The sequence below is a fragment of the Antechinus flavipes genome, chromosome 3, assembly GCF_016432865.1.
Source record: "Antechinus flavipes isolate AdamAnt ecotype Samford, QLD, Australia chromosome 3, AdamAnt_v2, whole genome shotgun sequence".
NCBI classification, from domain to species: domain Eukaryota; kingdom Metazoa; phylum Chordata; class Mammalia; order Dasyuromorphia; family Dasyuridae; genus Antechinus; species Antechinus flavipes.
The window spans coordinates 193,092,529-193,236,707 of NC_067400.1; the positions used below are offsets into that span (position 1 = coordinate 193,092,529).

Here is a 144,179-nt window from a genome sequence, read left to right on the forward strand (position 1 = left end):
ATTTATTGGCGTAAAGTTGGGCAAAGTAACTCCTAATTATTGCTCTAATTTCCTCTTCGTTAGTGGTGAGTTCTCCCTTTTCATTTTTAAGACTAACAATTTGATTTTCCTCTTTCCTTTTTTTAATCAGATTTACTAAGGGTTTGTCTATTTTGTTGGTTTTTTCATAGAACCAACTCTTAGTTTTATTAATCAATTCAATAGTTTTTTTACTTTCAATTTTATTGATCTCTCCTTTTATTTTTTGAATTTCAAGTTTAGTGTTTGATTGGGGGTTTTTAATTTGTTCCTTTTCTAGCATTTTTAGTTGCAAGCCCAATTCATTGACCTTCTCTTTCTCTATTTTATACAAATAGGCCTCTAGAGATATGAGATTTCCCCTTATTACCGCTTTGGCTGCATCCCATACATTTTGGTATGATGTCTCATTATTATCATTTTCTTGGATGAAGTTATTAATTATGTCTATAATTTGCTGTTTCACCCAATCATTCTTTAGTATGAGATTATTTAGTTTCCAATTATTTTTTGGTCTACTTTCCTGTGGCTTTTTATTGAATGTAATTTTCAATGCATCATGGTCTGAAAAGGATGCATTCACTATTTCTGCCTTACTGCATTTGAGTTTGAGGTTTTTATGTCCTAATATATGATCAATTTTTGTATAAGTTCCATGAACTGCTGAAAAGAAGGTGTACTCCTTTCTGTCCCCATTACATTTTCTCCAGAGATCTATCATATCTAATTTTTCTAGTATTCTATTTATCTCTTTGACTTCTTTCTTATTTATTTTGTGGTTTGATTTATCTAATTCTGAGAGTGCAAGGTTGAGATCTCCCACTATTATAGTTTTACTGTCTATTTCTTCTTGCAGCTCTCTTAATTTCTCTTTTAGGAATTTAGATGCTACACTACTTGGTGCATATATATTTAATATAGATACTTCTTCATTATTCATTCTACCCTTTAGCAAGATATAGTGCCCTTCCTTATCTCTTTTGATTAGATCAATTTTTGCTTTAGCTTGATCTGAGATCAGGATGGCTACCCCTGCTTTTTTGGCTTCACCTGAAGCATAGTAGATTTTGCTCCAACCTTTTACCTTTAACCTGCATGTATCACCCCGCTTCAGGTGTGTTTCCTGTATACAACATATTGTAGGATTCTGGCTTTTAATCCATTCTGCTAACCGCTTCCTCTTTATAGAGGAGTTTACCCCGTTCACATTTATGGTTAAAATGACCAATTCTGTATTACTTGCCATCTTGTTAACCCCGGTTTATGCTTTTCTCCCTTCTTACTCCCTTACCCCCTCCCTTACCCCCCTTCCCAGTATTAAGCTTGTGAGCTCCCCTTGCTTCTCACAGCCCTCCCTTTTTCAGTATCCCTCCCCCCCCTTAGAGTTCCCCCCCCCCAACTTACCCCTTTCCCTCCCAGTTACCGTATTCCCTTCCACTTAGCTTATTCCTTCCTTTTTCACTTTTCCCTTCTCACTTTTCAATGAGGTGGGAGAAGTTTCACCATAGATTGAATATGTCTAAAATTCTTCTCTTACTGCCAATTCTGAAAGCAGTAAAATACTCACTATTTTCATTCCTCTCCATTCTTTCTCTCAGATTTACTAGGTTTTCTTTGCCTCTTCATGAAATGTAGTACCCCCACTTTCCCTTTTTTCTAGTACAATGTCCTTTCCACAACTAGTTTCTAGAACAAGGTATACATGTATTCTTTATACATCTTTACAGCCGAAATATAGTTCCCAAGATTAATCTTTACCTTTTTAGATTTCTCTTGAGTTCTGTGCTTGTAGATCAAATTTTTTGTTAAGTTCTGGCTTTTTCATCAGAAATAGATGAAATTCGCTTATTTCGTTGAATGTCCATCTTCTTCCCTGGAAAAAGATGCTCAATCTCGCTGGGTAAGTTATTTTTGGTTGCATACCAAGTTCCTTAGCCTTTCGGAATATCATATTCCAGGCCCTTCGATCCTTTAATGTGGATGCTGCCAGATCCTGGGTGATCCTTATTGTGGCTCCTTGATACTTGAATTGGGTTTTTCTAGCCGCTTGCAGTATTTTTTCCTTTGCCTGAGGGTTCTGGCATTTGGCCACTATATTCCTTGGTGTTTTGATTTTAGGATCCCTTTCAGTAGGGGATCGATGAATTCTTTCAATGTCTATTTTACCTTCTGTTTCTATGACTTCTGGGCAGTTCTCTTTGATAATTTCCTGGAAGATAGTGTTCAGGCTTTTTTTTTCATCATACTTTTCTGGAAGTCCGATGATTCTCAGGTTGTCTCTCCTGGATCTGTTTTCCAGGTCTGTTGTCTTCCCCAGAAGGTATTTCACATCCTTTTCCATTGTTTGATTTTTTTGGATTTGCTTGACTGATTCTTCTTGTCTCCTCGAGTCATTCAATTCCAATTGTTCGACCCTGATTTTCAGTGAGGTATTTTCTTCACTCACTTTTTTAAGATCTTTTTCTAATTGTCCAATTGAGTTCTTTTGTTCTGTGGAATTTTTTTCCATTTCGCCAATTTTGTTTTTTAGAGAGCTGTTTTCTGTTTCCAGTTCACTAATCCTATTTTTCAAGGATTTGGTTTCTTTATCCACTCTCTCTTTAACTGACTTCTCCAGGCTCTTTTGCCAAGCCTCCCTCTCCTTTTGCAGAGCCTCCCTCTCCTTTTCCCATTTTTCTTCTAGCTCCCTTGTGAGAGCCTTTTTAATTTCCTCCATGAGATTCATCTGTGCTGAGGGACATAAGGTCTCTTCCTTCGGGGATTCACCTGGGGACTGTTTGTTTTTAGTCTCCTCAGGGTTTGGAGTCTGCTCTTTATCTGTATAAAAGCTGTCCAGGGTTAAATTCTTTTTCAGTTTCTTGCTCATTCTGTCTATTTATCAAAGACAAACTATCAAAGAAACAGAAGGAAAAAAAACCCCTTGAATGGAGGTTGCTTTCTTTGGGGGAGGGGCAGGGTATTCGTGAGGCACAGGTCCTACTGTGCTATGGCGCCTGCGCACTGAGATCCGAGCGCTCTGAGATCCGAGCGGGCTAAGACACTGTGGGGGAGGGGTGGCCAGGTCCCGAGAAACTCCAGCTGTTTGGGATTGTATTCTTCACTCCCGGTGTTTTTAGCTTCTCTGCTGGGCTGCTGACTTGCTCCTATAGCAAAGCTCTCACCGCAGAGACGGCTGCGATCGCGTCCTACCCCCTTTCCGCTCCACCCGGTTCTGAGCTGCTATCTGTGCTCTGGTTGCCGCTGCTGCCCGCAGACTGCTTCCAAATACCGTCCCCGCCCTCGCGCAAAAACAGACCTTTCTTGACGAGTCTCAAGGATGGTTTCTCTTGGTAAGTAATTGTATGGTTTTTTTTTTCAGTCGAGCATTAATTCAGAGGCATGAAATGAAATGAATAGTGAGAGAAAAACACGGAGATTACACAGAAGTGTATTTCCTCTCCGCCATCTTGGCCGGAAGTCCACAGTCTCTGTCTTGAAGTCTATCTCAGTCTGAGAGCTTGTGCTCCAGCCTCCAGTCTTCTGTCTTCTCCAAGTCTGTCTCTGAGCCCTTTCCAAGTCTGTGTCTGGCCCTTCTGAGTCTCTCTCTGAGTCCTTCTGAGTTTGTCTCTGGCTCAGACGGGCCTTGGTTTCAGTGGAGAAATGGAGGACAGGTCTGCCACCATGGTGGTATGAGATGGAATGAATTGGTCTGGCTGAATTTGTCCCAGCTTATATGATCTATTATAATTACATTATCATAGGTGTGAATCTTGTAGAATAGGTGTCAGTCTTGTAGAATTATATTAAGTACATGTACTGAACTAGAGAACTATTAATCACCATGCTAAACTAGATAACCATTGTCTTGATCAATTCCACTGAGTTAGCACTTTGTAAGAATCCTTGTTTCAAGTACAGAATTCTGGCCCATAACACCTTATTTACTTCTTAGAATGGCCCATACCAGTTCAGTTAACATCCCTCCCTGCCCCTTCTCAATCCAGATTCTTTTCAAATACAATGTCTATCTTGGTCCATACCATATTTTGATTAAGGTAAGTGAAATCCAGTGATATTGGCTATCACACAATGGATATGAAGAAGTAAATTCAGGTTTTGTTGTCAAAGAAAAGCTGCTAGAATTATAGTCTCTTGATTTACAAAAAGAATGAGACACTAGAGACAGCTAGATGGTCCAGTAGCTCTAGAGTCAGGAAAACCTAGTTCAAAACTGGCCTCAGATACTTAACACTTTCTAGCTATGTGACCCTAGGCAATTCACTTAACCCTAATTGCTTAAAAAAAAAAAAAAAAAAAAGAATCAGAGACTAACTTTGATTATTGCTTAAAAAAAAAAAAAACAAAAAAACAAAAAACTCTTGCTTTTTTCTCTCCTCATCATGAAAGTCATACCCAAAACCTTGGCATTACTGAAACCTCTCCTGAAATTGAAAATTGCTATCTTGTTGGTGTAGGGACTTGGTTACTTAACTATTTTTGCTTCATAGCATCTCTCAAAAAATGGAAATAAAATATCTACTTCTTAAGTTTCTAGCATTCCAAAGAAGCACCTATGATGAAAACATAAACTTTTTATATTAAGGAATTTAAGAAACTAGGAAATATTTCCTAGTAACCTCAATGGCATATTGTGGCAACTTTTTAATTATAATGCAGTCCTCACCCCAGGCAATAAATTCAATCTATTATAATATGAACAACAATCTATTCATTCCAATACATTAGGAAATCCAGATATCTGGAACAGGTCATATCTCATTTGCTATTGCTGATTAAAACAAATAATGGAGTTAGATGACATTAAAAAAAAAACACTGTGTTTATGTTCAAAATCATTTCTGAATAAGTGCTAATATTTATATAGAAGTATTTCCCCCATTTTTGTTAACTATATGTTAAGTTGATGTTTTATTTTTCTCCTTTTGCTTTTAAAAATATTCTCAATGACATCATGTTTTTTAATATCATAATCATTTCTGTATAAGACTCCTTCACCATTTTTCTATTTACTCCTACTTTGTAACCACAACAAATGCAAAAAAAAAAAAAATTAAGCAAAAGCAATAAAGGCAGTGACTGTGTCAGAAAGTCAGAAAGATTATGTCAATCAATCCAGGAAGGTATCTTATAGATGGTTCATCCTGCTGACTAAGCCATGGTTGCAATAATAGTCTAGGTAGCTGCTTTTAGAATCCTGAGATCTAAAATAGTCTCCTTTTTTTAGTAGCCAAAATGGGACCAGTAGATTATTGATTTTCCATTTGGAAATATTAGGTACCAGATTCTGAAATACAATCTCTTATTCCTCCCCTTCCTCTCTATTCAAGTAGGACAGAAATTGCTTACAATGATCATTCTGGTCTGCAAAATTTCTAATTTTTGTTTTAATAATTTGAATTTATTTTTCTGTCTAGATAAATCCAGTTGATTTAACTTCTGGTTTATTTGTGAAAAGTTGGGCTACAGCAGCAAGTTATAGTATCTAGGTATTGGCACAAAGAGATATAGGATTTGAGTCTTGATGGAAAATTACCAAGTTTTCTCCTGTCTGGGGACTGAGTCAAATTGATAGAGAAGTCTATAAATTTTATTTTTAGTAATTTTTAACAAATTAAACAATATTATGTTATAATAATTAGCTCAATTTAAGCCCAAAGGAAATATGTCATTTAAAGTATACATGGTTCTTTCCTCTGAGGCACTAAGAAGTTTATTGTAGATGAAAAGTTATAAATTTAATTGCAATTGTGCTATGCTCCCAGTTAGGAAAATTTGTACAGAAGTTGGGATCTCTGCTAATTTACATTTATATTTATCTCTAGTTGACTCCAGGCATTATGGTTGAAACAAAATTCAGGTTACTGGAATGGTTAAATAGATGGGTAAATCAGCCCATGTTTTCTGCTCTAAGATGCATATAGAGCTAAAGACTCTCCTTAATATCTCCCTTCTCTTCCATAGATCAATAGTCCTCTTTTCCCCTTCTCTCATTGATTGTCCTGGACTACTGATTCTTGACTCAGCTCTGAGCTAAATAGACTACTCTTTCCTCTTCATTTCTAAATGCTCAGAAATTTTGTCTTTGAAACAGTTTCTTCTTTTTATACAAATTTTTGTACAAATTTCTTAGATTATGACTAAATCAAGATATATAGACACACCCACTTCAGATTCAGTCAAGATGGACTCTTGCCTAACAATGGTAATTACTTTTTGCCAGTTAGATGGCACAATAGATAGAGTGCAGGGTCTGGAGTAAGGAAGATCTGAGTTCAAATATTGCCTCAGATACTTACTAGTTGTGTATCATCTGGCCTCAGAAACTTACTATCTGTGAATCCCAGGCAATTCAACCCTATTTGTCTCAGCTTCTCATACCAAAATGGATTAGAGAAGAAAATGGCAAGCCTATCCAATATCTTTGCCAAGAAAATTCCAAAAAAGATTGGACAAAACTAAAAAAAAAACTAAAAAAAATTTGACAACAGTTTTTAAGTGGAAAGAAATAATTAACTGATTTCCCCTTTATATAAACTTCCCAAGAGCAGAGCAAAACTAAATCCAGTATTTTCCTTTCCTTTCCTCTATGCTAAAACAAACAAACAAACAAACAACTATATGACTGAATAAATGAATAAATAAATGCATAAATAAATAAAATCTCCTTTTTCAGTCTTTCTTCCTTTCCCTTTCTCTGTCTCCTTCCCCCTCTTTTGAATACTTATAAAAACTCTCTGAGGCTTTGGAATATAAATCTGTGACTAAAGTAAAGGAACTGGATGGTGAAAGATGAAAATTTGTGACTGGACCTGGCCAACAACACCTGAATGTTTGGCTTCATGTCTTGTTTAAAGCCTATACACAAATAGCAATATCAAACTACTAAGGACTGGTTACTAGTGATTCATATCTTAAATCAGAATCAGAGAATAGTATGATTCTACCATTTTTCCACAAAAATATGGAGAAACTTCCTGGATAGGAATTTATATTTACCATTCCATATTAGCATGACCCTCTTTGCCACCAAGCAACTGTCTATTGAAAGAGAAGTACATTATCTCATTTTTTTCTATCCATAAAAATCTTAAAAATTTGACCCCATTTCCATGTTATTCTTTTTTAGATTGTCAACAATGAGCAAATTATTTTCCTGCATCTGTTTACTTCATCCTGTATCAAAAGATTATATACTTAGAATTAAGAGAAACCTCAGAGATAATGTGATTCAATGTTCTCGTTTTAAAAATAAAAGAAACTTAGATTCAGAGATGCCAACTACCCAAAGTCACAATTTAACAAGTTGAACAACCAAGTTCACAACCATGTTCCTTTGATTCCAAATTCAAATGGGATTTCCATACTGTTATCTTTTCATTTCTCTAAATTCCTCAAATTTATTTCTTATGGCATAATAATATCTCATCATATATTCACATTATAATACAAACACACATGTTCACCATTATACATTTATATCCTATACACACATATATACATATATGAGTCTGAGCATATGTATGTCAAGCTTCATTAGTTTGCTACAATGTTTTTTCAGCCATTTTCCAATTGAGAGGCATGTGTTGTCCCCCTTAAATTTTTCTCTTCTTTTTTTACTACCTTGAAAAATCACTATTATGATTATTTTGATTTACATAGCATCTTTCATTCTGTCTTTGATATGTTTTGAGCATATATCTAGCAATGGGATTGAGGTGTTAAAATATATGAACAGTTTAATGACTTTTTATGCACAATTCCAAAATAATTTCTAGAGTGATTGGATCAATTAAAAACTCCAATAATAAGCAGGCAACAAGCATTTAAATTCTTAAAATGTGGCAAGAATATGAAAGCATTGAGGGAAAAACTGCAAGCAATAAAAAAGGTAGTCCTTACTCTCAAAAAACTTACATTGAAATGGAAGAAGATAACAAATAAAAATAGTTCAGAATCTACTGAAGTTGCATTGGCAATATGAAAGCTATTTGACTGCTTTAGGACCTTTCTCAAAAATGGAGGCCTGAGAAAGATATCACCAATCAGATAAGGGGTGAAAATGACAGAGGGATTCGTCCAGTTAAGAAGGTTCAAAGTACTAAGAAAAGTGTGAGGGTATATAGTCAGTCAGGATATGATAATGAATTCTCAGAGTCAGTCACAATGAAGCATAAATGAAGCATAGCCAAGAGTATATTAAAGTGCCTAATTCCCCTTAGACCTCCCCAAACTGACTATTTCCAATCTCTTATCATTTTTGTCAATTTGCTGGTGTGAAGTAAAAGTTGACTTCTTTTAATCTAAATTTCTCTTAATAATTTGAAGAAATTCATTGTTTCCAGTGTGCATTTTTGGGAAAAGTCTAGTCATATCCTTTTTGACTGTGTTATTATATTATTTGGAGTAATCCTATACAGATCTTAGATATTAGATTTTTTTTTTTTAGCTATAAATTTGGTGCAAAGATTTTTCTTGGTTCATAGTTTTCTTCTTTTCAAAGCTGGATTGATTTTGTTTTAAAATTTTTTTGAGAACTGTTTTCTTCAAATAACTGCTTTTGTAAAATTTTCCCTATTTTTTGTGGGAAAATAGATAATATGCCAATTAGAAATTCTTTACAAATTTGAATGTGAAGGCAAAACTTTCAACTAATGCCCAGATAAGTGACTGCTAATGCAGATACCTGATCCTATTCTTGCCAAGTGTTATATTCCCGGACCAAGTAATTTATCCTTGCCTAGATCTTATCAAACTCATACTAACTGTATATAAAATAAGTGTAAGAGGGTTTGTGCAAAGTAACGTTTACTCATTCCAATTACCCATGTATGCTTAGAACTTGACAATATGTTGTGTTAATGATGAACTTGCCATGTATGACTCAGCTTTAGGACTCAGGAGTTTAGGGAATGATACAATAATCTCTTTATTGGGTAAAGAGAAAGAGCTAGTTCCTTGACTAAATGGATTTTTCTCTACTTTAGCTATATGTTGATTGTTTCCATAACAGCTACAGTAGGAGGCTCCAGCTAGAAGAATTTGAATCTAGCTCTTTGTTGGTCTCTTCTGCTTTGTTTTTCTTTACTTGATCATAGATAACCAAAAGTGATTTTGACATGGACAGCTTCAGTCTTAGAGAAAACCTCATGAGTTCAAGAAATTAAAGTTCCTATGTTTGCCAATAGGAATTAGCGTCAGAGAAGATGAACATTCAGAAATGCTGAGCCCATGTTTTGATCTGATTTGCCAAAAGAAAATTGTTTGGATAATACAGAGCTAAGGTGAAATGCAATAATGCCTACCTGCAATCCCACAAGCTGTTTTGTGATGCCCAAGTTTCAAATTAATAGTATCATAGTATATGATAGCCATTGTTCTTTGTTTAAGTTTCTGAAAATGCCATGTTTCTAAATATATTGCAAATTTTTCTGTCTTGTGATAGCCATTTTGAATGTAAGAAATAAAAATCTGTGTCATAATTTATTTATATTACAAATTAAGTACCTTTTTCCTCTACTATTTGGGAAGATCTTACACATGAATTCAAACCCGAGTTTAGATAACTGAAGCTGGGGATTGGGAGTGGATAACTAAACCAAAAAGTGGCAGAAAAGGAATCTGACCTTCTCATTAGAGGTCAGAGTTCCCCAGAACTTAACTTGGTTAGGATCATATATGTAGGTCCAGAGACGATTGGTCCTTTAGTGAATTAGAGAGTGCAGTACTCTAGCATCAGCAGTCATAGTTATTGGAATTATAATAAAATACTGACACTCTCTTCCTTACCCTCTCTCAAACCAAAGTGGTTATTCTCTGAATTTACACATATATTCAATGATATATCACTTGTGTGTCTTTTTATATGAAACTAGAAATTGGGCATTGAAAAGACAGATTATCTACTACATGTAGAAAATGATTTCTCCTCCGAAGAATTTTATATTGTTCCTTATCCAACCTTTTTAGTCTCTTTTGATTAGGCTCTTTGTTCAACCTTGTTCAGGTATGCGCAATTGTCTTTCCATTTATCTATTTCTGTGAACAAAAACCTGCTTTTTTTTCTCTCCTACCCATCTATCATCCAACTGGAGCAGAAAAGGTTTTAAACCATAGGAACAAAGAGCAATCAAGAAACAGTTTTCCAGGAGATTTATACATTAAGCATTACACATAGAAACATATACAATTAATATGTTTCAATTCATTATACGTATGTATGTATGTGTGTGTGTAACAATCTATGTAACATTATTTTCTCTCTCTTTTTTTCTTTCTCTTTCTCTCCCTCTCTCTTTCTCTGAATTGTTCCTTCCAGAAACCTAACTGGTTATTCTGAAAAAAAGTAATCAGACCTAAAGAATATAGAAGGCATCCATGAGATATATTTATCTATTCAAATATATAAACTTGTTGAATTTATGAACCTATGAATTTACCTATGAACAGAAACCAAAAGTAGATACCCTAGTGAAGGACTCTCTCTCCTAAATGTCCTTATTCTTCCTTCTTTGTACTATCTAAGTTCCCAGTATAACAATATTAATTTGACATGGCTGAATTATGCTACCTACTGTTTCATGTATAGCACTTACTGCCTGAGGCTGGGTTTTCCTGCTTTGAGTATAAGGGCCAGAGAGACATTTCTAACTCCACTGTAGTATGAGAAGCAATTAAACTACAAGTTACTTAGCTGAAAGCACTTACCCTCAAAAAACTAATAAATTATTTGATTATATGAAATTATTTGAGGCTTGGCCTATTTAGTAAGTGAAATTGTAAAATGTATGTTGTTTTTATCATTTTATCAAATAATCATTTTTAAATAACCTCCCCATTATTTCAATCTTTATAAAAATAAGCAAACAGAAAAGTGTCCAAGAGTGATCACATCATCCAATTGATACATTATTTGATAAATCATAAATCATACTATCCTTCTCTAGATTGTTACAGCATGGTTATGATGTTACCAAGAAAAGAAAATCAGACATCTCAACATTGTCTCCATTCCTCAATTAAAATAAAAGCAAAATAAACTTTCATGGACATTAATGAATACAAACTAGTCTCTAATTGATTTTTAATTTACTACCAGTTTGAGAAATTAGCTAACACTGCAATTTCCAATAACCACAAAAAGCCCTTAATAATTAGATCTATTGTGCAAAATGTGCAAGTCAGCAGAAATACAAATGGCAACTGTTTAGCTTTGAACACTAATACCAGCATGGAAATTGGACAAAACAAGAACAAATTTGAATAAAATGCTTTAAGTGGAAATGTATCACACCAGATGACAATCATTAAGTCATCACAAAATATTCTCTTCTCTATAAATTGTTTTGCTCTACATAACACAGCAGTTAAAATGAGAAATATCTGAGATCCACCTTATTTCTTTTTCCAAATTTTCAGCACTGTGTTACATGATCTTGAATTGATATGTTCATAAAGTGGGAATTACTAACTGTTCCTTGTGATAGTTGTTTCAATTAGATTATGTACAGATGAAAGTGAAAGTCTTTTGAACCATTTTAAAAATTGACACTTGTGAAGAAATTATTTTTTTGCAAGATAATGCCAATAATGTCTGTAATTAGTGAATTTTAAAAATTAACCAGGATTTCTTTCTAATACTGATATTCTGATAACTAAACATTCATTCTCCCCTAATAACATAGTAGAAAGTTATTTGTGTATGTCTAGCATGTTTATGTTTCCATGTATATATTTCTTTATGCCCATATTTGTGTATGTTTGTATATACATATACATAACAGATAGGCAGACATACATGCTTACACATATTTGTTTCATACCTTTGAATCAAGTTAACTTTTGGAAAAGAAAAACCTCTACTGATGCATTTTAGCAACTCTGAAATTTTTTAATCTTAAAACTAAACTAACTAAAGAAACTTAAAAAAACTAAAGAAAAACTAAAAATTTTAAAACTCAAGTCTGAGTAGCTACATATAACTCAAGGTCACAAAACTAGTGTGTGTCAGGGCAAGATGTGACTCAGGTTTTTCTGATTTTTGATTGGCTGATGTTATCTTGCTAAACACAAAGCAAATTAATAATGGAACAGATATAATAGGTATACATGTAGTACATCTAGATATATTATGCACATACCCATGGATAAATGTGACTATGTGCCTAGATGCAGACTGTGTGTCTATGAACACATATACAAGTCATGTAGCTATAAATCAATATACATTGATGTATATACATAGGTAGTTGCCTAAATAAAGATCACATATTGAGATAAGAAGGAGAGGATGAGATGATAGTAAAAAAGAAGGTTTTTTAAATGTAAGATATAAAGAAAGCAGAAATATAATTTGCTTTCTTCATCTTATCTACCTGCCATGAAGATACACATATATGTTTTATGTAGGTTGCGTTCACATACTATGAATATATATGAATAATGTGCCATGGTACACATCTATAAGTAATAGATTGTGTATAATAAGTATTAGACCATATATATAAATATACCCATTATATAAACATATATATGGGGGAGAAAAAAGAGAAAACCCTTAACAGTTTAATAGCTATTCAATGACTTCTAAATTAAAATAGTAACTTTATTATATCTTCCACAGACAGCTATTTGACATCTAGCTTTTACTTTTGTTTCACAACCTTACTTTCATCACTACCATCAATCAAGAAGACACTATAAAATAACTACTATATGTCAAGCACTGTGGGAGGCATAAAAAATTCAAGACAAAGTCAGTGTCCCTGTCCTCAGTGGGGCTCACCTCCTGCAGGAGTTATGAAAAGAAAACAAGCACAAATATAAGCATATACAAATGCAGTTATTTGGGAGACTTAGCAATTGGAGAAATGAGGAAAGCATTACTGAGTCGTTTCAGTGGATTAATTGTTTATTGGGTCAATTGGGGTGCAGAATCTGCATGAACAGAGGGATGGGGCACTGTTCAAGGACAAAATCCAGAAGTGTTTATTGGTGAGTGCAACACATATGCAGAAAACAACAGAACCTAGTTTACTGTTCTAATAATTAGGAGTTTAGCAAGTTATTTATACGGTTTTACACCAAAGGAAGGCAGGGAAAGAGGAGGAATATAAGGTACCCACAACCAAGATCTTTGTGTAACCTCTGTCCATTTGGGGGCCAGTATGGATCAGTTTGAGCCAGCTGTTTGGTTGCTGGCACAGCAGAAGTGTTCCAGGTTCACCCAGTGGCCACCACAAAGGAGTACTGGTATGTCAAACTCGAGCAATACTCATTCTGCCTCCTAACTGGCTGGTTTTGATTCCTAGGTTATTTCAGCTTCTCCTGTATAATAAGGGAGCTCAAGCAAATCAAGGCCAGTAGCAAACTCATTGGTGATTCCATTTCTACACAGTCATGTCCTATCCTTTGTAATCCTATTTGAGGTTTTCTTGGCAAAGATACTGAAGTGGTTTGCCATTTCCTTCTCCAGTTCATTTTACAGATGAGAAAACTGAGGCAAACAGGGTAAGTGACTTGCTCAGGATCACACAGTTAATATCAAAAGACAGATTTGAAGTTACAAACATGAATCTTTTTGGCTCATTGCACTACTTATCTATCTTACCAGAGATTTTAAAAGAAAGACATCAGGAGGAAGTATGTTTCAGGAATGGGAGAGACAACCAGAAGAAAGATATAGAGATTAAAAATGGAATACTTTGTATGAGTGCTAGTTTGGCTGAATTATAGAATGAGTTAAAGAAATAATGTGCAATGACTAGAAAGGTATGGTTGAGGCAGGTTTTGAAGGATTTTAAATGCTAAACAGAATTTATAGTTGATAACGGAAGTAACAAGAGGTCACTGAAATTTATTGAGTAAAAAAATGAAAAGGCTATTTTGGCAGCCATATGGAAGAGAGATTGGAATGGGAAGAGACTCAAGACAAGGAGACCAATTACAAACTTATGTAATCATTCAGATGAGCTGTGATAGGGACTAAGCTAGTAGGTATGGGAGTGATGAGAAGGGAATATATGGAAATGAAGTTGTTGAGATAGGAGTAAATATAATTATCACTGAGTAGATATGTGGGGTGAGTGAAAGCAGACAAATGACTAAATAGATTCTTGTGCCCTTAATAATATATGTATATGTATATATATACTAATTTCCCTGAACTCCATCAGATATCTGTTGCTTTTACAATGCAGGAAATGGAGGAAAAGAAGAATAGAAACAGTTGATTCTGAAATATTATCATCAGCACCATTTCTACTCTTTCTCCTACTGAAATCCCTCTCCTATTTCCTACTATTATTACTACTACTATTGCTGCTGCTGCTACTACTGTTCTTATTATTGTTTCTACTGTTACTGCTACTACTACCATCACACTGTCACCACCACCAGAGATATATTTGTTTCTTAAATGTGAGTAATCTGGAATTGATATTGCATATTATTTTGATCTGAACTGATTTAACAAAAAGTCTGATCCAGGGTCATGGGCTGCACTATTACCCAAGAACTTATGGCTACATTATGATATAATAAAGATAGCCAATCTAACATATTATTACTATTGCAAAAACAATTCCAAATGCATGTTATACTGATGATAAGATGACAATATAGTTTTTGTGAATAAAGGACACAAAAAATATATATAAAAGATGTTCATTTTTGAATCAATGATTTTAGCATATAAAATCCCTTGGTTTCTCTATATTCCAAAAAAGTCAAGAAGTGTCAAAAAAAAAAAAGTCTAAAACAAAGAATTGCTGTTGTTTTGAAATCCTAAAAGCATAATAATGAATTTCTAAGAAATAGCAAATTTGAAATTAAAAGCAATTGGCATACTTTCATTCAACAGCAGCTAGGAAATGCAGTGGATGGAGTACAGGGACTAGAATCAGGAAAACTCCAATTGTTAGCTATGTGACACTGGACAAGTTGCTTAATCCTATTTGCCTCAATTTCCTCATCTGTAAAATGAGCTGGAGAAGGAAACGGCAAGCCACCTCAGTAACTTTGCCAAGAAAATCCCAACAAGAATCACAAAGAGTTGAAAACAACTGGAAAGTGAGTGAACAACAATGTTCATTCAAAAAACAATTATTAAGCATTCTCTGCATACATAGGACTAGATTAGGCACTTTGGGAGATAAAGTTTAGATTAAACAATGTTTTTCTTCAAGGATCATTTGAGGAATATGCAAAAAATAGATCATTTTAAGCAATAATATTATAAGCTACGCTTTAGAAGATGCAAATTAACGTTCAGTAAGAGATCCAAGAAAAAGTTCATGACAACAAAAGAAAACAGGTGTCATTTCCAAATGAATAATGAAAAATGATGGCTTGAGAGAAAGGAGAAGCTAGGAAAAAACAAAACAATCAAAAGTACAGTTGTTTCAGGTCATTTACCATAGGGTCAAGTAGCTCTACCCACCTCAATAAGCATTATAAGCACTGCTTTATTTCAAGTATAAACAAAACAGCATAACAAACAAAGGGATACTATAGTTCTGAAATGCTTGGCAATTTATTCTGAAGAGCAAATTTTGTATACACTTAACCAGAATAACATGCATGGATTTCTGTGGCAGAATAGCCCCAGTTGTTTTGTTACTGGCACTACCCAGGTATTAGTTCTTTCTGACACCTAATATGCCCTAAACTATATTTCCTTCTTTCTCAATATTTGCTATTCTGATAATAAGAATAAGGGCATCATTATAGTTGTCATGCTTTCTAAATGTCCATAATACTCCATGTGTATTGTTAACATCAGAAACTATCCCAAGACTAATCCAGAACCCTAAAAATACCTGCTGATTCCCCTGAATTCCTATTTACTAGTGCTTTTTCCACCAATAATTCTAAATGGAAGAAAAGGGGGACAGATACAATTGATTTTATAATATTATCATCAGCACTACTGTTACACTTTCTCCTTTTAAAAACCCTCTTTTCCTTCCTCCTTCTCTGATAGTGATATATTTACAAAGTGCCTTATAATTTGCTAGGTGTTTTTATTAATATATTATTTGGCCTTTACAATGATCCTAAGAGATAATAAAATGCCATTCTCTCTTCCTTTTTTTTTTTTTTTTTTTTTTAAATCTGAACTTGTGATTTCACTGGAGTATGAAACTCCTGGAGAGAAAACTCTTTCTGCCAATAGACATCAGTAACTGTTCTGGTCCTAACTTAGCAGTCTTAAAAAGTTAGCTGACTTGTCTAAGGTCATTAAAGTCAGCATATATCATGATCTGGTGATTCCAGGTCTTCTTGACTTCTAGTCTAGATCTTCATTCACTATACTATACTGCCTCTACATTTATTTTATTGTTAAGAAAACTGGATGTGTCAAAAAATACTCACAACGTGCTAATGTTAACCAGCTAGTTTGGTGAGAAGGTTAGGGCTAGAGCCTATGTTTGATGACTTAACAACTTCACTATTCATTATTTATCATCCCAAGATCCTGTGTCAAGCAGAAGGTCTCTTAAAGACAGCATCACTTCTAGACTTGAATAAGTGATTTTTTCAACAAATAGCTTTTTGCTGTCCTGATAGATACAAAGTGATAAAGTAAAAAACAAGAAATCATTTCTCATGATTCTTCAGAGTCCAATTCAACCTCTAACCTGCTCATTTTGCAGTCCACACATGGAGTGAAAGCTGAATTTTAGTGCTTCTGTGGTATCAGAGTAGAAAAGCTTCACATATTTTTCCCCTAGATTAGCCTCTGGAGGATTTTTCTTTCTTTCTTTCTTCCTTTTTTACACCAATAGGTAATATAATTTAAAGCATTCTCAGTGTATGAAAAAATATAAATCATACACACATGCATGCACACAAAAATATTACGAAATTAACCTTTGTTTTTAATAGTTAAAATTGTTGAAATGAGAGGAAAATATATAGATGAAATTTCTATATCTTTCCCTCACTTCCATTCTTCCCTCACCACCATTTCAGGTAAATCTAGACAATTTAGAATATTTAGATTAGTGAGATCAGTAAAGGAAATATCAGTTGATTAATATATTCAGAGAATTCTGAGTTGACATAACATGAACATGAACCATCATCCAAGGAGATTCAATTACCATCAACAATAGAATAATTCCTCCTTTTCAATGAATGATGATCAATAATAAATTTAATGATTAAAATTTACATAATTGGCACATTTTAATCATCCACTTTTTTTAGACCACTAAATATTGACTTATGTTATTGTAAAATATTTCATTGTTAATGATTTCAAGATCTATTGTTCCAACCATTTTTCTAAAGCATGGGAAGTTTGAGGATGGATGCATTTAGGGATGCTTGAATGCCTTTATAAGCCTATTATAAGCCAATATTCAATCAAAATGATTATTGTTAGCCATTAAAAAAATCTAAGTATCAAGGGTAATAACTCTTGCATGTTATTACTGGGAATTCCTATAACACACACGTTTTTTGTTATGGTTGCTGCTATTTGCAGGACTGCTTAATTTATTTGACATGGATGGGAAGAAAAATCTGCCATTTAACTATTAACAAAAAGTAGTTCTGTTCCCATTAACTCCGAACATGAAGTCATGTCATAGAGCTTCAGGCTAGAATTACCACGAGATAGGCTATTACATTTGTAAGAACATTTAGCAACATTCCCTATTGACTTAGCAGTTGATAATATATACATTTTATGCAATCTCTCTCCTTCATTTCTCTTTCACTTTATTCTTCTTTCTTCATATCCATGTCTTAATGTAAATGATGATAAAATATTAATAACTTTTTTTTTGCTTAGGTAACTTTTTCCTTGGGCAAAGTCATGTAAAGAACCAACATTTACATGCAACTACATATATATATATGTATGTATGTATGTATATATGTATAAATACACTAAGGAATATGAATGCCTCACAGCTATCTTGCAATTCCTTGAAACTAAATCAAAACTGATGCCCTTTCTTCTTGGAAAAAAATGTTGTATTGATTCTAACTTGACAAAGAAAACAAAAAAGAAACTATAAAGTAGCAAAGTTGAAGTTTAGGGATATTGTTTAAGATCTATGGTACCTCACATATATTGTATTTAAGATATACTTTAACATATTTAACATGTATGACACTGCCTGCCATCTAGGGAAGGGGGTGGAGGGAAAGAAGGGAAAAGTTGGATCAGAAGTGCTTGTAAGTGTCAATGTTGAAAAATTACCCATGCATATGTTCTGTCAATAAAAGCTATAATAATAATTTTTAAAAGATCTATGGTACCTTTTAGTTCATTAAGTTAAAAAATAGCACTAAGAACAGAAGAGACTATCATTGAATGATGAATGAATAATAAGTTACAGCTATCAAAAAGCAATGTCTCAGAAAAATAACTTTGAGAGATTTAAGAATTCTTGCCTTGTGATGAACTACGCTATCTTCCTAACTAAATAGTGTTGGATTGAAGACGCAGAATGAAAAATGCATTTTTTGGACATGAGCAATGTGGGATTTTATTTTATTTGACAATGTATTTTTGATTAATTTTTTCTTTTTTTTTTAAATGGAGAAAAGTAAGAGGAAAAGAAATAAATTCTTATTAAATGATAATTGAATTTTTTTTAAAGCTTTGCTTCAGAAAAGGCATCAATAATAAACCAATGAGTCAGGCTGGGGAAATGTCTTTCTTTCAATAGAATTACATCTTTTTAGTTTAAAATTTACCTGTCTCTTAAAAAATGTTCAGCAATCCCAATGACCCTCAAATCTGATATGGAGTTCAGAACGCAGAAAGTGTCATTTTTGTCATCAATACGCATAGGAATCCAGAACAACTCACAGAGGCTCTCAATCTGGATCAATTAACTTTTTAAAAAATTTATTATTGTATTTCAATATGATGTTGCCTTGATAGTTTTTTGTATTTTGTTTTATGCATTTTAAATTTGCTTCTGGGATATACATAAACTGCACCAGACTGCCAAAGATGTCCCTGGCATGCAAAAAGATTGAGACCCCTGGATAAACTGGATAAAGATGTTAGCAAGAGGACTATAAAGAACAAAAGTATCTACAGGGTTTTTGCTTTTCCATTCAATGCTTCTCTATTCATTGTTTCTTTTCACTTTCATTAAGTCAGACTGCTTCATTCCTAGGGAGTGATTTAGGAGAAATAAAAATCAAACTGGTTAATTCTGCTACTGGTTAGCAGCTGTAGTATAAGTTTGCAGGTGGGGGAGGTGAATTTGTAGCAATAAGGTGAATGATTTTTTGTGAATTTCAATTATCATGTGCTCCCTGTTTCCATTACCATAGATAATCAAGAATAGGCTATAGTTCAGATTCATTGCTAAGGAGTTTTTTTTTTGTTGTTGTTTTGTTTTGTTTTTTTCTATTAACTGACACTTTCCCAAAAATAGCAGCAGTAAGCATGAATATTCTAATGATAATTGTGTCTACCTTTGGGGGGAACTCTCTTCAGTAAATGGCTAATATACCAAAGAAACATCAAAGAAAAGGGCAAGGAGACAAGTAAAGAGAGAGATGAAATAGTAAAATGTCACCAAGATGCTGATGCAGAATATTATGCAAAGGGATACTATGCAAATACCTAAGGATAATTTTAATGATCTAGAAAGTATAAATAAGTTTCCTGGAAAAAAAATGAAGTACTGAGTTGTGTTACCAACATCAATGAGTGATTATGAAAGTAAAAAACTAATCTCTTTCAGGAAAAAAAATGAAAAATTCTTATCCTGCAAAGAACCGAGAAAGGGCAGAATAAACTATTAAATATCTCTGAGATTCTATGAGTTTGTGATTTTAACTTTTTGAACCCAAGATGGTTCAATGAAAAAAAAATAATAGCATTGATATCACCCAGACTCTAGTATCTGAACACAACTGATATGTTAGACGTGATGTAGCAAATAATGGGAAGAAACTAATTTACTTAGCAATGTGCATGTTTGGTGAATTGCAAATATTGTTGTGTTATTACAACTGTAATATTGGATAATAAGTAAGATTTATCTTTCTGTCTAATCTCTAAAATAGTCTAGTCCCTTGATAGCTTTTAGCTCCTTTGATTTAAGTTCATCCCTGTATGGTTAGATGATAAATTGCTAAGAAAAAACCGGTAGGTTTTTGGTATGAGAGATGATGGAAAGATAATCTAAATGATTTAATAAAGGTATTCACCATCTGAGACATTTAAAAACAAAACTGAAAGTAACAAGAAAAATATCTCCCAGACTAAAGGGGGTATGAGGAGACAATCAAACTAAAATAGATTATATATTTTATTAATACTACACCCAGGTTTGTATGAACATTTGCAAAAATATTACTAACAAAATCTAAGAACTCATTGAAAGTTGTCTGTTGTGGTTTAATAGAGAATAGGTTGGAGAATATCAATAAGTTTCTCAAACAGGGTAGAGACAATACTATGCATACAATCTTAGCCTACTTTGGAAATGAAAACTTAAGGAAAGGAACTCTGTCTCTGTCTCTGTCTTTCTGTGTCTCTATGTCTCTGTATCTATGTCTGTGTCTATGTCTGTCTCTCTCTCTCTCAAACACATACATACACAACATGTACACATATGTGTGTGTGTGTGTGTGTATATGCATACATACCTCTGTATATATAAATGTGTGTGTGTGTATAAAACCAAGCTAGAATTTGTGTGAGTAGAATACCAGGAAACCTATAGACATTCTTTTTTATAGAAGAATATTTTCCTTAAATCACATTATCCCCATTGGAAGCCAGAGTTAAGAAATAATGGGTGCCATCAGTAACTGTCTTACACAAATATGTAAAAAAGAATAGTCATCGAATATGGAAACTACAAAGTAAAATGGATGTCATTTAGTCCAACCCATACCTCTCTATATCTTCAACAAGAGTCATTTATCTTTTACTTAAAGACCTTCCAACATTGCCCATTTCAGAATAGCTGCTGTCTCTTCCCAACTTTTAGCCTCTGACGCAAAGCAGAGTTGTGTCTATTTCCTAGCTAGGTAGTACAATGGCTGGATCAGTGGGCCTGGCATTGAATTCAAATCTGGTCTCAGACATCCACTAGCAATTTGACAGTGGGCAAGACACTTAATTGTCTGTCTCAGTTTCCTCAATTGTAAAATGGGGAATCTGTAGCATGAACTTGAACAACAGACATTCCAGTAACAGTTGCCTCAGACAGAGTTGTAGTATATGACTGTTGTGCAAAGACAGGAGGGTTATCATTGACATCCTCGACTATTATATCAACAAACACCTCAGCATGAACCCCAGTCAAGGAATCCGTTGCTCGGATGCTTAATTTATATGCAGGATGAGATTCAAAATCCAAAGGAGCTACGACATTTATAACTCCAGTATTGAAGTTAATAGTAAATTCATCAATCTCACAGTAGTGTTGTGAGGATCAAATGGAATATTTGTAAAATGCTTAAGACAGTGTCTGGCATATACTGGGCACTTAAAGTCTTTTTCCTTTCCTATTCTATCATCTCTTAAACACTTGAAGCTAGATATCCTGCTTTTCCAAGTTTTTTTTTTTTTTTCCCTCCTGGTTAAACAGTTTCTAACTGTATTTATATTTCAATAATGTCTCTATAATCATTATTTTTGTCTATATAAACATTCTCTGCATCAATGTAGAGCATACCCTAACCATGCTAGTTTAGTCTGTTTTAGTCTTATTCATTTCCTTATATAAATCCTCCTTAAAGCATCAACACAGCATGCTGGAGAAATTTTTAGGGTACTTTAACAATTTATAGAAACCAGTGCATAATTTGACTTGTCTATTTGTCATCCCTTACCTACTCTATAGGGCAACTCTCCTTCTTTGTTTATTCTCCATGTCTTTGATGATACCTTTTGCGCCATAAATCATTGCTGGCAATATCCTGCAGCCCTTTATACCCACATGCAGCTTTCTATTATCCTTTCAATGACCTGTAATTTTGATTCTTTTGAGAGTAATATTATATAATTTAAATGGAAAAATGATCTACCAAAAGTCCAAATTGAAGATATATCTATTCTATCTGGAGCAGTTTTGTTTTCAGATGGTATTGTAGATGATTGCTTGTATAGAGTCCTGAGGTACCATGGTGCCTCTTCAAGGACGCCTATAATCATTCTAAAAAGACTGTTCTTGTCATCCATATTGGAAAAGCAGAGTGGATGACAAAGGCACATTGCTCAGATGATGACATGTAGTTAGTTGGGCTGCTCATTGATTTTATGCCATGGGACATAAGTCTTTGGCAAGTTTTTCAAATGGATGATAAGGTTTGATTGTTCTATTTAGGCATAATCTAAAAATTGAAGAAAGAAAAGGAGCTGAATTACATTTCCCTCAAAACTAGCAATTTTCTGGTGATGCTATGTGCCTGCAAATCCAGAACACTAAGTATCTATATTCAATTAACATTTAACATTCATGGTTTTAATCGAGGTGATTAGTATTGGGTAGAGTAGAGTTGGGAGTTCTACTTTTTAGCTACAAAGTTTTGATGAAGAATATTAGTAAAGCATATCAAACAGGCATATTATCAATTCAGCATAACTAAAGCTTTCTTACAACTATTTTGAAATCTTTTCATAATTTTTTATTTCTTATTGGCTCCCTAGCAGATTTCAAAATATGACAATTCCAAACCTCTATTTTTATTGCTTTCAATTTAAACTTTTTCCCTCATTATTATCAGATAAAGTATTCTGCTAACAATTCAAACTCAAAATTTCCAAAATCAAACTTATCTCGGATCCTACTTCTGACTTCTTTTCTATTGTAAATTTTTATACTTGCTTGTGTCCATCAAAATGTCTAGAACAAAATATATAATGGACACTCAATAAAAATTCACCCTTTTATGCAATTGTAAAAGTAATTATTAATAAATAATGACAAATTCACTTATTAATATCCTCAATTAACAAGACATTTTTTCCTATTAATGAAACTACCGTTTTTCTACTGGCTAAGACTCAAAACTCTAGAGTTATCATTGATTCTTCTTCGATTTAAAACCCTCCACAATATAACTCCAAATTTCTTTCAAGCATTTTTCCTAAATTGTGACTGTCTCTACAAGGATTGATATTCCAGGAAAAATCCCAGACATGCTTCACTTCAGGCCTAATTCTTTCCTCTCCTTTTCCTCACCAACAAAGCTATTACCCTGAAGAAATTTCAGCTCTGGGATATTACTTTTGTGATTAGTGACAGATTCTCCTATATTATAGAATTATATTGCTTTAGGCATTCTCCCAGATCCAGGTCTTCTACATCTGACTCCCAGAGTTCAATGAGACCCTAAGAGGTTGGGAGTTATCTTCTTTATTTTGGTATAAGTTTGTGCCTGTTCATGTTGTATTCCCTTATTATCAGGGCAAGAAATTAGAGGTCAATTACATTTTGCCATTTAATATCAACTAGCTTTTACAAAGGGACATTTACAAAAAAGAGAAAAGTTAAAACAAGAAAAAAGTTCAAATATCTTCCCCATCATCACAGAGGCATACTCTCCCCAAAACTATTGCCATGGAGATGGGGAGATGATAAATGAGAAGGCTTAAAATTTAGCCTTGTTCATTCATAGCACCGGTTCCACCATTCATGAGTCCTCATCTCAATTAACACAGGTTCAGAAGGTCATTCCTCCCTCTGCAAAGCATTTCTACTTAGCTGGCTGCAAAATCTAACCTGGAATATGAAACAAGATACTTCCTTATTCTAAAATGTTGGGCTTCTGAAGATCCATCCAGTCATCTAATCTCTGGTTGTCTCAGTTTCCTCAAATATAAAATGGGGGCAGTATGTGAGGATGAAATGAGATAATAATTTTGAAAACTTTTTGCATAATGCCTGACACATGGTAGGCAGTATATAAATGTTAGAATAAAATCATCATCATCATCATCAAAAATCCTATTTGATAGCTTTCAAAGGCCCATACTATAACATCCCCTGGTGAACATTTCATATGGAGATGAAAGAGTCTGGGTCCAGTATAGTTAAGAAACAGTGTATCTATTTAAAGACCATGGTATAGGCACTCTGTGGATGTACTTTAAGCCCTATTCTAGTACTATTTCAGGAAAAGCCCCAACCATGCTCCACTTTACTTCTGACTCTCTGTTTTGTTATCAGCTATCTTGACCCTGTACAAGTACCCTTTCTTTCTCTACTCCTCACCACACCCCAGTTCTAGAACCATGAACCATGATCTTTCAAGGAAATCACATTCTGAGAGGGCAATACAGCGTGTGTGTGTGTGTGTGTGTGTGTAAGAGTGAGTAGTAGTGTTCAGGGAACAGTATTTTGGGCAGAGAAACATAGTTGCTTTCATAGAGCAGTTGATTGACTTGTTCTTCCCAGCAATGGTAGTATTTATTTGATCTCTGTTCCAAAAGTAAGAAGGGAGAAGGAGCTATTGACATGGATAGTAACATAGCATTACAGAGGGTGGGGAGTGAATATGGATAAAGCTTGTTATAGTAAATGCTCACCAGTAAGAAAGCAGAGCAGGACTTCTGGTAGAAGCCATAGTACAGGAGCATGGCATGAATGTGGCTAGGAAGAACAGGATGATAAGTCTGGTTCAGGCTGACTAAACATAGCACTTGAATCTTGTCCTATTTATGCTTATAAAAAGCAACACTGGCTTTTAACTGCCACTGTTATTAAGTCCAAACTCCTTTACCTTCAAATTCTTTCACTATATTAGCTATATTTCTCTTTTCATTCTTATGTCTTTCTATTGGTCAAATATGTTATATACATTATCTCATTTAAACTTCACAGCAACCTAAATATATAAGCACTAAATGTATTATTAGCCCCATTTTATAAAAGAAATGAAAGTACAAAGATTTTACTTTCCCATGGTTGCATAGCTTGTAAGTATCAGAGGTGGGATTTAAAAGCAGATTTTCCTGATTGAGTTCCAATAATCATCCTTTATTCTAGTCATAGTAATTTACTCCTTCTCTCCTAGAAAATATCCACTGTTTGCACACACAATTCCTCTTTCCTAGGATTCTCTGTCCCTTGTTCTTCACATATCTGCTTCACATACTTTAAGTCTCAAATTCATGTTCTACCCTATCCCATGTCTTCCTAGAATACTTCAATCCATAATGACTTTCCTATCTCCAAACTTTTATAGTACTCTTTGCCTCTACAATAGTAGTTAGCACTCATATCTTACTTTAATATCTTTTTAAGTGCATGTTCTTTGCTCCCCAACTAGATCACTATATTTTCAAGTCAGGAAGCTTTATTATGATTGTTTCTAATACACTGATAAATAATGATTAATTTAACAGAATTCTGTTCTCTATCTCAATTCAGTGGATTTGTTTTTTCAGCACAATTTGGGTGAGAATGATAATGTTTAAAGAAAAAAGCTGAAATGTTATTTTTAAATACACATAAAATTCTTGGGATAAAGAGTAGTATAGATTCATTCTATCTATTATCTTTCTATAATTATCTTTAAATGAGGAATCATATTCAAGTTATATTCAGATACAATATTTAACAGTCCTTCCAATAAAGTAAAATAATGGGTCTAAAGCTGGATGATACCTTAGAAATTATCTAGCTCAACCTCCTCATTTTCAGATGAGAAAACTGAGGACCAGAGGGATTAAGTGATTTGTCCAAATTAACAGAAAGTGAAAGAGTCACAATTTGTATTTAGGTCCCATGCTTTTAAATTATTTTTTCCATTCAAACATGCCACTATATAGGAATTCAAATGTTTGCCTATAATATTGCATGATTACAAAAAAAAATTTTTAAATGATGATTCTGAACCATTATAAGACTCTCAGTCAACAACAACAAAATTCAGCCATGCTGATCATTCTCTATTTACAAAGATAGGAAAGTCTATAGATTTCAACAATAAGCCTTGAATTCTTTGTTAGGAATGGAGACTTAGTTAAGCAGAAATTTAATTTACTGTTCATCAGAATTTTAGAGTGAAAGGATTATTTATGTATTTTCATTCTAATTCAGAAAATCCTACTTCAAAATAAAAACAGTGTGTACTTAAAGCTTAAAGAATCAAATACTTAACCCATAGGGAATTAAATAAATGCTTTTCCTTATTTGGTTATTGACCCTTTGGTGAGAACATTTGGAAACTATTTATGAAGTACTAGGAACAATCAGCAGAGTTCCCAACATTGTCCAGAACAAGGGAACAGCCTTTTACATTTGCCATGTGAATCTAGAGTAGTCTGTCACCAGTGACACATTCATGTAAGTTGCTAAGGATGCTTTCAGTGTTATAATGTCATTGTCCCTTGGATACATTGGACACAGGCCACAGATAGTGGGGGAACTCTGGGTAAAGTATAAGACCCTTCAGCTTAGAGGAAACCTGCTGACAATGTCTGATTGGCTCCCCACCTCACTTTGGTGCCTCTCACCCTTCCTGAGAAATCAAGGAGGGCATGACCATCTGTGTTCTACTTGAAGCAAGGGATACTTACTTACAGTAAGAGGAATTTGCATATCAACAGCAGGGTGCATATAGTTAACACATGCACAGTGTGCTGTGGTGATGTAATGTTACCATAGTTAGCACTTGTACAGTATGCTGTGATGATGTGGTAATGTAATGGTTCTATAGTTGGCACATGCTCAGTGTGCTGTAGCAATGTAATCATACTAAGGTCATTTAAGGACTGAGAGGATTTGAAATAAATGGATACCATCTTTGACCAACCTTGTGGGTCTCCTGCCTTCTTTGCTTCTCCACTAAGACCAAGGACTTGGGCTGGTCCTGAGATCCTCCAGAGAGCTAGTCCAGATGGTATATTTTGGCACCCCAGCATGGGGGCTCTAGAAAGCACATTCGCTATTTATATATGACTGAAGAAGACCTGTGGTATCCAACTTAGCTCTTCATGATTGGGAAAGAGAATAATAAATTTCATGCAAATTTTGCTGAATGCAACTTTTCAGAAAATGGCTTTCCTACCAGGTTAAGCATGATTCTGATAACCTAATCAGAGAAGTTTTCTATTCACTTTCTTTTTCAAAATTTATTCATAATTGAGGCATTGAGATTGGCCAGTATAGTCACTTTTTATTACACATTCTTTACAATACACCTGTGAGTTTGATAAGTATGATGATTCTTGCTATACAGATGGTAGAGCTGAGGTATAATGTCATCCAGAAGCTAAATAGCAGAGCAGGAGCCAGAATTTATGATTCCCCAAATCACACATACACTATAGCATTTGCTATGATATCTGTTCCTGCCCTCTCTTTGATGCTCATGCATGAAAAGCTGAAATATAATTTGAGTCACTATCCAAAATGTCAATTACATCCTCAGAGTGGTTTCAGGCAGGCCACTTTAACAGGAATATAAACTATATTCATAAATTCAGATTCAAACTCATTTTTGAAGTAGCCCTCAATTTTTTTCCCAGTCTAACTCAACAATTAAATTCCTAATTGATAACTTGCTATCTCTAGACAGATGAAAGCACTTGAAATATATTTTTACACTTTAAAATACATGTTACATGCCTAACGTGCCATCTCCTGTAAACATAAAAGCTAATTTATCTCTTCACCAACTTGATTCTTTTTCTTTTTCTTTCTTTTTTTTTTTTTTTTTTTTTTTTTTTTTGGTCAGGTTTATTAAACTAAGCTGTAAACTATTACTGGAAAATATGCTGTCTATATTGTCACAGGATGTGAAGTATTATGGCTCTAAGAGCTAGAGATTTAACACAGGATAAAAGATTTGGAAATATTCTAGCCTAGTCATCCAGAATAATTCACATTTTATGTTGGTAGGGGAGGGAATGAAACCCTCAAAAAATGTTGATTTAATTTGCTTCATTCTCAGTATACCTCCATAGGGAAGGGCACATGATGGGAGGGATAATATTGTGGATTGATACATTCTGGATACTTATTTAACAAGCTGCTATAACCCATTTCAGTACAAAGTTTTTCATGAAAACTTAACAGAGATAAAATGATAGTGAACTAAGCTATTTTTTTATTCTTCTCTTTTGTTCTTCAAAATTTAAATATTATAGTATCTAGATTAAACAAATTATTTATTATCAAAATTCCCCTAATTTTTCCAAGATTAGAGATCAAATATAGTTTTACTCTATATATCATAGACACATGCATAGTCAGAAGTTATTTCTAAAATATTTTTAAAGTTCTGTTTATTATCCATGTCATTTGGACTTGTTTTCTGCCAGTTAATGAAGCACTGGGGTTAACCTAATTCATATGATTCCCATCTGTCATCTCTACAGCAGTGATGGAGCCCAAAATGAAATTCCATTCTTCATTTAATTCCTACAGCTTGACATTATTCAGGTAATCAAGCACAGCTCTTGGGCTTCCCTGTTTTCAGATGAATAAAACTAAGGTCAAGTAACTTGCCCTGGGTCACATAGCAAGATAGCATAAGAGTAGGAAATAGAACTACAGACATTACCTAGGCTAGTGAACCATCCTTCCTTCCCAGGTAATTGCCTACACTCATATCTACTGGGTCACATTTATTATCTTTTTATTTTGAATAGGATTTAGATCTAGTTTGTTTGTCTGGTAATTATCTTCAGGGAGAATGGAATACAAATTTAAACCTCTCATTAACATGCTGATTAGAAAATTCTCTGAAAGAATGATAAGGCTAGAAGAGACCTCCAGAGATCATCTGATCCATCCCCCTGGCTTCAGGCATAATTCACCTAAACAATTTCAGACAGATGGGAAACTAAACTTACAATTTCCAGGAAAGCATCTCCAATGTCCCTTGGTAATACTTAGGCATACTTTATTCCACAATGCACAAAATTTCTCCCTTTACAATGACACATATTAACACAATGTTTAACATTAACTATAACATATACAGTATATGTATGGCATCGATCTAATCTCTCTCCTGAGATAGCAGATCATGAATTGCCAAAGAAGCATTCTGAGCTGTATAAGAATCGCAAATTCAACATGTCCAAATCAGAACTCATTTTCTTTTCCCCCATAACCTAACCTTCCTCCAAACATTCCTAGATTCACATTCTCAAGGTCATACTTCAATCCTCTCATTCATCCTGCATATATAGTCAGCTGTCAAATCTTAGCACTTTTTTGTAATCTTGTCAACTTTTCTATATGTCCTTTTCCTCTACTCTCTCATAGCCGCTTAGGCACTAAGATGATCCACTTGAAAGCCGGATATACAGTAAGGAAGAATATTTGACTCCAATCTCAGATATTTACTAGCTATATAACCCTGGCAATTAATTTAATCTCAATTTGCCTCAGTTTCTTCAATTGGGAAATGGAGATAATCATAGTACTTACTTCACAGGATTTTTGTGAGGATCAAATGAAATATCTGTGGAGCATTGACCATAGTTACTGACACATAATACATTTTTAATAAATGTTATGTCTCCTTTCTTCTGAACTTTGACATAATTTGCCTTTATTATTTATTGCACTATTTAGTCTCTCTTGCTCAAGCTTTTCCACATTTCATACAATACTCTATGCAAATAGCAAAATTATTTTCCTAAAGTGTATGTGCAACCATGTCATCCTTCCCTCTATTCATGAAATCTTACTGGCACCCTATTACCTCCAAGATCAAATAGAAATTTCCCTGTTTAACATTTAAAGCTCTTAACAACCTGGCCCTTTCTACCTTTCCATTCTTCTTGTACATTACTCCCCTCAAATTGGTCTTACCCCAGCCTCTCACACACAGCATTCCAATCACTTACCCCCATGCCTTTGTATTAGATATCCTCATACTCAGAATATACTCCAACTCTTTAGCCTCTTGGAATTACTGTTTTTCCTTCAAGACTTAGCTCAGAAGCCACCTTCTCTGTGGGCTTATTTGATTTTCCCCAGCTGCTAATTCTCTCCCAGAATTATCTTATATTAATTCTATATATCCTTATGCAGGTACATGTTGGAATGAAAGCTCTTTAAAAGTAGCCTGAGTTTCATTTTTTATTTGTAATCCCAACACTACTGATATATATTAAGGGTTTAAAAAAAACTTGTTGATTGATTCATTCATATGACTTCTAAAAGATTAGTTTTTGTAATATTTAGGAAAATAACCAGTTATTTGGCATTTTGTTAGCCTAAGCTTTTAGTCCTTGTGACAGATCTCCAAACTATTTCACTTCTGCAATATTTTCTACCACCTTTAGTCTATGTAATTCTATACCCCTTCTTATATGTGTATGTTATCATACATTATGTTACATTATGTTATGTTATATTTTATTTTATATATTATATTAGGATGAAGTTTTCCCTCTTACAGTTTGCAAAAGGGATCGATAGCACACATAAAGAGAGTAGAACAAATTTCCTAACCTGAGAGTTTCTTTTACCAATGAAACCATGGATCCAACGCCTCTCCTTTTTCACTTCTTTACCTCTATTCTAGAATATGGAAGGAGCTAAGTAGTGCAGTAGATAGCACATCAAGCCTGAAAATCAGGAAGACTTTTTTTCCTGAGTTCAGATCTGGTCTCAGAAACTTACTTGGCTATATGATCCTGGGCAGGTCACTTAACCATTTGCCTCAGTGTCCACATTTGAGAAGAAAGTAGGAAACCACTCCAGTGTCCTTGCCCAAAAAAAACCCCAACACCAATGAAAGGTCTTTATCCCATTATTAAGATGATTACATAGATGAAAACTAAAGCATGTGCTTACTATATGGCAAGTACTGTGCTAAAAATATTAGGTACAGAAATATAAACCAGCAAGACAATTCTGCCCACATAATTTTTCCTTTAATGGGGAGATATGACATAAAAAGGAGAGCTAAAAGAAAGATAGGGATATAGGCATGACCATATGGATTTGAAATGGTTAGAAAGTAGTCTTAAATATGAACAAGATAAGGCAAAAGCTAGTCTATTTTTGTATATGGGAAATTTATTCACCTTTCATTATGGAAATCTGAGTTAGCATTTCACAAGGTTGCAGCATTCCCAAAAGGTGGAAAATTCACAAGTATTTCTATTAGATTTTTGAATATCACTTGAAAAGGCTATTCTTCTGATGTTTGCCAAATTAACTGGAATATATCTTATAATTATTAATTGTCTCTCACTTTTTATTTCCATCCCTAAAACAATAAGGATTTTCCCTTCTTTGCCCAATACTAACTTCAAAGTTAAAGTGTCTTTCTTGGCTTAGATTATCTCATAGCACTTTACATCATTGATAAGACTGCCCTTATTAGCCAACCTTGAAGTAAATCAGAGAATATTATATTACCATATTCTCGTTTCCTTCAACTAGTTAGTGAGCTTAAAATGTTGATATAAAATCAGACAAACTCCCACCATAACTATCTGGAAGCCTCCAAAAATGATTAGTCTCCCTATCAGATATCAGAGGCAGGTAGAGCGCTAAATTTGGAATAAGGAAGACACCAGTTCAAAACCTGCTTCAGACATTTAGTGTGTAACAGTGGCCAAGTAATAACCTCTGCTGTTTAAATTTGACCATTAATAAGTGAGAATAATAAAATTTTCCTCCCATAATTGTGCTTAGATAACCTAAAAGTACTGTATAAATACTAGCCATTATCAGACTTAGGACTTTTTTCCAATACAAAAAGTGAAATTTAAGAAATCATCTTTGGAGCTGCTACATGACTTCAGTCTGGACTACTACAGCACTACTTTATCCTGCATGATGATTTGGGAGTACACTCTTACCTTTAGCAAACTATAAAGAATACCCATTAATAAAGTTCCCTTGAACATATAAATTTTGTTATTATAATGACCACTTATTTTTTTAAAGGTAATTGTCATTTAATTCTCTTTAGACCGATTTTTTTTTTTTTTACTTCCATACTTCAGAGTTCAAAATTTGCCATGATCTCTTTCAGAGGTTTTACATGTTTGGAGATGTATATTGTCATTTTTAACCTAATTTATCTTCATTAATTATGCAGCGATTATTGATACTTATTCTAATACATTCTGTCAAATGATTTTTTTTCTTTTTTGAACTATGCCAGTTTCTTTTTTTTTTTTTTTTAATTATGTCTGGTGAGTTCACGGAATTCTTTTTGTTCACTATTCTTTGTTGTTAATTTTCAATCCTAGTGCAATGTGTCTCTTCCCTTGAAATTTTACTTATTTTCTTTGTGTCTTTATGAATTTCTTTGTTGATTTATGTGTTTGGGAATTAGATTCATAACCAAACTTTCTCTCCTGGACTTTTTACTTTTTTAGGGTTTTTTTCCCCTACATTCACAGGAGCTTATCTCTAACTTCCTTACTCATTCTTGGTCTGCCCTTCTTCTGTTGCTGTACAGACAACTAATGCACAGAGTATATTCTTAAAGGAGAGGACTGACCTCAAATAGATTTCTAGGCCCCTTTCCCTCGAGTATGGAAACCAATAACTCTTCTCCATTAGATTCTGTGCTACCCTGTTCTGTCCTCTCTTATTCTTTCCCATAATTGAGAAAAATCAGTATCTTCTGCCTTATGTAGTGTATGGTAAAGATTAAGATTGAGTCATTGCCACAGGAGAGAAGTCAGACACTTCTTCCCTCTTCTCCATAGCAGATGCTAAAGTACTGACTAATGAAGGTGTTTGTCCTGACTATACCTAGTACTTGACATGGCCTAGGGAGGAGGATGTTGACTATAATCTCTAATAATGCTATCTTGCATGTTTTTTTTTTTTCCTTCTTCTTTTGTGGGTTCAGCTTTAGCTCTATAATAATAAGTTAATTAATGAAAAGGCATTTATTGAGTATTAATACTAGGTATTAGGAATTGTGCTAAGTTCTAAATATAAAATAATAAATAAATTAGCAAGAATACCTGTCCTCAGTAAGTAAGCTTTCAGTCTTATCATTAATTACTCTATACTTGGTACACATTTCCTGGGGAAGGAATGTTAGGGTGAGATTAAAGAGATTTTTGGAAAATTTTTAATTTATTATTTTAATTCATTCAATCTTGCTAGTCATGTAAATTTCAATTAGAATAATGCAATTAGAATATTCAACTAGAATAATAGAATAATTCTAATTATAAAACATAGTTTTTGTAGACTACTTGAGGGCAAGAACTCTGCCTTATCTCCCTCTTAATCTATCTCTGTAACTCACTCAGTGCCTAACATACACTCTATGTAAGATGTAAAAATGCTTCAAAATTCAAATTATTTACTTCCTTGTGAGTGTTCATTCCACAGATATAAATTTTAGTTGGTCTTTGAAAGCTATTATGGCTGAAAATTTTACCATCTCTCTTCTGAATTGTGAGATGACTCAGACCAGTTCCAATGATCTTATGATAATGAGAGCTATCTACACTCAGAGAGAGGTCTATGGGAACTGAGCATGGATCATACAGCATAGCATTTTCACTTCTTTTGTTGTTATTTGCTTGAATTTTATTTTCTTTCTCACTTTTTTCCTTTTTGATCTGATTTTTCTTGTACAGCAAGATAATTATATAAACATGTATGCCTATATTGGATTTACATATATTTTTACCATGTTTAACATATATTGGATTATTTGCCATCTAGGGGAAGAGGGGGTAGAAGGGGGAAAATTGGAACATAGAGTTTTGCAAGGGTCAATGGTGAAAAATTATCCTTGCATATGTTTTGAAAATAAAAAGCTTCAATTTAAAAAAAAGAAAATTTTACCACCTTAGAAATCAACCTAGTGACTAACTTCTTTGAACTTAGTAAATCTGGTCTGCTGGGTATCTTTCTTGAAGCCCTTCAAGATGGATAGAGTCTGACAAGAACTTGTATTCCATTGCTTAGCTTCTAAGAATCCAACATCATCTCTCCATATTTTGGAGTACTAGAGTGATGTTTTTTAATGAATGTGACAATATGATAGTTTTCAAGAGACTAACAATGTCCAAATAGCAATGCTTGCCATTATGACAATTCAGAGATCCTTCACTTATTTGAGAATTGCCAAATAATATCTTGCCAAACTTTCCTTAATTTGGTTTTAGCCTCCATTATTCCTCTCTACTTTAGAAGATACTACTTATGACTATCCATCATACTTTTTCATAATATTTTACAAATTAGTTAACCTTCTAACCTGGCACATATATCCCTCTCCATTTGTCAAGTGAATGAAGTCATCCGTTTTAGAATAAGATGTTCTTTTCTTGGTTGTGACAATTAGATTATATTGGTTACCCTTCTAGATAAAATTAAAATAGCCAATGTCTGGGTCATTTCTTTTATTAATTTTATTTTTATCATTATGCTTTCTTCTTTTTTTTTCTTATATCTAACAAATTGATGGACTGACAACACAAAGAGATGATTCAGAAATAATTTCTGCATCAATAATAAATTTTTATTTGTCTTTTAAAATGACATCTACTCCATTCTTAATGGTATTATCTTGTGCTTGTCATGTCCAAAATCTATTAATGAAAACATACATAGTATATTTGTATTTCTCATTTCTTATTCTTAGACGATCCTTTTCCATTTGTTTCCCCTGATCCTTATCTTTTCATACCTTTTCTATTAAAGGTATCAAAAATCAGAGCTTATGTTGATTTGATTTACTGAGTCTTATCAAATTGGATGAAAGAAATGATAACATGAACTATAAATAATTTCATCAGAAACTTAAAACCAAAAGTTAACTGCCACAACAAAGAGATCGAGAGTCCAGAAAATTCTTTAGTGAGCAAACATCTAACTCATGGTTGTATAGGAGGAAGGCATTGGGCTAAATTTTTTTCAGGACATCGCAAAACTCTTTTCCTGATCTGAAGCTACTTGTGAAGTTAAAGGTGCATCTTTTCAACACCAACAGATCACAAGACATGGAAGAACACAGAAGACAATGGAAAGGTTGCGATCAGGAAGCTACATAAAACCAACAAGTAACTCCAAAGAAGGTGATAAATTATAATTATATACAATTATATACTAGGATAAGAATATGAGCTAGTTTTGTGGCAATAGTAAGGGATGATAGGTAGACTATTATACTGCTCAGGTGAAAAAATAGGAAACCTTCAATATTCTGGTGATAAATTTAGAGAAAAGGAGACAAAAGAGGCAGACAAGATGAGCAGGTAAGTATGACTTTCAAACTATTTGGTATTAGTAATCCCTAAGTCAATGATATCATCAATATATTTGAATATCCTTCCAGTAAGCATAACATTTCAAATTTTAAACATTTTTCCCCATATCTTTTGCGTGAAATATGGTCTTGAGATTTTTTTTCATTTAATGATCAGAGAGCTTTGGTATATAATGGAAAATCATTTAGATATGGTATCAAGTGAAGTCAATATTAAATTAGCTACTTTACATAGAGACTGAAAATATGGTGTGTTCAACCAAATTATCAAGAGTTATTTATTATTTTAGTATCACTTTCTCTATAATCTTTCCTCCTTCCATGTTTTCCCATTTATTTCTAATAGGATATGAGATTGCTCTTCAAATATGTTTTTGTTAAAGAAAATAAAATTCATTACTTCATATTTAGATCCATTTATATTTTGAATGGAAGTAGTTAAATGCTATATTAAACAGCAAACATAAATAAATCTTATACTATGCCAGAGGGCATAAACTCTGGCTTAAGTTACTCATCAACAACTCAGTCAAGATACGATTTAGTTTTTTTAATGATTATATTGCTATACATTTCAAATGGTACTTGAACTGTTTCAGACAACTAAGTTAATGACTTCTAAACATCCAATATATTTTGTCTGTTTTCTTAATTCAATAAGTATCTATATAGCTGCCCATTCATATTTATGAAAAACATCAACTTTCTTTTGAAAAAAATTTTAAGTAGCAAAAACTGAAAACTAAAGGGCAGGGTTTTTTTTTTTTTTTTCTTTCCCCTGAGGCAACTGGGGTTAAATGACTTATCCAGGATCACACAATGTCTGAAATCAGATTTGAACTCTTGACTTCAGGGCTGGTGTTCTATCTACTACCCCAACTAGTTGTTCCTAAGGGCAGGTTTGAATACATGTAGATATCCATGATTTTCAAAATTATATTTGAACACCAACATTTTTGCCTGATACCCTAAGACATCTAAATGTCACTGAACGTATTTTGTAATAGAAAAAAAAAAAAAAAAAAAAAGAATATATGCTTATCTAGACATTTAGTGGCAAGAAAGAGTAAGAATGAATTAGCAGGGATTTTAACTTAACCAAACGAAGAATTAAAAAAAAAAATGGAACAGACCTATATAATGTGCTAAATTATGAATTTAACCAAATGCAAATACAAACATATGCGTATTGTATTTATCTCTTTTCTAAACTGCAAATTAAATCAGGTTTTCCCTCCCAAATACAAAAAAAAAAAAAAAAGAAATAAAGAAAAGAAAAATGACATTTAATGAATCAATTTGAATCAGTACTGAACCTATTTTCTAAACTATTGAATCAGAACAACACTGAAATCTTCACAAAAGAAACTTTAAATAGGGTAGATTGTTGCCACCTTTCTATTACTTCTTCAAGCCTGACAATGGCATACATTAGAAAAGCTTAAACTGACTAATGCAATCTATTCTGCTAAAGCATTACCTAATTAATTACTGGAAATGGACATCAGAGATGCACTCAATATTAAACACTCTCTTTCAAAGAACAAATAACAAAAATAGCTAAGAAAAACAGAACTATTTGTTGAGTGACCCAGATGCAAAGAAGAAAGAGTCCTGCTTCCCAAATACATGACAAAGACCCTGACATATTAGTCCATCTCCATCTCTCCAAAAGGTTTAGTAATAGGCTTACTTTCAGTCCTACCTCTGTCCATTCATTGGTTCATTGTGTTCATTTTCTCTTGATCTTCAGACACATCTACTTGAGTTTGGCCTTCTAAGTGATGAAGTTACAAAATGTATACAGCTCCTTGCATTTCTCAACTAATTTGCCTACTTTCACCACAGAGTGTAGAATAAGGTTCTGTTCAACCTATTCACTGATAAATTTTTTCACCTTTTCCATATTAACAATATTTAAATAATCACATTTTTCATGACTCTTTTTAAATGTCCCTATAACTTTCATAACTAAATGGATCTTTTTTCTCAAGTCATTTAAAACTTCTGGTCTCTTCACAATACATGCCTAATTTGAATAGGCTGGCCAAATTTCTTTAATTCTTGAAATTTATCAACATAGATCTGTTTTTGGCTTATCCTTTCCATCTTCATAAAGCCAACTTTTTGTATCTTCCAACATTAAAGTAAGTTTACTGTTTTCTTCAATGACAAATTTTTCATAGACGTTGTGCAGCTTCTCTAAAATCAAAAATATATTCTTCAGCAGAATTGTTGGCATCATTTCTTTCTTTCTTTAATTTGTCCTGCATGATCATCTTTCTTTATATAACTGTTGATGAGATCCTGACCCAATTGACTGTACTGACTACTCTGAATAGTCAAATCAATAGTCTTGATTTTTCCCTATTTTTGTCTTGGCACCTGTGTGATCAATTTCCTCTTCTAGCATATGCTCTGCATGGCTTTTGTGATGGCCCTCTTGGTCAATTTGCATCTTAGCCATATCTTTTTTGCTTTCATTCTTGTTTTTAATAAAGCTTTTTTATTTTCAAAACATATGCACTGATATTTTGACAACATTGACCCCTACATAGCCTTGTGTTTCAGATTTTCTCCTCCTTCCCCATACCCTCTCTCCTAGATGGCAAGCAATTCAATATATGTTAAACATGTTAAAATATGTTAAATCCAATATGTATAAACATATTTATACAATTCTCTTGCTGCACAAGAGAAATCAGTTCACATTTATCAGAATTGATTGTCATATAATATTGATGTTGTTGTGTACAATGATCTCCTGCTGCTGCTCATTTCACTTAGCATCAGATCATCTAAGTCTCGCCAAGCCTTTCCAAAATCATCCTGCTGATCATTTCTTATAGAACAATAATATGCCATAACATTCATGTACCTAACTTATTCAGCCATTCTTCAACTGATGGGCATCCATCAGGACTGCCATAAACATGTTTGCACATGTGGGGGTAATGTTTAGACTAGCTTTGTGGAGGATTTCAGGTAGGGCCTTGGTCTTAGGTGCAGAAGTGATGAAGGCAAGAGAGCCACCATGAGAATGGTCTGGATGAAGGATGGAGTCTGGAGTCTGGAGTCTGAGATCAAGTTCTAGCACACACACATTCTCCTCTTCAGTCCTCTCAGCCCTTAAATACTTTAATACAATTACATCACTACAGCACACTGAGCATGTAGAACTTCACTATATTACACTAAGTATATGCAAACTAGAGAACGATTATTTCATCAATCACACTGAGTAAACCCCCTGCTGTAAATATCCTTGCTTCAAGTAGAACACAGGTGGTCATGCCCTCCTTGACTTCTCAGGAAAAGATGTGAACTCCAAGGGAAATGGGGAGATATTGTCAACAGGTCTCCTCTGGACTAAAGGGTCTTATGCATTACCCAGAGTTCCCCCACTATCTGCAGCCCTCTACATGAGGGTCCCTTGCCTTCCTTTAAGATCCCTTTGGCATATAGGCCCAATAGAAACACTGCTGGATCAAAGGGCATGCATAGTTTGATAACTTTTTGAACATAGTTCCAAATTGCTCTCCAGAATGGCTGGATCTGTTCACAACTCCACCAATAATGTATTAGTGTCCCAGTTTCCCCACATCCTCTCCAACATTCATCCTTGTCTTTTCCTGTCATCTTAGCCAAACTGAGAGGTGTGTAGTATTGCCTTCATGCTTAAATGATGACTGTTTCCATGGATGATCCCCTTTTAAAGTTGCTTTTCACATTGAAGATACCACATTTATTAACACATATTTTAACCTTCATTTTGGAACTGTCATCATCAGACCAGAGGAAAACTTTCTAAAAAGAGAATTCTCAATTCAGGGATCAGAAAAAGGTATTCATGTGGATGGTTATAATATGCTTCTAAGTCAAATGGTTCCTTCGTATAATGACTTGTGAGAATGGAACAAGATGATTCTTACTAAACACTTCACATTACCCAGTTTTGTCTTCAAAAAAAAAATTTACTTAAATTGTATCACCTTTTACTATTTCACAAAACCAATGGTGACTCAATTTTTTTCCTGCTATATAGAAATATAGAATAATATACTCCCCATCCTGGCTCCCTATATTCAAATACACATGCGGTCCCATATATAGATGTACATGCAACCCTGGCTCTATCATTATTAAATTTACTTTCATTCTAGATCTAGTTCTCACTTTTCAATCTTCCAGAACTCAGAGAACCTTAGCTTTGTTTTACACACACGCACATATACATATCTATATAAATACACATCTATATGAATGTGTACATGGATATGTATGTATGCATATCATCTCTTGTAAATAGCTGGTGGCTCAGTTCTTTTCACCCTACCTACTTGTCACATAATCTAGGAAAGAGTGTCCAGATTTTCTCTTTCTTAACCACTGCCACTTCCAAAGCTTCACTAAGATGTCATCACTTAGCAGCTACTCCTTTGAGATTCAGATATCGGGATAAATTGGACATTCAAGGACTATCATCTCTGATATGAGGATTTTACAAGCCCTTTTCAGGATTGTTCATCCATTTTTGGTGCCCACCTGTCACTCATCTCTTACCTGTAGCTCCAAGAAATTGGAGCATGTGAGGCAGCCACAATCTAGTAAAACTGTCTTGACATTCAGGTTAAATAATGTTGAGGGTCACCAGCAGGCCTCAACCCCATCAATGAGTTAGGTGGATGTCTAACCTAAGTTTATAAATCCCTCAGCAGAATTTGTTCCAACAACAAATATTGAAGACATTAAGGTCACTCACTGCATCTCCAGCCCATTGCCAGTCATCTTGACTTTTGTCTTGCCACTGAACTTTGATGACTATGCAAGAGAAAATGAGCCTTATGATTCTAAGCAACTCTGACTTACTTAAATCCAATTTATGCATATGTAGAACATCATCCTGTCAGTGGTCATTGATAGAAATGATTAATTTAGATTCCTATTTTATTTCAAACTATGATTCTATAAAGATAGTGATTATAAGTTCTGTATATTTGGCTTTAGAACTATGAACTACAGATTGTAAATTCATTTGCCTAATCACAAAAATTCTGACAAAGATATTTCCAATCTATTTGACTCAAATATCATGTTTAAACCCAGTGGAAAATTTTGGTGTGATAAGAAAAGTCCCCCAGTTTGTTTTTGTATATCTGTACCTCCTTGTATCTCCTCTTACTCAGCATGAGGAGCAGCCCATTCATGTTATGATCACATAGTCAGTGGACATGCCCATGTTTTGGCCAACCTGTGACCTGCCCATTCAATGCTACCCTAATACATCATTTTTGGCTTTCTAAAGCAAGGTCTATCAACAAATGAGATTTCATATTTTATTTTACCTTTTCTGAGTATCTGTGTATCAAACTCTTTAAAAATAAGTCTCTAGGGACTAGAGGGTATCCTAAATCACAAAGAAGATCAAAGGGACTTGAGGAATCTTTAATAACATGCTAGGGACTATTTCAGTAGTTTTTCTTGAAGATCAGACAATTTTGAATTCCACAATGAAAAAAAGGAATATGAATAATAATCTGTCTATACATATTTGTACAACGTTTAACAAAAATCTGGCACATAGTAAATAATAAATACTTGCTTACTGATTGAATTTATTACCTTACCTACATCTTCAAATTATGTTTCCTCCTTTCTTAAAGGAATTCAACATCTTTATCATAGAATTCCTCTATATTCTAGTTTCTGCCATCAAGCTTAGAGACTAATTCGTTCAAAACCAATGTTCTTTATTTCTCTACTCTACAGAGTCGTGATTAAACCTTAGACCTCACCACCCAAAACTGTTTTATCTATATAACTACAAATTCTGAAAATATCATTTCTGATTACAATCCCCAGAACTATTTTCCTCTATCTTACTACTCCTAAATGTATTTTGGGTTTTTATCTCAGAATCTAGTCTATCTCTTTTATCCTTTTATTACTTTCTTTCTTTCACATTCTTGATCTTGGAGGTATCCAATTCAAATATCTACTGTTCTCAAACCTTTTGTTACTGCTCCCTTGTTCTTCCACTACTCACATCTTGATAGTCTTCAATATGAGGTTATCTTTATTCTTTGTTTCCTCCATTCTGATTTTTGAATTGCTGGAATCTCCTGAAAGAAGTCACACAACAACCCTGTTGATTGGGTCCATTATTCAAAAATAAATGGACATATTTTTTCGTTCTTTTTTGATCGACTCCTTATACTTTTCAGCTGTTTCAAACTTTCTCTTCTCCTTTAAATAACAACACAAACCTTGACTATCTCTCCCCTAACAAGAACTTAATACTAATTTTTTTTTCTGAGAAACAGGTCATCTGTTATGAGTAATTTATTTCTTTTTGCAATCCAAAGTTCTATATATTTTTTAAGTTTTTCACCTCCTTTGTTTACATAGAATGAAATAGGTCTTCTCATTAGATGAAGCTATCTTCTTGGGCCCTCAACTCCATGTTCTCTCTATCTTCTTCTGCATGCTCCTCTTCTTCATCTTCAATCTTTCTCTCTTTAGGGACTGCTTCCCTGATGCCTACTGAGGTCTTTCTGAATTTTAAAAAGGGTTCTCTCAAAAGTTAACTTTCTAAATGAAAGTTAATGACTTTCTAAATGCTAAGGCATAGACTCACAGATTCAGGAATGGAAGGGTTCTTAAATATCTAATCCTGAAATTCTTAATCCCAGGTTCTATATATATTTCAGGGGATTTATGAACTTAGATGGGAAAAATGCATATTTTTATTTCAATATAATTAGTTTTTATTTGTAATTGTATATATTTTTATGCTATGTGCTTTAAAATATTTTTCTAACTAGGGATCCATAGGTTTCACCAGACTGCCAAAAGGCTCTATGACACAAAGAATAGTTAAGAATCATGCTCTAGGCTAACTCCATAATTTGACAAATTGGGAAACTGAACCTTAGAGGGCTAAAGGGATTTGTCCAAAGTCACATTGAAATTAAGTTGCAGAACTAGAATTCAATTCAGTTCCTCTGGCTCCATATTCAGTCCTTTTCCTATTAATCTATATTGTCTCTAATGAATGAAACATGAGTTACTCTTTCAAATTCAATGAAAAAAGTCAATTTTTTAAAAAAGTGAAACAAAAACGCTCCACTTATTCAAATGCTAGGTATCCTTTAAGATATGTATTCAGTCACTTTCCCTCCCAATCTTACCCTTTAATCTTTCTGTTACTTTCAATACAAAAACTATCTTTCCTGCTAGATTTCATGACAGTACTTTCCCTCTCTTTTTTAGTCTCTCCCTCTATCTCTGTCTCCATCTGTCTCTGTCTCTGTCTCTCCTCTTACTAATTGTGTAATCTTCCTTTTTCTTCTTCTTTCCTGGATCCTCATCAATCTTCCATCCATGAATAATTTCCAGTGCTCTTAGACTCTTTTCTATCTTTCTTTGGTGATCTGAACTAGGCACTATGTGCCTAGGGAATGTGCTAAGCACTTTAAAAATATTATCTCATTTGATTCTCACAATAACTCTGTGGAGTGGCCCTATTAATATCCTCATTTTATAGTTGAGGAAATTGAGGCCAAGAGAGATTATATGACTTTCCCAGGGTCATACAACTAGTAATCACCTGAGTTCAGAATTGAAATCATGTCTTCCAGAGTCCAGGTACAGTGCTCTATACATAGCGCTACTTTTCTACCTTCTGAGTCATGTAATATCATAGTATCAATTAACATTTATTTACATATGCCTCCCAAATTTATGTACAGACCTATTATCTCTTCTTTCCTATGTCTCCAATTGCACAATGGGCATCTTCACCTTTACATCCTATTTCTACTTCAAAACATGTCCAAAAACATTAGCTAGATCTTCCATCTTTTTGTGACCTCTGAATTGTTTTTAAGCATGTCACCCATACTTTTTATCCAAGTCAATGAGAAAAATGCAGTCCAGGGACATGAATGCCTATTAGAGACAACTGTCTAACTTGATATGAAACTAATGATAATTCTTTGAGTTTAGTCATTCAACCAGTTCCAAAGCCAACTACATTTACTCTTGGCTAGCTCATATTTCTCCCCAATCATATTTTCCATAAGGTTATTTTGAGAGATTTTTTCAAGTATTTACTAAGATTAGGCAAATGGGAGAGTTGGAGCCAAAATGGTGGAATAAAGTCAGAATTCTCCCAACCTCTCTTCCAAACAGCTCCAAATTCCTTTAAATAATGAGTGTCAGAACACCCACAAAAGATAGATTAGAGCATTTTTCCAGCCAAAGACAACTTAGAAGGTCTGCAGAAAAGGTCTGTGGCAACAGGGTGGGAGTCCGGTGTGCAGTTCTAGTGTAGACCCCACCAATTTAAATCTGGCCTCTGCCCCAGTCTTTGCCCTAGCAGCCAGCAAAGCAGGACTTCCTAAACAGCAGTAGCACTGTAGTTTTTAGACCTCTTGGCCCAGAGACAACAAAGATATCTTGGAAGGGCAGTAGAAAAGGTTTGTCAGTAGGGTGAGAGGTCATTGGAAAACCAGCAAACCAAAAGTATGAGCAGTGGTAGCAGTGGCAGCTTCCTGAAGCCTCAGTTCCTAAAAGTTATAAGGCAGAAAAGAGTACTTTTGGTTATGTCCCTAGAGAGATTTCTGAAAACAGCTACTCAAAACTATTGAAGTTTGGGACAATGCACTCTAAATTCTGAAAACACAGCCCTACTTTAACAGAGGTAATAGCTATCGTGTTTCCCCGATAATAAGACCTATCCCAAAAATAAGTCCTCCCCTTACTGTGTAAGATTCCTCTAAAATAAGCCCTCCCCCGAAAATAAGCCCTATTGAGATTGCTACTGTAGTGAAGGTGATCCTCTGCGCTACATGCTACATTACAGTACCCTCTGTATGCACCTTCCCCCCTCCTCTCCCACCCTCCCGGGTGAAGTGCACACTGCGCTCCAAGCTGCATCCAATCAGAGCTGCAGCAGTGAGCTCATCATCCTGTTCTTCCCCAGTGATTTGCTTGCTGGTGCCATTGAGAGCAGTGCCACAGAGGAGAGCTGAGGCAGGACAATATAAAAATCTGGTATGTAAGCGGGAGTGAGGGGGCATGATGGAGGATAAAAGGGGCATGATAGAGGATAAAAGAAGAACTCAGGGGGCATGATGGGGGATAAAAGAAGAACTCGGCCAGCACTCACCGCGCTAAAGAAATGAACTTCCTTGCAGAGAGAAGAATAGATCAAGTAATGATTCCTGCAGGAATGACTGCCTATCTCCAGACCCTTGATATTGCAGTAAATAAGCCATTTGTGCATGGAAGTCAATGACTACATTGAAAATATAATGGAAAGAAATCAGCGTGGAAACTTTGTGAAGCCCTGTCTGCAAGAAGTCATGACTTGGGTGAAGAAGTCATGGGATAAAATTACTGACAGCTGTGTCGCCAAGGCACTACGAGCAGGTTACCTGGACAAGACATGTTCATTTAAAGAGAGCTATATTGCTGGACATGACAGATTGGGTCCACTTCTTCTGAAGGAAATAGAGGTGCAAGACATCCAGGACGGAATTCAGGGTATGGACACTTATGACGATGTTGTTGAAGAAGATAACATGATCATTATTGAATAAAGGTACTTTTTTTTGTTCACATTTACCTGTTTATTAAAATTGCTGTCAATGTTCATTAAAATAAGCCCTCCCCTGAAAATAAGTCCTTTGGTGTTTTTTTCTGTCCAAAAAATTAATAAGACAGTGGCTTATTATCAGGGAAACACGGTAAGTAATAGGATAGGAAAATGAGCAGACAATACAAAAAGTATTTGACCACAGAAAATTACGATGATGACAAGGAAGATCAAAACATACACTCAGAAGATGATTCTACATCCAAAGGCACCAAGAAAAATAAGAATTGGGCACAAGTCATGGAAGAGCTCAAAAGGGATTTTGAAAATCAAATAAGAGAGATAAAGGAAAAATGGGGAAAAATTGAGAATAGTACAAAAGGAAATACAAAAAACTTATACAGAGAAAAATGCCTTAAAAAGCAAAATTGGCCAAATGGGAAAGGAAGTATAAAAGCTCACTGAGAAAAATAATTCCTTAAAAATTATAATTGAGCAAATGGAAGCTAATGATTTAATGAGAAATCAAGAGATAATAAAATAAAATTTAAAAAAATAGAAAAATGTGAAATGTCTGATTGTGAAAACAAGTGATCTGGAAAATATATTCAGGAGAGATAATTTAAAAATAATTGGTCTACCTGAAATAATTGGTCTACCTGAAAGTCATGCTCAAAAAAAAAAAAATCTTTCAAAAAATTATTAAAGGAAACTGTCATGATATTCTAGAACAAGAGAGTTAAATAGAAATTGAAAGAATCCAGCAATCATCTCCTGAAAGAGATCCCAAAATGAAAACTCTCAGGAATATGATAGCCAAATTCCAGAATTCCCAGGAGAAAATATTGCAAATATCCAGAAAGAAACAATTCAAGTATCGTGGGGCCACAGTCAGGATAACACAAGATTTAGCAGCTTCTACATTAAAGGATTGGAGGGCTTGAAGTATGATATTCTGGAGAGCAGTGGAGCTAGGAATACAATCAAGAATCATCTCCCCTTCAAAACTGACTATAATCCTTCTGAGGAAAAGGTGGTCATTCAATGAAACAGGATTTCCAAACATTTATGATGAAAAGATGAGAGCTGAATGGAAAATTTGATTTGCAAATACAGAACTCAGGAGAAGCATAAATAGGTAATCAGGAAATAAAAAGGTTTATTTGTTTACATTTCTTCAAAAGAAGATGATACTTGTAACTCATTAGAACTTCCTATATATAGACAAAGGGTGTAAGTATGAGTAGAATATGAAGGAATGATATTTTTAAAAAATTAAACTAAGGGTTGAAAGAAAGAAAAAAGGAAAGAGAGAAGTGGAATGGTATAAATTATTTGCCATAAAAAGGGGCAAGAAAAAGTTTTTACAGTGAAGAGGAAGAAAGAGAGGAAAGGGTGAGTGAACTTACTCTCATCAGAAATGACTCAAAGAGGAAATAATATACACACTCAACATGAATATAGAAATCTATCTTGCCCTGCAGGAAAGTATGAAGGGAATGGGAAACAGGAAGTGGGGAGGGTGATAAAAGAGAGGGGATATTGGAGGAGTGAGTGATCAATAGCAAAACCCATTTGAGGAAGTACAGAGTGAAAAGAAAGAGAAAATAGAATAAAGGTGGGGAAATAGTTTGCAATAATAATTGCTAAAAGAATCAGTTTTTCTGATAAAGTCTCATTTCTGAAACATAGAAGGAATTGAGTCCAATTTATAAAAAATAAGAGTTATGCCCCAATTGATAAATGATCAAAAGATATGATCCATGCCCAAAGGGCTATAAATTAATACATATCTTTTGACCTAACAATAACACTACTAGGCATGATTCCCAAGAGACATTTTTTAAAAAAGAAAAAAACTTAGTAGTTTTAGTAACTATCTTCTCAGGGCAAACAATTGGAATTGAGAGAATGTCCATCAATTAGGGAATGGCTGAATAAATTGTGGTATGTGATTATGATGGAATATTATTTTTCTATGGTAAATGATGAGGATGATCTCAGGGAAAAAAAACCTAGAAAATCTTTCATGAACTCAAAGTGAAATGTATTGTATACAAAGTTATAGCCATGTTTTAGGATGATCAGCTATAAATGACTTTGTTTTTTAGCAGTACACTGATCCATGGCTACAATGAAAGGATTCTATCCCTACCCAGAGATGGAACTGATTGTATCTGAAATCAGATTGCAGCACTCTTTGAGTCTCTGACTCTATCTCTCTTTCTTGTTTTTGAGATTTTTTTTTTTTTCAATGTGGGAGATCTGTTTTCTTTTGCAACAGGACTCTTATTGGAAATGTTTTGCATTACTTCACACATGGTTTCTTAATGGAAGTTAGGAGTGGAGAAAAAGGAGAGAATCTAGAACTCAAGTTTTAGAAAACAGATGTTTAAAAATTGTTTTAAATGTAACTGGGGAAAATATTAATTACTTAAAATTTTAAAATAAGATAAAATAAAGGGGTTGACCTAGGGGAAAAAAGAAGGGAAAAAAATTTAGGCAAATGGTATCTTCAGCAATCTATTCATCAATTAAGTGCTTTCAAATAGATTTATGTGTGATCCAGTCAATGGATATATTCTCTCCAACAATTCAGATGACATTTCGTTAATGTAAAATAATATTTAGCATGAATTAACATGTTCTTGATAATTTTTTTGATTGTTGTTTAATTACTTCAATAACGTCTGACTTCATGTCCCTGCCTTGGCAGAAAATACTGGGGTATTTTGCCATTTCCTTCTCCATTCATTTTACAGATGAGGAAATTGAGGTAAACAGGGTTTAGTGACTTGCCACAGGTCCTACAGCTAGTAAGTATCTGAGATGGGATTTGAATTCATGAAGATTATTGATTCCAAGCCCAGTGCTCTATCTACTGCACCATATAGCTTGTAATTCCTTATAAACAATTACTTGATTTCTTGTAATCAATACTTCCTTGTCTAGATGTTTACTGCTGTTTTATTGTAGACTTAGGAAGATAAATATTATCTCAGTATAAGAAAACATAGAGCTTACAAGATGATAAAATCAGCTAGCTTTATTGAGAAGAAATATTCACAAAAGGGGATGATCAGGGAGGTTGTACACAGGGAAATCTGATGGGGTCTGCATGGAATTGAGCACTTTACTGGGGCCTCTGTCCCCAAACCAGTAAAGTCTGCTGGGGTTTTCTAGGGTTGTTATCTGTTTCTAGGAAGTTCAGGTATTGGGAGAAGTGAAAGGATAATCTGGACCTAGAGACTGATGCTGACTCATGTTAGTGGAACAGGAATGAGAAAGAACATTTGTGGGGAATTGCTATCTAGCTGATATGCCTGTCTACATTAGGAACTTTCACTTTCTCTCATCATACTCTCTTCTTAACCTCTCAAACTCAATCTGCCAACTTCAACATTCCAAAAAAACCTGCTCTCTTCAAAGTTACTAGTAACTTCTTAATAGCTAACTCCAATGGCCTTTTCTTAATGTTTATTTTTTCTTCACTTTTTACAGACTTTGATACTGTTGATTTCCTTCTCTCATATTCTATCATCCTGTGGTGTGGTTCTTTGACCCTAGAAGACCATATCTTCTCTTTCTCTTTTGCTGGATCCTTATCTGTAGGTGTCCTATAAGGTCCTGTCCTGTCTCTCTCTCTCTCTCGCTCTCTATTATTTTATTTGCTGATCTCAACTCCTGTGGGTTTAATTATCATTTCTATGCTGGTGATTCTTAAATTTACCTATACTTTCCTAACCTTTCTGCTGACCTCCAATGTCAAATCTCACACTGCTTTTTAGATATCTCAAATATGTACAGTAGACATTTTAAACTTGATAAACTGAATTCTCTGATTTTCCTTCTAAACCCTTACATTCCCTCTCAAACTTTTCCATTACTGCCAAGGGCAATAATGAAAATTACTTCCCAGGCTTACAATCTAGGTGACAAGGCTTGATTCTTTATTATTTTTCACTCCACTTCTATATCCAATGTGTCACCAAGATTTGTCAATTTCATCTTTGCAATGTATTTCAAATACAAAAAATTGTCTTCTTTTCTCTGACACTGCCAACGTCATAGTGAACGCCCCTTATCACCTCATGCCTGGACTATTCTAACAGCCTACCATCTAGTACACTCCCTACCTCCTACCCTCACTCCATCTTCTGAACTTGATAAACTCCAGAGGCTTCCTTCTGCTTCTAAAATCAAAGTGTCATTTAAAACCCTTCATAAATTAGACCTGTTACCCATAAAACACACACACACACACACACACACACACACACACACACACACACACACACTCATTTCCAGTTTTGTTATATTTTATTCCCCACCACATACTCTTGATCCAGCAACGTGACTTCCTTCATAGTTCCAAAACCAAGACATTCCGTCTCCTAGTTCCAGGCATTTCTCTGGGTGTCTCCCATGACTGGAATGTTTTCCATTCTCATCTCCTCCTCCCAACAGGCCTAACTTCCTTCAAGTTTCAATTTAAGTTTCATCTTCCATAGGAAACTTTTCTCAATTCTAATGCCTTTTCTCTTGTAATCACTTCCTATTTTGTACATGTTTGTACATATTTATTTGTTTATTGTCTTACCTATTGGATTTTTAGTTCCTTGAGGGCTGGGACTGTTTTTCCCCTTTTTATATCCGCAGCACTTAATAAACATTGTGCCTGACACTTAGTAGGTGTTTGATAAATGCTTACTGACAAACTGTTGTTTGGACATTCTACAGGTGGGTCATTACTTATAGCACTCAGGGGTTTTGATTGCCCTCTTACTTTGCTAAACAAAGAAGCTCTCCACCATGCCTACTCTAGTTCCTAGATTTTCTCACATAACCATGTTTTTTTTTTTTTTTTAAAATGCAGAACCATTTTCAATAATTGATATAAGAAGCATTCAATTTCATTTCTAAAGGTAGTATAGCTTTGTATGTTTGCATATGGCAAAACTGCTCACAAATAAATCAACACTATGGTCTAGTTTATGACACCTTGGTTTCCCAAAACCCAGATACATTTGAGTTGAGTTTATATGAATTCCAGTCTTGGGAATCTCATACTTATTAAGCTTTTAAACTTAAATAGAATCCATACTTTTAATTTAACAACTTATTGTAAATGATGGAGAACTGCTTTTTTGCTCCTGCTGTGTGCACTTTGTATGGGTCTTACATCTGGTTGCCACTGAGCATATTGGCACCTTCCCAACCAATACATTAGAATCAGTGGGGGGTGTCTGTAGGGGCCATAAAACAAGAGTGACTACAGCTGAGATGAGTACACATGCAATAGCTTCTTGACTCTTACCCGTTTGAAGACAATTGTGTTTTCTCTACACATGCACATGCACATGCTCATGTAAAAGCTAGCCCTAATCCAGTATTTCTCCCCCTCACATAGTCCCATTATTCTTACACACACACATACACACACCACAGAACATAAGAAGAAAAAAGTCATGACACATTGTATTTTCCTCTAAATCATCATAAGAAACTTTCCTACAAACAGATTGATTGACAGTTCCCTGTGGTAGTAGTAGTAATATTATGGGAGTCCCTGTGGGCCAAATTATCTAGCCTTTTCTGTCATATTAGGACAAAAGAAAAAAGTAGGAAAGGGAAATCTGATTTCCCTCACATACTTAAAAAAATCTGAGACATGATTTATAAATCCAGAAGTACTTGATTGTATTGATAACACAAATGAAGTACCTTTCACATCAGTTCTCACATATCCATGGGAAAAATTATCTGAGATAGGAGAACTATCATTTTCAAAATTTATTCAAACAACAATGATTATAAGTAGAAAATCAACATTAATAAAATGGCTAAAAGGTAAAAATTTGACCCAAAAATCCTTTTTAGGTTGATAGATTTTTTTAAATGATTTATTATTCTGCTTTCTTTTCTTTTTTAAATAGGTTACTCATGCAATAGATTAAGGATTAGTTGAGAAGCATAACAAGTTAAAAGTCTACTCAAAGTAAACATTATATTTTTCTTATTACAGAATCAAAAGCCATTCAGAGATTTCAAGACAACATTTTGTTCAGTGCCAGAAAAACTTGGATTCCAATCTTGTCTCAGACACTTATCTGTGTGACTCTGGGGCAAGTCATTTATAATGTTTCTGAGTTTTTCCTCTTTTTTTTCTTCCTCAAATAGAAGCAGCTTAATTTTCATCAGATGGAAAACAGTTGAGCACAAAAGCAAAATAATTCTTTCACTCTCCTGTAACGCTTCCATCTACCACTAGGGACCTATATAGTGCTCCAGATTTATAGTACTCTCTAGTGAGCTCCCCTAAAAGAAATGTGTGCCTGTTTCTTCTGCGGTCAGAATAGCTCCTATATCATAGGGTGGTTTTTTGTTTTTATTTTTGTTTTGGATTAAGAGACAATATATTTTAAGCAACAAATAAAAATATGCCGTTATTATTCATGTATTACAACACATTTCGATGTACCTGGCACAACAGAAACACTTTAAAACATTACCTAAAATAATGGATGAGGTTTTTCTCTTAAAACTATATAGTGCTTTATGGGCTTCAAAGTGCTTTACAAACAATCTCTCATTTAGCAAAGGAAGGAGTTTGATGTTGTATCAAATACTTTCCTTCTTACACATCTGGCAAGCGCGACCCGAAGTGTTTGATGACTTTCCCAGGTCAAAGGCGAACAGATAAAGGATTTGAATCTCTGATTCTAGAGTTCGTGTTTTCTCCCCCTGCCCCCGCACTGTACCATTCCTTAAACAGGAGTTCAATAAATATTCGTACCTTTAACAGAAAGCAGGAAAAAAAAAAAAAGAGCAATCTGGGTCACACAATCAAATGCTTACACATCAAAATGGAGGTACCCTGGGATGCACGAGAGTAATGGATCTCTCATGCTTCTATTTGACTTATTAAGTAACCCGGGATAAAGTACCTGTAATCCTTTCACTGCGTGTGTGTGCGTGCATGTGTAACAAAAAGAGAGAATAAACACAAGGCATTGCCTGCCCCGGGGGAAAGAAAAGGTGATGCCAAGAAGCCCCTTCCTGCTTTCTGAGCCATATTTAATCTTCCTTCGGGGCTGAGCACTCGCGGAGCCAGCAAAGGCAGACTTCGAAGCTCGAGTCCACCGCCGCAGCACCCAGTCTACCCCGCAGCAGAGGCCAGCTAAACCCGCAGGCTCTGCGCAGTTCCGAGGTCGCAGTGGGGTTGGGAAGGGGGTGCGGGGTTGGCAGAAGGAAGGGCAGAGTCCGGGCAGCTTCAGCGTCAGCCTCTTCCTGGCGCACGCTCCAGAGCTTGAACGCGCAAGCGCCAGAGCGGGGAGACAGACTTCAAAAAAAAAAAAAAAAAAAAAAAACCAACTCTGCCTGTTTCCCCGTCACCTGAGCTCCCTGCGAAGCTACAGCGGTAACCCCGGCAGCGCAGACTCTGCACCACCACCCCCAGCGGTCCGGGGGACCCGTGACTCCTTTTCCTGCCCCGCCAGTCCATTCCCTTCTAGGTCCCCTGGGCTTCTCTCCTGCCCTAACCTAAGCTGGGGCGGGGGTCTGTGATCATGGCCTCTCTTTTCAAGAAGAAGACGGTAGATGGTAAGTTTGGGGACTCGGGGCCCGGGTGGGTATGGGGGCACCTCTAGGTCTGCCTATATCCCGGCTGCCCTCGGGGAGTGGACGGGCGGAGGGGGGTGAGGGAGGGGCGGAGGGCAGCCAGAACTTCCTGCTCTTGCGGCTGGAGGCGGGACTTGCGCTTCCACTAGTGACTCCGCACCTCTGCCCAGGATGTCCGCACTTGGTAGCCCCCTGATTCTGTGGTAGCTACTCCTTGATCTGTGGGTGTCTCTAGAGGAGAGAGTGAGGCCTGCTGTTTGCTGGCACTTCTATCCCTTTATATGTTATGATTTCACTTAATTAAAAAAAACTCAATTAAACGTTTAACTTGATCTTCCTCCACTTTCTCCCCCTTCAAAAAAAAACAAAACCCCAAAAAAACTTGTCAATCAAGTAAAAGAAATTGCCACATTGGTCAAGTCCAAAATTATATATATATAATTCTATGTATGCCGTAATAGTCACTGTGCCTGACACATAGTAGATCTTAATATTAAGGACAGGTGGTTAGATATATACATACATATGTAATTGTATCTTGAATACATCCTGCATGCTGTATGAATTTGCTTATTTGTGTTTGGTTTGTGTTTTCTCCTGACTTTGTGTTGGGGGAGAGGGACAGAGAGAGGGAAAGAAACAGAAAGGGATGCTGTACAAGATATTTAGAAGTTCTCTAGATCTTGTCAAATGCTTAGGCCTTTTAGTCCAAACCCATCATTTTTCTGATAAGGAACCTAAGGGGATAGTGTTTTCCCAACTGCACATGGGGATACTAGGCTAAAATTTGAACCCAGGTCCTCTGTTTCCAGAAACTGCTTTTTTTTTTTTTTTTTTAAACACTACCATCCTTTAAAAGGGGTGCAAATAAATGCTTGTGTGGGAGTAATATGGGTAACTTAGTTGATTCTTAAAATTTGGATCCAGTAAAAGCAATGGTTTTAGCCATCTTATATTTTCCCATGTTTGTAAAAGAAGTGTGGAAATCAATTTCATTATGGCTTTATTACTATTTGCTAATGACAGAAAAAGTCATGCTTCCTTGAAGTTTTTTTTTTTTTTTTAACTATTAAACATTTTTACCCTTGAGTTTGGGAGAAAAACTGATGCAATTACCTATTTAATTCTGTGAATTAACCAATATTTATTCAGCACCTGTTACTTGCAAAGACCTTGATATAGGGTATGCAAAATAAAATAATGAATTATAAAAATTATTGTTTTTAAAGTATTTTCATGTTCTGAAAATACATTTTTGAGGCTTAAAAGAAAAGTGATTTTCTCAAGATTGCTTCTTTAAGAAATTATCTTGTTTAAAAAGCTTTTTATATCTAACTGTCCCCTTGGCATTGTGCTAGAACTACAAGAACATTTTGAAATATGTAATAAGTTTATGCTTTTGCATGCTGTTTTATTAAAATCAAAAATCATTTATTTCTCAACTGTCTAGTCAGCTCCACCACAAAAGAAGCAATAGTATTTAGACAGTGGTTGGTACAAACAGAATGTTCTGTCCAGACCAGGAAATAATTCTTTTATTCTTTTATGGTCATGTATCTTTTTGTTTTGTTTGTTTAGATGCCAGCAGAATCCTGATCTCTCATTATGAAGATATAATTCTACTATTCATTTATGTTTCACCCATATATTCAGAATGATTACAATGTTGTTCTTTATCAATTTTTAGTAACTGAAAGTTAGGTATAGTTTTATCATCTTTAAAAAACTAGAATACATTAATTATACTTGATCTTAAAATAACTGATTTTATTGTAATCCCTAATAAGGCACTTCAGAGTTTTTTAGTGAATGTCTCTAATTCTTGTCATCAGTTGTCATCATGAAATATTTTAAGAAAAATTATATTTTAGGTTTCTGATTTGTTTAGATTATGGATATTTAAGAGTTTATTGTATATATAGATAAGAAATGAGGAAAATTTTAATATTTTCAGCACATAGCATCCATAATATTTCTTATTTGTATGAGTATGTATATGTATAAGAAAGAGCTTTTCTTATAAAGATTAGGACATTTTACATAATTTTTACATTTTAATTATTTAAGGGCAGTTAGATATCAATTTATTGTCTGCATTTTGAGTGTACAGTTCTTTTGATAGCTTCTGGAAGCTTCATCAAATAGAAAAGAGGGGAAGAAATAGTCACTGAGGATATCAAGTAAAAAGATGAAAGCATTGGACAATAAGGTTGTGCATTGAGGAAACATATATTCCATTGTCCCTGGATTCATTATTCCTTAGCAAATGCTGTTTAATCTAACATCTGTTGATTAAAAGGTCTCTGAAATATTTGAGTGGTAGTTTTGTTCCTATATGTTAATGAATTTAAAATCTGTGGTTAGAATACCGTTCTGTTTAAAATCGTCTTTACACATTTACTTATTTGAAATAATTACTAGTATTGCTTGATACTTGACAGCATGGTTTTCTGAATAATTATCTCAAGTTATATCAAACTCTTAACACCATCCTTTTTTCTTTTGTTATTTGATGTAGTTTTTTTAATGTTTTTCTTCTTGGTTTTATTTCAAATAAGGGGTGTGTGTGTGTGTGTGTGTGTGTGTGTGTGTGTGTTTCCCCTTTCCCTGAGAGATGATAGAAGTGTGTGTGTGTGTTTCCCCTTTCCCTGAGAGATGATAGAAGTATTCTGGCTGAGCAATAATGAGGCTATATATTATGCTTTTTAATGCTGCTTTATGCATTTCTCCTAGATAAATCTTTTGACTCAATGATTATTGATCATAAGAACCTTTTGTTGCTTGTTCTCTTTTCATCTATTTTGTAGGCACAATGTGATATAGTTTACATGTCTAGGGAGAATTTGAATCTTTTTTCTTTTAGTTGATAGATATGTAATAGATCATTAAAGAATGCTGTTCTCATAAATTAAACAAAATTATAACATTTTCTTTGATTATAATTTGTGTTTAATTCATTATGGACATGACAATGAGTACACCATAAGGTTAATAATGAGAATAGTATAATGCCAAATACTGTTTTTGTTTTAATTTTTTAAATTGGGAAATAATTTAAAGACTGAAAGATGAGGAGAGAAGGGAGTTGTTATGGATAGGTCTTTTTTGTCAGTGAACTAATGGGGACCTAATTTGTAGCTAACCTGTAATTCAAGATGCCATTAGCATCTGTCATACTGACAATTGACAAATTATAGGAACACAGGTACTTCTGTGCTGTCAGAGCTTGAAGTATGTTTATCTTTGGCATATCATTCTCATCTCCACTGAGAGTTTATTCCTTCATAGAATTGAATCTGAATCTGAGATTCCATTGTTCCTCTAGATGTGATTCCATATCCCTCTAGCTGTGAAGGTCCTCTACAATTTATAGTCTCAAAGTTGTCTAGAGCACTGAATGGTTAAATGAGTTGTCCAAAGTTATAGAGCCCTCATATGTAGGACTAGAGTTTTTGTTTCCATGGCCAGCTTTCTATCCACTGCACAGTACTGCTACTCATTTTTAGATCCATTATTACTTGCTTAATAAAGCACTTATTATGTACTCATGACACTTGCAAACACTTGTTTGCAAGGATTTTACATTCTAATGGGGGAAGTACAGCATAAATATGAACTTCATAAATACAAATATGAGTCAAAATACAAATACAACAGAAAGATGACTGAACAATGACAATTAGAAATATGTGCAAAAATATGTGTGTATGTATATGTATATGTTGTTATGCTAGTAACTTTTTTTCAATATTGTATAAAAATTTTTTTAAAAAGGCAAAATAAAATCCTTACATCATTCACATAATTGGAAGAGAAGGAGGAGGGAAATAATCAAAAACTCCAATTTAAAAGGGCTCCAACAAGTATATTAATAGTTTTTATGAAAGTTTACTTAATACAATTGTTTAGTGAGAGTAGACCCAAGTCCTCTCCCATTTTTGCTACCTTAAATTTAAAATCCATTCTTCAGTAAGTTTTAGGCTGAATACAAGATAGTTTGTTTTGGAGGACACAGAATTGGAAGCATCAGAAAAGGTATCATGTTGAAGATGGTGTCCGAGCTGCATCTTAAAAAAAGAGAGAGACCCTGAAATTGAGGGAAAGAGGGAATTTCAGGGCTTAGGTGTGGTCATCATAAAGACCTAGAGCCTAGAAATGAGTGATGTGTGAGTAGCAGAGAGACCAGTTTGACTAGATTGTTGAATGAGTGTAAAAATGTATGAGACTGGAAAAATAGTTGGAGCCAAGTTGTTTAAAGTTTTAAAAGCCAAACTAAGTGCTTTTATATTTTATCCCTTAAGCAACTGAGTAGGGAAGCTTCTGTCCTTAGACTCCATTATTTAAGTGGAAGTGTATAATATAAAATGGAGTGAAGAGAGACTAGATATAATATTTATATATTTTATATTTTATTTTATACATATATATACATATATTATATGAGGAAGATATAATATTTAAGATTTCATTTGATTTCATTTGCCTATGAGGTAGCTTTGGCTGACTTTTCCAGGGTTACTCTTCTCATTTTTTCAGTTAATCTCAGATGGCATAATTTTCAGTTTTCTCACTCTCCTGGTTTCCCGCTTTTGTAATTTTTCAACATTATTCTTGTCTGGAGTTAATCTGTTACCTTCTAAGTAAACAAAAAAGAAGAAAATCACTTTTAAGTGTCTGATTTTCAAAATTATTCTTCTAGAGTAGCAATACTCCAGTTTACTTATGTAAGAATTTGATGCAGTGACTGTTAATCAACAAGTATTAAGGATTTACTAAGCACTATACTAAAAACTAGAATGCAAAAAAGTAAAATCTTTTGCCCTCAAAGAACTTTTCTATTGGGGGAAATAATACATACATAAATGGGAATAGACATGTGGTATATGTATAGTAATTGGAACATAAACTCAGAAGAGAAAACATGACCAGAAATGATTTTCTTGTAGAAGCTGGATTTTGGACTGAATTTTGAATTTTGAAGCCAAGAACTTCAGAGATGATGTAAGGAGGATGAGCACTCCAGGCATGATAAAGTGCAGTGGCACTTATGCAAGCAGATCAAGCAGGCTAGTATGACTCAACCATAGAGTACTTGGAAGGAAGTAATGTGTAAGAATATTAAAAAGATGAGAAGGACTAGTTTGTGATGAGCTTTATGTGGAGACAATAGGAAGTCCCTGGAATTTTTTGAGTGAGGATGAGGAGAGAGTAACATGGTTAAGATTGTAGTACGGAGACCAGAGGAAGTGATAACAATTAAAAGTTTGTTGTAATAGACCAGTCAAGAATTGATAAGTCCTGTACTAGGGTGATGGCTATATGAGTGGTGAGAAGGGGACATATTTAAAAATAATAGAGAGAAAGATGACAGCTGATTAGATAATGTGGGGTGAGCAAAAGGGAAGAGTTGAGGATTTAAATCTTTTCATCAGAAGGATAACAGTGCTCTTGACAATAATGGGGAAGTTTGGAAGAGAGGTGGATTTTGAAGGGGGTTGTGTAGAATAATGAGTTCTATTATGGATCTATCGAGTTTTAGATCACTTCTAGATATCCAGTTTGACATGGCCAATAAGCAGTTGATAACTTCGAAGTAGAGATAGAAAAGATGGATATATATAATGCTGGATATATATAAGGTTTGAGCCATTTACCAGCATCAAGTAGGAATTGCAGAGCTACAGAAAAGAGAACCCAGGAGGAGCCCATGAAAATATCTACAATCAATGGATGTGACCTGTATGGCGATCCAGCAAAGGAGACTCAAGAGAAGTCAGACAGGAATATGTAGAAAACCAGGAAATAACAGTTTCACAGAAGGGTATCTAGAAGGACAGTATACTCATCAGTATTAAATCCTATGGAGGAGGCCGATGATGAGGACTTAGAAAAGTCAATCACATTTGATAACTAAGGATTCATTAATAACTTTGGAGAAAGCAGTTTAATTGAATGGTGAAGTAAGAAAGCAGGCCTGCAAAGGCTTTAGAAGAGAATATGAGCTTAGGATATGAAGATACTGAATATAAATGCCTTTTTCATTGTTCAGCTAGGGATTTGTAAGATGGTAATTAATGAAGATAGTAGACTCTAATATGGGTTTTTTAAAAGATGAAAGAGACTTGGACTTGTTTATAGAATAGACTTCAAAGAAGAAATCAGTAGCCAAAGGTTGAAGATTAGAAAAAAGAATGAAGATGATTGTGAGGAAAAATATGCTAGAGAAGAAAGAAAAGTTGGAAACAGCTTCATATTCAGAGGTTAGTCTTGGCAAGAATAGTCACCTTTTCATCAGAAACTGGAATGGAGGAGAAAATAAGGGATGCCAAGAGAATGTGAGAAGAAAAAAGGATAAAAATGGAGTTTATGTTGAATGGGAAAGGTTTTTTTTTTTTTTTTTTAATGAAATATGAGGCACTCTTCAGTAAACAGATGAGAAGAGTGCCTCAAAAGAGTCCTGAAAGGAGAAAGTTTAGACAGATACTATCTATAGAAAATTGATTAGAAAAGAGTATTGTGGGGAAGACCTAGTTCAGATTAGATAATATTCATTTATAATGAACCTGATCATCCAATTTTTGTGAGTTAGTCTGTATCTATGGGAAGAGCCTGAGGTTAGTGATTAATCAGATGTCATAAGCAAAAGGAGTAAGGAGCAAGGAATTTGATTGGAGAGGATAATGTAGATTTGAACTAATTCATTTTGGGGATGAGGTTGAGTAGGAAGGAATGTTTAATGGTCTAGTGAAGATGGTAATGGTAGTAGCCTAAGGAAAAATAGTAAGGGAGTGAAGGGATTAGAGATAACTGTAGAAAGAAGTTTATTGGTAATAAGGCACCCAAAAGATAAAGGAATTTTAAGAGTTCTTACATTTGGAATTAGAATGCTTTGGAGGTGGTAAAATCAAGAGTAAGACCTGTCTTGTGAGTTGTTGAAGTAGACCAGAGGAAGAGGTCATATGAATTGAGTACACTGAGGAACTAAGCAATAGGAATATTTGAGGGAACAGCAGTATATATGTTGAATATTTTAATATGAAGAGGTAATTGGGGTAGAGAACAAAAATGGGAGCCAGGCATTGAACTTACTGAAAATGGAGGGAAAATACTCTTTGGGTCAATATATAATCATGAGGAGCTGGTTTAAGTAATAAATTTTAGAGAGAATATTTGTTAAATGACAGCAGTAGATAGAACAAGGAGTGTTTAGATTGTGTTACACAACTAACAAGGTAAGAGTTAAGGGGAGGTAGGTAAGAAAGAAGTTGTAGTAAGAACTTGAAAAGGATAGCCAGGAATTTTTTGTTATTGGGGCTGGGGGAAAGCCAAATCTTAATACCAGCAGATGGTAGAAGCAGGGAGGGAGATGTAATAAAATAAAAAGAAATTGTTAATTAAAAAGTAGGTATTCTAAAGTGCACAGTTGAAGGGTCGAATTGAGATTTGCAAGAGTGGTGTAGGGGACAACTTGGGTAAGTTTCTTTGGAAATAAGTATTACTAGCATTTGGAAATTAAGAAAGGATGAAATTATGCTATCCCTTGAGGAATTAATTTTAAAAGACTACAAGACAAGACTAATGTGGAGGGATAGTTAGTGTGCTACCCTTTATTCATAGATGATTATGTACTCAATGAAACCTCTGAAGCTGAGATATAACAGCATATATATTGATACTCTACTGCTTGTGCTAATTTTGGCCTAACAACACCAAAAAAAAAAAAAAAAAAGATTCTTTATCAACCAATATCATCATTAGTTACTACAAAGGGAGAAATTTTGATTGTTGTGTGTAACTTGGCACTATAGTTTCCAGGGATGATCACCTAGATCACCTTTTTGCCTGAGAAATTTTTATGCAACTCAGATGTATAGATATATAAAATAGATATACAAAGCGAACATTTACTGAATATAATTTCATAACCCTCACATTCAGTCATGTGACCTCATATGGGGTTGCAATCCACACTATAAGAAGGAATAGACATAGATGAGGAGATTGACAAATGCATTGCCAGAACTCGCTCAACATTTGGGAGCTCTCAAAGAATGTGTTAGAGAGAAGATGTATTAGGTAATCTACCAAATTGTAGGTCTACAGAACCATTATTCTGACTTCATTGTATACCTGTGAAATTTGGATATCCTAACAAAACACCATTCTAGAAAATTGAATCATGTCCATTAGATTGTTTTAGGAAGATTATGAAGGTACAAGACACTGAGGTTCTTTCTGAAGTTGAGTTGCAGAAAGCATAACTCCAATGGGCTGGCCACATTTGAATGTCAAATATATGCTTGCTTTAAAGACTGTTTACAGAGAACCCATACCAGGCAAGGCACTCAAAAGAAGCAATATAAGAACACTGTCAAGGTCCTGCTTAATAACTTAGGAGGCACTGTGCCCTGAGCAAATCAGTTTCAACAACTTAAAGGAAACATGAGATTCACAAATTTAGATCTCTTCCATCCACATACTCATGACTATTAAAGCTACCTCCCCTTTTGTAAAGGACCAGAACTCTGGAATATACTGGAAACAAGGTGTTAACTCAGTGGAATTGATGAGATGTTGGTTCTCTATTTCACATATATACTTAGTATTTAGTATAATGATATAATTTTTCTCTAGTTCACACATATTCAGTATGCTGTAATGATGTAATTGTACTAAGGTGTATAAGGGCTGAGAAGGACTGGAAATGAGACTTTCCATTTTTGACCAGCCTCTTGGTGACTCCTCACTTCTCCACTAAGACTAAGGACTCAAACTGATCCCGAGGTCCTCCAGAAAGCTAGCTCAAACATTACACCCTTTAGTAAAGCCTTCTGAGTATTTAACTTATGTATTTAAAAATGGCATAAGTTCAGACATTTGAGTTTGGCATTTGAGTTTGCTTTTGCTTTTTTGTTTTGTTTTATCTTTTTTGGAAATTGAACAAAATGTTTTTGTACTTCCACCCTTTCTCCAAGGAAACCAAGTATAATTTTGTGTTGAACTATGCAACTATTATGTTTAAGCCCTATTAAAATAAAAATGTAAAAACTTCTATTATGTATTTTCAGTTTGTCTCTATTTACATTTAGAATTCAGATTTGCAACTTGACTAGTTTTATTATTATAATTGACAGTAAAAGAAAGAAAAAATAAATATATATATATATATATATATACACACATATAGTAAAGCGCAGTTTTTATTAGTTTCTTTGGATTTGATATTTTAAATAATATTGAAGAAGGCTTTACAATCCATAAATTTGAGAATTTTTTGTTGTAATCTTAGATATAATAAAGGAGCAGAATCGAGAGTTACGAGGTACACAGAGGGCTATAATGAGAGATCGAGCAGCATTAGAAAAACAGGAAAAACAGCTGGTAAGTAGAACATTAAATTTCAGTTTAACTTTTCAGACAAATTTGGAAATTAACATAGGAATAATTAACTAACTAGTAAAAGGAGGTGGCAAATGATGGAGTATCATTTATTAGTCATATCAAAGCTTTCCTAATTGTTTTCTTATTTATTTTCTCCTTTTCCTCCTACTCCCCATTCCTCCTCTTTATCATTTTATTAAGATTTGGTCCACATATGGAATATCCTATTTTTTGAGATTCTTTAATTTAGAATATAATGAACTTAAAATTTAGAATTCTAGAATATAATGAACTTTCTTATAGAAGAACCATTCTGTCTCTTAAATAAAGAAGAAAAAAGGCAATTGTGGTCAGTATTAGAAGGAAACAATCTCAAAAGTTGTTCCCTCTATCTCACAGGACCTTGGAGTTACTGGTCTGTATCTCAAGGTCTTTATTGTGCCTACACAGAGTAAAAACTAACCAGCTTTTTAACTGGTTTTGTTTTCACCTCCAATTATGCTTTCTGGACCCTTTAATTAAGTTTTTCTTCATTATTTTTCTTTAAATTACTTACGTCTTCTTGCATTCGTAGAACTCAGGTTTCCCCTCTGCTTCCCCTAACTTCTCCTTCCCCCAAGAAGACACTGCATTTCTAGGCAGTTTCTATAGTCCAGAATCACTCTATGTCATGGACTTTAGCACCCTAGAATTTTCATGTAGATATTCTCCTCTTGATTCTCCTTATTGCTCCTTCTCAGCATCCTTTGCTGAGTCTATTCCTGCCTGCTAACTGTGGATATATTCCAAGGTCCCCTCCTGGACCCTCTTTTCTCTTTTTACTTTCTATCTCTTGCTGATTTCATCAGTTGCTTTAGGTTGAGTTATCATTGCTATTCAGATAACATTCACATCGATATATCTAACTCTCATCTCACCTAAAGTTCAGTCCTTAACAAGCAATTAATTAACTGTTGCTCATCTCCACAAAAATTGTTCTATACTCATCTGAAACAAACAGAAGTCATTATTTTCTTTTCTAGTCTGTCATTTACACAATTGCAAAATAGTCTTACCAAGAGTCAAGTCTACTCAAAAATCTTAATCAGTTCCTGATTCTTTGATAAAATATAAACTCCTTATCTTGACATTTGAATTTCTTCATTGTATGCTCCAGCCTACTTTTCTAGACTTGTACTTTACTCCAGTCATATGATCTCAGTTCCAGTCAAACTAGCCTTCTTTGCTTTTCCCTAAATAAGATATTTCATTTTCCATTTCTATACTTTTGCTCAAACTGTCTCCTATGAGTGGAATGTATTCCTGTCTCACTCAAAGGTTTAGGTTACAAGCCAACTATGTCTTCCCAGATTCTCCTATTAATCATCTCTCCCTTCTCTTTTTTTTTTTTCCTGTTTATATCTTATATTTCCCAAAAAATTTTAAATGTGATGAGATTGAAGATTAATTTTGTTTGTTTTCTCTCTAAAAATGAAAAATACCTAGCAGTCTGTCAGTTTTAATTGCCTTCTATGTACCCTGTGCTAAATGCTAGGCCTCCAAATGCAAGAATTCTTACTCCCAAGGAAGTAATAGTCTTACTAAGAACAACAAAGATATGTAAATATGTACAGAATAAATAAAGATATTAATTACAAAGTAAAGTGCAACTTAGATGAGTAAAGAGAGACACTAGCCATTAGAATCATTTAGGTGGTACTTAGAGTAAGACAAGATTCTGTGAGGTAGGAGATAAGAAGGGCTTGCATTAAAAGCATGGGGACAGCCAGTGAAAAGGCAAGGAGAGAAGAGAAAAGAGAATTTTGTGTGAAGAACTGAGACTAATTTTGTCTAGATTGTTCTTCATGGAAGGGGAATATGTTCTTTGAGGCTAGAAAAATAGGTAAGACTCTAGAAAAGCTAATATAGCTTACTAATTAATAAGGGCAAATTAATGAAAACACTTCAAATGGATTTTTCATCTATTCAACAGACAAAATTTTGCTACCTATTTGAGTGATAATTCCATAAATTATATATGCTCCAAAAAAGAAACCCTAGTGACCAATTTGATTCCTACCACATACAAATGTTTGGATGAAATAAAGATATCTATAGAATATCATATTCTAAATATTTAGGAATAATGATGGTTAAAATGTTTTAATTAGGTTAATATAATTCTTTGTATTCTTTTTCTTTGGCCAATTCAACAAGCATCTCTTAAGCATCTACTTTATTAGACTTTAAAGGGAACAAAGAAAACAAAACACTCTTTTCTCTTCCTGGGGCAAAATTACTGGTGCCTACAAAATTAAATACAAAATCTATACAAAGAACTTTATCCTGGGGAAGGGCAGAATTCTTAATATGAACGACAGTTTATTAATATTAGAATATGCATTCCAGAGGTCATGAAAGAAGGCTGAATGGATTTGGAGAAATGGGAGTAATAGTGCTGATTTGAATGTATAGGTGAGAGTATGGAATGATAGATGGTGACTGAGGAAAGGGAAATTCTACCTAGGCTCCTTTGAACTCAGAATCATAGGAACTGTGAGTCAAGCTACAGGGAAATAAATTGTCATGTTCTTTTCATTAACATTAATAGAAAAATATGCCAAAGAAAGTCAATAAAGGCCTGGGGCCTAACTTGTTATAGTTGTGATCTATATTTGGCTCTAGAGGAGAGAGTGAAGCTGGTGGTGACTTTATATAGCCCTGCCTCATCTAAATCCAGTTCATTTGCAAGTTATAACATTGCTTCCATAATGTCTTGGTCCTTTTCAAGAAAAAAGGACAATGAATAATAATCTGTGAGTAGTAGGAGATGCCCCACTAGTGTCCCAATTGGCCATTTCCTTCCTTTTTTCCTTCCCTCCCCCATTTCCTTTCTTCCCCCATTGCTATATCTTGGAGCCTAAGAGCTAGATTTCTTTTTTAAGGACCATGCCTTACCCAAATCACTCTGTTCCCTTTGATTGGCCAACACTAGATCTTAGTCATTATCTGGTCTCTGATGACTGAAAGTTAGTATAAATAGCAGTGGTTTCTTTTGTGAACAGAAACTCTTGAGTGTCCCCTCCCCTTCTAGATTGATTTTTTTGGTGGGGACTAAGTAAAATAGTCTATCCTTTGCCTAATTTCTTATCTATCCTTAATCACTAAATGGGTGCTGCCTCAGACAAGCCGAGATTTGGGAAAGGGCTTAACTTAAAAACACCAAGGTCTTCTACTGCAGCTAGGGCAATCTCCAGTCATACTGATTCACATCTTGCCACTAGACTTTCTGGAGGAGAGAGTGAGACTGGTGACTTTGCACAGCACTGCCTCACTTGTATTCAATTCACCCAGTAATCATGACATTACCTTCTTGCTGTCATGGTCTTCTTCAAGAAACTGAGGGCAAAGAACAGCAACTCACCCTCTAATCTTCAGCCTAGTCAGCCCTTTCAAGAGTAGATTCATTGCTGATTTGCTTATTCCCCAAGGGAGGGGAGGAGGCCCAGGAAAGTCTTTGGTCCTCCATTAATGTCTGGGTCATAGGGAAAAAGGTGAGTATCTTTTAAGGATGAGTAGTTTCTTCATTCTTGCAGCAATAATACTATAAATTATCTCTTTTTTCTCTCTCCTATTTAAAAAATTTTAATCTGATATAGAAAAATATACTTAGAAAGCCATGCAATCACTAGTTCTATGCTATCCCAGAGTAATTACTTCTCCTGGCTTGTATGTAGGGATGAATATGTACAAGTGTTTCTGTGAAAAACTCCTTTAATTGCTTTGTGAAAAAGGAGCACTTTTGTTCTTCCATATAAAATACTAGAGTGAAATTAATGATGTTCTTCCATAGACTGATGATATTCTTCTATAGCTTTGAAAGTTTGCTCCATCCTGTTATATTGAAACTTGGGCATGTTTGTAAAATAACATATGTAATGTGTGTATGTAAGTAAAGTAAATAATGCTAAGAACACCACCATTTTTTCTCTTCCATAAAATGTAGGAACTAGAAATTAAAAAAATGGCCAAGATTGGTAACAAAGAAGCGTGCAGAGTTTTAGCTAAACAGCTTGTGCAACTGAGGAAACAAAAAACTAGAACTTTTGCCGTAAGTTCAAAAGTCACTTCTATGTCCACACAAACTAAAGTAATGAACTCCCAAATGAAGATGGCTGGAGCTATGTCAACTACTGCAAAAGTAAGTTTTTCTTTGCATGTGGCTGGTCTTAAGTGCTGGTATATAATCAATATAAAAAATCTATTAAACATGAGTATGTGCTAGTTAAGTTATGTATAATAGCTTAAACTATTATTTCTAGACCTTTTTGTTATACAAATACAACAATTAAATACATCATTTTTAAAATAGTTTTAGTTTAGTTTGAGAATATTTCCATTTTCTCAAAATGTGACAATTTCTTTCTACTAGAATCCTTTCTGTAGTGCCTCATTTTGATGTGGAAATATAACCGGATTTTTGAAAACTTTGCCTTCCTATATAGGTTGTGCTCTGCCTTTGGTGGAAGAATTACCCACAGTACTGAAATTATCAAAACAGACATCTGTCATATACATAATTAACTTAAGAAAGCTGGTGTTCTTTTACTGGATTTTACAGAAAAGAATTGATGTTATTTCAATAAATTGTGAGCATTAATTATGATTTCCTTTTGTTAATTACTTGGGACAAATTTTTCTATAAATTAAGACTGAAGAATATATCTTTGGGGATGTCTCTTAACTTTCGGATAGATTGCAGTACTTGTGTTCATGTATATATTGTTTACTTAACTATCAGTGTCTTCATTAGGTACTTCATATTAAAGCATTATTAGTCTTTAAGTCATTTAATAATTTTTTAATTTACTACCATTTACCTAGCTTTTGTAATAGATTCTGTAGGAGATAGAAAGAAATACAAGCTAAATTTCCTGTGTTTGATGTGGTTGCAATCTATTTGGGGAGTCAGAACATGGAGATGATGAATAACCTACATTTGGTTTGCTACAGATTGCTACAGAAAGTAAAGATTATATATGTAGAATGGGAAGACATTCAAGTGTAAGTCACTATGAATGAGGTTTTGAGGATGGAAAGAATTTTGGTTAAGACATTGAAATGAAAGATTTTTTTTTGGAACCTAAATAGATACACAATACTTTGTTAGACTCAATATTTTGTTATTGATTGATTGCATATATTAATTAAGAAAGATGAAAGATCACAAAATTTTTCAATTCCTAATTACTGTTTGAGGGACATTTTACATATTTTGGCCACTGCGTATATATAAAGTTTTAAGACAATGGCTGTAAGGTCTGTGTCCCTTTGATAGTTAACCAAATGAGTAAGAAAAAATGTCATACGTGTATGATAAGATATATTGAAGTGGGTTGTGGTCCTTTTAAGAAACTGTATTTCCTATTGATTTGTGATTCCTTTCAGATTGATCTGTGATTCCTTTCAGATTCCCAGCCCCTCTGGCTGAGGCATATCAGTCCAGGAAGCCAGGGCCTTTGATTCACAAATCATGGTCAAAAGCATCCCTTTGAATTCCAATAGAAGATCTGGGTTGGTCCCAGCCCCCTTCAGATCTGAGCCAACTTGGGCTCTCCCAGCCCTCACTGGTTCTGATCTGCTTGGGTTTCTCAACCCCCACCAAGACAAGCAATATAATGAGCTTCCATCAACCAGAGTCTTTGCAGATGGACCTCGGTGGCTTACTCAGCTACCAGGACTTTCTGCCCACTGAAAACTGCATTCTCAGTGTAAAACTCCATTTTCTATAGATCTGCCCGCTGGAATAATATTCTTTTCTAGTGCCATCCTCTCTTTATCCTCACCTATTTCCCTAACCAGACTTTCTGCCTCACTGTCAGGATTTCTAACCTTACTTCCAATCCCCTAATAAACCTCTTTTATCAATCTAGGTTTTTGGGTCTATAAATTCCTTTACAGAGAATCTCTGTGCTGCCAGAAGGGAGTCCCCAAAACTCCCTTGCACCAAATCCCAAGGGGGTGCAGGGGAGCCAAACTTCTCCATTTGGTTCCCTGAACCCCGAACCTGTCACCTTATCATTTAACTTCCTGACCACCAGAAACCCTAATTTCATTTTGATTCCCTAAATCTAAACCTCATCAATATCATTTGAAATGGAAATAAATAGAGCTTGTCTACCTTCTTTACTTTGGCGCTAGTAGCCTTTAAAAGAAAAATTCAAAATTGATCTCAGGAAAACTTTTAGAAAATGATATGTATATTCTCAGCCTTTTCAAGGCTTAAGACCATATTGAAAATAGTATGTAAATTGCATGGTATTCATCTCTAATTCCATGTAGTAGATACTTATTAAATATTTACTAAATTGAAGCAAGATTGATAAATATGTGTCCAATTTTACATAATATAGATTGAATTTTAGAGAATTATTTTGTCAATGTTTAATGTGAGAGAATTTCCATTGAGTAACTTTTATAGTGTCTTACACATTGATGTTTCAGTTGACTTAAAATTTGCCAGATTTAATATCTCTATATAGGGCCCAAGAACATAAATCTTGTTTCTAAGAGAAATTCAGTGTTCACTCACTTTTTATAGATAAGAATTATCAGAATTCCTTTGGTTTGCCAGTATGCTATTGACTACTATTTAGATGAGATTGCTTACATTCTGATCTCCTTAAAGTAGTTGCTAAACAGCTGTTTTCCATATTGAAGTCTTTCATTTTGTTAGCAGTCTTAAAAACCCCTGTGTGCAGTTTTGGAAGGTTGTATGAATTTATTTTCATAGCAAGTACTAGTTTACTGTACTTTCTTTGGCCTTATTTTGATGTAGAATTTTCGTAATTATGCAAATAACGTGCATTCTGTGTCCTATTGAAAGACAATGCAGGCAGTTAACAAGAAGATGGATCCACAAAAGACATTACAAGCAATGCAGAATTTCCAGAAGGAAAACATGAAAATGGAAATGACTGAAGAAATGAGTAAGTTTAATATAACTTATAGTGTTGGTGATGTTTTAGCTCAATTTTTAAACTTCATAAAACAAAAAAATTTTTATAACTGAATATTGATGAAAAATAGCTAACTAGATCTAGATTTTATTGTAACTATACTTTAATATTGGCAGTATGTGAAACTCACAAATCCATAGAAGTTTAATAACAAAATTAAAAGGTAGTATTCCATATTCTTATACTACATCGTATGTATAGTCTTATTTTAATTTCATTAAACTATACCGCTAAAACTGTTTAATTATCAGGATTAGTAAGCTGCCTGTTTTTCTAATGTTTTGTGATTAAGTGTCATTCCTTTCTGTAAGATTTTACAACTATGTTACAAATATTAAAAATTCTCGAGTTCCTTATATTGGCCTCACTTTAATCTCTTTGTATTGTAATTTGATTTTTACCCAGCACATGAAACTTGGTTAGTGAATTTTTAATTGCTACAGAATTGTCAATTTATTTAATGATCAGGTTATCCAATATGTTTATGTAATTTTCAGTGATGGCACAGGTGTGAGCAGACCTTATCAGAGGATATATAATCCTCTGATATATATATATAATCATATAAAACTGTTGATGTATTTAAAATTCATAACCATTCTTATTAATTTCATTTTTATGGAAGTATCTTTGTTCTTTCATCCTCACCAAAAAGACTTCTTTAATATATTTTTATTAATTTGTAAATCCCTTTGAAAAATACATGAGTTATTGATTCATTTCTTGCAACAGCCCTATGTTAATATTTATATTACCATTATCAGGTAAGAATTTTGTAAGCCCTAGTTTTATCAGCAGCAATGTTAGTTTTAACATCTATGCTGTCCTTTTTTCCAGTTTTTGGAAAACAAGATCTTCACAAATATTTAAACTTCCTTAGAGTTAATTTAAGACTTGGCTCAACAAGGAAGCATTTCTGAAAGTTTTTCTATATCTCTGTTAATTATTATTGGAGTTATAGTAATTCTGAGTTTCAACTAGAAAACAATTTTTATATGATCTTGGCTAAATTTGCATTTTAATATTAAACTTAATAACCAAAGATCAGTAAAGTATTTCTAGTAATTAATAGAACAAATCACAAAAGTAAAATTAAAAACTTACATTTTCATTCAATAAAAGGTTATTTAGGGAGGTTGGATTGAACTTATGTTATTGTTGTTCTTACTATATTTTCCCCCATGTAATTGATTACTTTTAGGATGATTTCACTTTGAAACCAAGCTTTAGAAAAATAGTTGCCGTATATTGAAAGGCATCATAAGTATGGGAAAAAGAGAACTTTGGTAAGGACACCAAATATTTTAATTTTAGTTTGAAAATAAGTTTACTTATGAATTACACTATTTTAAATTTGGGTTCAGAGCTTAATAGTTCACTTAGATTGTTAGAACTGGATTGTCTTCTAAATGTAGTTTGTTAGGAATACTTAGCTGTTCAGAATAACAATTTTACTCTCTTTTTTTAAGTCAATGATACATTGGATGACATTTTTGATGGATCTGATGATGAAGAAGAAAGCCAGGATATTGTGAACCAGGTGCTTGATGAAATTGGAATTGAAATCTCTGGAAAGGTATAAATGTTGCTGTTCATATTGATATTGTCATTGTCATTGTTCAGTCATTTTTCAATCATGTTTTTGTGACTTAGCGGGGTTTCTTGGCAAAGACCTTAGAATGGCTTGCTATTTCCTTTTCTAATACATTTTACAGAGGTAAAGAGATTAAATGACTTACAGGGTCACACAGCTAGTAAGGGCCTGATGCTATATTTGAACTCAGAAAGATGAATTTTCCTGGTTTTTCTGAACCTGGGTTCAGACCCCTATTCATTGGGCTACCTAATTACTTAATATCTGGAAATATTATCAACTATGTTTGTAACGTTTTAATTTTTTATTCAATGTAGGTAATTTTGTAGCTATGTTAAAAATAACATGAACCTTAATTTTCATGCTGTATCATTTGATTATTAATATTAATTTGTAATGTTCCTTTCTCTGTTTAAAATCCCCCCTTTTTGTTTTAGCTCACATAGCAAAAATACTTCTAGGAATGGTTACGGAATGTGATAATGTACTAGCCTCTCCCAGGTCTGCTCTTTATTTATCCCATAAATAAAAGCTAACTTGAGTGAGTCTGTGCTATTTAGAAAGGATTCTTGTATCCTTGGTTTTTAATCAAAGTTGAGATGACTTGGCCTCAAGAAGGAGAAGCTGAGTTTAGAATAGAGTAGTTTTCCTTGCCCAGTTGGGCAATCTCAGGACCATACTTCATTCTTCAACTGCTACCCCACCCTTATACCACCCTTTATAATGATTAAATGTCTACCAATCAGGATTACCTTTTGCTTGTCAGGGAACATCCCTATCTGAAGGAAAACACTTGATTTAAGGTGGCTCATAGAGTATTCCCTTTTTTAACTTTCATCACTGATATCCTTGATCTTACTTTATTGATTTTTGACCAGCATAATTAACAAATTTATTTTTCATACCTTTAACTTTGTGTCTCAGAATTTGATTTGACACTTCTTAAATTGTCATACTGTTTTAAATATTAGTCAAATTTCTGGTAACAATCATTTTTCTCCTTTTTCTTTTGTTTTAAATAGATGGCCAAAGCACCATCAGCTGCCCGAGGTTTACCATCTGCATCTACATCAAAAGCATCTACAATCTCTGATGAAGAGATTGAAAGACAACTTAAGGCTTTGGGAGTAGATTAGCTGAAATTTATTTATGATCTATTAATGATTTACAATCAGCATAAAACTGGCATTGTAAATTCTTTTTACAGAACTTACTTATTTTGCAAAAAATACAGTCAATGAAGTTTCAATCCATACCTTGTTTTAAGTCTTTTTGCCAAAGAATGATTTACAAAAAAGAGAAGACATTTGAATCTTAATTACCAAATACTTTGAAATGATTATGTCTAAACTTCTTCCCTGCATGTTATATTATAAAATTCTATTAAGGTTAGTGCCAGATCGTACTTGCATTCTAAATCTTTTCTCCCCATGTAGAGAAATGACACTAAGCACCAATATAAAGAATTGCAATAGATTCAACTGACAGGAGACCTTTATCTGCTGCTTGTATTTTGAACCTTGGCCACAAGAACTGCAATTATCAAATTACATTTAAAATGCTTTGAAACAAAAGCCCTCTTTCGATATGTAAAGTTTGTAGTTTTTTAAAAACATTCTTGGCACCTGCCTTAAATTCTTGTAGCACAAAAAATTCTGTGCACTTCTCTAAATTGTTGGTATGAAACTTGAATGATCAGTTTTAAACTTAAATGGTGATCTAATTTGACAGTTCTTGAGGTTTCTTATCTGGGACCTATCACTTTACTTGACTAGTTATACACAGAACTGGTAGTTAGGAGACAATTCTAAACCTAACTCCAACTAGTGGTATGGCCTTGGAAAAGTCATATCCCCTCTCAGGACTCTTTCCTTAAGCTGTAAAATGAGAGGGTGTCTACAAGAAGACGTACAAAATGTCTCTTCCAGCTCTAAAATTCTGCAAAATTAACCATAAAGGACACTGATTTCATTTTGTTAAGAAAATAATGTAACAATTTGTTGATCCTTGAAAGAATTATTGTGCCTTTCTCTATGTGAATCCTACTTTTCCTTCCACATTCTTATGAGCTGAATTCATCCTTAGATTGAACCTTCTTTCCAGATGCCATGTGTCCAGTATAAAGCACTACTAATACTAATATAGTAGCAGAGGATATTAAACATTGCAATTTTAAAGCAAAACTAATTGAAGTTTTTGTAAATAAACTTTTGTCAGAAAAACGCTGCCTAAAAAGTGTATTAATATGCTATGCTGTATTTTTTTAAAGTAGAAATGCTGTGGTATTTACTGTGTATATATTGGAAAATTTGAGCAGAAATAGGTTCCTTTAAGTTTTTTTGTGTTCATTCAGTTTCATTTTTTAAAGTAACTTAATGGTAGAAAATATATTTAATGCTTTTTCATTAAGAATATGTCATTGTAGACTTGGAGAGACGAGAGTCAAGTCATGTGGAATATTGAGAATGGTGAGGGTTGTTTGCTGTTAAGATGATGATTTAATCTTGATCAAAACCCAAAAAAGGGAGAACAATTTTCACTTTGATTTAGGATTTGATCATGGGAATTCTTTAGTTCGCATAGCATTGCTGAACATTAAATGCCCATTTCAAATTACTGGATTACAAAAAAAGAAATTTTTTTGGTGCTCTTAAGTGTAAATAATAGTGCTGTTTACTTCTTTTTCATTTATTTTGGGGGCTCTTTCTTCATTTTTTATAAATTATTTTGTTTTAAAAAATCCAATAAAGGTTTAATTCCTGGATGCCTTTTTTCCCTTTATATTCCATAGTAAGTGTTTGATATCTGCTAATCTTAGAATTGTTGCCTAATGATCATTGTTTTGGGGGGAAATTATTGTTATAATTACTATTAGACTTTAAAAGGCTAAATGACTCATATAGGGTTATACTGCCAGAATATATCAGGACCCAGACAAACCTAGACCTGCATCCATTGTTATATATATATATAAACTTCTATATCTGTATATATACACACACATTTGTGTATGTGCACACACACACATATATTTATGTTTTACATATGTATACATGTACATGTATAGCAAGGGAGTTTCAATATATAATGGAGAGTCATATATTTTGTATGTTTTTGCTTCTATATGTAAGTGTGCATATACATATATGTGTAGACACATAAAAGTACCACAAAAAATGGAGAACTGACCTCAGAAGGCTCTGATATAATGGCTTCTGTGACCATGACAAGTTATATAATCTCTGCTAGACAATCTCTATGACTAAGTTGCTAGACAATCTGTGACTTAAGTTTCAGGTATCACAGATGAGCATAAAAGACTCACCTGCTTGTTAAGATTCTTTTATATATAAACAAAGGTTCTTCCAAATATAAGATTAAAAGAATTAAAACACTCATCTATAAAATTCATTCATACTCAAATGGAATAGTTTTCCTCACATAGTTGCTGTGAGACTCAAATGATGTAATGTGAACATCAGTGGTTATATTTCTGAATTATCCCACTCTCACAGCCTGATCCTGAGGAATTTCTCCTAATTTTCAAAAAAAGGGAAGGTAAATAATAGAATCTATATACTGGATCATGAATTTAACTTTAATTCTTGTCAAAATCCTAGAACTTGTTAAAGGAATGATGTTTTCAAATTAATTATTTAAAAACGAAACAAAAACAAAGTAAGGGATTATCCCATTCACTTTAAGTAATGATTAATCTCTTCAATATCTACCATTTTCTTCTCAATTAGAGCTTTAAAAAAAAAAAATCTTTTTTTTTCTCCTTTGTTCCCCTCTTCACCCTTAGCTCCTTCAGAGCTCCAGCACCTTCAACATTATCTCATGGGACCACAAAATTCATCCTGTCATTTGGTCTTGTATCCATGTTTATTATTTTTTTTATTTTAAGTTGGTTTGTAAATTCCTTGTGCATCCATGTTGGTCTCAGAAAAATCCTATTTTTCCTCTTCATTAGCATTGTTTCCTTCATTGAGAGTTTTAGATCTTACTGAACTGATGTCTCCTGCTGAATATTACTCCTTAGGATCCTGCATTTTCTTCCTCTGAATCATTTGAAACTTGCTTTCCCAGGTCTAATGTGCTTATCAGGTTGTATCCAGCTCACCCCTCCTCTTCCATAAGGATTCCAATTTTTTTGCTTGCTTCTCAAAATTAGGTCAGAATCTACATTTTAAAATATGAAATTTGTAAATGGCTGAAACTATGAAAAGGTGTACTTGAATCAGACAACCAAGCACTTAAGGCTAATTACCTATTCAATATAAGACAATGACTCTATCAGCATATGTTTGGGAAAATGGCCCTTCTCACTATTTGGTGCTGGCTCAATGTTTAAGGTTAAGATAATCGTAGGCAAGGATTAGAGGGTGGGGTGACAGAGGCCAGAGACTCACTTGGCGGAAGAGATCTTTGGCAAAACTCCTGGCAGTTTGCCTGCTTCTCCCTCTAAAGACCAAGGATTTTTACTTATCCTGTCTCTGGCCGATCTTGAGGTCTCCAGGGAACTAGGGTATAGAAATTATCACTAAGTTAAATCAAAACATTTTCAGGTATTCTGTCTTTGGTGGAATTCTAGAAGGTTTCAGGATAACTGAAGTCCTGTCCTACTATATACTTTGCTTCTGAACCAGGCCTATATTTCTACTAAGCTCATCTACATTTTTGTCCAGGTTATCTAATAATAACAAGTAATTAGTATTTAACTCTTCAAAAGTTTTCATAGCATTTTACATTTTTTTTTTTTTAATCTCCACATAAGCCCAGGAAGATAAGTGCTTTTATTTTCATTATCATCACCCTTACCTTGCAGATCAGGAAAACAAGGGCCAAAAGCTGTTAAGTAACTTAATCAGAGTCCTAATTCTAATAATTTTTTGAAGTAAATTTTGAACTCAGATTTTCCTGATTCCATATCTAGTATTTTGTCCACTGTATCACTTATGTGATTCCAATGAGAAAATTATATTTTTCCTGTTGTCCTTCACCCAAATACCCTTATGTGCATTCCCTCTGATGTTTGGATTTCCTGACAGGAATATACTTAATATATAACATTACCCTACTTAACATTTTATCCATTTTGTTTGTTATTCAAAGCTTTATAAGTGTATCTGTCTATAAGCATTATGTAGTCATGTTTCAATGACCCTCTTATGGTCAAATTTGCCTCTTTATGTTGAGCCTTTTGCTTGTTGCCTGAATTTTAGAAATTTGAGGTGTTATAACTGTAGAGGGCTGAAACTCTGAAAAGATATGCTTGAATCAGACAGCAGAGCACTTAAGGTTAATTATTTATTTGATATGGCTCTATAAGCATATACTTAGATGATATGGTAATATGATGGCTCTCCTCATGATTGGTGCTTGCTGAATGTTTTGGTGGTGAGCTAATTGTAGGCAAGGATTGGAGAGTTTAGGGCAGGCGTCCTCAAACTTTTTAAATAGGAAGCCAGTTCACTGTCCCTTAGACTATTGGAGGACCGGACTATAGTAAAAACAAAAACTTTGTTTTGTGGGACTTTAAATAAAGAAACTTCATAGCTCTGGGTGAGGGCGATAAACATCCTCAGCTACTGTATCTGGCCCACAGGCCGTAGTTTGAGGACCCCTGGTTTAGGGCAAGAAGTCAGGGTCATTTGGTTGCAGGACAAGGAGGAGAGAGGCTGGAGACTCTGGACTCCAGAATCTAGATTACATCTTTGGCAAGCTGCTTTGCATTGACTGATACTGACTCTGACTGATTCTGAGGCCCTGTAGGGAGCTAGCCCAGACATATGCAACTATACTTCTTGCTTCAATGTAATTACTTTCTTTGTTATCTGGTTTGGGGGATATACAAAGGTAATCTTTCCCTTGTCTTCTTTAGTTTTTAAAGCCCTTGTGATTAAATTTACAAGACACTCATCAAACTGTCATCCCTATATTTTAAGCTGTGATCCAAAAGTGCAAATTAGGCAATATTCGTAAAGCACGTAGCCAGGGCCTAGTACATAATAGGAGTTTAATAAATGCTTGTTTCCTGTTCTTCCCCCAACCGCTTTCCCCTGCAAATCTAATTCACTACCTTCTAACCAGCTATTCACTTCTCAAATAAATTTTTTCTTTATCATCATTGCTTCAAACCTGTGCCCCTAAATTTTTCAGTCTTTTTTACCCAAGACTTTTATCATGTGTTCAACAGTCATCATCCATTTAAGCAGTCTTGAGAAATCACTGTCTGTATTATCTTTTTTGGTTTTCCGGGAGGTCTCTGGGGAGCAGTTTTCGTTTCAGTTCAGTAATCACCACAATAAAGCCAGGTATTAAAGTCCAAACCCTTTATTATCTCTTTTAAAGTCTTGTCTCCTTTCTTGGGCCTGGTTAGCTTTCTTAGAAGCCTATCTCTCTCCTTGGTTCTGGGAGCTTAAGTTCCTTCCTCCTTCTCTGCCCTCTGAATCTCTCCAAATTGATGTTGGCTGAGTTTGTCCAAGATTATATGCTCTCATCATAGGTGTGAATCTTATGGGACTATATTAAGTACTAAGTACACGTACTGAACTAGAGAACTTTTAACCACCATGCATTGTCTTTATTCCCCTGAGTACCTTGTTTCAAGTTCTGGCCCATAACAACTGTCATTTCTTGAATGTGATCTGGAAAGAAGTAGAACTTTATTATTTATTGTTCTATAAATAACTGTCAACATAAGGTCAAGGAATCTACAATTCCTCTTACCTTTCTTGCCTTTTTTTGATCTTTACTCAATGGTTTCTTAGTTGATAGTTTGTGTTTCTATTGTATTTCTTGGAAGGTAAGCAGATGTTTCCTCTTCAAAACTAAGCTTTCTCTTCAGGAAGATCCTCAAATATAGATTTTAAGCTTTTATTGTACACTTCTTCTTTCTCCTCTAATACTTCTGCTCTCCCAAAATCCTGGCAAAGATCAAATTTTCATCTCAGATCTTTTCTCTCCCTTTTTACCTTCCCATCCAATTGAAGCCTTTTCCATTAGAAATAGTCATTGTCTCTACCAACCTAGAATATAGAGAATTATTCTTTAAGACACTTTATATTGTTTTTAGAAAGCATGTCCGCCCACTTTTGGAATACAGAGTCAACTGACTGGTGAAAATTCAAACATCATATATTAGATACAATGCCAATTTCCACTTCACTCTAAGGTTGAGATTTGCAAATTAAAAAAAAAAAAAATACTGCAAGGGTATTTACATCTCAACTTTAATTTTACAGTCAATTTTCATCTACCTGTTAATAATGGCCATTCTACACTGTGCTTCAAGTGCTCATACACCCTGTCATCTCCTTTATTTCTTGAACCAGCCTCTTCTTTGTTTCAACTATTTGGTAAATCTATCAATCAACTCTCAATTTATTGTACCCTCTAATTACTCTATTTTGTCTTATTTACCTTTCCTTAAAAAGTACTTTCTCCCTTCTTGAATCTTCCTTTTCAGATGCTATTCCATAATCCTCCTTGATCTTCCTTAATGCTTAATCCTTTTATTTTTTCATTAATTTTTTTGTTCTATTTTTTCAACATGGAATTTGAATCTGTATTGTATCTGGGTCTAATAATTGTTCTCTTGCCAATTTTTTGATTAACAAATCATTCTGTTGTCAAGCATATTTACCTTCTTAAGTGCCTTCCTGTTCTGGAAAGTATAGTCTACTACAAACTGCTATGTCACATTCTACAGCCCTCTCCATTTCTCCTAGGTAAATCACAAATAAATATAAGGCAAAGAAAATACAAGTAGAGGCAATGTGGTTATTATGGAAGGATTTATGATTTGGATCTAGGAATCTATAAATTAGAATTCCCTCTCTACCACTTACTGTGTGACCCAAAAATAGGTCACTTAACCTCTAGGTTGCAGTTTTCTCTTTGTAAAACAGAAATAATATAGATTTTAAGCTTTTATTGTACAATTCTCCTTTCTCCTCTAATACTTCTCCCAAAATCCTGGCCAAGATCAAATCTTCATCTCAGATCTAACTATATTACACAAGAATTACTTGTGATATAAATTGCTTTTGCAAATCTTAAAGCACCAATATTAAATGTCAGCTATTTACATCAAGTACATTCACAAAATCTGAATTGAAAATGTTATCCAAAATGTATAGATAGCCCAACCCATTTAAATATGGGAATCCTTTTCAGTTAAAACTTATTCCACTTTTAGATAACTCTCATGATTTGGAAGGTTTTCCTTACATAATTCTAAAGTAGCCTATTTGCAACTTCTTCGTATTATTTCTAATTCTGTTCTTTTCAGCCAGAGATATCCTTTTCCTAGATAATAAATTTTGAAATACTTGAAGACAGCTAGGATGTCAATCTTCCATACTAAATAATAAGTTTTGGCAACCAATCCTCATACATTGATCATTCTGGCAACACTTAGACTGGATGCCTTGGGAATGTGGCTAATTTGCTAAAGATTCTGAGAGTGATTTTCTCAGTTTGGGAAGAGTAATTACTGGGGCATTGGAACTGGGAAGATGGAAGTTTCCTTTGCAGCAACAGATTTTAAGTTACTTCAAAGAATGGTATAAGGAGAGTTGAGAGCAAGTGGCAATCCAACAGACAGCATCAATGAACAACAGTGAGAAAGGACACTTTCTAAGAGACTGAAGTGAAAAAGTGGCTGCAGTCTAAGTTTTCTTCTTCCTGGAATACTATGCTTATTTAGATCATTCAGCAAGGAGTGACTGAATTATGCCCATTCTAGTAGGAGCAACTGCTAAAATAATAGTAAGTTTCCATTACCCAATTCTCCTTTAATATGTTTCATCAACACATTCCTCTTCTCTAAATCAGAAGTCTGTCATTTCATTAATAGATCTGTCTCAGGTATGAACCTAGCTTTCCACAGTACTTCATCAAATCAGCAAAGGAAATCAAAAACAGCATCTCTGCCTTCAAGTTGCTTTCTCAAGGAGACAACTAGGTAGATACAAATAGAGTAGATGGGAAATATGAGAGAAGTTTCAGGATATGGAGGAAATAGGAAAGACAAAGTAGGTGGGATTTGAAGTATATTTTGAAAGAGGTCAGAGAAACTAAGAGAAATGAGAGAATGGGGCATGGAGACAATTAGTGCAAAGACAGAAATGAGAAATAGAATTTCATGTTTTAGGGACTGCAAATAGTCCAATACCATACCTAAGTTGAAGATGGTTTAAAGTGTGATAAAATTGGAAAGGTAGGAAGTAGACAGATTGTGAAGAACCTTAAATATCAAACAAAGGGCTTTATATTTAAACCTAAATTTAATTTGGAGTGCTAAAGTTAATGTCTTTTGGGCTTATTACATTTCTCTGGAAGAATAATTCAAGCTCTTTCTAGTGGCTAGCATATTCCATTTTACAGGTGACTTTTTTTAATGTTTTGACTATTTCCTTTATTCTTGTTTCTAGCCCCACTTTGTTCATTAAAACTTCTACCCTCTCAAATACCTCGTACACTTAAGAAAGTAAATGGTCTATTCCAAAGTATTGTTATCTACTGCCATTCATCTAGTATCCTTTGAATAGATCAGATTGTTCACACTCTTGGCCCATCTCTCTAGCCCTGACCTTGCTGAGAATTATTTTTCATTTTCCCAATTCTTTGATCTTTCTTTCTAATAATCTCTTTATAATGACCCTATTCCTAAATCCCTGGGTCCACTATTATAATAAGGAGATTCCTATGGATTCCTAATTCAAAAATATCACAATGCTTTCCAAGTAAGACTAATGCAGAAATCATTTGCATTTAAATGATGAAAGAGAAAATAAAATATAGCTATAAATAAAAGCATACTTCAAAATAAAAATCCATATCAAAATTGATAGGCATAGAAAAATATTTAGCAAAAAAGTTTTAATTAAATATTAATTAAAATTAAATATTAAATACTTATATGTGTGTGGGCAGGATGTATATATGTATCTATTTATGTGCATATGTATAGTGTATATGTATATCTTATATTATCGGCAAAAATAAATGCTATATTCAGTAATCTTTCTTATAAGTATTTAGTTGCTAAAAGCAATTCATATTGAAGATATAACTTTTTTAAAATGAAATATAAAAATAAAAAAGAGCAATTTAATTTTTATACTTCCTAATAACACATGAAATTCTTACAAAATATAATGGAGAAAACAGACAAAAAATACTTAAACTTTCAAATTATGGTAAAGAGGGAAAAATGTGGACCCTTAAACTAAAGGCCTTTACCATCCTGATTGCCCTCTCTAAACATGCTACAGCTTATCAATACTCTCCTAAAATATGGTGCCTAGAACTGGACCCAATATTCTACATGCAGTAAGAGCACAGCTGAGTGATAATGTGATCTCACACACAATCTCCCACTTTCTTTTGTTTTTAGAACATAGGTGGTCATGACCTCCCTGACTTCTCAAGGAGGTGAGAACCCCCAAAAGGAGGTGATTATGCCTTCCCTGACTGCTCAGAAAAGTGGTGAAAACACCATAAACGGAGGTGATCATGCCCTCCCTGACATCTCAGGAAGGGAGATGAAAACACCAAAGGAAATGGGAAATCAAATCAGATTAGTGGGTTTCTGAAGGGTCTCACTTGAAACAGGTATACATAATATTAACATGGGAAGTATTACACATAATTACACAAATTATATAAGCACAGTAGCACAGGCTAGTAGTGATGTAACAAATAACATGAATCAACATGAGGAATTATACATGTCCATAAGTCCTAGAAATGGTCCAAAAGGAATCTATTGTCCATTAATTCATGTGCCAGAAAATCAATGATTCCTGCAAGTTTTGAAGTGCTGCAATAGTCTCATCATGTGTCAAAGAAATCCAATGATTCCTGCAGATTTTGAAGTTCTGCGACAGTTTTATCAACAATTTTTTATTTCTGGGAATCCAACGATTCCTGCTGGTTCTGAAGTTCTGTAACAGTCTTAATAACAATTTTTTTTTATTTTAGGAAATCCAATAATTCCTGTGGGTTTTGAAGTTCTATAAGAGTCTTATTATCACCCATGCCCTTTCAGTGTCAGATAGTAATTAGTTCTTCTCTTTTGCGTCAAGGTTTTTCTCTTTTTCTGTCTCTCTCCAGGTGCTCATTGGCACCCATCTGATTCCTTCTGCATCTGTAGAAATAGAAGTAAACCCTTTCTCCCAAGCAGTTAACCTATCTAGTTCCTTCTATTTATCACTTTCTGGATCTCTCCACATCATCTAGCAATTACATTGGAGCTGCTCCCACTCGATGCTGCCCTTCTGATGGGTTAAAAAAAAAAAAAAACAAACTATATTCTCCCCAATTGTAATCCCTTTCTGCCATTTGATTGCTTTCTGGCTGATTGATCATATAATCCCTTTCCGCCATCTGATTACTTTTTTGCTGATTGATCACATCAGAGTCCTGAACTTCTAAAGGTGTAATCTTGGCTGCCATCATGCCCCACCTGTCTTTTGGTTGATATCTTGGAGCTGGGCCCCGCCTCTCATTTCTCTGGGTCAAACTACATTCTGAGGCCCAGTGGAAACCTCGGTTTCATTTTGGACAAAAGGTTTTAGGTCTTCTTCTCTCATCCTGTCCTCTCACTCTATCTCTATACCACTTTGGGCTCTCAGATGTCCAATTTTTCCACACTGAAATCATTGGCGAGTCTCTAGAAGTCCCTTGCCAAGAGGGACCCTGTCTTTCTATGTTCATTATCCTCTGGGTATAAAAGGCATTTGTGCCCACTGTGGCACGGAATCTTATGATCTCCTCTAAGGGAACATCTTTGTGTAGTCCCCATATAATTCTTCTGCAAACCTCATTAGCATTTTCTTTAGCCAGTTGTTTGATCATTATTCTTGTAGCTGCATTTTCTCCAGTGGTTCTTGTGACAGCTGTCTGCAGATGTCCCACAAAATCAGCAAAAGATTCATTGGGACCTTGCTCTATTTTTGTGAAGGCTTCCCCTCGATCTTTTCCTGGGAGGGAACCCCATGCTTTTATTGCAGCAGCAGCAGCAATTTTCTCATACGCTGCTATGGGGTAATTAGTTAGTGCTAAATTGTCCATGTGCTGACCTTCACCTGCTAGTTGGTCAAAAGTGATTTATATGTTAACTCCAGTTTGCCTATTTCATTGGGCTTGAATCTTACATAATTCACTATATTCCAAAAGCCACAACAAGTTTTGTCCAGGTTCTAAACATGTTCTTGCTATGGATTTTCAATCACTAGGGGGTTAAGATTTCATAAGTCAAATTCTCTAGTAACATCTTAACATAAGATGATGTGGCCCCATAAAAAGTGCAACCCTGTCCTACCCAGCAGGACCTCGTGATTTGTGGGGTGTCAAGGAGGACAAGACCTGCAAGAGAAACGAGCGAGAAGGAGGAGGGAGACTACATTGCGGTGGAAAAAGTCTCATTTATTGAAAGAAGGCGCTTAGTTATATATGGTTTGACTGCCTGCGTTTTCTGGGTGGGGGGTTGCAATGTAAAGAGAAGAATGTCAGACCACAGGTGTGGCTGACATCCTGGGGCATACTCGTTATCTAGTTCCTGGGCGGATATGGCCAATTTCCTGGGACACACATTATCTTGTCTCAGGAATTTAGGAGGTATTGTTTGTTCACAATAAGGTTTTAGCTAACAGTATCAGAGTTTACGCACAGGTAGTCACGTTCTTCTTGGCTCTTTGTTTCCTGTCTCCAACACAACCCTTTTTCAATTCTTAATTTTTTCCAGATCAAAAGGAATGTATCTTCTCCTTTGCTGACTGAAGAGTCAAGCTCTTCAATCACAGGGTATGCATTTATTAAATCAGATATATCCTGTCCTTTTTTTTGCTTTAATGCCTTTTGTAATCTTGTCATAGGCTGCTTCATAGGTGGTGCTGATTGTATTACTGCCTCTCCGCCTCCTCCTCCCTCCATCCATGAAGGGTTAATTGAGGGGGTAGAGTCATGAGATGCAGAATGCCCTAATGGCTTCTGCTGTGAAGCACCACACTCAGAATTGTACTTAATTCCATTCTTGTCTAATTCTTCATCCTTTTCACCTAATTTACAAATTCCTGCCCCTCCTGCACTTTCTTTTTTTTTGTTATTCCATAACTTATATGATTTCCTAAAATTTATTGTATTAAATTATATGTGTTAAGTGTTTCTTTGGAAATTGAGTCAAGTCCATTATCATTGTAGTATTTACATAGTTGCTCTCCTACTAATTTCCACTCCTCTGGATCTAATTCTTTTATCTTAGTGAACCAAGGAGATGTGTATTGTAAAGTTTCTAAAAGTTTAAATAATCTGCTCCTAAGTTACAATCAAACCTTGGTTTTTCATAAGTTTAACCAAGTTTTCAACAAATTTTTCTTTTGGTGGAGAAATCTCCTTTCTAAACATTTGTCCCATTTAGCTACTTAATTTTTTCCAGATCAAAAGGAATGTATCTTCTCCTTTGTTGACTTTAGCCCTTTACAAAGTTTCCTTCTTGTACTCACCCTAATTTCACAGATTTAGGCTCTTGGCCTCATGTTGGGCACCAAAATCTAATGTTCTCTGTTGGTTTGGTTTTTTGGGGTCTGCCTGTGTTTCAGTTCAGTAATCACCATACTAATAGCCAGGGATTAAAGTCCAAATCCTTTATTATCTGTTAGAATCCTTACAAAGTGATGTCAGTTGCCTAATTTAGCATGGTACTTAGCAAATTCTCTAGCTCACTAATGTATTTAAGTACTCATTGGAGTTCACACTTTTTGGAGATTCACAAGTCAGTATTCAAAGTCAGAAACCCACAATCCCACTCTCGGATTCTATAATCCCACTCTCAGAGGTCAAGTCAACTTTTGAGATAGCATAAATACAGCTGATCTCAGTCAGCAGAGTTGAGTTGAAAAGATTGAGAAGGGAGCATCAGTCAGTTCAGTTGAAGCCCTCTCTCAGAGGCAAGACAGATTCATTCCATCTTCCACCTTTGTGCTAGCTAGAGGCTGAAGGGAGAAGAGGCAAAGGACTAGTGGCAAGAGCTCTTGGAACCAAGGAGAGAGAAGACTTACAGAAAACTAGCTGAACCCCAAGTGAAGGAGATAAGATTTTGGAAGAAACAATAAAAGACTGTACTTTAATCCCTGGCTGCATTTGGGGTGATTATTGATCTGAACTGATACTAGGGCTACCTCCCCAAGAAACCTGCTCCCAGAGAACCATTATATATTAAATAAGAAGAACACCACAATTATCTCTTTCAAAGTCCTGTCTCTTTTCCCGGGGCCTGGTTAGCTTTCTTAGAGGCCTATGTCTCTCCTTTGTTCTGAGAGCTTGAGCTCTTTCCTCCTTCTCTGCCCTCTGAATCTCTCAGAATCTAAAAGTTTGTGCTTCAACTTCCAGCCACCACAAAGGTGGAAGATGGAATGAATCTGTCTCAGCCTCTGAGAGCTTCTAGTGTGCTTATCTCCTCTGGCCCTGAGAACTTCTTGCTTATAATGTTCTACACTGAATATAAAACAATCATTATATCACTAGGAAACCATTATTTGTTGTAACATTAAATCAATGCTAAACTAGATTTAACCATTGTCTCCTCAATTCCACTTAGTACCTTGTTTCAAGTTCTGGCCCATAACAACAATTCTAGACACTACAATGTGATACAGTTTAAGATTGTATAGACTTTATTAGCTAACTTATCACACTATTGGTTTAGACTGAGCTTACTATTTATCCAAACTCTAGATCTTTTTTATACAAATTGCTGTCTAGCCATTTACCATATCCTATGCAAAAGGAAAAAAGGGACTAGACCAATTAAATTGTTGAAATCTTATAATTCCTACCTTATATTTCAATTCATCAATAATTTATTAAACACTTTAAAGTGCCAGACATTTTACTTGGGATGTAAAGACAAAAAACCAAACAAACCCACTCTTGTCCTTTTGCTAGCTACTGATATTTAGTATTTTTCTATTTACAAAGGACTTTCAATTAAATTATTTCACTTAATCCTAACAGTTTTGTGAAATAAGACGAATAAGCATTTTTATCTTTGTTTTGCAGTCAGATTATAACTTACCCTGAATCACATAAGTAGCAAATGGAAAAAATAAGAGTTGAATCCAACTCATCTGACTTTTAGATTTGCCTCTCCAGAGTCTTAGCACTGGAGCTATACTGAGACTTTTGAGAGTTCCTGTATGTTGAAACAAAATTGAAGCATAAATGGAATGGCAGAGAGCATACTGAGCACAAATAATCATAGTGTCATGGAGGCCCAAACCAAAGGAGGAAAGGTTGGAAAGGTGTTGTTTAAAAAAAAAAAAATTTATTAAATACCTACTAATGTGTCAGGCACTGTTAAGTGTTGGGTATGCAAAGAAAGGCAAGCAATAGTCCTTGTTCCTAAAGAACTCTTATAATCTAAGGAAAAGGGGAAAAAAAAAGAGAGAAAGAAAAAAATATGAAGTTACTTTACAATGAAGTTATAATTGATAGTACTTTCAGGATTTGGTCTATTAACATTGACTTACAAAAACATGAGACTGTGGAGTATATGGTTTATTTAGTAAGTATTCTTAAATTACAACTTAGAAAATAGATATTTAAAGGTACATTTACATAAAATAATGCAGGCAAACACACTATACACACACAAAAGCAAAATGTTATTTTGTGGATTTGTTTTTCATGACAGTTGCCACTGTTTCCAAGTTTCAAATAGTTCATTTTTGAACATTAAACAAGTTCTACTTAACTATGTTCCTATGAATTGAAAGAAAAACTTTGAGCAGATTTAATCTTTTCATTGCTAATAAAATACAGTCTAACCTGATAATGTTGGCTTTTTGTGGGAGAACATCATCTCACTTGCAGAATATTAGAACAGCCTGGGTTTGTAACATTATGGGTTCTAACAGCAAGCATATAGCCACAGTTAATAGTGATTGTATATTCAGATGAACATATGATGTGAATGAACTATAATTAATCTCCAAAGAATTTAATGTCTGAAAAGAATTACCTAGAAAGTTCAAAAGGAGAGTTTTATTTAGAGTTCTAACACCTTATTCCTTATTGACTTTCATCCTGGCTAATATAAAAATTCTAATATATTTAAGGAAATTTAAAACATGACTGTTTACTGATAATCACAACTGATCTTTAAGGAAGTACAATCCTTAAGGAAGTGAATCAAAATATTTTAATTCAAACTGTAAGAATTGATAATAGAAGTGTAACTGACACTAAAAAGATTTTTTTTTTAATCCCTCTTCCTTGTTGGTGACAGCCTTTCATTATCTATCTCATATCTCAGAAACTCAGAAATAAAGATAGGCTAAGCAGACTATGTGAAAACAAACCTGTACACTAACAGGTCTCCATATGTAAATATCACATTATTCCATAAATAGCCATCTTTTGCCTAAAATGTATCATGTCTTATGAACAAAAATATTTTAAGTGAAAATATAGTGTTATAATAAGTATTGAATGATTTTAAAGAAATAAATTGGATAATATAATAATTTACTTTCCATAATTATGTTTGGGAAGAGGCAACTCAAATTTCTAGATTTTGACAGGGAAAATGAATGATAGAGATACATGTCTCTAAATTAACACATTTCATCTATATTCCTGATGTTACTTAACAATGGAGGGAAATGAATTCTGGTGTAAACTTGTTTTCACTCTTTTTTCTCTCTGTCTTCTGTTGCAAAACCAAACTCTCACTACTTCTTTCTCAAGATTCAGGCCCTCAGCCATCCGCATAATCTCTTGAGAAGAGGGTTTACTTTGTCCTCCAAAATATCTCTCCAGGGCTTCTTTAGCTGCAATGCTGGGGGAAAAAATAAATTATTTTATTTAAGTGAGAACTGGCAGATCCAATTATCTATTCCTTTTGGTGTTAAATTCCTAAGAAGTATCTGAAAATGATTTTTAAGAACTAGAAAATATTTACAATGCTAAAACCCTTCTTAATATGCTTCTCTAAAACTTAACTTATAAAAGCAGAATAGTCAAAACTGAGCTTCTCTTTACTATCTAAAGCCAGAAATAGCAAGGGGATCACAGATCACCAGTTTCCTTTTAAGAGGACACTATATTCTTCACAAGGGAAATAACTTTTTATTGAATCTTTAGTTAAACTTTTATAAAAACCTAAATCATTTGAAAAATATAGTGATTTGGGCAATACAAACAGGAAAAAAATTCCTATCCCCCAATACTTCTTTTATCTGGGTTTGTATGCCAGATTTTCTCTCTGTGTGACCTTGGAAAGGTCATATAAACATGCTGAGATTCAAAGTTGAAGGAGGTGATCTCTAAAATTCATTTCAACTTTAAAACTATGCACTGCTTGTGCATAGGGTAACTCAAAGAAAGAGAGACTTGTTGCCAGTTATTCAACATAAAAGTCAAGAATTTAGAAGAGAGGAATTGAAGCATAAACAATAAAACAGCCTTGCTTTATTCCCCCACATCTTTAATTCTTGCTTTTTATCTGCTTGTGAGGCCCAGAGGATCTTAAGGTATTGAGAGAAATTGTGATACATCAGACCCATATAATTTTTGAAGTTTGTCAGCATGTATTTTTCTAAATGGTTTAACTGATAATGTACATGGACTACTACAAACTGACAGGAATTAAAGGAGATTTTCTAAGGCCAAATTAAATCAAGGCTTCAGAACAAGATTGTGTATTCTGCCAGTAGGAAGAAGTAGTCCAGAGACTTAGTCTCTGTTCTAAAATATCTTCGCCCCTAAGCTAAGACTCTGGATTGCTAACAAACTTTTCACTTCTCCTTAAAATTGTGAGCCACCTAAGGACAGGGCTAGTTTTTTGCGTCTCTTTGAGAGACACCAAAAACCTTGAGCTTAGCAGTGTCTGACACAATTTAATAAATGTTTATTGTATGGCTAGCTGCCTTTTGGAGAAAATAAAATTGCTTTTCTTTAGTCAGATGACCACATAAACCTTTCTAAAAGAACTGAAAGTTAGCCTTTGAGGCTTTTAAGCACCAGAGGGGATCCTTTTTCTTCTGCTGTAGAGGTAGCATTTCAGCTGAAGTCCAGAAGGTAGCAGACTTGGCCAAAAATAATAACAATAATAATAGTGATAATAATAATATGCTTTAGCCCTTAATAAATTACTGCATTTTGTTAGCAATTTTTAGTAATTCAAATAGATAATTACCTTATGGTTGTTCGCCTTTTCCTTTTCCGCTCATTTGCCCCCACTTTATCATTGTATAAAGCTGTATTTATGGAGAACAAAGAAAGAAAAATACAGAGAGAAAAACAACTATGACATTCAATTTCTTTAAAACATTGTAGAATTAAACCTCATAATGTTTTCTTTAAATATTATGGTGTCTGTGCTAAATAGTTCATTTAAGATAGAATAAAATTATTACTAGGGAAATTGTTAAAGTATAACTATAAAATTTACAATTATTTCCTATTGTAGCAATTTACATATAAAAATAACTTTTTTAGGGTTTAAAACATGTTTTCAAATTATATCGCTTCATTCCCTACTCTAACTTGATGATTCTTTTTTACCACTAGTATGAAAATTATTTTAGCAGTGTATTAATAAGCTATCTCAAAAGCAACTCTATTTTTACTTAAAAGATTTGCATTGTGGGATGCTTTAACTAATGTCAAGTTAAGAAAATATTCATTATTATGGGAATTAATGAAAAAAATGCAAAGGAAAGTGACCTAACTATAACAAGTCTAAAACTGTGTTTTAAAGCAGCAGTCATCAAAACTATTTGGTACAAACTAAAAAATAAAGTAGTGGATCAGTGGAATATGTTAAATATATAAGACACAATAGTCAATGACTATAATAATCTAGTGTTCGATAAACCTAAAGATTCCAGCTTCTGGAGTAAGAACTCATTATTTAACCAAAAAAAAGTAAAAACAAAAAACAAAAAACTTCTGAGAAAATTGGAAAATAGTGTCACCTTGATCAATATCTAAAACTTTATACCAAGATAAGCTTAAAATGGGTTCAAGATTTGGACAAGATTTAGATTTGTTAGATCTGTGGAGAAAAGGAGGAATTTATAGCCAACAAAGAACTAGAGAACATTATGAAATGCAAAATGGATAATTTTGGTTACATTGAATTGAAAAGGTTTTACATAAACAAATCCAATACAGCTTCTTTAGAAAAGAAGCAGAAATCTGAGGAAGAAATTTTATAGCCAATATTTCTGATAAAGACCTCATTTCTAAAATATATAAAGAACTGACCCAAATTTATAAGAATACAAGTCATTCTTCAATTGATAAATGGTCAAAGGATATGAATAGACTATTTTTAGATAAAGAAAATAAAGCCATTTCTACTCATCAGGGAAAAAAAATGCTCTAATCACTATTTATAGATAAAAGCAAATTAAGACAACTCTGAGGTACCACTTCACATCTATCATATTGGCTAAGATGAAAGGAAAGAATAATGATAAATGCTAGAGGGGATATGGGAAAACATTGTTTTGTTGTTAGTGGAGTTGTGAAATGATCCAACTATTCTGAAGAACAATTTGGAACTATGTCTAAAGGACTACAAAACTGTGCATACCCTTTGATTTAGCAGTCTTACTATTGGGTTTATATCTCAAAGAGATAATTAAAAAGGAAAAAGAACCCATGTATATTAAAAATGTTTCTAGCAGCTCTTTTTGTAGTAGCAAGGAGCTGGAAATTAAATGGATGCCCATTAGTTGGGGAATGACTGAAAAGTCATGATATATGAATATGAAATATTATTATTCTATAAGAAATGATGAGTAAGCTGATTTAAGAAAAGCCTAGAAAGACCTACATGAAATGATGTCTAGTGAAATAAACAGAACCAGGAGAACATTGTACATAGTAACAAGAAGATCATGTGATGATCAATCGTGATATATTTGGCTCTTCTCAACAATGTAGTGATTCAAGACAGTTCCAATAGACTCAGGACAGAAAATGTGAATTGCATTCAGAGAGAACTATGGAGACTGAATGTAGATTGAAGCATATTATTTTCACCTTTTTTGTTTGTTGTTTGTTTCTCATGTTTTTTTTTTTTTTTCTTTTCCTTTTAGTCTGATTTTTCTTATATGACATGACAGAGATGCACTTATGTTTAAAAAGAACTGTAAATATTTAACCTCTATCAGATTGCTTACTGTCTTGGGGAAGGTGGAGGTAAGGAAGGGAGGTTAAAAAATTCAAAACACAAAATCTTACAAAAATGAATGCTGAAAACTATATACTATTGAAAAAATATACTCGTATATTATAACTTTCATGTATTACACTTAAAAAGTAGAAGAGAAACTATTTAAATGAATTATAATTTTATCTCCTTATCTACTATCATTTATATTTAATACTTCTAAACAGTTCATTAATTCATTGGTAAATGCTGTTTCCTTTCAAAACATTTATTTCTACTTTTAAATTCTTTCTTTTCAAGGAGAAAATTGGACAGCAAAGTGTACAGTTAAAAAATATTTTTTAACATTAAAAAAGGGGGAAATTTCTTCATTTATCATTAATCTTTCCATAAAGGGATTATTGTAAAACTTCAGAAATTGCAGAAATGTAGCTATGGTACCTCCTACTTGCTCAGCTTCATCCAACCACTTGGATAATATTGATTTTAGTTTGCAAGCATTTTTAAAACTGAGCTGCAGGTTTTCAAACCGGCATATAGTTGTTTGACTGAATTCAGAGCCATGTACTGCAGCCAGAGCCTCCCCAACATTTGTCTGGGTATAGCCTGTAAATGAACAACAACAACAACGTTATTTTATTAAGTTTACTACGTTCTTAACCTTTTTGTGTGTGTCATGGACTCCTTTGCAAGACATTTTAAGACTATGAATCTCTTACAAGAATAGTTATTTTTATTTTCATTTTATTGTTATTTATTTTATTCTGAGTTTGAATCCAACCTCACATACCTACTAGTTGAGTGACCTTGGATCACTCTGCTTGCTGCTTTCATTTATTCATCTGTAAAATGGCAACAAGAGTGATCTCTACTTCACATAAAATAAGTTGTTTGTAAAAAACTTTTGCAAGTCTTAAATAACTACACAAATAACAATGATTACTATAATAGTAATTATCATTAAATGCATAAAAATGCAGATTTCAAGTGAAAGCAATTACATTGAAATAATTGTTAAAATATATATTTATAAATTCCAGATTGCCTTTTCTTTCCTCCCCCACAACACACTGGCTATTGGTAAAAATCTTAAATTATCTTCCTTTGTGTATTATTAAATGTTTATTAATTGTGCCAACAATTAATGGTGATTTTGGATTACTTAATAGATTCTGGACAAGAGTTTGAGATCCAAAAATCATTGATCCTCTTTTGAAAATATCAAGGTGTGCCACCTAATAAATGGAAAACTTTTTCTCCAGTGCAGGGGAAGAAATTTTCCTTTGCTATATTTTTCATTTATATGATTCAGCTAAATAGAATACGAAGTTGCCACTACTTTTATGAAGTCATCTTAAACTAAAGATCTTATTCTGGACTGGTTAATAGATTGGTTAAACATATCATGATAATATTATGCTGAGTAATGTTCATAATACCCAATAAGTAAGTTTTTTTCTACTTTGATAAAATGATGTAACAAAAATATTTTAAAATTGAATTGTGTTGTTGTGCTGGTACTGATATTCCTTATCAGCATCTTAGGAAACTATAATCATATGTCATAATTCAGGACATAGTTGAGGATATTTATTCAATTTGTTGGAAGTTATTTTTGATCTCTTATCAAGAGGGCTGTAGTAAAATAATGATCCAGAACAATTTTTTTTATTACAAGTTGAGATAAAACATGAAAAGCAGAAGAATAGTGGTAATATAAACAGAAAACTGAAATTCCATATTGTTTAGATACCAGCTGTTGTTTATATTCACAATTACCTGTAATTACATAATATTTTTATGCCTAAGGCAAAAAAAGGAATCTTTATGGTTCACCATGATAAATGTCATCATGAAATGAATTTCTATCAGTTCAAAGATGGGAATTATATTCTAGATTATGAATGACCATTATGTGATGATATGAACAATCTTTTTTTGGAAAATAGTTTGCATTTTAAGCAAGTGCAAATTGTTAATTATAGCTACTTTTAGAACTAAAATGTTGGAATGGTAACCCCTTCCATTCTCTATTTGCAGGTGAAGAAGGTAGGAAGGAATTTTGGTATTTTAAACAAATTTAAACTTACACTATCACTGTTTTCCTCCGCTGGGACATTTTTGCTTGTTTGAATGTTTTCCTACCTTAACAAAAGCATTTCAGAATTTTTATTCTTACTTTTTCATTTTACATCTTTATGATCATGATGTCATAAGTACAATGAACCCCAATTAACAGGATAGCATATTTTTGCAATGATTTTCCATATCTTTCCATTAAAAATAAACTCTGGAGTTCATTCCACAATATTTGTTTAACCTGCCCATGAGATTGTTAATAATATTTCTTGTTTTGTAATCATTAATGATCTCAAATGTGCCAATGTTTTGGCATATTATCATAGAAAGAATCAGGCAATTATTTTATAATGCATATAGACTATTGAGAACTTGACATTATTTCTTCTTTGCTTTGTTAGTGTTTTTTAGAGTATGAGTCAGGGCATTCATATGTGTACCATGATAGTAACACAGCAGTATGGAAGAAAAAGGGTTTCTTTAATTTTTAAAAACATATTAGGATTGTGGAATTGCATTACTTGTCCTTGCTTACTCTTGTATGGATAGTTAAACTTTATAGAACTATATGAGACCCAGAACAATACTTAACTATAATTGGTTAAACACATACCTACCTAATTTAATTCTTCTCAATTTGAACTCATTAGCAAACTTTTCCAGTTCTTGAATTTCAGGAGAATCCATGTCAGTTGGTTCTTCAATTGATTTGCTTTTTCGATGGAATTCCTGCTTAAAGTCAATGGCTGTGGGGTCATCTCCCAGAAGAGGCTGGTGCATGGGTGGAAACCCATGACTTAAGGTATGGTCAGGAAACTTATAAAGGCAAGGGGTTAAGCTACCTGCTAGAATGATATTAAAAAAGAAGAAGAAGAAGAAGAAGAAGAAGAAGAAGAAGAAGAAGAAGAAGAAGAAGAAGAAGAAGAAAGAAGAAGAAGAAGAAGAAGAAGAAGAAGAAGAAGAAGAAGAAGAAGAAAGAAGAAGAAGAAGAAAAGAAGAAGAAGTAGAAGAAGAAAAGAAGAAGAAGAAGTAGAAGAAGAAAAGAAGAAGAAGAAGTAGAAGAAGAAAAGAAGAAGAAGAAGAAGAAGAAGTAGAAGAAGAAGAAGAAGAAGAAGAAGAAGAAAAGAAGAAGAAGAAGAAGAAGAAGAAGAAGAAGAAGTAGAAGAAGAAGAAGAAGAAGTAGAAGAAGAAAAGAAGAAGAAGAAAAGAAGAAGAAGAAGAAGAAGAAGTAGAAGAAGAAGAAGAAGAAGAAGAAGAAGAAAAGAAGAAGAAGAAAAGAAGAAGAAGTAGAAGAAGAAAAGAAGAAGAAGAAGAAGTAGAAGAAGAAGAAGAAAACAAGAAGAAAAGTAGAAGAAGAAAAGAAGAAGAAGAAGAAAAGAAGAAGAAAAGTAGAAGAAGAAGAAGAAGAAGAAGAAAAGAAGAAGAAGAAGAAGAAGAAAAGAAGAAGAAGAAGAAAGAAGAAGAAGAAAGAAGAAGAAGAAGAAGAAAGAAGAAGAAGAAAGAAGAAGAAGAAGAAGAAGAAGGAAGAAGAAGAAGAAGAAGAAGAAGAAGAAAAGAAGAAGTAGAAGAAGAAAAGAAGAAGAAGAAGAAAAGAAGAAGAAGAAGAAGAAGAAGAAGAAAGAAGAAGAAGAAAGAAGAAGAAGAAAGAAGAAGAAGAAGAAGAAGAAGAAGAAGAAGAAGAAGAAGAAGAAGAAAGAACTGGGTAAAATAATCTTTCATTTCACTACTACCACCATTATTGTATTATTTGTACTTACAACCACTGCCAGTACTAGTACCAATATTACTGTAACTGTTACTGGACCTGCTATACACACCCATATCCGCACACATATCCACACACACACACCATTTATCTAAGCCCTAACAGCTTAAAATGTAGTTAATTTTGCTTTTCTGAAATTATATAGAAGTAACTTTGCTTTCAAAAAATAGCAAGGGATAGGGGAATACAGACAAAATTCAATAAGGGCAAGGAACTTTAAAATTTCAGATGTAAATTAAAAATTAAAAATCATGACTGGACAAAAGAAAGAGGAAAAAGAAATAAGATTTTTTTTTTTTTAATGTTGATAAGAAGTTTCTAGCATTGACTATAAAGGAGTAAAGAATTTGAAAAGTTACATAAAATTGCCAGTCAGATTTCTTAAGAGATGATTATTAGAATTAACTAAATCACTTTCTAATTATCAATTTAATGACTTAGAAGAAAAGTAGGAAAGAGGAAAAGGAACAATTTTGGATAAACCACAAATTGGAGGATCAATTAAAGAGCTGATTATTAAGAAAGATCAAACCATTTAAAAAGGGTCAAACAAACAGGGAATAAGACACAAGAAAAATACATGCTTTCTAATTTTCTAGGTGCTAAAATACTCCATCTCCTTAAACAGAAAATTTGCATAAAGGGATTTGACACTATTATTGTCATTCTGTATTGATCACTTCCTTAATAGGCATCACCAAGGACATGTGAAACCTGGGAAGGCATTCCTGCGAATAAGACTTTCAGTCTCCTCTTCTTTTGATTGGCAGAATTATACTATTTTGTGTTTGTATTTTTTCTTACAATCATGATTTTTTGGCATTCATCAGTGGAGCCTTCACTTCCAAGTTACATTTTATTGTGGATTATACAACCCCAAGAAATTCTGTTGTACAAAAATAGTGAATAGGTAGTCTTGTTGCTGAAGAGTGTAATTAATTAACCTTCCAAAGAAGAAGGAAATAAAAATCATCTTCAGCAAATAACTCAAATATTCACTTCAGAATATCGTGCTTCCTAATTGTTTCACAAATATATTCAGAAATCTAAAGCATGTGTAATAGCATTGTATTTTGCTGGAATGTGATGTGGAAAATTTGCTAAATTGAGAAAAGGAGCGTGGAGGTAAGAAAATTGGCAATTTTTATGATTCAGAAATGGTTTTACATGGCTCCCTGGTTTTTACAAACCAAGGATTCTTAATCTTTTTTCTGTATATATAGATCCTTGAGGCCTATAGAGCTTTCTTATATCCATAATTGAAAGTAATGCTAAATTTCAGGTACAAGTTAGTGAAAATAAAAATGTACTTTCCCTTCCACATCTAAATTAATGAAATTGTACTATTTGAACAGTGTCCACAGATTTCTGAATCCCAAGTTAGGAATCCTCATTATGAACTATTAGTTTAAAAACAATCACCTATATAATGGAAGGCCTTATTTTTAGAGAAAAAATAATAAAGTAACAAAAAGGTAAGCACAAAAAGTTAAGATAAAGATGTATATTAAGTTAAAATTTAAGATAAAGATTTAAAGATTCATGTTACTTTATTTTTTAAAAACAAAATCCATTTTAACATATTATGTTAATACAGCTAGTATTTTTTAGAAAGTTTTCCACTTAATGCTTTCTACCTTGAGAGTACCCAGAGAATCTCAGGACCATAAATTTAGAAATGGACATGTGTTCATCCAGTTAGCTCAATAAAATAAATTGGGCATATGGAGCAGAAATAACATTGGAAAATTCCTTTTGAAGTTGTTTGAGAGTGGCATTTAAAGTAAATACTTAAAAATTGCTAAGAAATCTGGCTAGGCTATATTATGTAAAAAACAAAAATAATTGATGAGTTAAATATGCATTATAAATATGTATACATATATACATTACATATATGTTACAAATTTTACTTAAAGTGAATATTAATCACCTATAAGCTGTTAAACTGATTTTATTCATGTTTCAGTATTAGATTCCTATTTTTCAATAATATTTTCATATACCTTTCATGAGATGAGTTTGTTTCTTTTCGAAGTATGGCTGTATTTCTCATTTGGTTTTCCTAAGAGATACCAAGTGATTTAAAGTAATTAATCCATACTTAACTAATATCAACTAATTTTCCTTAACATTCATTGTGAATATCTGTCATTAGCAAACCCTGTTCCACCTCCATTTATCTTTCAAAATATTCTCACATCTATTACCTATTTGTATCCTCCCAACAACCTCATTAGTTAGGCAAAGCAGATATAATTATCTCTAGTTTACAGGTGGGGAATATAAGTCAGAGGGATGTTAAATGATTTGCCAAACAACAAGCAGAGTTGGTAGGAGAATTGGGGACTCAGACTTGAGTCCTTCTTAGATTTCTATCTTTGGTCCATGAAATTGCTTAGAGTATAAGTATTTTATGTACTATGTTTAGATATATAATAACCAGCCTATATTTACAAGCATAGTTTGTAATGGCACTTTTCAATATTTGATTTTGTTAGCAAATTAACTTATACAGGCAAACATTATTTACTTATAATTTTACCCCACTATATTTCAAGAGATTTTTGAGATTATGGCTTACTAGTTGAAGCATAATGCAAAATATGATAAAAAGGGATAAAATAGGATCTTCTTAAAAGCATGCCTTGAACATCATAAATGCTTAATAATTATTTGCAAAATCAAAAAAAAAATAGTAGATGACAGCAGGTATCTGAAATGAGTCGATTAGTACTAAAAGGGCATTGAATTCCTGACATCTAATACAGGAGAGAACATACAGTGTTTTCATTGTCTATCTGACAAGTGAAAATATTTGTGTTCTTCACCAAAATCATTTTCATTCTGGAACTAACCTCAAAAACAACAACAGCAAGAAAAACATTCATGTGACAGGTAAACATTCCAATAGAAAAGAAAAATGGTTTTTTTTTTTTCCCCCCATTAAAATTCAATTCTACAAATCTTTTTGGTATTACTGCTAAATTCAAGATACTGTGCTAGTTGCTGCAATACAAAAACAATATCAGCCATATGTTAAATACCATTTGTTTTTAGGGCTATATAGATGGCTAATTTTTCTAATCTTTCTATAAGCTACTTGTTTAGTTAAATATTATTTAGGAACATATGACCAAGGATGTTATGAACATTTTTTTAAAGTACTTCTAAGCACAAAAACCCACTGGCAATACCTGTTTGCATACATAGCTACTTGAACAGATTTAGGAACTTTTTGATTATTCCCTACAGCATAAAATATATTCACTGCTTTTGAGTAAGTAATCACTATAAATCAGAAAATTGTTCCATATATTTGTGTTAGGGTTTAGTGGGAGTTTGAGTAGAGATCTAAATTGCTTCAAAGTAATAAAGGTGGAAAAAGAAAAGACTAAAATTTGCTTTGTACAGAACTGATTTCATCCATTTCATTGGAATGGGACAAGTTACAAGTCTATAATATGTGACACTGAGATGTAATAGCTGACAAAGCATTGGAATTGTGAGCTTGATTCCTTAAAAACAAATGAAAACAGTGGCGCAGATAAAATAGTCCATATTATTCAGTGTCAGGAATATGTATACTCCCTTTGTTGTCCTCTTTCCTCCTAATCTCCCTCACTCTAGTCTTTTCTGAATGATTTTTTACCCTTATTATTCTGTCATAAATGGATAGCACTGCACAAATCCTCTTCACCCATAAGGAAAAGTTTATGGTAATTGACATAACCATAACATGAATAGGGACAAACAGTGTGGGTAGCAATGAGAAGGTTTTACAGTGATAACAATAGCAGCAATGACAACCACCACTTTGCAGAGTACAGAGGAAGATAATTAGTAGTCCATACTATTCTTTCATCTTATCTCTATTAATAACTAGTCCAGATGGTGATGACAGGATGAGTTCAGTTCAAAATAAAATGGGAACTAGTAAGGAGAGCAGTAACCTTTTTTTTTCATTATATCATTTCAAAATAGTAAACCATCTCTTGATTCCAATCTCAATAATTAAATGTTAATTTTTCCCTGTCTCTCATTAAAATGATAAATGAAATGATAAAAACATCATTTTTACATTGTTAAAATGAGGTACTTCAAATCATAGAAATGCAGAACTGAAAAAGAACTAGTCCAACTTTTCCCCAAAGAATAAAAACCTTTTTTATAGCACTACTGACAAATAGTTATCTAGCCTCCACCTAAAGACTACTACAAATGAGGAACCTTTTCCAGAAGCAAACCACTCATCTATTCAGTAAGTTCCCGTGGTTTCTAATTATCTCTGGGATCAAATATAAATTATTCCATTTGACCTTTTAAGTTCTTCCAAATCTGATTGCTACCTCACTTCCTAGAACTGTAGCATTACAACACTTCCTCCAGCCTCTGACTTTGCTAAGCTGACATTTTTCCTTTCCCTTCCTCCTATATTACATTTCATGTTCTGTCAATTGATTTGCACTGATTGCTTTTAGTCACTTAGTCAAATAAATATTTTCAAAGTACATATTATATGCCACATTAAATCCTGGGGAAGAGAAAACCCTTATCTGCATTGTACTCTATTCTCATCTCTAACTTTTAGAATCCCTTATTTCTTTCAAGACTCAAAACAAGTATCACCTTCTACCTTTTGCCTTAATTTTAGTGCTCTCTTTTCCAAAATTACTCCGTCTTTATTTTACATATAAAACTCTTCACTAGTTTCCCTGGTGCCTATATGCTGTGTGATCTTAAAAAAAAAAAATAAGCCAGTGTCTTTACTTTGATTACTTCATGGTGCAAGGTGCTACTAAAGTATGAAATTTCTACCCAAAGAAATGAAGCTGAGTAAAGTATTGAATTTATATTATTATTGTTCATCATTATTACTAATTATTATCTATTGCAACTGCAAAGCTGTATCAATTTGACAAATTATTTTCCTAAAAGAATTTTTTATTAGGGTTTATTATAATTCTTGTGTCTTTCATAGTAAAAGGTAATTGTTTTCTCTGAAGCATTATTTTTTAAAAAAAATTATAATTTAGTAATCAAACACTCTCTTTTCTACGTTTTTGTGACACTATTCTTTCCTGACTCTTTTACTTTTCTAGAAGGCTCCTTCTCTACCTCCTTTGCAACATCTTCATCCAAGTCATGCCCACTAATAATGAACTTCATCCAAGAGTTTTCCTGAATCCTCTTCTTTTCTCAATCTATATTATTTTTCTTGGTTATCTCCTCAGCTCCCATGAGTTTAATTTTCATCTGCTGGTAAATGATTCACAGATCTACATATCTATCCCTAACATGTCTCCTGGTTTCTAGTCAGAAATCATTATCAGCTTACTGAACATATCAAACTGGATATCTGTAGGTATGACAAACTCAAAGTATCCCCCCAAAAAGCTCATTATCTTTTCTTCAAAACCCTTCCTTCTTCCAAACTTCCCTGATGTTGCCAAGGGAGCTATTAGGCTCACAACCTTGGAGTCATTTATTATTCCTGTCCTGTATACATCCCACATATCCAATATGCTGCCAAGTCTTGTTTTTACCTTCATTACATTTCTTGTATATATTGCCTTCTCACACATAATGTCACCAATCTGAGGCAGACTTTTATGCCCTCATGCTTGGACTATTGTAATAGTCTTTGGCTTGCTTTGACTGCTTCAAGTCTCTTTTTATTCCAAATCATCTTCTATGCAGTTGCCAACGTGATTTTCCTAAAGCACAAATCTGACTATATCATCCTCTTACTCAATCTCCAGTAACATTCCATTGCCCCTAGAATCAAAATAAAATCTTTTTTTTTTCTGTTACATTTAAAACCTTTCACAACTTAGCCCCTTCCTTTTGTTCCATTCTTCTTACCACATTAAGCTCTGTGTTGGATTTTGTTTTTACCTTTTAGTGGCACCAGTTACAGATAGAAGGGAGCCAACTCATACAACTCAAGAGTTTTGTTAAATTTTCAGTGTGAACATTTACACCTCAGAAATCTGAAAATGCTTTATATAAATTAGGGCTTGATCTATTGTTTTCTTCATTATCTAAATTTAAGAAAGTGATTGAGAAAATGTCAGTAATGCGGATTAAATTTAAGTGTATTTAGCATATTTATATATTTGTTTTGTTTTACTTCCATATCCCTATATAATATTATGTTTACAACATATACACATTTGTAGACACTGCTAAATGCTGAAGAATAAGTTAGAGAGCCTAGTCATTTTTTCCAATCCTTGAAATTATCTTTATCAACCTAAAACTCTTCTAGAATACTTCCTGGTATACAGTAGGAACTTGATAAATACTTGTGAACTTGTTGGTTAATCATTTAAGAAAACCTTTCAAAATGATGAAATTCCATTTGGGTATTTAAAATATTTACCTGCTTAATTTCAACATTTATAAACTTATTAGAATTCATAAATTTATTAAATGAAACACAGAACAAATAAAATATGTATTTGAAGAAAAAGAGAAAAGATAAATAACAGTGTCAAAACATTTGCAGTTATAGATTCAAGTAATGGAAAAATAAAATATTTCACCATTAAGCATTTACTTAGAAAGTGTTACCAAAACAAAATCTTTCAAACACTTTTATTCTCTTTTCTATCTTTGACCTCGTTTTATATGCCTAAAAATGGGTTCTGAGAGTTATCTCCATTTTAAGAGTAATTTCAAAAAATGTGTCCCCCAAAATAGTTGGAACAATTTACAACTTCAGTAACTATTTATCAGTGTGCTTGCCTATTGGTAACTTCTCTATCACTGACATTTCGCAAATTTTGTCAACTTTGTCAATTTTTTTGAGTATAGAGTGAAACATCAGTATTGTATTGGTTAATTTTCTTTTATTATAAGTAAATGGTTCAATTTTTATAGATTGTCAATAATGATCTGCTGTTCTTCATAACTTTTGACCACTTAATCATTGGAAAAATATTATTAGTAGAATCTGTTTGTATTATTTTTCTATATATTTACAGGATTATATGAAGATGATGTTCTAACAATGAGTAAGAAAGTAATATACCTTTGAGGGAAAAAACACATTTTGAAAGGGGATGCTTGGAAACATTTCTATCTTTATATGATATTGTTGCAGAACATAATGTGTATCACCTATGAAAACTCTCATCGCTATACTGGAAACATACTTTTCTAATATGTTAAAAATCTTTCAAATGAAGAATTTCAATGTTTTGAGCTAGTTTATTAAAAATATAAAAATGTAAGATGTTAATCTGAAGAACTAATTGATTGCAAACCAGAAAATTATAAATCTACTAACAACATTTCAGTAAGTCTATGTAATTAGAGGATGAGATTGAAAAATTAGTCTTTTGATTTAATGAATGTAACAGTGATGTACATGCAGCCCTCACTATCATTTCATCTATAGGCATTCCCCTGATCTGTTTTCTAAATTAATAGTACTCTTTATGCCTTAAAGTTATGTACAATATAAAAAACATTTATGGAGGAAATTACTATGTACCTGAGGAACTACAGTTTGTCAAAAAGAAAGAAAATTAGCTTAGTATGACTTATTACCAATGAACCTATGCTTGCTCTTAGTGATAGACTCTTTTCTAATTACTCACAAACAATAAAACATCTTTAATAATCCATTCTAGAATTTTATTAGGAAACAACATAAAGTATGTTCCTTTCCCCCCCTGAAAGTTAGGATGACATCTGCCATTAAATTTGGGCATTTGTTTATGTGACCATTTTGTTTTTTAAAAAATGCTAAAGAAGTGTACCCAATTTAAACAACAATGTCAAATAATGACAATCGAAGGGAGCAATTAAAAAATTTGAATTAAGCTTATTCCTTGGTTTTGCTTTCCTTTAGAAAAGCAATTTTCTAAAATTAGAATTAGAAAATTCCTTTAGAAGAGTCATAATAGATATGTAGAATATCTAAGGCTCCTCATTATTATAGTACTTATAAAGATAATTTCAAATGGTACTTCCTCTGAAGTGCCTTCCCCCTTCCTTTCTCTTTCAGGCCTCCCTCTAACATTATGTTTTATAACTGCTCGATGCATTTATTGTTCAGAATTGAATATTATATGCATCTAATTTATGTCATGTCCTTTTCCAGATTATAAAGTGCTTGAGGATAAGCACTGTATATTATCTAAACATTGTATCTCTCCTATTTCACCAATATTTTCTGTATTATATGTAATTTTAAAACAAGAAGAAATACAGAAGGAATCATAAACATAGTAAATCACACAATAGGTACTTTGAATCCCTAAAAAAGATTAAAGGTACATAAAGACCATCTGATCTTATGTTTTATTTGTAATGATGAAAAAATTAAGGCTCAAGAAGTGGAACTATTTGCCCAAAGACATAAAGTAGCTAATACCGTGCTGGGATTAAAATGGAGGCCTCGCCTTGGACTAACAGAAAATCTGAGTTTAATCTCTTCATTGACTACAGACTAGGAGGTGCCAATAGGCAAAGCACTTAATATTTTAGTGCTGCAAAGAGCTTTCAAAGATTAAATGCAAATGAATTGCCCATCTCCATTGATGGAAGAAGTTTCCACATTGATGAAATCACACTGTGACAAAATTAAAAAACAAACAAACAACAACAACAAAAAAAAAACCTGTGCTTATACTGACACAGAATCTCTTGTCCTGCAGAAATATACTAAATTAACAAGACAATCTATATAATGTATCACATCATGATTGTTTTCCTGTCCCAAAGTACTATTACTAATGAAATGTCCTCACTATATATAACCCTCACAGTACATGCAATAAAATAACAACATTAAAATGAAATAATTTCATATCATTTGAAATATAGTTTTCTTGGTATCTTCATTTTCATATAGAATGTGATGCTGAGAATAGCTTTATAGTAAGTGACACAATGATTTCTGGGATTGCATGAAAGTGACTATGTTCCCGAACGTCCTGGGAATAAGGAGAGGTTTCAAATGACAGAATTAGGTTTCCATTTATATATTTTTATATCCTTTCTTTTTTATATCTGAAATTCTGTGTTTGACTACTCAATTTCTGTAGTCTCTGTGGAACTAGGGGAGCAGGGAGTGCAGATTCAAGACATTTAATTTGTCAAATAGCAAATGATAATTTTGACAAATTCTAAATCATAAAGCACTTTAATGCCATTTCTCTCTAAAAATAATATTTATAACATCCAATCATTCTTACCATGCTACGCTTTGCTATTGTACCTAAATAAAGGCACATATACAGATTCAAAATGCATTTTGATCTTATTTTGTAATCTTAAGACTCATAAATTTTAAAGTGCCCATTTGATTTTGATTGCTATTTCAGAAAGAGTTGGGCTCCTTTTAAAAGGGGAATGTTAAAAGGAGAGAGTGGAGAATAAGGACCGGTCCCTGGAAAGGATGTCACCTGAAAGACTGAGTAGTGTTGTAGGAAGTAAACTGAAATTAAAATCAGGAGAACTGATTTGAAATCCTGTTGGAATCAGAACTGTTTACTAGCTGGGTAACTATGAGGTCACTAATAGGTGGTACTGGGTCTGGAACCAGGAAAATCTAAGTTCAAATGTGACCTCAGATATTTATTAGTTGGGTAACTCTGGATAAGTCTATTGGCCTCAGTTTCTTCAAGTATAAAATGGAGATAATAATAGCACCTAACTTGCAGGGTTGCTGTGAGGATCAAATGAGATTAAATTTATAAAGTGTTAACATAGTGTCTGCATATAGTAAGTAGATGCTACATAAAATATTTATATTCCCCCTTTCCTTCTCCTCTTCTTTAATTTGAGCTCTAGTTTTCTCAATTGTAAAAAGCTGGGGGTTGGGGAAAAGGAAATTATATTAATCTTAGTACCCATCCAACAGGGTTGTAGTGAAGATGCAATGAGATAATGTGTGTAAAGTACTGTACAAAACTTAATACAATACATACCATTAGCTACAATTGCTACTAAATTATATTACCAGTTACAGTGTACCATGTAAGGAAAGAATCAATTCTATAGTACCAGATGCTTTGTACAAAGAAGAAAGGCAAATGAAAAGGATATGACCGTGTTGTCAGCAACTACTCCATTTATTAAATGAATGGCAAGCAGTTATCGACTATCAAGATATATAAATTGTGTTGTGCAATGCAGTGAATGAATTACATGTAAGTAGAGATTCATGGAGAGCCAGACTTTACTGAAAAATGAAAATAACAATAACAAATTATATTCAATCTTTCACATTATGCATTCTTTAGTTATATTTGTATGGATGAGAGGAAGTTAGCTGGTGCAGTGTCCGAGTACAGGACTCAGAGTCAGGAACATTTGAATGCCAGTCTGCTTCACACACAGTAATTGTGTGATCCTGGGCAAATCCCTTAAGTTCATTGTGTCTTCTTGGTTTCCTTGTCCATAAAATGGAGATAATAATAGCATCTACATCATAAAGCTATTATAAGGCCCGAATGAGTTAATAAACATACAGTATTTCTCAACTTAAAAGCATACTTTATAGAATTCAACAAAATCATTTTGCTATTAGTAATATATTCTAGTTAATGAGAAAAATCATTCCCTATGCTAATAACCAATTTTCATAAATAAAAAAGTTAAATTTCTACTAAATTTGGGGATTTTTTCTTTGCTTGTTCAGAATACACTTCAAGCTCTAAAAGATTTTCCATCTTTTTCATCATTATGAACATTAGTTTTCATTGTATCATAAAATTAGTGAAAATATTAGTTCCAAGGGAATTATGGATGACAAAATAATAGATGAATTAATGTTATCTGAATTTTTATTATGTTTTGGAGGAAAAACTATTTAGAGCTAAATCTAATTGTACCTCTAAATGAAACACATATGAAGTAAGTTCAGAAATGTTTGTCTTCAACTTAGTTACATTTTATAATATTAAGATGAAATGCCAGGTATTTCCTGGCATAAATAAATGAACAGCAAATAAAAGAGGAAAAAATTGTGGAAAATTCTCTTCTTTAAAAACTGATTCCATACTACTGTTCTATAAGAAAAGACAAGCAAGATGCTCTCAGTAAAACTGTAAAATTCTCCATGAACTCACACAAATTGAAATGTATTGGGGACAAAGTAATAGTGATGTTATGGGATGATCAGCCTTCTTAATGGGGAGAGGAGAAAATCTGGAACTCAAAAGTTTTAAAAACAAATATAAAAAAAAATGTTTTACATGTAACTGGGAAAAATAAAATATTAAAAAACTGATTCCATAAGTTCAACTTGAAAATATTTTGAATTGCTTTTCATTACTTTATAGCAAAATATCTTAGGTTCCTAATTGCAGGAAAAACTTAACTAAGTTTTTACCAAGGGTGATTTCATTGGAGTCAAGGGGGATACATTCTAAAAGGGAAAGAAGTAGGATATAAGCAAAAGAAGAAAAAGTGATCGATTTTTAGAGTTCTTAAGTGTAAAAAGTAGGTCCTTTTGGTAACTAAAAGTTTAATTAAAATTACACTGAAAATTGAATTTGCTTTGACTCAGTACCACTGCAAGTACCTGACAATTGTATAACACAGCTAATACTCATTACAAAAATAAAAAACCTCTGAACAGTGAAAATGTCGCAAATTCAATATACTCAAGACCATAGAAGAGGTATCTTGTCAAAATAAAATAGATTATTATTTTCAAAGTTAAATTAGAATGGGGAGGTGGGAAGCTAGAGACTGAAAATGTCTAAATTGAGTAGCAAAGGGGAAAAAAAACAGGAAACAACTAAAAAAAAATCTAAAACTCTAAGTGTAGATTGGGATTATTTATTGTAGGATCAAGATATACTTCAACAGCCTATGGGGGTAACTACTACTTATTAATTTATTTTTCTACTATCATACCTATACTACTCTCTCAATACAAATAGGCACCAACAGAGGCAGCTAGATGGCACAGTGGATAAAGCACTAGTCCTTGAGTCTGGAGGACTTGAGTTCAGATATGAACTCAGACACTTAATACTTCCCAGTTGTGTGATGCTGGGCAAGTCACTTGACCCCAATTGTTCTTACATAACAACAAAAACAAATAGGCTATAGGACAGATGCTCATAGGATTGGTTGATAACTTTTCTCAAGATCAAAAGGATCATTTTGTGAGTAAGCTATCCTCTTAACAAAGTACCTCACAAGACCTGACCAGTAAACTCCCCTTTCAGACAGTATTCTTAATTAGCTTTTAAAAATTGTATTTATTCAAATGACATAGCAAGAAAAGTAGTTATGAAACATTTCCCCCCAAATATGGAGTCCATACTCCCACAAATACATAGTCTGTGAAGGTAAGAGTGAACACAATATATGATAGTAGACTATGTGCAAAATACAATGATAGCTATCTTAACTATCATTTATAGTGTTATGCCCATAGCCAAGGTAATTCAGAGCTCTTAAATATCTGGGTCTCAATGTACTTTCTTTCTCCAAAGGGTCATCATGAAACTTGTTGCAGGAACATATATTGTATCTAGGATATACTGCAACATATCCAACATATAAAGGACTGCTTACCATCTAGGGGAGGGGGTGGAGGGAGGGAGGGAAAAAAAATCGGAACAGAAACGAGTGTCAATATAAAGTAATTATTAAATAAAAATTTTAAAAAAAATTTAAAAAATAAAAAAAGAAAAGAAAAGAAACTTGTTGCAGGGTGCTTTATCAATGATGTACCAGTTCCTCTGATATTCTATAGGGCTGCTTCTTCAAAGAGAGTGGTGTCTCAATACTATATAGGCCCAATTTCTAATATAGATCAATTTATGGAATTGGCTTTTCACTGGGAGCTGCTGCTATTGAACCAGGCTGGGCAGTCACTCTGACTGGGGCAATTTATTTAGCTACTGATTTTTCATAGGAACTGCATTTCTACTGGACTCATTGATCCATTGATATTGCGGATTCAGTTTTCAATGTACAAGTACAGTTTTATCACCTTAAGTTTCCATCTTGGCTAAGTGTTATAGCTCTCTTTTTAGCTAGAATGTTAGAGCACTTTTTTTCCAGCAAGAACTGATTCCTTTACACTTAAAAGGCCTTTCCATTTATATTCTGGTGTCTTTGTCTCTTATAACTTAACAATCTTGCTGAAATAGATATGGGACACAATCTTATATAACATTTTTAGATTAACAATCCCAAAAGTTAAATGGTTTGCTCCAGATCACACTACTAGGAAATACTGAAATCAGAAACTGAACCAAAGTCTAAGCAATCAATCAACTATACCATGCTGTCTCTCTGTAATTAATGATCAAAACAATGACATCAAATCATAGAAATTGTTAATATCTTGAAGTTCAAGATTTTTATCTAAATGACTGAAGTAAAAACCATCTTTGTCCTTAAATTTTATTATCTGGGAAGTTCATATAAATGAAATATTTTCTAAGACATTTAATATGAGATATTATGGTGTTATATCTAGTATCAGTTTATTTTCATCTTTGATGGTAAGAAAGGAAAAAAGCCTACTGTGTGACAGGCACTATATTAAGTACTTTACAAATATCTTATTTGAGCTATACAACAACTGAGGTAGTTAGTTGCATTATTATTCTTATTTGATCATTAAGGAAATTGAGGCAGACAGGAGTTAAGTCATTTGTCCCTGGCTATACAAATAGTGAATGTCTGAGACTGGATTTGTGCTGAGGTCTTTCTTACTCCTTACTGTGAAAGGAAAAAAAAAACCCCAACAACCTAATTACAGTTTTTAGTATAATCAGTTGACTCCTCTTTCTCCCATCATGAACTTGGATTATTATCTCTTACTCCAGTGAGAGGTAGTTCAGTGGTACAGAGAACAGAGTTCTGGGCCTGGAGTCATCTTCCTGAGTTCACATCTAGCTTCTGACACTTACTAGTTGTGTGATTCTAGGCAAGTCACTAAATTCTATTTGTCTCAGTTTCCTCATCTATAAAATGAGCTGGAGAATGAAATGGCAAATTATGTCAATACCTTTGCCAAGAAGACCCCCAAATGAAGTCACAAAGTTTCTGACACTACTGAAAGACAGGCCTGTGAATTCTCTTATAGAGGGGTATTGGATACTCAAAGCCAATAAACTCATGATTAATCCTAAATTTCTGGATTAAAGTTCTAGCTCTGTGTTCTCTCCTTAAATAGAATATAAACTCCTTAACCTAAGAGACAGTTTCATTTTTGTCTTTGTATTATTCTATTGCCTAGCACAGTGTCTCACTGGTGTTAGGTCTTTAATAAATACTTATTGATTAATAGAGCAACTGATTTATTGATTGGAAGTATAACACAGGCAAGTCACCTTATCACTTTCTTCCTCAGTTTTTCCTTTATAAATAAAAATAATACTTCTCCTCCCTATCTTACAAAGTTATTGAAAGTAAAACACTTTATAAATCTTCAGGCAATCAATCAACATTTATTAAATGTCCACTATGTGCCTTGCACAATGCTGAGGGCTAGGGATACAAAAAGAGGCAAAAAAAAAAAATAGTCCCTGATCTCAAGGAGCTTAAATTTAATGGAAGAAGGCAACTTCCAAAGATATAGAAAGTAATTCCATATACAGGATAAATAGAAAATAATTAACAGAGGGAAGAATGAAGAATTAAGAGGGATTGAGGAAGGCTTCCCATAAAAGCAAATATTTTAATTGAATTTAAAGTTGTCAGGGAGACTAATAATCTGAATTGAGAAGGAAGAGCATTACAGGTATATAGTGTAGCCTTGATTGGTTAACAGGAACACCCAGATTAGGAAACTCTTTTTGCCAATGAAGCTTCCTTTTCTGGAATTTCTAGTCTTAGAGTGTAGTCTTGAATGTAGGAGCACTAAAAAGTTAAAAGACATGTCCAGGATTATATACAGTAATACTTCCTTACTACCAGCGTTTCAAAGAGAAAGCTTTTTCCAGAGACCTGCTAGAACCGGTAAAAGGGTAAAGTAGGCTAGGTGCAGGCATTTTCATCACATTCTTGGTGGATTCTTGAGGCAGTAATAGCGCACACCCAAATATGAAACTTGACCTTGGGAGAATGGATTGTTTCTGAAAAGATAGTTAGCTAAAAGACTACAGAATATAAGAAGGGAAGGAGGGAGGGAGAGAAGGAAGAAGGAAGGAAGGCAGGTGGAAGGGAGAAAGGGAGAGAAAGAGGAAGAAGAAAGGAAGAAGAAAGGGAGGAAGGAAGGAGGGAGGGAGGAAGAGAAGGAGTGAGGGAGGAAATGATGGAGGAAGGAGAAAAAGAAGGAAGGGAGGAAGGAACGAAGGAACGAAGGAAGGAATGAAAGAAGGAAGGAAGGAAGAAGAAAAGGAAGGAAAAAAGGGAGGAGGGGAGAAGGAGGGAGGGAGGGAGGGAGGAAGGAAAAGAAAGAGGAAGGGAGGTTACTTCTTTATTTTTTACAATTTCTCAGAGGACGGAGAATATTTCCGTTAGGTGTGGGGATGGATCGAAAAGAGAACTCTTAGGCTTAAAAGCAAGTTAATAATCTCTGTGCTAGGATGGCTAGAGTAAACTACACAACAACCACTAAAGCCTTCTCCACAAAGCCCAATTTTGAAAGTCCACACTCCCTCATGATAGAAATGCCTATGCAGAAAGGTCCCATCTCAGAGGGGGAGTAAATCCTAGGAAAATTCTGTCCACAAAAAAGTAGAAGAATAGAGTGACTACTCTGCATTCTCAGAATAAAACTAAAATCCATTCCAGGCCCAAAGCTTTATGATATTAGAAGTACTTCACAGAAAGACAAGAGAATAGATTTGATTCATTATAAATTATTATAAAAATATCATGCTGAAATAAAAATTATATATAATATATATAATTATAATTCTATATATCATATAGAATTATGTATAATACAATATATAACTTTAAAATACATTTATTAAGTTTTGTAGGCTACCTAGAGAAATTTTTTTCCTAAAATATTTTTCTTTAATTTTGTATATTGACTGCAGTAAGAATATGTGGATTAAATGACTTCTAAATGTAGTGTAATAACAAAGCTGGTATATATGTAGTGTTTTAAAATTTGTGAAGCATTTTGTATCTGTTAATTCACTTTCTCTTCATAACAACACTGAGAAAATTATTATTATTAGTCTTGTTTTACAATTGAGGAAACTGAGACAAATTAAGTGACTTTTCCAAAGTTCATGCATATAGATACACACATATGAAAAGAGTCACAGCTAAATAAACATACATACACACACATGAAACAAGATTCAAAATCATGTGTTCCTGACTCTAAATCTTCTTCTCCTGTCTTATCATCAATCTGCCTCAATTCTATGAACTCGTGAAATCAGAGTAAGACAAGATAATTAACAAAATATTCTAATAATTCTTTTCCAATTTCTGTTCATCTTTAGAAAGACAAAACTAGGAAAATTATGAATTTGTAATTTCTTTTGGTTCTTTTTTTAAGGCTTCCTATATTTATGTAATTATTGTTTTTCTAAGTACTAGAAAATATAGCTAGAGAACTATTTATTGTCAAGTGATACCTACTCTTTCTAGATATATATCCCAAATTAAACTTACCTAGTAATTTTTGGAAACTTTATTCTTTATCTGTTTCTTAATCCCATCTGCTGAAAACTCATTTTAGATAAAAGAAATACTCTCTTACCTGTCATCATCCCATAGGTAGACTGTTGGTTTCCATAATGGCAGGAAGGTACGGAATAATGAAGACTTGCTGATGTATTTCCAAAAGTTGTCATGGAGAAATGCATGTGCGAAAATTTAGGAGTTTGGATCAAAGACAAAATAGACGGGACTGGTAAGAAAATGTATGAGGATTCAAGACATATTCTTTTCAACCCAGAAATACATAATACATATATATCTATGTCTATGTAAATGTTATGTTATTTTTAAAAGTTAATTGCTAATAATTCTTCAATTGGATGAAATTCTCTTGTAAATAACATACAATAGGATTTTCATTTCTCAAAAATGATAATCATTAAAAGGTCTTACTTGAGTAGAACCTCACTATAATGCTAAGTCATCTATCAATTTTATAGATGAAACTTCCTCATAGTGAGCTTTGTGGAATACTTTGAAAATTAGATCACCTAAGATATGTACTCTGAATCGGCACATATAGCAAATTTCATTTAGCAAGGATAAGTTGCAAAGTGATATTTCTTTCTATTAAATTTAGTGGTAATTAAAATAAATATTTTACAATAAAAAATGTAAATTGTATTTCTAGATCTTTTACAAAATTTTCCTATAAAAGTAAAATAGTAAACTTATTCAACATATAGTTAATGCTAGGGAAAAAAAACACATCAAAATTCTGATATTAAAACAAACAAACTTCACTGATGTTAATTTATTAAGCACAATGATATATGGGGTATTTACATATTATAATTTACTTATATTCTTAGTACCCATATAATAATCAGGACACTTGTCCATTCTGTTATAAAATCTTCCAAAAATTATTAAAAGTAGTCCCAAAATGACCTGAGTAGCTTGATTTTGATAGTTGAAGCTATTAACATTTACAGATACAGCTTCATTCAAAATTAATGATGGGTTCATATGATTTAATTATGCAACTTGAGACATTTATCATGTTTGCCAAAATCAAAGTTACAAAGTGTATAAGAAGCTAGCTTCAGAGTCAAGAAGACACAGCTTCAAGCCCCATCTGACAAATAACTGGCAGTTTTAATACTGGCTCCTCACTTTTTCAGGTTCCACTTAACTCTCTAAGTCTAGAAAATATAAGAAAGTGTATGGATGTGCACTGGTAGAAGGGATTTCTCTATTGGGAGACCCTATAACAGTGAAATCCTAATTCCTACCTATCATGTCACATTAACAAAGTTCTTATCAAATTTTAGAAAAACAGAAATGAGTATAAGAAAGAATACAGAATATTATAGATTACTGTATCTGAATTGCTATAATTTTGATATTATTTGATTTCTCTTAAAGAGGGATACTAATTTATTTTAAATTAAAAGTGTAAAAGATAATACAAAGTTTAAAATTAGGGAAATTTAAATTGAGATTAAGTTTAGGATTTTAAAATTAATTAAGAATATGCTTCCTCTTGTGAATTAAAAAAAAAGTTATAATATAGATGAGTTCCCCTTTTTCAACTAATAAATATAATCTAACTCACCTTTAAATAATAAGGTCTGACAAATTTAAATTTTTTTTCTCTGGTTTAGGAAATAAGTAATTAAACAAATATACACAAATAATTAGATGCCTAAATATTTTTCTGTCAGTAATGACTAATTATGAAGCTTCATTTTAGCAACAACAACAACAAAAAAGGATTTCTCATTAATATTTCAGTATTCCAAGCATCATGTATTTACTGTGCTAATGTAGATTGTCTTAGAAGACAGTTTTTTGTTTTTGTTTTTAGTTTGCTATGGATAGAAATGTTTGCCTTGTGATTGAAAAATTCAATATTCTGTAGCCAGCCTAATAAGTCTTTCCAAAGTTAGTTAGGGCTGGCCTCAGATAATTTGAAGTCTTTCTAGATTTGTAGACAGAACTTCCATCAAGTTATTATATTCTTTGAGAAATAGTGGATTTTTTCCTAGTTAAAAAAAAAAAAAAGATTAAACCACTTTTTCATATTCATACATATATGTCTTGTTTACAATTCATTTTAACAACCTTCTAGGTTTTCATTTATTTTTATGTTCTTTTGATTTGAAATTTGGAAAGGAATGAAGGTAAACTACATTGAAATTTAACACATGAAATTATTCGCACTGGGACATAGTTTTATTTAATGAATTAAAAAAACAAATCAAGAATTCTGTGTTATATAAATGCTTGTTTTGTTCTCTGAATTGAAAATAAAATGAATTTCTAATACAAATCAATCTAAAAATCAATCAAAAGCAGGCTTTTTATTTAATTAATCCTATAGATGATTGCCTCAGTTTTATATTTCTTTTTATGCACAAATAGGCAACATGGAAGGTCTTTCTACATTGCTACAGTATACAAAGTCACAGTGTTACCATATCCATTTTTACCATTGAATAAGTATATGTTGGGATCCAATACTACTTTACAAGGAAAAAACCAACTGTTTTAATACCTATACTTTTTGACCTTTTTCTCTAAATGAAATTTATTTTTCAGTATTTTCATTAATGCTATTTATTGGGCTAATGGAATTTTCTTTCAATTTGACCTGTAAAATTATCCATGATGATATGTTCTATCGTGAAAACTTGGTAGCACAGGAAATTCATTATATATGGGAAAAATATTTCACCAAAACCCAGATATCTTAGTCTTCAACGAAGTTTTGAGTATGGTTTAGATTTGAATGAACAGTGGTAAATAATATATTTGTTGACCTATTTATATTTAGACTGTGAACTTTATCATAAAAGAATATTGTGAAAAACTCAGAAATTTTAAAACGTATCTACAAATAAAAAAGTAAGCAGTCTTTATATAAAAGTTTTATTTCTTTTCAATAAAGGCTTTTTACATATATTTCAGAAAGGGGAAAATTGCAATCTATTCTTCCAGTATTGCTGGTATAGGCAATTTATATTTTTAAGGACTTGACTACTTTATAGATCAACTTTTTAGAATGCAATATAACTATGTCATTGCACAATAAAAATAAAAATGAGTAATGCTGAGCCCATGAGTTATTATTTTTGTAGGTTTGGTCAATTCTAGGACAAAAGTATAGAAAATATTTTTTAAAACTTACAAGTTTCTTTATTCACTATGGAGGATGATTATAGTTTAGGACTTATACGTTTTTAAACACTTATATTAGTTCTACAGATATATGGACTCTTTTTTAAACTTGGCTTTTAAAAAAAAAACCTTTAAGTTTCTTGTTTCTTTTTAAATTCCCCCCTGTCATCAGAATCAATTCAAAACAATTATGGATATCATATAACAATTTCACTTGTTATCTGGTTTGGGCATGAATTTTCAGGACTTAAGAGGATGTAGTGTAATTGGAGCTAAAAGTAAAATAAAATCTTAAGAGAATCAATCAATTTCCCAAATCAATGAGACATATTACTTTTTAGCTGCCATTTCCAAGACATTAGTTCATTTACTTGATCTGTGTTATACAAAAAATATTTTCCTTTAAAATAGCCATCAGGTTACAAATGTTCTAATTACTCAATCATGTTATAACAAATTCAGTTTCATTTGCTAATAACCAAAACCAGAATTTCATCACCTATATCAAATTACATTATTTAGCATCACATATAAAAGAAAATTAATATGGGAAAGAAAAATGCTAAATAATATAATTTTCTTTTATATATGATTTTTGTTTGAGAAAAGTGTTTTAACAGCTTTTTTCTTCTTTTTTTGGCTTTAATTTGTAACGCTGCATAACCTTTACTACTTCCTCAAGTATATTTGAATTTTATTAATAAATTTAAAATGATGTAAATTTTAAAGCTAAAATTCTTAAATGACTATAACTGAAAAATAATGTTATTGGAATTAAAGTCAGTACCTGTTGACACTACATTCGTAGCATGGTTGGAGGCTGGCAAGCATTCAGCAGCACTGTGATGCATTATCAGAGGCAGAGTAGCAGAAGATTCAGAATTCAAAGAAACAAAACTATCAACTGAAGTAAAAGGTTGGCAACTCATCCCCAAATCAGAGAAAGAAAATTTTTTAAAATGCTATTTGCTGGATTAGAACTTTAGGCTATTATTCTACAAAGTGCTATCTCAATTCTCCTTACTTGCATATATACATCATGAGGGCTCTGGAGCACAGAAAGGGCATGTGCAGGTATTTATATTGCCTGGAAATCCCTTCTTACATTTTAATGTTCTTTCTGCAGGAGTTTTACTATATAAGCCCAAAGCCTTCTTCCTTCTTATCCAAACAGAACTCACACCCAATTTAACAGGTAGAGAGAGGGAGGGTGGTCTGTTGAGGTAAGAGAGAAACCTGAGATCATAATTGACAGCTTCTATAAGTCGTCCTTAGAGAGGAATGCAGTAGTTTAAAAAAAGTAGCCTTCTAGAAGGTCCAACAACAGATTAAAAAAAAATTAACATTAGATAGGCATTTGTTGTTTACAAGACCTCAGATGCCAACATGTCAAATCTTTCCTCTTTGAAGAAAACCAAAGCTCATAATTTACTTGTAAATCTATAAAAGGAAAAAAAAAACACATTGTAAAATGATTTTTGCCTTTCAGAGAGAATTTGTTTCAGTTAGTGAGTTAGGCAATATATAACCTATTTTCTGAACAAATTTAGAAATTTGAATCCATGATATTTGTTATCTATTTTATTTATTATAATGCTCCATTATAAAATGGAGCACCATATTTCATAGAAATTGGCACCAAAAAATGAAAAGAGATTGTATCCAATTTTTATCCTTTTCTTTCTCCTCTTGTCCTTCCCACCTGTCACTAATTTCTAGATTTTGAGTCAAATTCTATGATGCATATTACCTTAGAAAGCAGCTCTGGAGTACATTGATCTGAGTTCAATATTGGAATGTTTTTAGTAATCAGTATTCTCTGGTTCATTGTGAGATGTAGCATAGTGTCGTGGATAGAACTCTTAGGCTCAAATCCTGACTGAAACATAGTAATTTGCATGACACTGTGCAAGTCAATTAATGACATTATATTTTCTTTTTTTTCGGGGGAGAGGGGAACAAGGCAATGGGAGTTAAGTGACTTGTCAAAGGTCACATAGTTTTTAAGTGTCTAGTATTCAGAGACTGTTCTCAGGTCCTCCAGGGCCAGTGCTCTCACCACTGTACCACCTAGCTGTCCCTGCTGCTCTGTATTTTTTAGGCAAATTCTCTAAGACTAAGTTGCAGAGAACATGCTGATTTACACTGCTAAAGGAAGAGTTTCCTAAACTAATGAAATCATTGATTTGATTTCTATTCCTATCCCCATCCTTATGTTTATAACCAGTCCAGGTCCAATCCTTAGGGACATTTTAATTTGACTTATTTCCAATTCTTGCCTATATATGTCTTCAGATCACTTACAAGCAAGCATGCTTACTTAGGAATTGAACGAGGAACAAGTTTACTATAAATAACAAAGCAAGCAGAGAGGACTGGTATCAGAGAAGGTTCCCTTCCCAAAGACCCCATCTTTGCCCAGAAAAAGTAACTGCAAGCACTCTCAACTTCCATTTGAGGTAGGGAAAAAAAAAAAAAAAAAAAAAAAACAACACTGGGTTTCTACTCCTTTTTGAGACTCATCTTCCCAAAAATTTATATGGTTGGTGTTTGCTGAGTTGCCATCATGGGATTAAAATGTCTCCAAGAAAAGGAAGGACTCTGAATCATTAGAGAGGTTTTTCTTTGGATGTTCATAGTCCACATGATTCATCATACCAAAGAAGGCCAAAGTCCAGCTTTACTTCTCCACATCATGAGTCTGTGTTTCTTGGCTGCTTGACATTATCCTTCCACTAACTGGCTCTTGGATTTGGACTTCAATGACCCCTTTCTCTATCTTTCTTGGACTCTTGTCTTTTTCTCTTTCTGTGTGTCTTTGTTGCCCTGCACTTTTTCTTCTCCACTTCCACCATTATTTCTATTTCTGCCATTTACTTCTTGTTTTTTGCTTCTGTTTATTTCTGATTAATGTATTATAGCTCTTTTAAAATGAGACAATCTAGGCTAACAGACCTTTCTTTGGATTCAGGCCCACATCTCTACACTATGCAGAAAAGGTCTTCTGGGGCCAAGGGGACCTCAACTTTCCTGTTTTAAAAAATAGCCTCCAGTTTACACTTCTAGCAAAGTTTCAGAAACAAGACTCCAATCGTCTCTTGCTCTTCTCAGGTTGCATGTGTTGTACCTCCAACAGGGCTACCGAATTTTTTTGCAACTGGAGAAAAACATTTGTTCACTTTTCTGTTTGTTTTTCTCTCAGCATACCTTCCAAGCCCATTCCTTGGACTACATCCCCTACAACTAGGACTTCCAAATTACCCTAAACTTAGCCTTGAAGAATCTTACACCTAAGTAAGGAGGACAAAGCTGAGAGTTGCTGCTGTCAACTCTGACTCAATGACCAAAAATTACATTTGCATCATGTATATTTCAAAGAATCTATTTTCTGCGGGTACAATTTTCAATGGTACAGATCACAATCTACAGGATTTACTATCCTGTGCAAATCTTTTTTATGCCCTTTCATAAATTCTGTCTAAATCCTTAGCTGTTGAGGGTTGCTTTCTAGGTCTATTGATAGGATGCGAGTGCAGGAAAAAAAAAAAAAAAACTGTCTATAACTTATCTCTCATTCTCACAACATAATTGACCCACTCTTTCTGGAAATATATCATTTTGATATCTTTTACACAAATTTTATTTCATGCAATTTTTCAGTTACATTGACAATAGCCTATTTAAGCTTGTTGTTCATCCTTCATTTTTGAAGGGGACCAATGACTTCACGGGATGATGTCTTGATTTGCTTGTGAGTTGAATTTAGTGAAGTAGAGTTGCACAAAATCATCAGCCTTACTCTCTCTTCTAGAGTCATCAAAGTCAAGATGACTCACAATGGCCCAGAATCCAGTGACCTTGATGTCACTTTGATGTCATGACCTAGATTTCCAATTGAAAAGAGATTACTTATCTTGGAGTTTGAAGTTACTCACTAGGACTATTAGGCAGAGATTCCCAACTGAATGAGACCACTTAATTTGGGAAAAGCTTTGTCTGGGAAAGATATACTTTTCCCAGGGGAAATCCTGAGACCCTGAATCACCCTTCTTTACAGAGTAAAGGGGACATAGTTTCAGGGTTCACCCCCATCATTTAGTCTTATTTCTGGACTGGTTTATCTTCTTGAAGTTAAATGCCAACTAGTAAAAATTTTTCAAATTTTGGAAATTTGAAATTATCTAAAGCTTCAGTGAATTATAATTTGTAGTTATGATGCAGGAAAGATTCCTTTCTAGATTCCCACCCTCTCCTAGCTAATAATGTAAATTGCCCTTTAACTCACAAATCCTGGTCCCTTTGAATTCCAATAGAAGATCGGGACCTGTCCTATCCCCACCTGGATTTGAGCCAACTTTGAGGCTACACCCAAAAGCCCCTCGAGCTAAGTCCCCTATTATAAAAAGGCCACGCTGGAAACCCCTCTTTGCAGAAATTCCAAACATGGTAGCCATGTAATGACCCTCTGTCCACTGGACCTTTTGTCCAGTGTCCTCTTTATCTCTATCTTCACCTATCTCCTTACTTCGAACCTAATAATAAACCTCTTTTATCAATCTAGCTCTCAGGCCAATAAATACTTTTATTGGGAACTCACACGGCTACTAGACTCCATTTACTACCGTATCGCCGAATCCAAAGGGGTTGCAGGGGAACTTTGCTTGACTCCCTGTATCCCAAACCTGCCATTAGATCTTAATTAAACCCTAATTTCATTTAGGTACCCCAAATCTAGACCTCAATAGTTAGAAGTTATAAAAATAAGAAATACACAATGAATATTACAATTTGCAGAGCCACTAGAAGAATAAGAAGAATTTGATACTTCAGTGATCTTAGATTATGAGCACACCTTCTATTGATGCAAGTTGCAACTAACTCATACTTGCAATTTTTCTTAATTCTTAATATCTTCTCATAAATATTTCATAGAAAATCTGCACATTTAAAACAGGTAAAAGGCTGGAGCAGAATCTATTATGCTTCAGGTAAAGTAAAAAAAGCAGGGGTAGCCATCCTGATCTCAGATCAAGCAAAAGCAAAAAATGATCTAATTAAAAGAGATAAGGAAGGAAACTATATCTTGCTAAAGGGTATTATAGACAATGAAGCAATATCAGTATTAAACGTATATGCACCAAGTGGTATAGCATCTAACTTCCTAAAGGAGAAAAAAATCTGCACCAAGTGACCCCCCATTTTTTACATTCTATGGTATTCAATGCAGCATTCATGGTACCCATCTATTTTTCTTGATACATGACTGATTTACTTCATTTCTGGTCATACTTTTCCTATGTTATCTTTTATTTCACTTATATGCAAATCCATCTGCACTTTGGTTATCCAGAGATTGTGTAATTAGCTATAGAGCATTACCAGGAAAATATTTGTATTAAAATATGTTTATTGAGTTTGTTTTGTTTTGTTTTACTTTGGTCTCAAGGAACTGTTCAGAACTATTGAAAGCACTGCACAATTTCCCAAATGCAAATCTACTCTCTTCCTTCATATAAAGAGTCTGAATATCATTTGAAAAGAATATAATCCAATTATGGACCCAGCTCATTGTCTTTTTCCTATGTCTTTCCCAGAATTATATATTGATAGACTAATTCAATGGGTTTCCAACGACAGACTATATTCTATACAATAGGCCCTCTTCTTCCATTGTTGTTGGTCTCATTGTTTTTTTGTATGCATTATAAGAGTGTGCATGAATTTCACCAAGGAAGTCTTCAATACTCTGCTACTTGATGCAATCAGCAAAATGTTTTCTGAAGGATGAACATCTGGAGGATTTTGCCTTCTCACTGGAACCTTTCTTCACTCTACAGGGAATTTATCTTCCAAGTTTATCATGAATGCTTTTTTTTTTTTTTTTTTTTTTTTTTTAACATCCCACCCCCACTCCTCCTAAGAAAGTACTGGATATAATGAGCACTGAGCAATATCACAAGAATTGAAATTAACTAATATTAACAGATAGGAAATGACTAATTAATGATGTGAGAATCATTTAAAATTCATATGGACTTATGCTATCAGATTACTAAACAGTTAAAGAAAAGGTTAAAATCAATACCAAATTAGAAGGATAAAGATACAGTTATAATAGCTCTATTCTGGACCTCCTCAGCAAAGACAATGTTGCTGAAAAATGGCAAATTGAAAAAGAATGGGCAGAATGAGTACAATACACTCAAAATGGGTAGTCTATGATTTTCATCACTGGAGAGAATACATAATTTTAAAAAATTATATCTTTTTATTTCAAAACACAGATAGTTTTCAATATTCCCCATTGCAAAACTTTGTGTTCCAAATTTTTTTCTCCCTCCCTTTCCTCTACCCTCTTCCCTAGACAGCAAGTAATCCAATATATGTTGAACATGTGCAATTCTTATATACATATTATCACAATTAACCTGCTGCATAAGAAAAACAAGATCAAAAAGGAAAAAAATGAGAAAGAAAACAAAATACAAGTAACCAACAACCGATAAAAGTGAAAATACTATGTTGTAAACCATACTCACACTCCTCTCTCTGAGTGCAGATGACTCTTTCCATCACAAGCTCATTGGAACTGTCCTGGATCACCTTGCTGTTGAAAAGAGCCATGTCTATCACAGTCTATCATCATATAATCTTGTTATTGCTGTGTACAATGTTCTTTTGGTTCTATTCACTTCATTTAGCATCAGTTCATGTAAGTCTCTTCAGGCCTTTCTGGAATCATACTGAAGCAGGTTGTGGTCCCTTTAAGAAACTGTATTTCCTATTGATCTGTGGTTCCTTTCAGATTCCCAGCCCCTCCTGGCTGAGGTATATCCTCCCCAGACAAGTTGTCTTTCCGGGATGCCAGAGCTTTGATTCAATTACAAATCCTGGTCAAAAAGCATCCCTTTGAATTCCAATAGGAGATCCAGGCTTGTCCCAGCCCCAATTCTGACTTGCTTGGGCTGCCCAGCTCCCACTGGTTCTGATCTGCTTGGGCTTCCCAACCCCCATCAAGTCACCCAATATAATAAGCTTCCATCAACTAAAGTCTTTGCAGATGGACCTCAGTAGCCCAGTCAGTTGCCAGGACTTTCTGTCCATTGAGAACTGCATTCTCAGTGCAAAACTCCATTTTCCATAGATCTGCCACTATAGAAGTCAGTCTCTGGGTAAACTGATTTTTATCTAACAATAAACTTTCATTTTGCAACTAATATTTGGGAATGAGTGAATTCTTTCATTCCTAAAACCTGCAGCTGATTTAAAGGAGATTCTCTTATAGCCACTAACCTCTAAGACCACCAGGAATCTAAACCATTCAAACAGCATTAATACTGCTTATTCAGCCATTCTCCAACTGATGGGTATCCATTCACTTTCCATTTCCTTGTCATTACAAAAAGGGTTACTACAAATATTTTTGCACATATGGATCCTTTTCCCTGTTTTATAATCTCTTTGGGATGCAAGCCCAGTAGAAATACTGTTAAATCAAAGAGTATGCACATTTTGATAGAGTTTGAGCAGAGTTTGGGCAGAGTTTGATTTTGCTCTCCAGAATGATTGGACCAGTTCACAACTCCACCAACAATGTATTAGTTTTTTCCCCACATCCCCTCCAACAAGCATCATTATCTTTTCCTGTCATCTTAGTCAATCTGAGAGGTGTGTAGTGGTACCTCAGAGTTGTCTTAATTTGCATTTCTATGATCAATAGTGATTTAGAGCTTCTTTATATGACTAGAAATGGTTTTAATTTCTTCATCTGAAAATTATCTGTTCATACTCTTTGACCATTTACCACCTGGAGAATGGCCTGTATTGTTATATATTTGAGTTAATTCTCTCTATATTTTAGAAATGAAGCCTTTATCAGAACCCTTGGATGTAAAAAAATTTTCCCCCAGTTTACTGCTTCCCTTCTAATCTTGTCTGCATTAGTTTTGTTTGTACAAAAGTTTTTTAACTTAATATAATCAAAACTATCCATTGTGCATTCCATAATATGCTCTTAGTTCTTCTTTGGCCACTAATTCCTTCCTTCTCTGAAAGATAGACTACCTTTGCTTTTCTAATTTGTTTATAGTATCACTCTTTGTCTAAAATCAGGACCCAATTTTGACCTTTTCTTGGTATAGGGTATCAGTTGTGGGTCAGTGCCTAGTTTCTGACGTACTAATTTCCAATTTTACCAGCAATTTTTGTGAAATAATGAGCTCTCTCAAAAGCTGGAGTCTTTGGGTTTATCAAACACTAAATTACTATTGTTTTTGACTATTGTGTTTTATGAACCTAATCTATTCTACTGATCAACTGAGAGTACAATAAATTAATAAATAACAGGTCCACTGTGTATTGGAGAAAAAAATGACATTGATTCTTATTGAAGAGCAAAGCTGTAGAGTGTGTGTTATTTTGCATTTACACCAGGAAGACTTGCTTTTAAAGATTACAGCTACACAACTATGCTGCTTAACTTCCCTAAAGCTTAGATGTTTATTTTATTTTTATTTTTTTTAATGTGGAAAGTGAAAATTATAACATTAGCAGTATGTAATTCAGAAGCATGTTGTAAGACTTAAATGAGGTAATATACACAAATAATTTTGCACGCCATCAAATACTATATTTAGAGATATTAACTTATTTTCTGTGGTAATCACCATGAGAATAAAAAACAAACAAACAAACAGAAAACCAATTTAGCCATAAAGCGCTATATGACCATGTGAAATGAAAATATAAGACATTCAAGAATAATACTAATGTAAAATACACATTCATCTTTAAAATATTAAAGAGGAGAACGATAAAAGACAATGAGTATTATTACCTCAAAAGACAGTAGAATTTAACTAGAGAAAATAAGTCATTAAAAAACGTGTTATGAGACCCAACTAAGCTGCATCATTTAAAATTTTTTTTAAAAGTTAAAAAAAAAAACATAAAAATGTGAAAAAATTGATAGTGTTTTAATAATCTATTTTTGTCATTAATTATAATGAACACTAACACATCCCATAGGAGAAAGGAGAAATAGACAGTTTAAAAAGTTATAATTAAGTTAGGCTAATATTTAAAGGTTGCTGACAATATACTGAACAATAATAGGATTTTAAAATTTCATTGCACATACTAAATAATTAAGACATATTTTGTGGTGACAAACTTCTAAAAGTTTCTCAAGATGCTAAATATTCCAAGATATTTTCAATCAGTGTAGAGACCAGGTTTCTCATTTCTAAATTTAGATTCTTTTAAGGAGTTTTCTCTTTAGATATATTAATTAACTTTGGTAATAGGACCAGGTGTCAGTCTTTATGTCATCAGTAGTATTACATTCATGTATTCCTCTGAATCCTCAATCTCAGATATGCTAAAGCAATGTTTTGTGTATGAGTTGAACAGAAATTACTCAAAATGTGTGCTTGGCATTATAGTTTTTGTTTTTAAATTGTAAGGTAAAACAATGAGATATAAAAGAGTTATACTTATTATCTTTTAATTGTGTTCTTAATATTCAAAGTTTAATGTCTGAATGATATAATATAATATGGTGGACACCACAAGACCTGCCTACCTCAGAAATAGCCTACCACTTAGTATATTAAATTCCTTCTCTTAACATCATTCATTTGGGGTAAGGCATTAACTTGAGAAAGCCCCACTTAAAATGCAAATGTGTTACCCTGAAGGAGTAAGGCATTAACCAAGCATTATACCATTAGCTTTGATTAGTTTATCAAAGTAGTAAAGGATTGTCTTGAGCCCTTAGGGAATGGTACTCTAATCTGAGAATGTAAGAGAATGAATATAAGGTGGCAGGAAGAAAAGAAGAAAACCTTACTGCACCTAATCTATTTTCTAAACTCAGAATTGCTATTTGGATTGGGGAGCCAACCTTTATGGAAAAAAAGTTAGGCTCTCCCATCACCCTGTGCCCTGCAGAGATGATTTTACTTATAGCTCACATCTAAGATTTCCTCTAAAAGTGAGAGTAAAAGAAGACTCAGTATTCAACATGAATCAGGTTTAGGGCAGGTAACTCATTCCTGTAAACAAAAGAAAAGTTAAATTTAAAAGACATGTATATTAAAACAATGACTTAAAGAGGATTCAGCAATTTTAAATTTTGACTACTTTTGGAATATATTACTAGAAAACCAATGTAAAATTAAATCATGGAGCGTCTCCAAAGCCATATTAAGGAGTATGGATTTTATTCAGTTGTCAATGAAGTGTGCCAAAAATTTTTGAGCAGAGGTGAGATATGATCTGAGATTGCCTTAAAATTCATCAGTTTATAGAACACTGATTGCCACAGTAGTTTAAAAAGAGAACTATTGAGAGTCTGATCGATATGATGACAATGAAAATGGGAAGGAGTATCAAAGTACAAGAAATATTGATAAAATAGAAATAGCAGTATTTAATTTTTGATTGTATGTTGGGGGGTGGGGGGAAGTAGGGTATAGCGAAGGAGAGGAAAGAATTGAATTCAGATTAATGAAGATCTTTTTGGTGTGGCTGATGTAGGCACCAGATGATGATAGGCACCAAATGTTAGGCTTCATGTGAAGAATTCACAATGGCCATTCTCTTTGGCAAAAGGTAGGTTTATTTAGGGAAAGATATTACAGACAAAATGTAAATGTAAATATGTAAATGTAAAAATGTAAAATTTCAGGTTTTTTTTTTTCCTTTTGGTCTGATTTTTCTTGCACAAAATGTAAATGTAAATATGAAATAGAGTTGGAAGAAAATAGAAACAGGTCCCTGAAAGGGACTTAGAACCTAAAATAGGTTCTAAATAGGTTATTTAGGCTATAAATAGGAGAATCTAAATAGGTTATATAATAATGTAATATAATATATAATAATAATATAATATAATATATAATAACAATATAATATAATGTAATATAATAATGTAATAATTATTATATCACATGTCATATTACATAAATAAAAAGGAGAAATCTAAATAGGTTATAAAGAGAAGGAGCAGAAGAAATATAGTGATATTAGGAGAGATACCATGTGATACAGGAGAGAGCTAAAGGGAAAGACATAATGAAACAGAGTTGCGGTGGGGGACTGACTCCAAGAAGGGCAATTCAGAAGCCATGGGCCATCAGTTGTTTTATATAGAAAATTTAGCATCAGGGACTTGACATAATTTGGATTTCTGACTGAATTACCTCCAGAGGGTGGGAGTATGGAAGTAATTTAATCTCAACTCTCAGAGCCTTCTTCTTGCCTGGGCTAGAGAATAATTGTTATCAATTCTTCAGTTTTTCTCTGCCAACCACACCCACCATTCAGGACCTCAATATTTTCTTTCTTTCTTTTTTTTTAAATTAAAGTCTTTTATTTAGAAAACATATGCATGGGTAATTTTTCAACACTGACCCTTGCAAAACATTCTGTTCCAAATTTTCCCCTCCTTCCCCCACTACCTCCTTTAGATGGCAGGTAATCCAATACATGTTAAATATGTTAAAATATATCTTAAATCCAGTATATGTATACATATTCACATAGTTATCTTGCTTCAAAGAAAAATAAGATCAAAAATGAAAAAAAAAAAAAAACCACCTGAGAGTATACATGGCTCTCTTCATCACTAAACAATTGGAACTGGTTTGAATCAGAACTGATCATCATATAGTCTTGTTGTTGCCATGTATAATGATCTTTTGGTTTTGCTCCTTTCACTCAGCATTAGTTCACGTAAGTCTCTCCAGGTCTCTCCAAAATCATATTGTTGGTTGTTTCTTACAGAACAATAATATTCCATAACATTCATATACCATAATTTATTCAGCCATTCTTCAATTGAAGCGCATTCGTTCAGTTTCCAGTTTCTTGCCACTACAAAAAGGACTGCCACAAACATTTTTTGCACATGTGGAGGATCTCAATATCTTCAACGCAATGTCCATCATTCCAATCCCAATCCTGGATAATTTCTTCTTCAAATTTGTTAGATTGTTTTTCTTTTGAGTAAATCAAAACAATGAGTAAGTTTATTTTTTTTTTTATTAAAGCTTTTTATTTTCAAAACATAGGTATGGATAATTTTTCAACATTAACCCCTTGTGTTCCAAATTTTCTCCTTCTTCCCCCAATCCCCTTCCCTAGATGGTAGATAGTTCAGTACAACACTTACACATATTAAAATATATGTTAAATCCAATATATGTATACATATTTATACAATTATCTTGCTGCACAAGAAAAATCAGATCAAAAAGAAAAAAAAAACATGAAAGAAAACAAAATGCAAGCAAACAACAACAAATAGAGTAAAAATGCTATGTTGTGATTCCCACTTAGTTCTCCTAGTCTTTTCTCTGAGTGTAGATGGCTCTCTTCACCACAAGATCATTGGAACTGGCCTTAATCATCTCATTGTTGGAAAAAATCACATCCATTAGAATTGAGATGAATAAATTTAAAGGGGGAAAAGTCAGGTTTTGACTGTCTTCTATCTGAGAACTCTCTGCAGGATGGTAGGTAGTTGAAATTGTGAAATTAAGAGTTCAGTGAAAAGTTCAGAGATTTGGATTTAAGAATCATCTACATATAAGTGAGAGAATAAAACAAGAGTATATAGAATTTCCTTAAGATAAAGAAGAGAATATAGAAAGAAAAGAAGAAGGTTGAAGATTGTCCATCCATCAGAAATAGAGGTAGTAGCAAAGGAGACAAAATGAATGGACCAAGAGGTAGAATAAAAACTAGAAAAAATATAGTCTTATGAAATAGCAAGGAGTCAAAAATTTAGGGAAAGAAGGATGTACTTAGTAGTTCCAAATAGTAAGGAGAGCTCAAGAAGATAAAGCTTTAAAAAAGATGGTGAAGTTGATGTTTAGAGCATATCTTATAACCTTTAAAAGAATAGAGGAAGTCAAAGTGACAATGATTTGAGAAAAAAAAAACTATGAATGACATTCAGCTGCTAAAAGATGAGTATATGGAGGACAATGAAAAAGGTCATAGAACAGAAATATACTTTGACTACATAATTTATCCCTTTATTTTCTTTGTCTTCCCAAATCACATAAACTGTAATAACAGACCAATCATCTAGAACAAAGTATATTTAACCCAAAAGCATTTTTATAACATCTTTAGCAAGTGATTATTCAGATTTCACTTGAAGACTTGTAATAGTGAAGAGAGGTTCATTTCTGCCCAAAGGGAGAATATTTTTCTTTTGTATATAACTTTTAGAAAGTTATCTTCTCCTGCCATCCAGCTAAAATTTGCCTTTCTTTTGCTCTTTCCTACTTGTTTTTTTTTTTTTCTTGAGATTGTATTATTCTCTGTATTTGTATTCCCTAGCATCTGGCACACAGTAAACATTTAATAAATGTTTATTAATTTATTGATAATCATAAACACACATTCTATTTTTTCCTGTCTGTTCTTTTGTTCAAGTCCTGAAAATTCCAATAAATTTGGGATAGAAAATGCCATTTGCTTCTAAAGAGAGAAATATGGAGACTGAATGTGGATTGAAACATAGTATTTTCATCTTTTTTGTTGTTGTTGTTAGTTGTTTGTTTTTTCCCTCAGAGGTTTTTCCTTTTGGTCTGATTTTTCTTGCACAAAATGGCAAATATGGAAATATGTTTAAATGGGTTGTACATATTTAACCTATATCAGATTTTTGCTGTCTTGGGAAAGGGAGAAATGAGAAAGGGAGGAAGAAAAATTTGGAACACAAAATCTTACAAAAATGAATGTTGAAACTATCTTTACTTGTATTTGGAAAGTCAGCTCTTGTAGGCATCATCTAGGCCAAAAACCTCAGTGTTGACTTCCCCTACACTAGCCATGATTGTTGTTATCACCAAAGTCCTTGGCACTATCAAATGGTTCAAAATCAGAAAAAGATACCATTTTCTTACTGGATATGATATCAAAGTTCATTACAACCTGCTTTGCCATTGCTCATGGGATTTTTCCATCTAACTTGCAACTGAAATTTCATATATTTATTATCTCTTTATTACTATATGAGCTTCTTAAGAGCAAAAACGATTTTCATTTTTCTTTGCACATTCCCAACCTTTAGCACAATGCTTTGCACATATTAAATATTTCATAAATTATTTTCATTCATTCATTCATGTAATTTCTGCCTCAGCTATTTATTAGCTGTGTTGATCCTGGGCAAATTACTTACCCAATCTTGTACTCAGTTTCCTTATAGATAAAATGAGGGGAGGTTAGATTTGATGATCTCTAAGGTCCCTGCAAGTTCTAAATCAATGATCCTATTATAGAATAAGGGAAACAATGCGATGAACAGAGCTCCATAATGATATTTTAATTGATAACAGTTTTTATTGCCTTTCTAATTTTCAGTTTATTGCTACTGTTTTGGATACTTGTGAGGAAAAAGAAATAGTTAGATCAAAAGGAGAGAGAAAATTTACAGGACTGATGAGTGAATTTGAAAGAATTTATTCAGGCAATTAAAAAAACTTAAGTGAATTTTTTTTTTTTTTACTTTTCATCATTTTTGAAAATGCAGTATAACACAAAATGACTTTTTAGGGAGGAGTCCATAGCTATCTGCATTGAATTGTAAAGTTGTCAGCAGACTTTATTTAAATTGTATATTAGTAATGAATCTCAGGCACAGTTCTTTATTGATCCTGAATGCTAAAATGAATGTGAGTATTACATCATTCTTTCTCGCCTGAATTACTGCGCACTCAGAAATCAAGAGTCTATGACAACCAATGGAAAAGATAATGTCAATGGCTTACCATCCTGCTAGAGATGAATGCTTTCCTGATGGCATATAAAAGGCAATCTTTGTATTCATGGAAATAAATGTTGCTTCATCTCAGAAATGACGCTTGCTTGTAAGGATACTCTCTAGTCATCTTGAAGCAGGGAGGGAGATTTAATCTCTCTTTTTCTAATGTGCAACAGTGTGATTACGGTTCATGGCAAGACAAGATTACTGTTTTCTAATGGGATTACATGGAGAAAGGACTTTGCTTGGATGTTCAATCAATCCTCTTGACAGATTCATAGACATTCATTTGTCTGTTAAGGATGTGAATCTTTCATGGAAGGACTGCTTGCCAGCCCTACCTCTATTAAAAAAAAAAAAAAAAAAAAGGAAGGCTTTTTATGCCTTCAATTCTGATTCTAATGTTGCCTACTACACAAGGGCCCTCCCTTTGTTCAATAGGACTCTGTCACTGGACTTTCCAAATTAGGTTCAGTTTTGGGAAAGCCTGACTTCCTAAAGAAGGAAAGGGATCCTTTATTGATCCTGAATGCTAAATAATAATAGTATCTACTTTTAGGATTGTTGTAATGACCAAATGACATAAAGGACTGAAACTCTGAGTAGATGCATTGGAATCAGACAACCGAGCACTTAAGGCTAATTACCTATTGGACAATAACTCTATTAGCATATGCTTGGAAAAATGGTCCTTCTCACTATTCTGTACTGGCTCGAACTTTTGTTGTATACAGATAATCGTAGGAGGGATTAGGGGGTGCAATAAGACAAGCCAGAGTCACTTTGGAGGAGGACGTGGAGAAGGGAGGTTGGTCAGTGGAGAGCCTGTGGCAGTTTTGTCCATTGCCTTCACTTCTCCCTCTAAAGACCAAGAACTTTTGCTTATCCTGATTCTGGCTGATCCTGAGATCAACAGGGAGCTAACCTGGACATCATAAAATGGGATAATTATAAAGCACTTAGTATAATGCTTGGCACATAGTAAGTATTATGTGTGTGTGTGGGTGTGGGTGTGGGTGTGTGTGTGCATGCACGTATATGTGTATATATACCATATATGTATATATTCATACACATACACACACACACATACACACATATATATATAGTTGTTGTTGAATTGTTTCATTCATGTCTAACTTTTCATGATCCTTTGGGATTTTTTTTTTTTTTTTTTTTTTTTTTGCCATTTCTTTCTCCAACTCATTTTAAACATGAGAAACTGGGGCAAAGTCACATAACTAATATCTGAGGTCAGATTAGAATTCATGAAGATCAATCTTTCTGACTTTAGGTCTGGTGTTCTATTTACCACTTAGTTTCTGCCTATTTGTATATGTATACATATGTGCACACACACACACACCCTCCACCAAAAAAGAAATGCTTAAAACATACACAAAGAAGCTCATAAGCACATAAAAACACATACTTTAAACATAGTATAAACTATAAATCATTATTTCTATTATTCTAACCCAGGAAGTTGAAACTTAATACATAAAATATTTTATAGGATTTGATGAACTGGTATTTTACTCTCACCTTGAATTTGTACTCTGAACAATTCACTCAAGATGCCTATGTCTGGCCATTTTTACATGTGTGATTCATCTTTTTAGTGGTCATCTATTCTCTAACAGTGTATTCTGTAACAGTGCAAAGGCAAGCTGCCTTTTGGGACACACATACTCCTTTTAATGATTCCAGACTTCTTGAGCTCATAGAATGTCTATCATCTCTCCCATTTCATGACCTGTGCTTAGGGAAAACCACAAAAAATTAGTTGAGGTAGCCAAGAATTTTTGATCTAGTTTCAGACTTGTACAGCAAGCATGTGTCTCCACTGTCATTCACTAATAGCTGCTATAGTAGAGAAGCAACAAGAAAGAGATTCAAATTCAGGTCTTTTGGGTTTAAGCTCCATCTTATAACCATGACACCAAATTTAATAAATGTATTCATAATGAAGTCTTGTCATAGAACATAAGGAATTGATGCACTTTAGGGAAGACAAAATCTATTAGAAAGAACACTAATTCTGAAATTAAAAGACTGTTTCAAATCCCAACACTGTACTAAATATTACTTCTGCATCTGTAGGCAAATCATTTAATATCCCTTGGTCTCAATTTCTACATCTGTAAAATAAAAGGGTTTATACTAGATGGCCTTTGATGTCCCTTCTGTCTATAAATTTAAGAGACTGTGTATGAGTTTGGAGTCAGGAGGACCTGGGTTCAAATACAACTTCAGATATTTAATAGTTGTATGATCCTGGGCAAGTCACTTAATCTCTGTCACTGGAGAAGGAAATAGCAAACCACTTCAGTAACTTTGTCGATAAAATCCCATGGAAGGTATTAGCAAAGTTTTTGGGGCCACAAAGATTTGGACATGACTGAACAAACACTATTCACACACAAACACACAGAGTCAATCCTCAATATTTCCATGTTTAACTTTCCTAATTTTAAGAAGTCAATGACTTAACCTCATTTTTCACTTGTGCAGTAGAAAGAAAAAAATGAGAGGTGTGATGCACATAAATTTGTGTTGTGGCTGGTATCCTAAGAAATGATTCACTGGTCTTGTTCATTCTTCTATTGCAGAAAGCTTCCCCATACATTCATTGTATATTTTCACTGTTTGCCTTTAAATGCTTTGTTTGATCTGGTGCATGCTTCGTAATTTCCAATACCATCCACCTGTCATGAAAGACAGAATGTTGGAGGTAAAGTTGAGATCTTGCCAGTCTTGGCATCTTCTGGCAGCAGTAAATAAAGTTCCAGCAACTTCTCCCTTGGATTTCAGAGGGTGAACAAGGCAGAAAGCTTTACAGAGTATAATACAGAGTACAATGCCCTCATTTCACTGCTACAGTGGAAGACAAGAGATTAAAAAGTGTTTTAGTTTTAAGAATTTTATTTGCTTTATATTATTTGTGATTTCATGTATTGTGAATTCATGTGATTTCATATAAATGAATATTGCCTTTAATCAATTTTTTAAAATTGAGATGTTAGCGCAGAAGGTCACAATTCCAGAAAATTGCTAATGAGAAAAAATGTTTATTTATTTTGTGTATTTCACATTATGGATTATTTTATAGTTAATGTTAATATTCATATATAATAATAAAACATTATATTTAATAATTATAGTTATGTGTTAAGGAATGTGTTTATTATTAGAATTAATGTTTTGTTATAAAGAATTATGTACATAAAAGTATATTTGTAGCATCTTTAGTGAAAGATTACAGGTTTTTGGTAGTCACAGGAGCTTAGCTCCCTATTCTTCATAGGTTTAATGTATCAGTAGTCACATTTTTGATTTTCATGCTGTTTTCTACGAACATTCTATCTGTGAAAGTTGAGTGTTGTTTATATACATGTGTCCATGTGTATGTATATCACATACACATACCTTTACATACATATATACATATATGTGTCTATTCTAACAGGTGTTTATATGAAGAAAACATTGCCATCAACAATTAGAGAATCAATAAATCAGGAAAAGCTTCCTATATGTTGGACATAGCCTGTGAACTGAACCCTGAGGAAAGTCATGGATTCTAAAAACTAGAATGAAGAAAAATTACATTAGTATATATGGATGTGCACACTTCTATGTATTATATTTACATTTGTATATATATTTGTATATAATGTGTGTATGTATGCATAATGTTTATAGAGTAGCCACCACTGCAAAAGTACAAAATTATTTATAAAACATAATAAAATAGAATATATATATATATACACACACATATATATGTTCCTAAATACACACATATATAGCTGTATGATATATTATATGTATTGATAAATTACAACATACACATCTACATATACATACATATTTGTGCATGTATGCATTATATACCACATCTATTTTGAGTTGTTTTTCCATTAGTAAACTAGGACTCATGTCTATCTATATACATTCTTTCATCCTTTACCAATTTGTGTCTAATGACAATGTCACAATAACAAGGAGGGATTAAGGGTTCAAACTTTGTCTGTGGAATCAAGCAAAAATAATTGACTGCATGGATATGGAATCTATCCACCTTATTGAGTTTCTGTGAGTTTTTGTGTTACAAAGAGTGCTTTGTAAACATACCCTTTAAATCTGTGAGTTATTCTGAATCTATTACCTCAAATTAGTCTTTTACTTTAAGGTAATTGGCTTATAGAATCTTAGAATTTTATAATTAGACAAAACTTTTATAGTCATCAAGTTTAGAATATTTCCCCCATCCTTAGGGCCCAAAGGAATTAACTGTTAAGAGAGGCAGGATGGCATAGTGGAAAGAGAACCAGTCTTAAACCAAGAAAAGCAGGGTTTAAGCCCTGCTTTTTTGACTCTTGCTGCATTAGGCAATTCACTTATCTTTCAGTGCTCTAAGCATCTTATTTGACACAGTAGAACAAATTTTCTCACTTGTGAATACTTTACGCTAAATGAAATCATATATTCAGTCTTTGTCTCTAGAAGACTACAGTAATGTGGCAACTAAGAAGGAAAAAGTTAGGATTTTTCAGAATAAGAAATTGTATTTTAGATGTTATTAACCTAATTTTATCATCATCACCATCATCATCATTAATTAATGTAAGTTTATCTCAGCTTTTCATGATTGAAACTACCTGTAGTTCGTTAAATGTCTTTTAATAGTGACTATTATGCCATTATCCAATTTAATGGTATATAACTTGAAAAATTCTAATCTCTTTAACAGACACTTTCATTAAGTGCAAAGCTCAATGTTCTTTGGGAATATTTGCTGTTTAAGTATGGGGACACAAAATCAATACTAAATCTTCTTTTAGAAAAATGGCATACTGATAATAAGCTAGTTGTTTTCACCTTAGCCAAGGGAAATGATGAGAACAGATTAAGAGGTTTTATAGGAAGACACTTTCCCATGCCCTAAACAATTTCATTGTATTTTAAAAACATATAGAAGGCTTATTCCGTGTGGCTGCCAAAGCTGGTTCCTTGGGGTCTGAATAAAAACACGTGTAATTGCATTACAGTTGACAATGGCCTGAAATCCCAATTCAGGAAAAAAAAAAAAAAAGTGAGGCTATTTGATAAAATAAGAATTTCTTTCACTGAGCCACCTGTCCTTGCACTAGATTGGTTCTGAAAATGAAAACCTGTATGTTGCAGTCAAGAACTATCACCTGAACTTTGCTGATGTTCTCACGAATATCAGAAAACAGGCGTTTGTAGGTAAAAGATCACTGACATTCTTTCTCTACTTTCTAGATTGGTTTACCTTTGAATTACTGGATATAAATAGGCAAGAAGCGTAACTTTTGGTTCAGCAGAGCTAAATTTTTCTGTTTAAATTCATATGTTTTGATTCCCTTGAGTCACTTATATAATTAATATTGCTCACCTTGAGGAAAGTTATTAACTGCTATAGACCTCCATTATAGTACAGGTTACATACTACCCTGAATAGCAATGCACCATCATATTTTCCCAAATAGATTAGAAATCCACAGAAACTGAAGACTCTATAATTATGTTCTTTGTATAACTGATATGTTCAAGAAAATTTATTGTTCATAGAGAATGCATAATAAGTATTTATTATGTAACAGAGTAAATGATTAAATGGAGGTAGCTATAACTCTGGTCTAATCATGTTCCATAAAGTTCAACTACAAAAACTTGATATAACATGATTAATCTATGATTTAGACATTATTTTCATCTACCAATTAGATTATAGAACTCCATTGTTTTTTGGGCCACTAAGATATTTTTGTGTCAAGGCCAATAATAATAAATCACTAAATTCAATTAAATTCAAAAAGACTTTTTTATTTCAGAGACTGTGCACACAAAGACAAAAATGAAACTTTTCCTGCCCTCAAATAGCTTGCATTCTTCTGTGAGTAAGAAGGGACAACAGGCAATCAGATTAGCAAATCTAAAGTAATTTCAATGATAGAATAGGAGGAACCTTAAGAATGAAGCAAGATCAGAATTTTTTTTTTCTTCTATAAGGTAGCATTTGATGTGAGCCTGGAAAATTATAGATTCCAAGAAATAGAGTTGAAGATAAAAGACATTCTATTATGCAAATATATTAAAGGATAGAAAGCATACTTTTTACAGATATTAAACAAGTAATAACCAAAACATTTCATGTAACTCTAAGTTTTTCAATGTTTTGCTGAGGACTTTATTATATTTAGTAGTGGTTTCTATGTTCCTACTAGTAGCCTTATTTGACTGTACATGTATCAATGGTACTGGGTAGTAAGCCTTAGATTTAGCAAATCTTGACAGGCTGTATTTCAGTATACATTCCCTATAAAGAAAATAGACTTTTCTTTTTTTCCCTATTCATTTCTTTGTTTTCTTTGTTTTCTTTCTTTTTTCTTTCTGCTTCTTTTTCTTTTTTTTTTCTTTTTTCTTTTTTTTTTTTGCTGAGGCAATTGTGGTTAAGTGACTTGCTCAGGGTCATACAGCTAAGAAGTGTTAAGTGTCTGAGGTCACATTTGAACTCAGATCCTCCTGACTTCAGGGCTGGTGCTTTATCCACTATGCCACCTAGTTGCCCCCCATTTCTGTGTTTTCTGATCATTGCTAATGTGACATTTAAAAAGTTCAAGAGACAAAATTTCTGGGTAATTTAATCATTTTATTAAAAAGACTAGTGTTAATAAAAGAGATCAAGTGCCAAAAGACCTCTCATAGCAGTGAGCTCACAATCTATATGCCCTTGAAAAAGTGGGTGTTGCTACAATCAATTCTGATTGGCTAACCATTAATGAAAGAATGAATATTATTGTGAGATGTGGGTTCATTCTCATGAGGGTGTTGATGGTATATGACTTAGATAACTCAAATTTTGGTCTAATCAATTTCCATATAATTTTTCCTACAAATGAGAGAATCCACATTTCCCCGGATCTGTCTGAGTAAACATAATCAGCAGGAATAGTCTTTGAGAAAGATTTCTTACACTGGTTGCTTTCTGGATGAGGAAGTAGAAAAGAGGAAAAATCTTGGCCTTGACTAAATAATTAAAAAATTATTAATAGAAACAATTATTTCTCTCACCAGATGGTCTCTATTTTGGGAGGTACTTATACCTCCATTCAGGCTCCCCAATTACAATGAGAAGAACTTTTTCAATTCTAGACATATCTTATTTTCTTCTGAAGTTAAATAATATTTATCCCAAGGAGAACTGAGATCCCTAAGTGTCAAATTTCTTCCAAAGAATTCATGAACTTCCTCACCAATTATTCTTAGGCAGATTGTATCACTCTTTTGTGAGCCTCAATGAGTTCCAGAGAAGGATCCATTCTTTGTGAAATGGTGAGACTTCTGAAGCCTTTTCTCTCCAGGGGAGAACACTGATCTTGGAGAGGGAAATGTCTTTATTTCATGAAATCACATAAAAAAATAATGCATTAGAGAAAATGCCATCTATTCTGTTCTCATATTTTTGTAGGTAGAGACTATTCTCATAAAGAATTAATATCTGTAATTGGTAATATTATCTCACTCTCCCTTAAAAATAGTACCACTCAGCATAATATTTTTAATTCTTCTGTAATATTCTCCTTTCTAAAATAGATTGAAAATTGATTTCTGAGTGTTTTTAAAATTATATATCTTCCAGCATGGATTTCTCTTGTGATTACTTGGTAAGGTATTAACTGTTTTTCATCTCCTTACATGTTATTACCATCTCTTTACAAAGCTTATTATCAACTTTATCATCTCTATATGGCATCAAATAAACACTAATCTGTTCTATAATTTTATTCATCTTATACCAAAATAACTAGTAGTTTATATTTTTTTTGCATGACATCTGACAATTTCCCCATCTTTTTTCTTTTATTTTTTTACATTCTAGGTGATTGGTTTTCTTCCTTATTTTAAAAAATCCATAGAAATTCTTATAGGAGGAGTTTAAAAAGAAGTATCATGTGCCAATGTTATCATTATATAATACAACAATCCATTTTCATTTGATTGTGCTAATGGACGTAAAATAGAATCGTTTCAGAATCACCTAATTATTGTGCTCTGATAAGACATTTAATGTACGATAAAAGTGATAATTAGATCCTTGATGGGAGAATAAATCAATGCTCCAGAAGTTGTGAATAATAATTAATTAAAATATTAATATTACTTAACCAATATGAAACTATATGAAAATTATTTTATGAGAAATCTCCTCCCCTCTCTGAAGATCTCCAAAAATTAAATGCTTGTAAAAATAAATAAATATTTGTTCTCTAATAAACTCCCAGCATTTATACAGTACTTTAAGGCTTACAAAGTACTTTATAAACATTTTCTCATTTGAGTCTAACATCAATTCTGTAAGACAGATACTATTTTATATAGGAGGAAGCAGGTTCAGAGAGAGAGAAATTAGATGACTCTTATCTATAGTCCCACAGCTAGTTAAGTGTCAGATGCAGGATTCAAACTCCTGACTCAAAGGCCTGGTAATACCATACAGCTTCTACATACTTCCCTAGCAAACTAACCAGTTGGGGAAAGCATCTCATGAGTACTTTAAGTCCAAAATATTTGAGATAGCATAAGATGATTATCAAGAGCAGATTTATATATCAACTGTGTAAAAGAAGAAAAGTGTATAATGTTCTGAATTAATTCTCAAAACAAAAATGGAAAGGGAATAAGAAGTTCATAAAGTAATAAAGCTGAAGGTCAATGTCCTTCTTTCATTGATGAGAAAGCTGAGGAATACAGAGATCAAATGATTTTGTCCAAGTTTACACAAGTGGTAAGCATCAAAGACAGAATTTGAACTGAAGTGCTTGCCTTTCTTTTTTCCATCCTTTATTCTTTGTTATTGTAAAATTAAAGCTTTATTAGTGCCTTTTAGTTTTACATCACAATTACTTCTTCTTCTTCTTCTTTTCTTTTCTTTTTTTTTTTTTCTTTTTTTGACTAGGCATTTGGGATTCAGTGACTTGCCCAGGATCACACAACTAATAAGTGTTAAGTATCTGAGATCAGATTTGAATTCACATTAGCCTGACTCCCTGGCTATGTACTGTGCCTCTCTCTCCCTCTCCCCCCTCAATCATAAGTACTTCTAAAGTTATTCCCTTTCCTCTACTCCCAAAGAACTTTCTTTTGAAATGAAGAAATATAATCATGCAACATAAACTGAGATAACAATGTGATACATTTTCTATAGTACCATCACTTTGTACAGTTCTATAATTATCTGAGAGATATGGAGACATTATGTAATTTAAAACTTATTGAATGACTGTTCAAAGACCTAGGTGTGTACTGGACCTAAAGTCAGGAAAACTTTAGTTCAAATCCAGTCTTAAAATGTATTAGGTAGGTATCACTTAACTGTTATCTGTATCAGTTTCTTCATCTGTAAAATGGAGATAGTAATAGCACCTACCTCCCATGGTTCCTGTGTGAATAAAATGAGACGAAATTTTTAAACACTTTGCAAACCTTAAAATGTTATATAAATGCTAGTTGTTGTTTGTTGCTCTTATTGTTTGTATTGTATAGTTTTCTTGGAACTTTCTCAGTCCCCATCCTGAACTGAATGTAATCATAAGGGCTTAAAAAGTTTGTCAAGAAGATGTAAAGAGAATTTGGCAAATAACAATATTATCCTACTGAAATTACTTACTCACTTAATTACTTGTTTTACATCTTATGTGAATATATATGGGAAACTCTAGAACTTATTTCATATAAGAAGTTTAACAAAGGTGAAAGACAGAAAAAGAATGGAAACATTTGTTCTGTAGGGTCTATAAAATCTATACTTGAACAGTTAATGAAAACAATTTCTAAGCACAGGACATTTTGTTCAACTGGAACACAAAATGAGAAATTCTAGTCTAAGAGAATGATTAGTAATGAGAACACAAGTGCCTTGACTTCTTGCATGGAATTTTATAATGATAATTTTTAAAGCTTCTTTTTTAATATCAGAATAAAGTAAATGTCATGAAAGTGTTGAGAAAGCATGACCTAATAGAGATTAAGCCTTTAAGCACCTCCTGAAAATCCAGATTTTTATTTATATTCATCTATGAACTTTGAACACACTTTGCAGTGATGAATATTAGTGTATTCAACAGGAAAACATCATCTGTTCCACAGAGTTGGCAGTTTAGAGTTTCACATCTCTACCCAAAATCTCCTGAGCAAAGTGATTTCATCAGCATATTCAAATCAGAGCTCAGCATCATTTAAAGGCCATTTGGAAATATATGAAACATAAGACAAAGACAAAAACATAAGACATGAAAGATGTTTATCTAAAAATTTTAAGTGAATATTAGAGTTTCTCCATAAAATTTCTTAGGTGATTAATAAATGCTTATTGATTGATTGAAAACAGTTTTGTAAAGTTTCAGAAACTATTTCACAGTTTTTCAAGTAAAATTCAAAATTCATCCTCAGATAAATTAATAATCATAATCATATTAAAAAATAAAATAAGTTCTTTCATTTGATAAAGGGACAGGGATTAGAGCTATGATTTCAGTGATGAAGCAGACTTTCAGATGGGGAAATTCCCTCCACCAAGGTAGGTCAGCACCTTCCCTGAATCTTAGGGTCACATAGATCCTTATGTGAGATGAAGGATTTGAACCTGGTCCTGGTTCAGCTCTTAACTTGGTCCAAAGTCAAACTCTCAAGATAGTGTATATGATTATGAAGAGTCCCTGGTTTTTACATATTAAAATCTAATAACATTTTATGACTTAAAAATATAAAACCCATTCTTAGTTGTTAGTATAGAAAATTGGGACTGCCATGACTTTGGGACAAATCTTCATAACTTCAGGCCTATATTAGCCTTCTGGTGGGTCTGCTTGCTTCAAGTTTTTTACCACTCCAATCACTTCTTCATTTAATCACCAAACTGATATTCCTAAAGAACAGGTCCAACCTTGCTATTTTTCTACTCAATAAAGTCTGGTGGCTTTCTATTATCCTCAAGATCAAATATAAAATTCCTCATTCAGTATTTAAAATTCTTCATAACTTACTCCTCTCCTACTTTTCTAGTTTCCTTACCCCTACCACCCATCCATGTAACCTTGATTCAGTGACACATTTTACTCTTGGTTCTAGGCATTTTTTCTGGCTGTCTTCCATGCCCAGAGCACTTTTCTACCTCATCTCTATCTCCTGGCTTCATTAAAGTCTCAACTAAAATCCTATTTATACTATAACTGATTTTAGCCAGAAGGATATGAGTGACTGCTAGTTCCTTACTGCCATAGGTTATCTGATTCTTAATAATGATACTTCATAGACATTAAGTACTTATTATATGCCAGGAACTATGTCAAGCTTTGTGAATCAGAAGCAAAGCAAAAAACAAGGACTTTGTTCTTATAAAATTTTTATTCTAATGGAGGAAGGCAACCCGTAAATAAAATGTTAAACAAAGCATATGCAATATAAATGGAATGAAATCTCAGAAGGAAGGTATTAGAAATGTATGTGTGTGTGTGTGTGTGTGTGTGTGTGTGTGTGTGTGTGTGTGTGTAACTGGGAAAAGCCTCTTGCCAGAAGCTGGTAGTTGATTGGAGTGTTGAAAAAAAAAGAAGAGTGAGAAATTCTAATTGAAGAAATGATAGCTGATAAGATCACCAAATGAAATAGCAGAGAAAAAAGAGAAGGCAATCAAGAACAAAGCCTTCATGGACACTGACAGTCTATGGGTTTGATCTGAAGAAAAATCAGAGCATATTGAAGAATGGTCAGCAAGTTAGGAGAAAAAAGAAAGCAATATCATGAAAATCAAGATAGAAGACAGTATCCAGGAGAAGTAGATGATTAATAGTGTTGAAGACTTCATGAAGGAAGGTCAATAAGAATGAGGATTAACACTGAAGAGAATAATTTAAATAGAATGATGAGGTCAAAGCCAGACTACAGAGATTGTAAAAGAGAGTGAGAAAAAAGGAAATGGAGGCATCAGTTTTAGATGACTTTTTCAAGTTTAATTATTAAAAGAAGGAGAGATAAAGGATGATAACTTTCATTTGTAATGGGATTAAGTAAAGGTTTTCAAGGAAGACATATATGAATTAATATTATATTGTTTGCCTTCTCAATGGATAGGGGAGAGGTGGGGGAAAAAGAGTTAAAATTATTTTTTACATATAATTGAGCAATATTTAATGAAATACATAATTATGTATTTTAAATAAGTATGATATATACATAGAAATATGTGAAGCAAAAAAGTAGGGGTACAAAGGAAGAAGTTAAAGATTAGTGAGAATGGGCATCATAGAGGAGACAATTTGCTAGAGAAGATAGCATGAAAGGAAATTACATTTGATTCTGGAGAGATTGGTCTTGACAAAAGGGATGAAAAGGTTTGGGAAAAGTATATGTGATGAACAAAACAGCAAATCTATTGTTCAGTTTTTTCCAACTCTTTGTAACTCCATTTGGGTTTATTTATTTATTTTTATTTGTTTATTCATTTTGTTTTGTTTTGGGCAAAAATACTGGTGTCATTTGCCATTTCCTTCTTCAGCTCATTTTACAGATGATGGAAATGAAGTAAACATTGTTAAATTATTTAATAAGTGTTGGAAGTTGAATTTGAACTCAGGTTTTTCTGATTCCAGGCCTGGTGCTTTATCCATAGCAAATATGCTAGGAAGTTGTAAAAAAAAGAATTGCTTTGCTGCACTGAGGTCCAAAGTAATGTTATACAACCTAAGTTTGTTGTGAATCCAATGAATATTTTTTTTTCTACTTCTATTCATCAGCATGTGAACAAAAGTGAAAGTTGAAAGTGGTAAAAAATAATCCAAGATAGTCATTTGGCAAGGACTTGAATATAAAGAGTTGAGCTGGTTCATCCAAGAGTCAAAATGAAGAAGAGGGAATGATATAGCCAGTAGGGGTAGTGTAGGGGTAATGGCCTGTTAAAGAATTGAAGCACAAACAATTCAAATTCACTATAAAGATGAAGAACAGGATTAGGGATAATAAGACAGAGGAATATAATGCTAATTGATTATGATAAGATGAGGGAATTTTGAGGTTAATGAATATAAAAGTGGAACACATTTATGGGTAATGGGAAGATCAGGGATATAACCATTTTTTTATATAATTGAGATAAGGCAAAGGTTACATCATGAAAACTGAATAGTTTGAGGAACTGGGGAATTTGTGTATCAGAGGGATTATCAATAATATGTTGAAGTCCACTAGTATGAGGACAGGAATGTGGGAGGAAAAAAAGACTATAAGCTAGGCACTGAACTCATTTTGGAAGGAAAGATAGTATTCTCAGGATTGGTAGATAATAGCTATCAATCTTAAGTAGGTGATAAATTTTGATTGAATGAATTTCAAAGGATGCTTCTGGAGTGATGATGGCATATGAAGGGCTTGGAAATGGTAAAAGGGGAGTAAGGAATATTCCAATATTTAGTCAGGGAGGTATGAGTGAAAGTATAATCATTATTAAAAACGTTGGTCAGGGTTATAATAACATCAAGAGGGAGCTAGATCTCTGTGATTATTGGTAGATGGGAGGAATGAGAAAGGAAGAATGTAAGTTGAAAGCAATTTTGTTAACTATATAACAAGCATTCTAGAGGGCACATTGGAAAAGTCAGTAAAATTTGAAGTGGGACGTTTGGGAGCTAGGTTTAAGGAGATATGAGCAAGAGTGCAAGCAATAGGAATGCAGAATGGTGGTTGTATAATGATAGCCAAGAATTCAGAAGTTGTTAAAATTATGTTAAGCATTGAAGAATAAGTCTAGGAAAACTAAATTTTGCTAAACAGAAATCCATTGAGATGATAAATCTAGTGAGGCCTACAAGCAGACAAAGTTATAGTTTGGGAGACTGAATTAGAAGCAGGAGCTAGCAATTTGAAGTGGGTCTGATCCCAGGAGGGCTTCTGAAGTGCTAGAGAAGGTTTTGAAATCAGACAGAGGCCAAAGCCATTGCCTGGATCAGAACAAATTTAGGATATCCTTGAAAATCTCAGGAATAAGATAGAATGTTTACTAAGTTACTGGGCTTAATGAATAAGCTATCAGAAGAAAGAGGAGCACTCAGAATCCTTGGGGTTGGTGGAGAGGACTGATATCTTTTAACTATAATTATCAGATTGAAGTAGACTTAGAGATTGGAGAAAAGAATGATATCAGATTGAATCATGGGGAATTCTTTCACTTGAAAATATATAACTTGACAAACCTGACATCATCATGCTCAATGACAAATAGTTTTGGCAGAATATAGCAGGTGACAATAAGGCCAATATTTCAGGAGAGTACAGAGATAATTGTTACATTATGGATAAACTCCCAATTTAAGATAAGCTGCTAGAAGATCAGGAAGATCAGGAAAGATCAGCTCCTTTAACTGCCCTTTCATCCTGATATAGAAATACTAGGCTGTGGAAGTTGGAAACCAGCATATTAAAACTTCTCCAAGTATGATGACTATGGAGGAGCTGTAATGCTCCCATAAGATATTCTTGAAGAAAGATTTCTTCCAGAATGAAGATGAGAAAATCACTGAAGATGTTTTGATGATTTCTTTGGGAATATGTCTGGTCAACTGGCAGAAGAAAACAAAGAGATCAGCATGTATGAGTTTAGACAAACTTTCAAGAAAATGATCTCTCTGAAATCAAGATATGATTATCCATGGCACTTGAAACACAGTTAACTTTGTAGTATATTAAGATAATGCTGTCCTGAGTCTTATGGAGAATCATATCCTTTTTGGCTAGGATTCATAAGTTTCTGGGAGCCTGACCTGGACAAGTCTGGGATTATGAGCTCCTAAAAGATGACTATGAACTAAGCAGGTGCTGGGGACTCATTATTCAGATGAGAATATGGGAATTAATTCTGATAATTTGATATGTGGCTTTCTCAAGCTGGATGATATTTCCTGATTTATCTTTAGGAAAGTAACACTTGGAGTGAAGTACAAATAAAAAATCTCCTATGGATATGATTGTAGTGGAGATATTACTGGATATACTCTATCTTTTCTTCAAAATGGTTTTTGGTATCTAGGTGGAACAGTAGAGAAAACATTGACTCCCAGAGTCAGGAAGACCTGAGTTAAAATCTAGTCCCAGATAAATTACTAGCCATGTGACCTGGGCAAGTCACTTAGTCTCAATCACCTTTCCCAAAATGATAATACTAGAGTCATGT

The 144,179-nt window shown here is 33.5% G+C and overlaps 2 protein-coding genes across 2 annotated transcripts; one reads left to right on the forward strand and one right to left on the reverse strand.

The window, feature by feature from the left end:
- The first annotated feature begins 51,665 nt into the window (after positions 1-51,665).
- Positions 51,666-73,136, forward strand: CHMP2B (charged multivesicular body protein 2B). The gene is made up of 6 exons (XM_051984365.1): positions 51,666-52,381; positions 61,689-61,780; positions 65,766-65,960; positions 68,646-68,748; positions 70,248-70,354; positions 71,395-73,136. Exons 1-6 carry the CDS (start codon positions 52,348-52,350, stop codon positions 71,506-71,508), a joined length of 645 nt encoding a protein of 214 aa, XP_051840325.1. The 5' UTR covers positions 51,666-52,347; the 3' UTR covers positions 71,509-73,136.
- A 13,889-nt stretch (positions 73,137-87,025) lies between these two features.
- On the reverse strand, positions 87,026-115,079 carry POU1F1 (POU class 1 homeobox 1). Its single transcript, XM_051990557.1, has 6 exons — positions 114,938-115,079; positions 111,068-111,217; positions 93,263-93,487; positions 91,008-91,172; positions 88,581-88,641; positions 87,026-87,221 (listed from the first exon to the last, which is right to left on the reverse strand). Exons 1-6 carry the CDS (start codon positions 115,077-115,079, stop codon positions 87,026-87,028), a joined length of 939 nt encoding a protein of 312 aa, XP_051846517.1.
- Between the last annotated feature and the right edge of the window lie 29,100 nt (positions 115,080-144,179).

Excerpts from the sequence above, each read along its gene's own strand:
- CHMP2B (XM_051984365.1), top strand. The coding sequence starts at position 52,348 with ATGGCCTCTCTTTTCAAGAAGAAGACGGTAGATG. Across the intron at positions 61,781-65,765 it reads AAAAACAGGAAAAACAGCTG|GAACTAGAAATTAAAAAAAT; the intron begins GTAAGTAGAACA and ends CATAAAATGTAG. Across the intron at positions 68,749-70,247 it reads GGAAATGACTGAAGAAATGA|TCAATGATACATTGGATGAC; the intron begins GTAAGTTTAATA and ends TCTTTTTTTAAG.
- POU1F1 (XM_051990557.1), bottom strand. The coding sequence starts at position 115,079 with ATGAGTTGCCAACCTTTTACTTCAGTTGATAGTTTTGTTTCTTTGAAT. Across the intron at positions 93,488-111,067 it reads TACCTATGGGATGATGACAG|GTAGCTTAACCCCTTGCCTT; the intron begins GTAAGAGAGTAT and ends TCATTCTAGCAG. Across the intron at positions 91,173-93,262 it reads ATTGAGAAGAATTAAATTAG|GCTATACCCAGACAAATGTT; the intron begins GTAGGTATGTGT and ends GTTCATTTACAG.